This window comes from Pogona vitticeps, chromosome 3 (assembly GCF_051106095.1).
Source record: "Pogona vitticeps strain Pit_001003342236 chromosome 3, PviZW2.1, whole genome shotgun sequence".
NCBI classification, from domain to species: domain Eukaryota; kingdom Metazoa; phylum Chordata; class Lepidosauria; order Squamata; family Agamidae; genus Pogona; species Pogona vitticeps.
The window spans coordinates 48,808,651-48,942,619 of record NC_135785.1 but is presented as its reverse complement, the minus strand read 5'-3'; the positions used below and the strand labels follow the sequence as shown (position 1 = coordinate 48,942,619).

Sequence of the window (133,969 nt, the reverse complement as noted above, 5' to 3'; positions counted from 1 at the left end):
ATGACCAATTGGGAAATCTTCAAAGCTGCAAACTAGATTAAGGCCTCAGGGTGAATGAAGGTAGGTTGATGGCTGCTTTTGTTAAAGCAATATCCAGAAGTCCTAAAGATAAGACTTGAATACCTTTATTAAATCAACTCATCTCATGTTAGATCTTCCTCTTTGTCTACTGGGCCACCCCCACTTTTCCTAACAATATAGTCTATTCCGGTCACTACTGTATTTCCATTATGGTAAGATAGGCTTAGCTTACTTGTTTTTGCTCTAGTGAGAGTTCAGGCTTGATTTTATTGAGCACTTGCTTTTCTGGCTGTCTTTATTATCTGTACCAACACATTTAAAATGACTTGATTTTTCCCCTCTCATTCTTCACTGTCTTACTTTCACAGAGTATGGATGATTTTGCCCTTGAGTTCCAGTGATATTCTTTGCCAATTCCAACCTCTTCCTTTTTAAATTTCAAATAGCAAACGGACATCTTTTGAAAAACACACACATAATGTGTCCATAGAGTTTTTGGTCCAATAGTGTTTTTCTTCCTCAGCTTGTCTAACTCAGAGAAAGGGACCGGAAATTGGAACATAACTTTCCAGTCTATATTTGGTAGACCAGTCATGACAACATTAGGACATAGGATCCATGCTTATTTGGACTTGCCTGCTGATGAACTAAATGGGAAAGGCTGACTAAGTTTTAAGACAGTCATCTCATTTTTTAAAAATCTACACACCTGACTTTCAGCAGACTATTGTTTCATTTTACTGATTTTTGCTTGTTACAAAATTCACCATAACTGCTTTTGTTGAAGAAGTGAAAGGAAAAACTATTTAATACATTGTTTTGAAGTTTATAGTCTGTTTGCAGAAGGAAGGAATTAAAAACTGTGTAACCAGTTAATCAATTTAAGATATAGTTGATTAATATGTTGATTAAACCAACAAAAGTGTGCATCCTCCTTTTATTTCTCTTTTCCAGAATTGTTATTGAGTTCTGCTTAAGTTTAGCATATTTTGCAGTCCTGAGTCTCTGTCTATAGCAAGAAAGTGATACACAGAGAAACAGAAAGTGAAGGATTTTTTGGCATGGAAGTATGTTCTCACACAATAAACCTATAAGGATTGAATTCATTCATTCATTCATTCATTCATTCATTCATTCATTCATTCATTCATTCATTCATTCATTTATTTATTTATTTATTTATTTATTTATTTAATAAATATCCCGTCTATCTGGTTGGATCAGGACCACTCTAGGCGGCTAACAACATAAAAAGGTACAATAAATATATATATAAAACAATTTTTACATAACAAAACATAAACAGGAAGGGAGAGCTATAGGAAAGGGGAAAAGAGGCGTCAGGAATTATCTGATGGGAAGGCCTGCCGAAACATCCAAGTTTTTAATTGATTCTTAAAAATTGATCCATGATGGTTTAAAACTACTGTGCCAGTGAGGAGGAAATAAACCAATTGCCAGGTCACATTAATCGCTGTTAGCGTGTGTCATGTGAATAGAAAATTAAGAAAAGATCTAAACAGTGGCAACATCAGTATAAAATGGGGTTCTTTTGGGCAGGTGTAATCAAGCCCTTACTGGAAAAACGTCACCTGCACAGCAAGCTACTGTTACTGATATCTGCTTAAAGAACAACTTGCTGCAGCTCATTGATTAGGTCCCACAATGCATCTGGTTTGCACAATAGGGTAAATGACCAAGCGCATAATTGAGATATGCCCTGGCACCTCATCAATTAGCCACAATTAGCTGTGGCAACTTATGAAAACATTACATAAATAGCTCTAGGATTCTCAGATTTGGAGAAGTAGAGTATGGCACCAGTGCTAATTAAAAAAGAAGAGCTGGTAATTTCAGAATACCATTTGTCACCTATAGCTCCCAGCTGAAACCACTCAAATGTATTATCAGTGAGTTGCAGCCCATCCTGTACAATGATGCTACCCTTCCACATACAGTATGATGTCCCTGTAACACCTTACTTCCTCCTAGATCCCAACAGCTACTTGGCTATCACCAACAGGCCACATAATAAGGAAAACACAGGAAGAAGCCCCTGCAATAAATCTCAATGTTAGTTAGACATTTGGTTACCTGCTCCTCTCTGTATCTGTTCTTGCTTCAGGCAACAGAATTATAAGACCTACGGTAATAATATCAGCTCTTATTCACCTTCCAGTGTGATATTTGCTATCTTCTGACAGTAATGTACTTATGGATTCTAAACAAGGCAAACAGGTTAGTCTCTCTGCAAAGGAACCAGTATTTCCATCAATATTTTAAAAACTAATACATAACTAGTGAATACTTCTAGTAGTTACTTTTAATGTTTGAGTTCACTGTCTACAATTTCCCCCAGCATCTATCAACCATATGTAATAGACATTCTAGCTAACACTTCATGCATCTAAAGAAATGGTCTGTGGCCTATGAAATATATCATAATTACTGTATTTTATTAAGTCTGTAAAATACCAGAGGATTCTTTTTTTGTTGTTGCAATAGATTGACACAGCTCTCATAACATATTTATAACAGTGTAACCAAGAGGGGGGAGAGTAGAAGCCTATGAAAAGGGTAGAGAAGGCCATAGTTTAAGTCAGAATTCTCCAGGGCATCCTATAATCCACTAGTGATAAAGAAATAAGGCCTTCATGTCAAAAGATGGATTTGAGACAGCCCTGGCTCCTATTATCTCTCTTTTAACAAATTAATAATTAGAGCAGCCTCTTTTTTATTCCTAATACCGTACTCATTTTCATAACACATCTTGCCTAACTGCTCACATGCACACTTCCATACAGCACTTCCAAGATGCAAAAATTGTCAGGTTTGTGTAAACTGGTCTGTATGGACAGTCCTGCTCCATGATAACTGGGAGCTAATTTTGATGGCTACTCTATCTCATGGTTCATGACCATCCAAAGACTATTCAAGAAATATTAACATGTTTATTTAATAAATCTATTTAAGAAAATGTACAGGTAAAAAAGCTGTCACAGAAGAGATGTTCCTTCTTTCTCATGGGAGGGAATCCCTCTTAACAATACATATAGTGTTTGCTGTGATAATTGTGTAAGTCAACAAAAAGCACATAAATTATATTTTTTCTTCAGAAATTATATAATTATATGCACATTTTAGAAGTCAATTACATCTCAAATGATCAATAAGCTATTATTTATTTAACTGAGTCGGTCCTACCCATATTTCTGTTCTGTCTTCAACTCAGGGGCTGTATGTAGTGTATAGCACAAGACCCATTTTGGATGTTGCACAGTCAAGAGTACTGTAGTCATCTTGAACCTCAAGACATACTGTATTTTGAGTTTTTACAATAGGAAAGCTTATACAGCATTGCTGAACATGAATTGTTAGCTTCTCCCCTTCATTAGCTCATCAGTATTTGAAATTTTGAGTGCATAAGGTGTTAAAATATAGTGAAGGGGGCGCAGAAAAAGTTGCCCTGAAAATGAAAGTACATTTAAAACTGTGACTTGAAAATTGTTTACTGCAATTTTAAAAAAACGTTTTAAAGTGCACCAAAACAATCAGCCAGCTAAAGGCAAAAGTTCCAAATGGTTAGAAGAAAAGGCTTTTTAGAATGCAGGAGCAAATGAGGAAATAGACTTAACTCCAGAACATGGTCAAACAGCCACAAAAACTTGCAACAACCATCAGACTTAACAGCATTCAGGAATGGGGGGGCACCCAGAAATTAGTAAAAGCTAATTTGCCCTATATAGTAGATCTTAATGGAGAGGTAGCATAATTCTGGGGAAATAATAGAGTGCATCCTTCCAGCACAGTTTTGTAGGATTGCAAACTGACCTAGTCCCTCCACAGTGTCAGACTAAGTCCTTTCTAAGCATCAAGGAACAGCAGGGAAGTAAAGCACTTTTCTCTGCAGAGATATGCTAGGCTAAGTCCAAGAGTCTCTTGGACTTCCAAAAGGAGGAGGAGCGAGGGATATAAAACGCCAAGGCACAATTGACATCTAAGGAATACAATGGTTACTCCAGGTCAGTAGTAGGTGAAGGGAAGAATGTAGCTAAAACTACGGGCTGTCATAGATGAAAGTCAGACACCACCTTTGGGAGAAATGTGAGGTCAGGGTAAAGCACGACCTTATGGGTCCTCTTCCAAGGAGGAGCTTCCCGTATCAAGTCCGAGACCAACACCGATGTACAGCCTGAAATGGAGCTAACCTGAGATCGAGGGCTCAACTGCACTGAGTGCATAACTGCAGTGACCTCAGCCAAGGTATTCCCCCAGTCAGGAGAGTGACTGAATTGTGGGGAGGGTGCAGTACCAGGCAAAGGGAGAAGAACATCCTCATCCCCAGACAATAAATCAAGGCATACCGTCTCATGACGAGGCTCTTCCATAGGCGGAGAAGCCATAGCTGGTTTATCCGCAGAGTGTTTGGCCTTGTAACAGAGTGATGTTTTCTCCTTCCTTCTAGAAGTGTCTGACAGTCCTGAGGTCGATTTCAGTGTTGATACTGTACAGTGAGTCAAGGTGGGTTTGGACATCGATGCCGAATGCTTTGGTTTCACTGTCAGTTTAGTCTTATTTGGTGAGGCAGTCTTGAGTTTGGAGAGCGATTTTGAGAGCTATGTGAGGGCTCTGTGGTTTGGGCCTGATTAGGACCCAAGGTCGAGCGCTGAGGTGGTTGTAGGGATTATCGTCAGAGGAAAGATCGTAACTGCTGGAGACAAAGTTTAAGCGCTGGTTTAGTGAGATTTTTACAGGCCTGACATGAAGTTTGGTGTGCTTCACCTAAGCAGAAGAGGCACTGACAATGCCCATCAGAAAGAGTTTCATCTCCTCTGTCCTTATTTTCTCTCTCCCCCCTCTTTTTTTTTTAAACTCACAAAGTGGTAGAATAGAATGGAGGAAGGTCCTAAAGAAATCAAACTATGCTGCAGAGGCAGCAAAAAAGGAAGTGAGGCATTCTATGCCATGGGTGGGGCATATGTGATGGGAGGAAGGTCCTAACGGACACGTGTAAAAGCTATAGAAGATTCTGAGAGTCTCTGCACAGGTGCACTAAAACCCACTTGTGTGCATTCACAGAGACCATGAAGAAGAAGAAAACATTATTGTGGTAAACAATCAGTATACTTACTTGTGTTTTCTCTGAATGTGAAAAGTTGTATGAGAGCCAAATATTGCAAAAGGAATGCTGAGTTAATATGTAAACACAGCTATCAATGGTGAAACAGTAATAGAACTGTAAAATGAAACAAGATGTTACAAGCAGGCTTTGTTCTGATTGTATTAAAATTACATCAGCTCAGCTACAACTTCTGGCAGACACAGGAAGTAACTACTGCACCAATGTTCATTGCAGTAAAATACAAATTTTTGAGAAATCTTTTTCAGGATTTGAAGCAGAATAGGGTTGCCCTCTGCTGGCAGTTGTCAGTCTTGTGCTGGCAGAGCAAATCAACATTCTATAAAATAATTCTAAAAATAGGGCAGCCAAAACAAAAAAAAATATAACTTTAAAACTTTGGCAGCATTATAACGTTTAAACTTCATCAGCACTAAATTTGCCACAGTTGCAGTAGACAGTCTCCTCCAGCAGACATATTTGGTAGAAGTTTGGGTCATGGGTTTTAGAGTTTTATTTTGTTTTAAAGTAAAACTGATTTACCACTACCCACCATTCAGAAATAGGAAACCCTAAACATCCTTGGATTTAAAACAGATCACATAAATCTGAAAAGACCAATCCCGTTTATCTTGAAAGAGAATAGTTTTCCAAATGGTTTTATTTGGAAAGCAAGCTGTGGAAGCTGAAATAGTGATCCTCGAAAAAGATATTTCAAAAGAGAAAAACAGTCACTTTGTTATAAGACTGAGCATACATTGTACTTCACAAAACGAAACATTGTACACATTTGTAGCTGGAGTGAGGGAGATATTTAAACAGAAAAGTCACAGAAACAGACTGAAAATATAAGTTTACTTTAAAGAAAAGAATATTTTAAAGAATATTGTGTCCTTTTTTGACACAAACTGGCCATTGTCATATTCTGGCACTGGGATTCTTTTAATCCTTTTCTTCAGCATTATTCTAATGTTTGATATTAACAATTTGTGATCAATACCACAATTACTCCTGGTCTTGTTCTGGCAGAGAGAATACAGCTTCCCTGTCTCTTCCTTCTAATTATGTAGTCTATTTGATTTCTATATTGGCTATTTGGTGATGTCCACATGTACAGTTATTTGTTTGGTTGTTTGAAGCATGCATTTGTGATAAACAGATTGTTGCCTTCACGGAACTCTAAGAGACATTCTCCTGCTTTGCTCCTGATCCCTAGGCCAAATTGCCCATCATATGGTTCCTCTTTCTTTCCTACTTTTGCTTTCCAGTCACCTATGATCATGGGGTCACAAAGAGTCACAGGACTTAATGACTAAATAACAACAAATGATTGTTTTGGTGTGGGATCAATTTCCTCCTGGATGCTTGCATAAAAGCTTTTGATTTCATTTTCTTCAGCATCTGTAGTTGGAGCATAGACTTGAATGTTGCTAGGTTTTCCCAGAGGCCTGAAGGATATTATTCAATCAGACCCTTTCCTTCTTCCCCTGACTGCCTGTGCTACATTTTGCCTCAGTATTAAAGTCATCCCATTTCTTCTGAGTTTGTCATTTCTATAGTAGAACACTTTGTAGTTGTCTGACTGAAAATATCTCATACCGGTCCACTTTAGTTCACTGACACCAAGTACTACAATGTTTAAACATTCAGTTTCTTGCTTTATGATCTCCAGTTTACCTTGATTCATACTTCTCATGTTCCATGTTCCAATTGCGTGTGTTGTGCACTGTCTCTTTCACCTCTGTGTATTTTAGCCACTAGACATATTTTCATCTTTAATCTAGTGTCGTTAGTGACAGACAATATTCCCTCTAAGCTGCCCGTGCACTTGTCCAAAGCTCCATCTGGGTTGCACACGGGCAGCCAGTTTTTCTTACTTCCCATTTTGAATAAAGCCCCACCCACCCCTGAACATATGGAGCAAGGCTCCCATGCAGCAGGAAAGAAACTTAGAGGGAATGTTGGTGACAGCGCTATAATACTTGTCATTTGCTCCTCCCCAGTAGTTGATTGAGCGCTTTCTGACATAGGAGTCTCATCTTCTGGCACTATCTCTTTCTTCATTTTGGACTGTCTCATCATAGCATTTTCATGGTAACAAAAGTTCAATAGTAGTTTACCTTTGCCACCTTCTGCACCATACTAATAAAAGTTAGCTTATAGTTTCACTGAAAGATCTTCTGCTAATGTCATCTTCAACTACTGCTGCTCTCCACCCTCATCACCATTGGAATTCTCCGTTCTCTTTTGCTGACATGGCCCTGAAGGTCAATTAATCTTAGTCTTGTGCCTCAGTTGTGAACCATCCCATCTTGGGTGACTCTACTAGGAGTGCAGACTCGTAAGGGAGTCTAGCCTCCTAACACCATTGCTCTTGGCTTCTCTGACACATGCAGAGCCCTTCACCATGTTAAGATGTTAGCCCACTGAAATAAATGGAAGGTGAGTTATTCATGATTAATTTTTTTTTACTGTTTTAATAGTTTGGATTAGGGTATGGGATGCAGAAGGTAAAAGGGGGTGTAAGGGGGGAAAAGGGGGGAGGAGGAAAAAATATACTAACATCCAGTCTAATCATATTGCAGTATTAAAATTCAAACTTCGCTTTCTACTATTTTCAGCCTTCCAGATTTTAGTTCACGTTTTGATCTATGTTATTCAAGCACCATCTGGTGACTCTAACCATTTGTAAAATAAGTCCCATCTTTCACTTGCCTTTTGTATAGGACAGTCCTTCATCACTTCTGATAGAATGTCCATTTCTGCCGCTTCCCTTATTTTCTCAGTAAAGTTCCTCTTGTTTTGGTATCACCGTACTTTTCCAATTTTTGGCATAAAGAATTCTGGCTGCAGTGACTATATATTTAACAACACTTCTTTGTCTTATTTATGTTGTCTGGTATAATACTCAATAGAAACAGTTCTGGAGTTGATGGAACCTTACAAAGCAATATTTGTTGTAACACAGTACAGTATGCACTCCTATCCAATATTGTTTCGCTACTCTACAAGTCCACCACATATGATAATAGCTTCCCACGTGTGCTTCACATTTCCAACAGACATTTGATACATCTGTATAAATCTTCGACAATTTTTCCGGAGTCGTATGCCACCTATAAAATATCTTATATATGTTCTCCTTAAAATTAACTGATTTTGTAAGCTTTATATTATTTTGCCATATTATGATTAAATTAACTCCCATTTATTTCAATGGATCTTCTTTAAGTATGACAAAGTCTTATCCAACCTAATTATATCCAACCTAAATATACACACAGTTATTTTTCAGAACAGTAAGGTTATTCATGAAACTTTTCTTGCTTTTTATGATTATCTGGTAGGGAAATGTAGGAAACTACATGGAAATAAAGGAAGTAGTTTGGCATATTCTTCATAGTCTGCTTTTTCAACTGGATTGCCTTCAATGTCTTTAAAAGTACTGTACAGCAAACAGAAATTCAGCTGGTGATATTTTATTCAGACAGTGGTGGGAAGAACTTTGTTTCATGTATTCTCAAAGGCTTTCACAGCTGGTATCTGATGGTTGTTGTGGATTTTTTCAGGCTCTTTGGCCATGTTCTGAAGGTTCTTCCTAACATTTCATCAGTCTCTGTTACCAGCATCTTCAGAGGACAGGAGTCAGAACCAGAGCACAGGCAGAGCTCTGACTACTGTCCTCTGAAGATGCTGGCCACAGAACTGGCGAAACGTTAGGAAGAACAACCATCAGAACACGGCCAAAGAGCCTGAAAAAGTCACAACAACCATCAGAACTTTGTTTTCTTAATTTCTTAATATTGGACACAGGAACAGAGTTACAAAAGTAAAGGCAATGTTAAGGTTGTTTATAGTCAAGCAAACAGTATGAACATAAATAAAGAACAATCTAGGAAATTGAAGAATCTTGTTAGAATTCTTACTTCCTGAAGTCTGCATAGTGTTCCACCATGGGAAACACAGCAGAAACATGCCACTACCATGACTTCTAACCCTGTGAGCATCAATGTCTCCAGAAGCTCAACTATCTTTTGTTTCTGATTTAGCAAAAACAACTCATCTGCTTCTCTTTCTATTTCAGTGTCTAAATTCTTTAATTCTTTAATTTCTAGCTCTTTCTCAAGATGGTGTGCAATTTCTTTGTACTCCTGTTCCCTTTAAGTATCTACAATTAAATCATCTATATAAGCAACGATAAAGGTTTATTTCTGCTTCTGGTATACAAGCACTGCTCTGTAGCATGCCTCCACTCTGGGCGCTCCCACTCAGAAAGAGCAGGCGGTTGTGTGGTAGAGCGGCTATAGTGAGGAGTCTGTCTTGCTTGCAGGTCTCTTAACACATAGTTACACTTACATGAAACAACATTCATTATTTAGTTTTTGCTTAACATTCAAATGCAGCTCCATGGGTGTTATGAGTAATTTCTAAACTATGATCAATATTGCCTTTCCAAGTTTCCAGAAGATTCATGGTGCAGAAACTAAAAAGTTCGTGTGTTCAGCTTTTATTTTCGTACCTGGTACATATAGAAAGATTTGCTACAGGGAGATCCCTGTCGAATCTTAAAATCCATGAAAAGCTTAATAGATGCAAAGAATCATTCAAAGGGAGCAGCAACACTTTATTGTCAACTGTATCAAAGGGCATAGATACTTCTAAAAGGATCAGTAGGAGTGCAGATTTCCATTGATGATAACTTATCAGCATGCAATTCTGCAAAGTTGGTTTGATTAAGCACCTTACAGACATTCATTTCTATAGCAGCCACAAAGAAAAGGACTGGTGGTCATTATGCTTCCAGAAACACCTGAATCTGAAAGTCTACTAAAGCTGAAAAACAATTAACTAACTGACCATTTTTCCTTGAGTGCAGCCTTAGCTATCTTGCTTCCCTTTTTTTAATTCCAGCCTATCTGTTCCCTCTTGTTATACAGTTTCAGCTTCTGTGTGAGACCAAATGTTCTAGAATTCAGGGCTTTCACAGTCATTGATGCCTAAAATTACAAAAGTCTCAACTGACTGTGGAGAATAATCTAGAGAGCATGCCTGTCTCGTCAGATCTGAGCTGCAGCATGGTCTGTTTCAATGACGCGCAGTAAATGAACATTATTTTACTAGAAAAGGAAACACGGAACATACTGAAGGATAGTATTAATCATGCAATTCGGTGAGAAAAGGACATTTCTAAATATCTTGCATATCAATTAATATTCCATCATGTAGTTATCAGCAAGAGATTAGCATGATCAGCTATTCAAGTACAGATCAATTAACAAGTCCATTCTCATGACCAGAAACAAGCATAGAGGTATCAGCTTAATAAAATCATCATCAGAAAGATATAGAGACTATATTGATTTAGTATTGGATCCCAGTGTTTCAGCTCTGAACAACTGCTTTTTGATATTACAGTGACACAGTCAGATCAGTATTTAAACTGTGACAATACATTATCAAATCCAGAGCTCTACGACAATAATCCTTGGTTGTCTGACAAAGGACGTGACATGCTCTGGAATGCCCAATGCAATATCCCATCAAAGGAATTCTGGAGGGGAAAGAAAGACATTTCTATTTTTCTACCTGTGCTTGAATATAATAAGAAGACACAGGATGGAAATGGGGCAGACAATATAGGCAACAGGCAAAGACAGAGATGATCTTATTTTTTTAAAGGACTGAATTCGTTAACTCTGAGAAAATACAATCTAGACATAATTATTTTCTGCCATCCTCCCCAAAAACCCTCTTAATATCACTGTTTTCTATGAATGCCAAGTAATGACATTTAGAGGCCTCTAGATGGCACTCATTTTGCATCATTCTTTACAGCTAAAGAATGTTGTTCAATAAACAAGAGTTGACAGTGCTTCTGAAATGCTTTGCCATTCATAAAACATGAAAGGTTTTGGTTTTCACAGATTTAACAAACATTCAGCACATCATCAACGTCCCTCTCTTTCCTCCATTAGCAACTCTCCATGCAGAAATGAAAGAGGCTTGAACAGAAATAAACAGCAGTCCCATTAGAGTCAGTTCATTCTTTAGCACAATGGAATATTACTAATTGAGAATTATGGATGCTGTTTGTATCAATGTCCACAATCTTAAATGGAAGAAAAGTTCTGAACTGGACAAAATTCCAGGTGTCAAAACACAGACATTTGGGGAGAACTGGGAGGGAAGCAAAAATGTTCCCGATAAATTCCTAGGGATAGCATAGTCTACCACATCTGAAGGCAGCAGACTAGCTTGCAGAGTATAGGGCAATCATGTAGTACACCAACTCCTTGTCACCTATAAGCGTCTGTTGTCTGAGGTGATCTTATTCTGGCAGGCCAGGCCTCTGTGGGAGCTTCTGTTATGTTAATGGATGTGGTAAATACAGTATGTGGTCATGTTACGACTAGAGTGAAATGTGTTGAAAATTATCAGAAGCAACCCAGCTTCTCTATGAGGACTGTAATTTCCAGAACCCATAAAACTGTTAAGTAATGTATTACATCATAAAATCACAGGGATACTATAAGGCAAAACCAAAAAAAAAAAAAAAAAAAGTGGACTTGTCCATGAAAGCTCCATTAAAATATAGCAGTTTGTCTTTAAAGTGCCACCATATTTTTGACACCTTTATTTTTCTTTTGGCTTTATGTGATATGCAAGCACAGACTAACACAACTACCTCTTCAAAAACTACAACTAAGGGATATATTACCTCCCCTAGAAGAGAATCCAGTGCATCTTTGTTCAGAATAGGTTCAGTCCCAGTAGAGTCTTCCATGACCTAGGATGTAAAATAGAATCTTATAGAGCTATCCTATGTATTTTCTACTCAGAAATAAGTCCCATTGAATTTAATGAGACTTTTAAGCCCAGCTAAATATTTATTCAGGTTCAGCCTCAGGAACTGAATTATCAATGAATCATATTAGAGGTAGAAAACTGTGGCCTTCTAGATTTTTTCAACTGCGACTCCCCTCGCTTCTCAACACTGGCAATGCTGGCAAGGATTGCTGGACGCTGGGAGTTGCAAGTGGAAGACACTTGGAGGGCCACAGTTGCTTCTGATGTAAATGCTGGCAAATGCAGTCAGCTAGGAAAAGTTCATTTGGGTTGGGATGATGTAGCTTGCAGTTAAGGTGAAAACAACACTTTTCCAGAGAAATGGAGCTCTGTGAGGGCCCTCACTTGTTCATCCAACTACAGCTTTCATTTCTAGGTGCTGTGCTTTTCGGGAAAGGGTTCTGCAGGTTGGAAGTAGAAAGAAGCCAAATAGGTACTGACTGGCTAGCTGCCAGCGAAGTCATTAAGAACTCATCCTTCTTGCCAGCAGAATTTTTACAGAAAAATATAGTATAAATGAACTGGTACATGAGTGAATGTGAAATTGATGTTAATGTTGAAAGAGGTGAGCAAGGGTCATTGTGAAGGTATTGTTTGTACTGCAGTTCCCATCTGTCTTAGCCAATATAGCCAATGGTGATGAATATTAGGGGTTACACTCTAGCAATATCCAGTCCGCTGTATTTTGCCCACCCTTGATGTAGATACTAGACTAGTACAAGCATGATATGATCTTGCTGTTATATTCAACAGAGAAACAGCAATATCGTGTTCAGCTTGCACACACTAGAACTCGCTTTGCCATGTGATCAAAAGCAACTGTCGCCTTCGCTGCTGATACCAGTGCTACTGCCTGTCTCTTCAATATGGGCCATATTGAGGGAAGAATTTGCAATGGAGTCGAAAGAAAGGTGGTAAAAACTGTTGTTAATAACCATGCTTTTACAACAGGCTGGAACAAGTTGCGTTCTGTGGATTTCACTGTACAAAAAGTTGGTGGGGGAGATGCCATGTTTCACCACTCATAAAATTAGGAATTGCACATAAACCAGTGGTTCCCAGATTTGAGATCTTAGAAAGTTTTTGACTTTAACTCCCCAAACTGTAGCCAGTATGACCAGTATTTTGTATTGTTTGCATTTTTAGTGGGGACTTTTAGTGGGTGGGGAGTGTTGGGGGATTTTTTAGTGGGTGGGGAATGTTTGGGGAATTTTATGTGTGTGCATGTGTCTGGTCTCTGGGTGTCTGTGAATTTCATTGTATGGGTATACTGTGTATATACTTACAATGACAAATAAATAAATAAATAATAAAATAAAATATTTAGGGAAATGCAGAAATGTAGCCCAAGAATAGTTGGGGACCCAGATTTTGGTCATCACTGACATGGATCAGCTGTGGCTCTCCCAGAGTTGCTGGGTTGTCTTTCACTTTTACACACTGACCACAAACAACACTGGAAAAATTACAGAGATGCTGACCTTTACTGTTCGTAAGGCTGGAGCATTCAAGTTTGGTGTTCCTTCCAAGCTCACAGTTACAGGGTTGCCAGAGCAGGACTTGCACATCAAGATTCCACTGGAACACAGAATAATGAAGATGAAAAGTACTCCTTGAAGAGGTATGCATATGTTTCACAAGCTACATGGAAGAGGTTAAATCTGGTCAGGACCACCTGAGTCAGTGGGAGAGGGAGACTCTTTGTGAAGAGCATTCAATTTCTCTTTTTTTTCTGGCACATTTTCTGTAAAAAGGGATCTCCTGTCTGTCTCAAATATTCAATTATGTGAGCTCCACCTGCTGTCTAAAGTGGTACAGACTCTTGACACATATAGCCCCTCAGTTGTTTTATGTAAAAAATAGCCTTAAGACAGTGGAGAGGCAGTGGTGCAGTGGGGTCTTGACTTAAGAACAGCTCGAGTTAAGAACATTTTGACTTACAAACCACTCTCATAGGAAAATATTGACTTGACTTACATACTTAGATTTGAGTTACAAACTGAAAAAAACCCACGTGGGAGGCAGGGAAAGTGCAAAATTTGAACTTTCAGTTAACTGTTGGCCAGTGAAAAGGGTGCCTGTCTGCTTCCTCACTCCTCCCAGCGTTTAGAGAGTGGATTGGGAGACAGTCTTCAGACTGCCTGGACTGTATTTTCCCTGCCTTCCCTGAACCTTTAGTGACCTAAGGAAAAAAAAAAAGAAACAAAATATCCCCCTCTAGTGGTCGAAGGCAGAATAGCAGCTTCCCATTAGTTTCTATGGACGGAAAAGAGCAGATACGGATCAAATGGTTTTCAATGCATTCCTATGGGAAATGCAGATTTGACCTGAGAACTTTTTGACTTGAGAACGCCTTCCAATATGGATTAAGTTCTCAAGTCAAGACCCCACTGTATTTGTGCATCCATATGAATTAAAATTTACTTTCAGCTGCCCAGTTGAATCAAACATTTGTTTTAGCAGATATCAAATTCACCATGCTACTGAGACCAGCTTCCACTTCTGTGGAGCAGCACTGCAAGCAGAGAGTTAAACACCCACACCCACCCACCCCACACAGAGGAATATCAGTTCTATTGGTTGTTGGAAGACAGCTGGCCTGAGTGCACACTGTGGGCTTCAGGGCATGTGGCTTTGTTGCAAAATGCAAGAACAGCTCTGTAAAATGCTGGGTTTGTCACTTCTGAGATCAAACACTTGTCTTAAACTCCTTCCTGGAATTATGGAATAATAGATTATCTTCAGACAAAGTTTCAGTGGATTAGCTACACTGATTTAACACATTTGGGTCAAACCATAAGCAGGCCAGTCCCCTTGCTTATCTTCCTAGGTTGCAGCAAAATTCAAAAGGACAACATTTACACAAACTCCCATTCTAAGTGGCCCCTCTTTTTTATAGCGCCTATCTCACATTCGCCTTTAGTGCTATGACCTAAACTGGTGGCAGCTGATTCCCATTGTGTTTAGCAGATTGGGGAAAGGCAGGGACACACTTATATATCAGAGAAGTGAGTACACCCCCTCTCATTTCATAAATATTTTAGTATTTCTTTTCATGTGACCACACTGAAGAAATGACACTTGGCTACAATTTAAACACACAGCCATTAATGGCTAAACCACTGGCAACAAAAGTGAGTACACCCCAAGTGACAATGTCCAAATTGGGCACAAAGTGTCAATATTTTGTGTGGCCACCATTATTTTCCAGCACTGCCTTAACCCTGTTGGGCATATAGTTCACCAGGGCTTCACAGGTTGCCACTGGAATCCTCTTCCACTCCTCCATGACAACATCACAGAGCTGGCGGATGTTAGAGACCTTGTGCACCTCCACTTTCCGTTTCAGGATGCCCCACAGATGCTCAATAGGGTTTAGGTCTGGAGACATGCTTGACCAGTCCATCACCTTTACCCTCAGCTTCTTTAGCAAGGCAGTGGTCCTTTTGGAGGTGTGTTTGGGGTCATTATCATGTTGGAATACTGCCCTGCGGCCCAGTCTCTAAATGGAGGGGATCATGGTCTGCTTCAGTATGTCACAGTACATGTTGGCATTCATGGTTCCCTCAATTAACTGTAGCTCCTCAGTGCCGGCAGCACTCATGCAGTCCCAGACCAGGACACTCCCACCACCATGCTTGACTGTAGGCACAACACACTTGTCTTTGTACTCCTCACCTGGTTGTCACCACACACGCTTGACACCATCTGAAACAAATAAATTTATCTTGGTCTCACCGGACCACAGGACATGGTTCCAGAAATCCATGTCCTTAATCTGCTTGTCTGCAGCAAACCGTGTGCAGGCTTTCTTGTGCATCATCTTTAGAAGAGGCTTCCTTCTGGGACGACAGCCCGGGAGACCAATTTGATGCAGTGTGCGGCGTATGGTCTGAGTGCTGACAGGCTGACCTGACACCCCACCCCTTCAACCTCTGCAGCAATGCTGGCAGCACTCATACGTCTATTTCCCAAAGCCAACCTCTGGATATAACACTGAGCACAGGCACTCAACTTCTTTGGTCGATCATGGCGAGGCCTGTTCTGAGTGGAACCTGTCCTGTTAAACTGCTGTAAGGTATTGGCCACCATGCTGCAGCTCAGTTCTGGCAATCTTCTTATAGCCTAGGGAGGCCATCTTTATGTATAGCAACAATTCATTTTTTCAGATCCTCAGATAGTTCATTACCATTAAGTGCCATGTGGAACTTCAAGTGACCAGTCTGAGAGAGTGCGAGCAATAACACCTGCTCCCCCTTCACACCTGAGACTTGTGACACTAACAGGTCTCATGACATCAGGGAGGGGAAATGGCTATTGTGTCTAGTTTGGACATTGTCATTTAGGGGTGTATTCAGTTTTGTTGCCAGTGGTTTAGACATGAATGGCTGTGTGTTGCATTATTTTGAGGAGACAGTACATTTACACTGTTATACAAACTGTATACTCACTGCTTTACATTGTAGCCAAGTATCATTTCTTCAGGGTTGTCACACGAAAAGATATGTTAAAATATTTATCAAATATGAGTGGATGTACTCACTTCTGTGATACACTGTACATACACACAGCCAAGCATTCTTGTTCTACACACACACACACACACACACAGAGAGAGAGAGAGAGAGAGAGAGAGAGAGAGAGAGAGAGAGACATTCAGACCCTTTGGCTCTGGTAGGGAAGCAAGTATGAGTGGGATAGTAGGGGGCTGCTGAGCTGCTGCAACACTCTGTTGTCCCAATGGATCTGTCACCACTGATTAGTGATTAGCTTCTTCGATATAACTGACACCTGATTTGATCTGCATGGGCAGGAAAATGGCAGAGCCAGTGGAAAGCCCTGAAACATTTATTGCAGTAGATCATGTCTCCTCCTTTCTGGCATACACCACACTTGTCACCATCTGTCCGTTTCTGAAAAGAATAAAATCTGAAATCAGTTTCTCAGAAGACATGTCCTATTTTAACCCTCCAGAGTTGCCCTGCATTGCCTGTGTCTTCTTTTCTAAATTTATGTTTATCTGGTTCACTGTAATTTATTAACTACTGGCAGACAGGGTAATAGGGAACATATCATTTATCTGTCCTTACACTTATTCAGGAATTACATTTGTTTTCTGCTTTTTCTCCCCTAAGCTCAAGCTGGCAGACATAGCTAGTGTTCTTTTCCCCAGCATATCTTCAGGCTGTATGTAACTGGCCAGCTCAAGATCACATAAGGTAAAGGTAAAGGTTCTCCTTGACAATTTTTGTCCAGTCGTGTTCGACTCTAGGGGGCGGTGCTCATCCCCGTTTCCAAGCCATAGAGCCAGCGTTTTGTCCGAAGACAATCTTCCGTGGTCACATGGCCAGTGCGACTTAGACACAGAACGCTGTTACATTCCCACCTAGGTGGGCCCTATTTATCTACTTGCATTTGCATGCTTTCGAACCGCTAGGTTGGCGGGAGCTGGGACAAAGCGACGGGAGCTCACTCTGTCGCGTGGATTTGATCTTACGACTGCTGGTCTTCTGACCCTGAAGCACAGGCTTCTGCGGTTTAGCCCAAGATCACATAGTGGCATTCAAAGTTTAGAGACAATGGCAATGATGTGACTCTGATCTTCTAAGTTCCAGTCCAGCACTCTAGCCACTATATTACCCTGGCATCATCTGGCAGTATTTCCCCTCTTCCCCCTGTTCTACCCATCCCTTATTGTGATTCTGATCATCAGCACTGAAGGCTGCAAAGATCAAACATAAATGGCAATTGACCAATGAAAAACGGGAACCAACCATCAAAAGAGCTAAGAGCTACTTCACACAGACCTATTTTCTTGCATGGGTAAAATTTCCTTGTAGGAATCGATATACACTCTATATGTCCCTTCATTCATCCCCCAGATCACCATTTTGGCTATTGCAGACATACATTTTGTGTAACTGTCACAAGAGAGCTAAATGTTGTTGCTTATTTTACTCTCAGCAAACACTGAGAGAGTCAGGGCTTCTCCATGGATACCCAACAAAATAAATGCATGCATTTCATCACATGTGGCTATATATACAGGACATAAAATAAATGCATGCATTTTCATCACACATGACTATATATATACAGGACATACAGAAATTTCTTACATTTTTATGGCTGTCCCAGTCAAACTTGTGAGACAGAGACTCAAGGAGGGAACCTGAAATCTAAATAAAACTTGGACTAGAAGAAATGTTGTAGATTCTAATATGCTAGAATTGCTAGAAATCATAGGAAAACATGATCTGCAATTCTAAACATTGAACACTCTGTAGATTCCTGTTGTCCCAAACACAAAAGCTATGACTGAATGTCACCAACTTTGGTCATCAATCTTTGTTACGTCTGAGATCAGGGCTAGGGTGCCTATGGGCCTCCAAATGTTGTTGGATTACAAGATCTATCATGCCTGAGCCCTGGCCATTTGGTGAGGGCTGATGGGACTTGAAGTCTAACAGCATCAAGAGGGCCACTGTGCCTCTAACCCTGTTGCAGATTAAACTCAAGCAACATTTTCCTTCTGGTGATTCTTCATATTGTGCTATAAATTTATTACCTGCCACATGCAAGCCCCTGCAAGAGAGAGGAAAGGCAACACCTTGCTTTACCACCTCCCACAGATTGAAAACCCATTGACGCATGTGGAAAATCCTATGGGAAAGTGGGCTACTGACCTGCTGTTTCTCCATTCCCACGCTCTGTGTTGCTGCTGGTATTGCCACAGGCACTGGAGACAGGGAAGGCAGAGGCTGTCTGAAGGAAGTGCACACAGGTTCTTTGATGAGAACTCTCCTTCCATCTTCAGTCGTCCTCTGAATGTAAACAGCACCCTGATCAGGTATGAGAAAGAGAGATCAGTGCTATTCCAGTGACACTGAAAAAAACCACAAAATTCTGAAGACACCATATGTTTCAGCTACAGTATTTGACAGTCATGTCAAATAGCCATTTTAGGGCAAGGGGGGCACCTCTAGAGAGATGTCATTTTTGCAGTTGTTTAAGCTCTTTAAAGACCAAAGAGCTAGACTGCATCTCTGAGCAAAATTCTGTCCTTATGAAAGAAAGATGAAGACAAAGAGCAGATGGTATTTTACTGGCTGAAACGAAGCAGTACGTGCTGCCCTGTGTCCACATACAGCTCTGTTACTGACTGGCAACTGAATCCTATTTTAACTGTGGTGATGGGAACTGGCTCCACCACGTCTGAAGGCAGCAGACCAGGAGGCACAGAACAACTTTCATGACACATACAATTGTGTCCTCTAACACCCAGCGGTGGCCTTTGACCTTCAGCATCTGGTGCCTGAGGCTGTGCTGCCTCTGCTTAATGGATAAGCAGCAAACAGCCTTAGGCCAGGGGAATTCTCATCCATTCTTGACAGCCCAGAGTGACAACCCTTCCCCATTACAGTTAACACATAAAGCACAATCTTCCCTTAACCAAGGTGGACTTGTTTGATATTCAGACATTTTTAAACAATGGTCAAATCACACATTAAGTCAAATGCTTATTTCCCCCCCCCCCCCATTACAACATTATCTCTCCATGCAAGGAAATCTTTCGTTTCATAGCTGGGTGCCTGAGACATCAAGAATGCAAACCGCATTATCTCCCACTTGACCAATAACAAAATAAAAGGAAGCTAATTTGCCAAATGCAGACTGAAACAACAAATGATCAGTCTTTTCCTCCGAGGGTGCACTGCTTCCACTGCTGTAGAATCAGTATCTAGTCTAGACAGGCCTTAAATGTTTTGTTTCAAAATTGGAATTAAATTTCCGTTTGGTTTGAGGCAGCTTTTGAGGCAGCTCCATCAGTGCTGGAAATTTGGCCTCTTGGAGGTTGCCCATCCAAAACTATCCCTAATGACTCTGAAAAGAGTTCTGCCACAAGTAAACCTTGAAATAAATACATAAACAAACAGGGAACCCATTTGAAGTGCTTCCTACAGTACTTTTGCTTACATGAGAGAGGAAGAGAGATACATGAATAGACAGTGAATTACTAGGTTCTGGAATGTTAAAAAAATTATTCAGTTGTACCTGAGCTTGAGAAAGTGGCTCTGTGTTGCTCTGTTCTTCATTACGTTTGTCTTGTTTCGCCTTTCCTGGTGAACAGGAACCACACCTCCATGTTCCACTGCCCAGAAACCCAAATAGAATAACAAAACATAATAACATGCAGAGGCTAGGGAGGGAGAAAGACCATTGAGAAGTATAATTCTGAACTTCTGGAAGTGCAGAAGAAAAATTTAGCCACATGAATGAGTCACTGCACTAAGGCTTCCCCACTTGGCTTGATCAGTATCTCTTGCACACTACAAATCTGGTAAGAAAGTTATTGTTGCCCACACTCTGAAAGATTCACACATTGCAAAAGCATTATAGGATCATATCCTGTGAAAAGAGCTCCTGTCAGTAGAAGAGTGTGTGCTAAACTGAACTAAAAAAATATTCGTAATCAACAGGACAGATAAGAGATAAATTCTGAGATCAATAAAATTCTGCACTTCTACTACTGCTGAAATTAATGGCATTATGACTATAGCAGAGACCACATTACCAAATGTTGTTGAAAATACTATGGGTTTGGAGTGGGCTGATTTGTATTTATTTTCATTGATCAGATGATGCAATATGAAATACCTGGAGCCCTCTTCCTCAATCAGTAACTTTTCCTCTCCACCAGGGAACCTTTTGCTTTTCAAAATTTCAAATCCTTTCAGATTGATTCAAGCATGTGAACCAATGCAGAAAAGGAGGATAAGGTGTGTGTGCACACACTCAAAGCACCTTCCCACCTTCCCCTCCAGCTGGTGCCTCTTAACTCATTAAAGTAACAAGCACACACAGGGCAGCACCAGCACACACTTTTGCCTAACAAAACTTCTCTCTCAAGTCTCTTCTGATTTTTAATTTTAAGCCTTTCCTCCTGGGCAACACTTAGGTTTGTTGTTGTTGTTGGTGGTGGTGGCGGTGGCGATGACGATGACAATGACAATGATGATTATGATAATAATAATAATAATAGTTTAACAGCTTTACAATGCAAAACCTCAATGCAAAACTAAAAACAACACGCCACAAAATAACATAAGAAGTTACACCCCCCAAAAAACAGCAATAAACAAGTAACTACAAGCAACAAGTCATAGATTACTTTTTAAGCAATCGTTCCAAGCCTTGTGCAATGCACATGCTTTTGTTACATGTTATATTTTATGTATGTTTAATAGATGACAGTGGGAATTCCTGTAATCAGCTGAGGAAGTAACTGCAGTGAGTACGAAGTGGGGGGGGGGAACACCCTGAATTTCCCCACCTCCCAGTTAAATAGATAATTCCCGGTGGACCAACACTCATTCACAGAATTGTCATTACCTGGGAATTTCTGTCAGTGGTGGGACAAGGCAGGCAAGATGAAAAGCCCTGGGGCATCCATCACAGCAGATCAACTCTCCACCATCCCGGCAGACTGCGCATTCATCATCATTCTTCTGGCCCAGCAAACCGTGGAAGAATTCAAGCAAAAAGAACACACAGTTTTCAGCCAGTTTCTGTCCATATAGCTAAAGGGTACAACACCAAAAGTGCCTTCCACCCAGACCTGTGTTCTCTACCATTAGCTCCACTTACAAAAACACCTAAAATTCACTCTGCTCTACATACAGAGTAAACAAACAAAACAAACAAAGCCACCCATGACCACAGTCTAATAGATAAAATACAGGTAGACAATCTCATGGCTGAAATACAAATAGAAAAGGGGACAGGGATGGGTATGAGGAGGAAAGAGAGAAGCAAACCAATCAGCTGTTGTAGCTGAACAGTGTCAGGTACAGATAATACACACAACCTGGCAGCCTTTAGTCCTCTGGTCAATGGCACCGGTTTCTCTGCTTATCCAGGACGCCAAATGTGCTAAATGCCCAGCACCCTCTGGTCACTGTTAGCTGCATGTTGAGGGACATACCCCATTTCTATGAATACTGAGACTGGGTTAGTTCAAACCCCAGCAAGATTTAATAGGATAGTTATCCATGTATCTGCCCTCTTCACATAGTGCCACATCAAGAAGAAAGCAGCTAGTAATTCTGGTCATTCTTGCAACAGAATCTGACACCATATGATTGCTACCCTTTAATCACTTCCTATATGAAACAGAACATACATTATTTTCTACATTTTTATTTATTTGCTCATGAGACAGTTTTGATAGGCTGTTTATATGACATACACTGGCCATAAGGATTGAGTTTTTGTAAGCCTTGCTAATTTGCTGTATTTAGAAACAAGGGCTGAAACCAAAAACCTACTAAGCAAAGTATTCACCAGTAAAGTCTGAGGTATAAAATGGATCAGAGTTATGAATTGTTATAACTGCTTTGAAATATCCGGGAAATTCCATTTTTCTAGCAGTAGCATAAGACCTGTCAAGGGAAAAAAATGGTTTGCCTGATCCAGCCCTGCCCACTGATGAATCTGGCACCAATTTAAGTGGTTAAGGAAACCTGGGACTTCCCAAGTGAGGAGGAACTTTCAGCAACGGACAAACATATGCTTTGGCTTAAGTGACAAGAAAAGGAAAACTGCTGAGCTCAAGTACAAGGTTTCAGTAATAAGGTTAGCTCTCCTCTCAACATGCTGCACCATTGTGCCCACCCTCTTATGACATTTACAATGCATTTTCAGTATACTACAATAAGAGGACGAATGAGAAATAACAAAGCAAATGAATGAAGACCAAATAAACCATATGAAATGTAGAAAGTCAGAACTGGTCACATAATGGAAAATTAAAAGTCCAGATAATGACAGCTGATCACTCAAGCTAAAGAATTTAGAAAATAATTAATTGACTGAAGAACCTTGGAAGCTGGTTTGGATATAGCGCAATGTCATTGTTTAGAGCTGCCATATTTGAAGTCAGGACAGCCATGACACCATCCATCCTCTAGCAGAAGAGGAGCAATAAGAGGGAGAAAAAGAGGAGGAAGAAAAAGAAAATCATAACAGTGTATATATATATTTTTCCTATTAATATGTTCCTTCTCCTGTTTTTTTTAAAGGTCAGTGTAAGTCTATTTTGAAAATGCCCAGCTTTTAAGAATTAAATTATCAAACTCATGAAGATGGGCTTATTGGAATTGGACTGCAAAGAGCATGGTTCAAATCCCCACTCAGCCATGAAGCTCGCTGCATTTTAGGCCAGTTAACCTGATTTACTTCCTGGGCAAAGTTAATCCTATCTATGTAACTCAAACTCCTTCTAGGAAAGGTAGATCCCAAATATGATAGATAATATAAGAAAATATTATTGTTGAGCATAAAGGTGAAGAATGTATATTACTAAAACAAGAAACATCTCACCACAGAACATCCCCAAGACAGGGAACTGTACAAAAAGCAGACCAGAGAGAAAGTAAAGTAAAATACTTAAGAATTCTGATGGATAGGATATTATTCTTGCTACCTGCTGCAGAGCTAAATCCCCAGTGTGAAGAGATGTAGTGCATCTTCCTTCCTGCAAGTTTGCTTGTTGATGCCCATTCTGAAAATGATACAGGCCAAGATGTATAAATGAACATGCTAACTAAGACTTCAGTCAAAAACACTTTAAGGCAGGGGTGAGTAACTATGATTCCCTGCCCCCACAGATGTTTTTGGCTTACATCTATCAGCTTTAGCCTACACAGCCTGTGGTGATGGAATATGGAACTTATAGTCCTACAACTTCAGGAGAATCACAACTGCCCACCCACCAGACACTGTGGGAGACTAACTGTGGGATTGCTCAGTGGTTTAGGCATCTGACTAAGGAGCCAGAGGTTGAGAGTTTAATTCCCCACTGTGTCTCCTTGACAGGGACTTGATGATCTATAGGGTCCCTTCCCACTTTGCAGTTCTAAGATCTAAGATTAATTCTTAGGACTGTATAGGATTGCACTTCTATCTAAGAGCCACAATGCTCTGACATAGGAAAGAACTGTGCGGTTGCCACAAGCTTGCCAGTAGCTGGAACTTGGTGTGCTACAAATAAGCCAGCACAGCATACAACATTCTTTATTACAAAAGGAACCTAAAAGTGAGAATGGACTCTAAGGGTAACATACATATTCAGGAACCTGCGATTCTCTGACTTTTGTGCTTGTCTTCATTTCACAAGCTTTGTTTTTCTCTTCGGGCTCTTTCAGTTTGCTTGATGTATACAATTCGCCACCAACTTTGATATATTTCTTAATATCATCTGAAAAAAGCAAAATAACATTGGCTTTACATACAATCAGAACTGGGATTTAATATTGCTCTTGTTCTAATATAGCAGATTTGTTTTAGCTATATATTAAATGTTCCTTGTCAATATATCTTATAGAGATTTAATGCAATAGTGTGGGAAAGTAGAGGTACAGAATATAAAACATTATAGGTGTAGCTATCACTACGGTACAATGAATAGCATATTGGATATGAATGTGGTAGACCTGAGTTTGAATCTCTACACATCCATAAAGGTTGCTTGGTGGCACTGCCAAATTATTCTCTCTCAGAATAACTCAAGCCTCAGGATCTTTGGTAAAATAAGATTTTAAACACTGAGCAATTCTATAACCATACTAAATAACAAAGAATAGATTTTTGTAATATTTGAGTGAGATGTACATCGGGCAACCGGATGAGAATAGTTCTGGGCAGACGAGGGAATCAACACATAGAAAAAATTATGCCTACCATTTGAAACAAGGAAATGCTGAATTTCAACATTTTCTGATTTCTTCACAGTTTTTGGCTTTGGAAGGTATCCTGTTGGTTTGTAGGACAAAGTTACAACATTTAAAACATTATACATCTTTTTTTCAAAATGAATACAGCTTACATATTCTGTTTAGATAATTAAAATGGTCTGGACTGTTGTCAAAATTGGACGCACCATTTGCATACAAATGTTAATAAAAATTAAAATAAATGTTGGATGACACATGCATAGAAACACACATTCCTTTTCAAAAGAAGAAAATGCATTGGGCTGGCATTAAGACTGAATTCTCTCTCAGAGGCTTTTGTTTTGTCTGTGCTTTTGTGGGGTGGGGAATGTCTGTTATTCTTTACTGTTCTCATCTAAATTCTAACATCCACATGGGATACAGTAAAATCCAACAGTTTTACCAAGATGTGAATCTCCTTTTGATGAAGATTGAGATATATGTGGTGATTCTTTCTCCTCTGCTGCTTTCCTCTTTCCTTGAGGCTTGTATGGTGTCAACGTTTTACAACTGCTTGGGAATTTCTTTGCCCTGCGATGCCTGCTAAGGTCCATATCTGGAAAAAAGGAAAATACCAGAGACTAGGTGAGATGCTTGCCTGGATCTCAAGAATCATTGTCTAAGAAAACTGAAGACAATATTCATTTCCATAGGCGTGTAGTATTATGCAGCAACACACACAAGCTACCAGGGATGTCTTTTGTAAGCAGGTGTTATCAAACAACAACACAGTGTTTTCCCTCCAGCAGCCATTTTAAATATGAAGAAATGTGTTTTGTCTTCAAATAGGTTTAGCAAGTTGCTTGTGACTGGAAACTTTAAAGAAAGAAGGAAACACACATACACAAAGATATATAAAGGATTAATTCCCAGCGCCATAACTAGCCATTCCGAGACTTGGGTCAAGCAGCACACTCTCCCACTCCTTTTGCCATCAGCATGGGTGCAAGACCCCCCATGAAAAAGGAGGAGAATTTGGTACTCACCCCAAAACAAAGGAAAAAAATTGAAAGCAAACAGGGTCGGAGGTGTTGCTGTTTATTTTCCTAACACTCACCAGTTGATTCACCCCTAGATTTTGTGCCCCCTAAATGTTAGTGCCCTGGGATATACAGTAGCCTCAGTTGTCTTACCCTAGTTATAGTTCTGTTGATTCCAGATCAAGTTGTGTGAATTTAAGATCTACTTAAATCCCATTTAAAACCCATTGACTTCAAATAATTTAGTTTTGATCCAATACATGAGTTTTTACAGCTGAAGTACATACAGTACATTCCCTATAATTTGCCTTTAAGGGTTACCTCTGTTTCTTTAAGGCTATGAGGATCTTTGCTAATACCTTTAGGAAAGCTGTTTCGAATGCACTGGAGCTTGGAGTACCTCTCCATGTTATAATTCTTGAAGAGGACCCTCCAGAAGTCCTGGATGGCAGGTAAATCCTGGTTCAACAACCATGTCAACATAGCATGAAAAGCCTTGTGGCAGCCTTCCTTTTCTGTCAGACAGAGAGTGTCCTTCAAGAAGAAATAAAAGGGAGATAAACAAAGCAAATTTAACCGCAGAAGTGATTCAAATGATGCCATAATAAACTAAAAACATAGACTTCAGAGATATTTGCTTTCCTCAGGAGACGGAAACTGAAGCTACACTGGAAGTCTCAACATCCCAGCTCCATGTGGTGGAAACAGGTACGGTCTTGGATTTGTTTTATAGATGTAAAATCTGATGCTACAGTACACCACTCAAGATCAACCTATGATGAAATTACCAAATAAAAACTCAAGGGATTTTTTTAAAGCTAAAAAGTTGGACATGGGCTGTACACTGATTTTATATAAACTAAATGTGCAGTGTATATCTTATTGCATTAACAAATAGAGGTCGGAAGTTCACTATGCCTCCTGGGAGATGAGCCAGTCTCTTCCAGATGAACTTTGGCAAGCTGCACAGTCCCAGGATGCCTTCAGAAAAAGGGAATGGTAAACCACTTCTGAGTAATCACTACCTAGAAAACCTGGTAGAGGGTCACCATAAGGAATCAACTTAATGACACATAATTATTAATATTAATTTAAAAATTATATACACACCACTGAAAAATGTAGAAATATTTCAGAACTATCAACTATTGAATTAAATGGTTCAGAATTATTTTTCTTTCTCACCTTGAACATCTCTTCAGTGACAACATCATAATCTGCAAGTCCATGAAGTAATGGAAATACATCATCCACAGCCATAGAAATCTCTGTACGATAAAGCTTCAGCAATTTCCGCAGGTCCCCCTCTCCCAGTAATTTGTCAGAGCTAATCATCCTGGGACAAACTGCGATATTCAGCATTCAGGAGCCAAATAATTGAGTATCCATCTGTTGGGGTCATTTTTTGTCAGATGGCATTCGTCAACATTTACTAAAGACACCTTGCAAATAAATTAAGTTTTGGTCTCAGTTGAAGCAAACCTAATAAAGACAATGGGATTTACATCAGGGATGACTAACAAGCCCCATTAATTTAAATGGGCCTACTCTAGTTAGGAGTAACACTGGACGAATGCCTTAATATCTATATTACTCTTGATGTTTAGATACAGAGACTGCAATAGTAAAAGCCCCCCAGAAAAATAAGCAATATTCTGAGAGTTTAAAATCTACGCTGTCCACCCATCTATCCTTAAAATTTCAAATCTGCAAGTACAGCTTCAAAAAAGAAATCCATATATATATACTGTATATATAATTGTCATGCCTCTCTTCACTAAACACTAAGTGCTCAGTTTTCATTTATTTTGCCCACTCTGCCTTGACTAACAAATGAGGGAAGAAGCACAATTCCCCTTACCTGTCATGTCTCAGACACAATATTGTATCTGTTTTCTGCAGTTCCTTGTGCTCTTTATACTGCGCAATCTGTGGAATAAGATGGGGGCGAGGCGGGTGGCGTAACTAAGAATACTTAGTGAGTAAAATGAAGAGAATCTCAGCAAAGAATCTCTGATTAATCTGGGAAATTGATGCTATCTCCAATTAAACCTATTTGGCTAGCTTTATCTGAATGTTTTTGAAACAGCGTCCCTCCATGCTCTACAATATTGTCTTACATGATTGGAAAACTGAAGAGTGCATTTGGGAAGTACTGTACTTTTTCAGATGCCATGTTCCATACACTTAGTGCAACAGTGCTCTCAGTCAGCATTTGAGCTACGTATATGCTTTAGAAGACAGTACCATGTGAAGAAATGACCATACTCACCTACATACTTGTTCTAAGGAATAATGACATACTGTTGTTCACATAAGATTTGCGTAGCTTGTTGTAATTAACAGTAACTAGTTGACAAGATACAAGGGTGCATCTCAGTTGGGCATGTGAACAGGGACATGACTGAGATGTGCCCTGAAAACCTGTCAACTAGGTGCAATAAGCCACAACAAGTCACACACACCTTATGCGAACACCAGTATGATTCTAGCTAACACAAACCAGCAGGTTGATTGCAGCTCACAAGTATTTAGATAAAAATACCCAACTCTCCTGTTAGGCCTTCAGAGAAACTGGGAACAACTAGATATTAAGTGTTATATAACATAACAGATTAGGGTTACTCAACTCCTGTTTTTAATTTTTATTTTTAACAGAACCTAAGAACCACAATGGCTTCATGGGACCAAACACTTTTTAAAAATCATTCTGGAGTCATGGCACTATTAGAAACTTTGAAACTAAAGTTTCAAAGAATTTGAGACTTCTGTATGGAACCATAGAAAGATTTGCCAGTTCAAACCAAATCTGATCTAATACAGTACAGTATTCTGTTCACACAGTGACCAACCAGTTGCCTATGAAAGGCCCACACACAAAAATGTGAGTAAAACTCTATTTGGCCTTTTGGATATTACGAACATAGAAGGGTTGATCAAGGCCTAGCCTTCCTCTGAACCGAAACTTTGGTTCACAATACCCATGATGGCATAAAGAAGACATAAAGAAAATAATGGAATGGTGTCCTTGAACATAATCATTAAATACATGATAAAAAGTATATGCCACACTCCTTTCATTGGAATTAAGGAAGACTCTGTGTATGTGTGCATGTTTCTCAACTTTGACAAAATATTTTTGAATTTAAAAACAAAACTTTTCCTGGAAAATCTTTTCAAAAATCTGCTGAAACTAACAGAGGATGTATAAGTTAATTAGACTGGACAGGTTGCTAGACCAAGTTGGGGTTTAATATTTGCCTAATACTTCTGCTTTCACTGCCTTTTACAATATGTTGTAAGTGCTTCAGTTGCTATGTTTAATCATATTACTATTATTTTGAATACATTTATTTCCACTGTTTTATGAACATTCGGAACTTTTCATCACCATGTCTTATTTCAATATAGTCTGAGATTATTTTTGGTGTGATTCCAGTTTAATGCTCATTCGCCACAACCTCTTTGAAACAAAATAAAATAGTGGAAACAAAGGATATTTTTTCAGATGATTCCCAGGAAGCAGTCATGTTAGAATCCAGTAGATTCTGGGCAGAGTCACAGCACTATCTGCCATAGCGCATCTGACTTCTAACAGAATCTGGTGGATAATCAGCAAAATCTGTAAATATCTACATTTTCTTGTCATTTTAGAACATTTTTGAACTCTACTGTTTCTTATATTTATACGATACTTTTCTCTGAATAAGTTCAAAGCATTGTACATGGCTTGCTTTCCCATTTGTCCTCACATCAACCTAGTGAATTAAATCATATAGCGACTTACAAACGTCCTGACATACGACTATTTCAAGTTTAGAGCAGCTCTGGCCACAAAATTTTCTTCAACTTGCGGCCGGAGCTTCGAGTTGCAAACAAAAGAGGCAGGGGGAAAAGGCGGTGAATTCAAATTAGAGGGCTAACCGTTGGTTGGTGAAGAGCTTCTTTGTAGCTTTTTTGCCTCAACGGTTAGTGTGCGTGCATTTGCAGAGAGGCTTCGGACTGCCTGGTGCTGCTTTCTGCTTCTGGGTGAGTACATTTAGAGGGTTTTGCAGGGTGGGTTTGGGGGTTTATGTTTCTGTGCTATGATATAGCACTATGATATATCCCAGCCCCATCACCAGAACGTGATGGGGCTGGGAAAAACACACATCAAAAACCAAATATATGTCTGTGTGTGTGTGTGGGGGGGTGTTTTTCATTTCCCCCCAGCACCATGGCATTCTGATGGGGATGGCTGTTGGGTGTGTGTGTGTGTGTGTGTTTGATTCCCCCCCAGCCCCATTGTGTTCCAATGGAGCTGGCTGTGCGGTGTGTGTGTTTGATTTCCCCCCCTCCCCAGCCCCATGGCGTTCTGATGGGGCTTGGAGTGTTTTGTGTGTGTGTGTGTGTTTTCTTTTCTTTCCTTCCTTTTTCCTTTTCTTTCTTTTGTTGATTATTCTTTTTGTCTGGAACGGATTATGGTTGTAAGTCGAGGCACCACTGTACTAAGAAACCACGAGTGGCCCAAAGTCAGCCAATGATTTCCAGGGCTGGAGATTTGACTCAGTTCTCCCAAGACCTAGACCAACACCTTGACCGCTATACCATAAGTAGACAAGTACATTTCTCCCAATTTTGACAAATCCTGCTCCCCTGACTCAGGTTGTAGTCACAACAGCCATAAGAACCACATTTTATCATTATTAAATCAATGTAAAAGTTGCCAGGCACATGACACACATGTAAAATTGATTTATCTGGCTATGAAAGCAAGTCCTTTCAACCTGGCCCACAGCCGCTTTTTAAAGTAACTTGATCCCTAATTTGCTTTGATTTTATTTATTTGTTTGTTTGTTTATTTGTTTGTTTGACTTCCATACCACCCATCTGGCAAAAGGCCTCTCTGGGCAGTTAACATTGAAAATAACAATAATAACAAGAGTGAAAACAGCAATATGGTTAAAAATCAAAATAACAAAATTAACAGTGCATTTAAATACATTAAAAAACAATTATAAAATCGGCAGCAATTAAGACAAGTTAGTGACTAATAGGTTCAGTGGTCTCCTCAGATAGAATATTTCAGAAAGCCTGCCAAAATAGCTGAGTTTTTAATGATTTCTTAAAAGTTGCCGGAAAGACAGCCAGGTGGATTTCAGGTGCTAATTTGTTCAAAAGTTGAGGAACCACTGCCAAGAAGGCCCTGTTCCTTGTTCTTTCCCTTCGGGCCTTGGGGTTAGCATTCTCAACCATCCTATCTGAGATGCAAGAGCAGGATGGGCAGTCCTGGTTGGAAGTATGCATTCTGTCATGTACTGAGTATCAAACAATTTAGGGCTTTATAACAGCATCTTGAAGCTCATAGAGAAATGGACCAGTAACCAGTGTAAGGCAGCCAGAATTGGAGAGGTATGTTATTTGTTAACTCTCTTCACTAGCTTGGCCACCATGTTCTGGACCTGTTGAAGTTTCTGTTATCAGTCTCATGGGCAATCCCACATAAAGGTCATTACGTAAAGACCACTGCAATAGTCTACTCTTGAGACTACCAGTGCAGGGACCAACGAGGTGAGGGGCCTGGTATCAAGGCAGGGGATGCAGCTGAGAAATCCACCTAAGGTGGAAATAGGCAGACTGGACCACAGATGCCATCTAGGTGTCCATTGAAAGTGCTGAGTTCAGAAGGATACTAAATCTGCGAACCTCATCCTTAGCAGGAAGAGTACCCCCCCAAGACAGGAAAGCTCCCAATCTAGTGACAGAAACAGGACCCACCCAATTCATTTTGTGCATGTTCCTGTCAAATTAATATCTGCCTCAAAAGGTGGTGAGGAGTCTGAAGCCACAATCCTGGCCATAAAGGGGGAGCTAGATCCTGCAAGGACAGTTGGGGGAGTGGAGAGGATTGAAAGCCATTCCTCATATGAAGATGGGAAATCTCTCCTGCAGCAATCCTGCAGCAATTATGGCTTAATGCCATAAAATGTTCAAGATTTTATCTATCTTGTCTAAAAGTGAAGAGCATTTAATTGAGAATCTAAAGATACAGGGAGCCCCTGCCTCTCTCAGCAAAACTGCACTTGGTATCTTCTAAGGCAGGGGTCCCCAACTCCCGGCCTGCGATCTAGCACCGGTCAGTGGCCTAGGCAGGACCAGGCTGCAGACACAGATCTCCTGCCCCCTGCAAGCGCCCCCCCGTGAGCGAGCCACACAACCACACCATGCCCTCGCGTGAGTATGCCACGCTCCCACGTGCATGGACCCCCGCCCCCCAACCAGTCTTTGGTTGGGAAAGGTTTGGGGACCAATGTTCTAAGCCATCAGTCAGGAAGCTGTGAGGTAGGTGCCCTTAAATGGCCTGATTTCCCCCTGTTGGCACACTTAAATTATATCTGTTGCCTCGTGCTGGCTGCCTTACTGTATTTTTTAATCCCCCCCCCCCCAGGGGGATGTGGATAGCCTGACAGGACAGTGAAATCTAGGAGCCAGCACTCCCTCCTCCTTCCCAAAGTGAAGAAAACTCATGTTATTGTAAATTTCTCTGATCAGTTTCACTTTGGGAAGGAGGAGGGAGTGCACTTCCCCTTTTTCCTTCTGCTGGCTCCTAAATTTCACAATCGTTTCAGACTATCAACATTTCCCTTGGAATTTTTTTTAAAAATTAAGGCAGCCAGTGCAAGGGAAGGTGGTTGGGCACAGGGAAACGCCTAACCCCTATAGTCTCCCAACAAATATGAACACGAGTAGCAGTTTATATACCATGTGACTTTGCATCAATGTAAATAGAGTTGGAAATTAATTGGATCAAATTGCCAGTGTGACCGCAGCCTCATACAGCAAATGTTTATTGTTTTCTTTCCACAATCTCTCAATTCCTCTTTTTGTTTCCCCACCAACTCTCTCAGACTCTTGTCATCCCCTTTCCCACTACACTATAATAGACTGTGTATCCCTTTGCCTTGCCTCTCAGATCTTTCTAGGTCTCTACAAACCCCTACTCACAGCCTTCCATTTATTCCTAATTGTTTTCCATATTTTTATCTTATCTCTACTTTTCTGTAACAGCTGTACAAGGGGCTTCTGCCATCCATACAGTGAATGCCACTTTGAATTCTATAGTTTTACAATATCAAGACATAATTTAAATCATCTGGTCCTCAGCAGATCTGAAACTTAGGTAAATACAACCTCAGATGAATAACACCACATGGCATATTACACCATGTCATGATTTATTTTACAAAAGTGAAGCCAAAATGGAGAATCCATGTGTGAAAAGCTAAGTAAACCTTAGGATTCAATAGTTGTAGAAACATGTTTAGCAGCAATAACTTGAAGTAATCATTTTCCGTATGACTTTATCAGTTTCTCACATAGTTGTGGAAGAATTTTGACCCACTCTTTTTTGCAACATTGCTTCAGTTCATTGAGTTTTGTGAGCATTTGTTATGCACAGCTCTCTGAATGTCCCATCACAGTATTTCAGTTGGGTGGGGGCCGGTCTTTGACTAGGCCATTGCAACACCTTGATTCTTTTTTGTTTCAACGATTCTGTTGTAGATTTGTCAGTATGCCTGGGATCATTCTCCTGCTGTGTGACCCAATTTCAGCCCAGCTTTAGCTGTCAGGCAGATGCCCTCACGTTTGACTCTAGAATACTTTGGTATACAGAGGGGTTCATAGTCAACTCAATTACTGCAAGGTTGCCAGGTCCTATGGCTGCAAAACAAGTCCAAATCATCACTGTGCTTGACAGGTAGTATGAAGTGTTTGTGCTGATATGCTGTGTTTGGTTTTCGCCAAACGTGGTGCTGTGCATTATGGCCAAACATTTCCACTTTGGTCTCATCTGTCCAAAGGACATTGTTCCAGAAGTCTTATGGTTTGTCCAAATGGAAACTTGCAAACCTATGCCATGCTGCCATGTTCTTTTTAGAGAGAAGAGGCTTTCTCTTGGCAACTCTTCCAAACAAAACATATTTGTTCAGTCTTTTATCTAATTGTACTACCATGAATAGAGATGGGATGAGTCGCCATTTTGGCGATTTGTCCTGCTTCGTGATCCATCAAAGTTGACGAAGCACAAAGCTCCTCCCCATGAAACGAAAAAGCATGAATTGATTCGTTGGTTCGGCGGCTTTTTTTTTCAACAGCCAGAATCTTTTTTAAAAAGCTGACCCCCATCCCCACAGCCTGCCCCCTTCCCCTGTTGCCTCCTTACTTTGGGTGCCGCCACTACCACTACCATCACCATCCATGGCAGCCTGCACCATGGCAGCCTCCGCACTCTCCATCCACTGCCGCTCACTGCAATGCCCTCTGCCGCTATGGCCTGCCTTAAGGGAATCCAGGCTGCCCTTTGCAAAGTTGGTGGCTGCAGCTTCCCCGCCCTAAAAGAAGCTGTAGTAACCATCTTTGCAAAGGGCAGCCAGTATCCCTTATGGCAGGCCGTGGCTACAGAGGACACTGCAGCAGGTGGTGATGGATGGCAGCAGCAATGAGTGATGGCAGCACTGGGTGGTGGTGGATGGTGGCAGTGGCAATGGGAAGGAGGGGAAGGGGCGGGGTATAGGCTGTGGGGGTGAGTGGCTGCTGATTGGCGGGCCCATAGGCATAATGGGAAAGCCATAGGAGCCTTCCCTCTCTTTGTATGGGGGAACAAATAAAAATGGACGTATTCATCCTTCCATATTCATCGGAGTCTCTGGAACTCACGAATACGAAGGGATGAATATTTAATGAATTGGCAATTTTTAACAAATATCATGATTAATTTTTTTATTCATCCCCATGTCTAATCATGAACTTTAACACTTAACATGCTAACTGAGGTGTGTAGAGTCTGAGATGTAACTCTTGGGTAATTTTTTTTTCCAATTTTTCTGAGCATTGCATGGTCTGACCTTGGGGTGATTTTTTTGGACATATAATCCTGGAAAGACTGGCAACTGTCTTGAATGTCTTCCACTTGTTAATACTCTTCCTCACTGTAGAATGATGGACTTTACATTGATTGGAAATGGCCTTATAATCCTTCCCAGATTGATGGGCAACCACAATTGCTTATCTGTGATAATTGCTGATATGTTTCTTCCTTGGCATTGTGTTCATTCCTGAATGCTCTAGACCAGCAAACTGCTAAAACGTCAGCTTTTATAAAGGTGGTCACACTTGCTAATGATCAATTACTTAAGGGCATTTGGTTAGCAGCAGGTGGCTGCTACTTAGCCTCTTAATTCCTATGGAAGGAGTAAAGGTGTTTTTCACACATGGCTTCCCCATTTTGGCTTTATTTTTATAAAATAAATCATGATATTGTATAATATGTTATGTGTTGTTGTTCAACTGAGGTTGTATTTAACTAATTTGACCTGCTAAAGACCAGATCAGTTCCTGAAAAATATCTACTTCTGCTTCATTGACTATGCAAAAGCCTTTGACTGTGTGGACCACAGCAAACTATGGCAAGACCTTAAAGAAATGGGAGTGCCTGACCACCTTATCTATCTCCTGAGAAACCTATATGTGGGACCGGAAGCAACAGTTAGAACTGGATATGGAACAACTGAGTGGTTCAAAATTGGGAAAAGAGTACAACAAGGCTGTATATTGTCCCCCTGCTTATTCAACTTATATGCAGAATACATCATGCGGAAGGCTGGACTGGATGAATCCAAGCCAGAATCAAGATTGCCGGAAGAAATATCAACAACCTCAGATATGCAAATGATACCACTCTGATGGCAGAAAATGAGGAGGAATTAAGGAACCTTGTAATGAGGGTGAAAGAGGAGAGTGCAAAGCTATGGTTTTTCCTGTAGTGATGTATGGAAGTGAGAGCTGGACCATAAAGAAAGCTGACCGCTGAAGAATCAATGCTTTTGAATTGTAGTGCTGGAGGAGGCTCTTGAGAGTCCCCTGGACTGCAAGGAGAACAATCCTATCCATTCCAAAGGAAATCAGCCCTGAGTGTTCACTGGAAGGTCAGATCCTGAAGCTGAGGCTCCAATACTTAGGCCATCTCATGAGAAGAGAAGACTCCCTGGAAAAGACCCTGATGTTGGAAAAATGTGAAGGGAAGAGGAGAGGACGAGATGGTTGGACAGTGTCATCGAAGCTACCAGAATGGATTTGACACAACTCCGGGAGGCAGTGGAAGATAGGAGGGCCTGGTGTGCTCTGGTCCATGGGGTCACGAAGAGTCGGACACAACTAAATGACTAAACAACAACGAGTATTCTGCCTTAAGATTTCATTCTAATAACTATACAGCACAACATCCAATACTGCTCATGGAGACAAATCTATATTAGAACACAAACATCAATTTCGCCTGTCAGTACTACTTTCAAGTATTTTACATGTTACAAGAAAACAGGAGAATAAGCACAATTACCTAGTGGCTAGATCTGCTTTTCCCCAGCTTTGGATCATATGCCAGATGCACTCCTACCTAGATGGCAGATCCTTGATGTTGGTTCATGCACCGGCAGTCTCAAAGATCGATTACTGTAATGTTCTCTATGTGAGGCTGCCCTTGAAGCTGATACAGAAACTTCAGGTCAGAATGCAGCAGTGAAATTGATATCTACAATGAATAAATTCAATAATCTCTCTCCAGTTCTGGCTTGCCTGCATTGATTACCTGTTCCTTTCAGTGCCAGGTTCAAAATTTTGGTCCTAATATATAAAGCCCTTAATAGTTTGCAGATTGTTACCTGTTGGAGCATCTCTCCCAAAGAACTGCTGCTTGTTCCACCCAGTCCTTGTTATGAAAGAGGCAAAGGTTTGTAATAGAAACTGAGATTTCTCAGTGGTGGCCCCGTCACTCTGGAACCGTCACAAACTGGAGATCCAGCAGACCCCCGTCCCTTTAGAATTTCAAAACATTAGTAACAATGGAACTATTTAAAGAAGCCTTGAAGGACATCCCTCTCCTCAGGTAGCAATCTGATCCACGGTTTCGTTTTTTGTTTGAGAATTTTTTTAATCTTTTAGTTATTTGTTTGAGTCTTGTCATTTAGTTTTTTAATCTGTTTTGGTGGGTAGGGGTTGGCTGTAAGGGGATGGTTTCTGTTTCTATAGCCACCCAGAGCACTGGATTTTCATTAAATGAGGTGGTATAAAAATGTCATAAATAAAATTTTATTTCTCCACCTGCTTATAGCATGAATGCTCTGTAGTGGAAGTCAATATACTCTTCTGGTCCTTTCTGCCATCAGAAGAAACCAGATCTTAGCATTAGACTTTTCTATTGTTCTTTATTTTCCAGATACAGCACCTGAGATAATAAAATGAACCATGCCAACGTAACGTCACTGTTTCAGTAATGTATACATGCTAAAAATTTCAGCTCCCTGTCAAAATGCGTCAGAGGCAACACATATGGAAGGTGTTCATCTCCCTCTCCTGCCGTGCACAAAGGGTCCAGGACTCATTGCAGTACAGGGGTGTGCTCAGGACACAGGCTCTATAGACCTGGATCTTGGTATATGTTGTCAGCTTCTATTGAGCCATACTTTTTGTGAGTATAGAGAACATGGTAGCTGCTTTGCCAATGCATTCATCCAGCTCGAATCTAGAGTGAGTGTGTCAGAGATCAAGGCAAGGTACACAAAGTCATGAACAACCTCCAATTCCTGTGTGGAGATGGTAATAGAGGGAGGTGAGTCCACGCCCTGGACCATGACTTGTGTTTTCTTCAGGCTGATTGTTAGTCCAAAGTCTTGGCAGGCCTTGCTAAAACAAGTCATGAGTTGTTGGAGGTCTTCAGCAGAGTGGGCAATGGCTGCATCCTCGGCAAAGAGGAAGTCCCACATGCGTTTCAGTTGGACTTTGGTCCTCGCTCTCAATCTAGAGAGATTGTAGAGCTTTCCATCTGATCTAGTCTGGAGATAGACACCTTCTGTTGCAGTTCTAAAGGCATGCTTCACCATGACAGCAAAAAAGATCCCAAAAAGGGTTGGTGCGAAGACACAGCCGTTTCACTCCGCTTCAGATGTCAAAGGGATCTGATGTTGAGCCATCAAAAACTACAATCCCTTTCATTCCCTCATGGAAGGACCTGATGATGTTCAGGAGTCGAGATCGACATCCAGTCTTAGGAAGTATTATAAAAAGGCCATCCCTGCTAACCAAATCAAAGGCCTTTGTGAGAGCTATGAAGGCCACAAAGAGGGCTGTTGTTGTTCCCTGCATTTCTCCTGCAACTGTCTGAGGGAGAATACCATGTCAGTGGTAGATCTATTAGCTCGAAATCCACACTGTGATTCTGGATAGACTCTGTCTGCAAGGACCTGGAGCCTCTTCAGCACAGCATGTTATATAACAGCAGTTATATTATGTATAACTAATAATATAATCACATGAAGGAGAAAATTGAGAATCTAGTTTTTTGCAACACACCTACTCTTGCAAAAATAGTATGAGGTGCTGATAAGTATTGAGCCTTTCCCAGAAAAAAAAAACTGAGCTAGGAGGCTATAAATTGCAGGGTATATTGGCCAATTTGTCTAGATTCAATGGTGAAAAAATCAACTACCTATGATTTTAACTTATCTTTCATGTTCAGGTCCAAAGTGAACATGGCAGCACCTCCAGAAAAGTTCAGTGTGGAAGAGCATAGGACCAGAATCAATTTCCTGTTTCTCCAAGTGAAAGGTGCAAAGCAGATCCATGGTGAAATGTCACAAACTATGGGTGACAGCGGCCCTTCACATGCAACAGTTAAACATTGAGTTGTCAATTTTAAAACTGGCCATTTCGGTGTTGAAAGGGAAAAACCCACTGGAGGGCCTGTTTCTGTCTCTGTGCCTGCAAATGTGAAAGCCATCCATGACATGATCATGGAGGACTGCTAAATATCAGCCAGACGTATTGCTATATATCTGAGAATATCATGTGAGAGAGTTGGTGCCATTATCCACAATGACTTGGAAATGAGAAAGCTGCCAGCAAAATGGATCCCCAAACTTTTGACAACCAAACAAAAGAGGAAACATGTGGAATCACTGGTGGCTGTTTTGGAACATTTTGCAAGAAATGAGTCAGATTTCCTGGGCAAGCTGGTAACTGGTGATGAGACAAGAATCTATGTTATGATCCTTAGACAAAGGAACAGTCTAAGGAATGGAGGCACAGTGGTTCCCTCAGGCCAAAGAAGTTCTAAGTGCAAAGGTCGGTGCAGAAGCAAATGGCAACAGTTTTTTTGGGATAAGAAGGGATTTCTGCTGGTGGACTACCTCCAACAGGGTTCAACCATCAATGCAAAATATTACTGTGCTTTATTGATGAAGTTGAGGCAAAAGATCAAGGAAAAACGAGGAAAGCTCTCCGAAGGTGTCATCCTGTTGCATGACGCCTCGTCACACACTGTAGGTGAAACAATGGCAAAACCGATGTCCTTAGGCTTTCAAGTGATGCCCCATCTACCCTATTCTCCTGGCCTGGCTCCTTCTAACTATTATCTGTTCCCCAAACTCAAAAAACACCTAAAGGGACGACGATTTGGGAGTGTTCTGGAGGCAACTAATGCTGCAAATGAGTGGTTACACCAGAAGTCAGAAGAATTTTATTTGCAGGTACTTAAGAAGCTGTAGGACAGATGTCGCAAGTGCACTGACTTCCCGGGGGAACATGTAGAATAGTGTGGTAGTTACAGGTTCCTAGGTCATTTTTTTTTCTGGGAAAGACTCAATACTTATCAGCACCCCCTCGTATTTTTGTGCCACAAAATGTAGTCAGTGTAACTTTTTGAATATAGTTCAGAGACATTCACTGCAGCTAGACCTCATTGTGAGACTTCTCTTTATTCACAAGTACACCAAATCTGCAGCCACTCTAAGTTGGGTAAGCACATGCTGTATTATGCATGTACAGGGCCAATTTTAGGCATATGATTAGGTGCTTCTGATAGAGAAGCTGTACACAACTTCAAACCTAACAATATCAAATATAGACATCAGATGTACCCATGGAAATGTATTACACAGATATATTTCAAAGAAAATACTAACTGCACTCAGGACAATTTTATAGTTCTATTTCATTTGTTTCCAGATAAAACAGGGTACATTTATTACTACATCAATTAGTATTCTCTAGAGTAAAGGTAAAGGTTCCCCTTGACAATTTTTGTCCAGTCGTGTTCGACTCTAGGGGGCGGTGCTCATCCCTGTTTCCAAGCCATAGAGCCAGCGTTTGTCCTAAGACAATCTTCCGTGGTCACATGGCCAGTGCGAATTAGACACGGAACGCTGTTACCTTCCCACCGAGGTGGTCCCTATTGATCTACTTGCATTTGCATGCTTTCAAACCGCTAGGTTGGCAGGAGCTGGGACAAGCGACGGGCGCTCACTCCGTCACGTGGATTCGATCTTACGACTGCTTGGTCTTCTGACCCTGCAGCACAGGCTTCTGCGGTTTAGCCCGCAGCGCCACCACGTCCCTTATTCTCTAGAGTAAGAGTAGCTCAAGAAGCAGATTTCAAGAGCATTTCCCCTTGGAGTGCTTGGTGATTGCTTTTCATAATATTAGATGAGACATAATGATCAGGAAGCAATGGATACATTTAAACCATATGAAAGAATAAGAGCTAGAAACAGATGTGTAGCCTGGAAAAGTCTGAATGATAAACCCCACACATGGCAAAAGATTGGGAAACATTAAGTAATCAACCTCCAGTTTCAGGTGAGCTTGCAGACAGCTATCAACTTTATAAAATGATTAATGTAGTCACTGAGGCAATTGACTGTTGATCTCGTTATCTTTCAGTTTAATCTTTTGTGGATCAAAGTCCAGACAATGAAGAAATGCCATGAAATGCCATAAAATCTTGAGATTTTAAAAACTTTTTTTCTTTTCACTTTGCCAGTATATCGAGATCAATGAAAAGTGGTATCACTTTTGAAACTCTTAAATCTTTCTGTGGGCTTTATGAATGTTTATCATGAAATGTTACTGCAAGAGCTACCAGGCATTCAGGAAACTGCTTTTGTGTGATCCTATATATTCTTGGCTGGAAGAAACTCATCCCAAAAGGTGATGAGGCAGGACTTTCCAGGATTCTGTGGAAACAGTGGCATCAACAGACACACAACATTCCCCTCCACCTTTTGTTTTCATCCATCCTCCATACAGATTACTCAAGATCATAACTGAACATTAAAAAAAACCCAGTAATAACTATGATAATTAAGAGATATTATAAAATGGAAATAAATAAATGCAGCAACTGATCAGAGGACAACCTGCGTAACCCTGACCATTAAAGATTACAGTATCAACTAAAATATATTGCTTGCGTTCACATATTCAGCTAAGAACTACAAGGTCATAAGCAATGTATCTGTAAATCCAGTCACAAAAGTTTCATTACTGCCAGTATGGCAAAATTGTACAGCCTATGGGGCAGAGTATCTAGAAAAATGCTTTTCACCAAATGTGACAGAAGACATAGACATATGTGTATTCTTAAATACTGGGACCTATTCACCCCCATTTCTGAAATAGGAATGCAGCAATTACAGAAACTGATATCTGTATACATGCCATATTACCCAGATACGGTATCATGTAACATGGTCATACACGTGCAAGCAGCACATGCACAATATGGATGGACTTGAGATTGTGGGGGGAAACCCACAGAAAATAGAAACATAGGTGCTTAGCTTAACTTACTATATGAAACAACTTTTAGAATTCAAAATTTGCTTCCAAAGAAGTTAAAAGAAGTATTGCACTATTACTAAATCTTTCCACTATTGCAGGCACACAGTGTACTCATTGGGAATCCACACAAGAGCCATTTTAAAAAGACCTTTAAAATAATGCCTTACAGAATGTGACCTCATGTCGTGTTCATGCTATGTCTAGCACAGTTCGCAACATTCAACTCTTAAATATTCACAATTACAAATTCCACTTTTTCAATTATTTGCCATCAATGATTTTTAATTGCTAAGAATGCAGGAAATATACAGAGTTGTCGCCACCACATTCGAACCTAAAGCCATTGTTTAAATTCCCTGACCCTTTCTTCCCACACAAACCAGTGTTATTTATCAAAGCAGGTTCTCAGTACTGTCGAGATCCCTTAGCAATTATGTATCTGCCAGAACAATCCAAGCAATTCAGTTTCCTTCTTCTGCAGGGCCTTTTCAAGACTCAATGAATTAGGCAAATTTTATACACTTGTCTCCTATGAGCAGACAAGTATTACTGAGGGTACACCATGCTGCAAAGAAATTACAGCATTTTTTAAGTTACTGGTCCAAGGACTGTTTACCCATAAGGGAGTGCTTTACTGGTTGTAATGGTTAAAGAGTCTGCAACTGTGAGGCTGGGGGGGGGGGACATGCAGTGTGAGACAAAGCCCCAGAATCACATTCTCCTATAAGCAGCATCTCATTAGCTTAACTTTTCCTAACTGTACAGGGGCTTCCGGTTTTGGAGATAGGGAAGTTGGAATGAATAAAAGGTTATGTACTGAAACTACCATATTGCTGAAGGCTGCATTTTATCCTCACATTTCTGGCTCCTATCTTCACATCTACAAATCAGAAGAGGTTTTCAGGAGCACCCAGCCTAACATAAAGGTTGTATGTGATGAAAAATGCACCGGCTTCCTAAGCAGTTTATTAATGAATAAATTATTTTTATGTAATCTATTAATGTGCATTTTTTACTTTAACTTCCAAATGCTGGTTCATTCACCTTCCTTTACTATACTACAGCCTTTCAGTTCCTACAATCTCACCTTGTGAAGGTAATGATATAGACCTTTAAAAACTCACTTCTTAACTTTTTCCAGTAATGTAAAAGCCAGTTACTACCAATGCTACTGCTTTGATGTTGCTGCTGTAAGTTAATGGAGAACTTAAATATCTACATCAACTTCCAATTAATCCGGGTAATTAAGACCTCCCCAAACTCTGTAAACATCAACAGAAAGAACCTGTTCTACAGATTTTGATGTTGAGTTAGCAGTTTTCATATTTGTCAAAAGTCTCATAGAACCCTGGCCTGACTTTTCTGATGCTCATACGTATATGTTGACATTCAGGGGCAACTGCATCACTATAGCTAGTTGAAGTTGCTGTCCCAGTAATCCAGCCAGAAGATAAGCGCTTTCTTTTTGCCTTATGTGAAAAACCTCCAATTCCCTTGCTGCGTTCAAGACAAGAATCATCTTTCTTTCTTTCACTGACATCATCAATGGCCTGCTCAGCTCGGTTGGAACTCATGCCTTTATGTTTACGTGCCTCTCTCTCTTCTTCAGCAATCTTCCTGAAATGCTCTAGTGACTCTACCTTTCTTCGTCTTTCTATTGTTTCCATTTGTTTCTTGTCCATGAAATCCTCAAAGTACATTTTCCGTTCACTTCTCTGATCTTCAAGAAATTTCCACTCAATGTCTGTCATCTTCACACCACCGTACTGTTCCAACTTCTCTCTTGTTACAGTGTCTGTACAAAATATATCAAAAAGCTGCTCTGAGCTCCTGTTGAAGTCATCTGCTTTCTGTGTAAACAGCTCATTTTTCCTTCGCTTTCTGGACTGATACAATTTTGAGAATTCCTCATACACCTTAAGAATATGCTTCTTTATGCTTTGTGTTGCTATAGTATACAAATTGCAAAACAACCAGTGTTCCTGCAGAAGTTCAGCAAGCAACTGGGCAGCATCTTCTTTGGATCGCTGGGCTTGCCCAGCCCTTTTGGGATGCAACAGATATAACATATTTTGAATGACATCCTTTTTTGTAGGCAAAATTCCTTGTGCAAATTCTGATGATTCCACATAATCAACAGTTCCCAGAGTCTTTTTTGCTTTTGCTTTAGGATCCAAAGCTGCCATTCTTCTTTCTCAATGTTACTTCACATCAAAAGCTGAAATTAAAAAAAAATTAGCTGAAACAGAATAATGTAATGACCAGAAGCAAAACAAAACTACAGCCTACTTATGTATTTAAAATACTTTTAACTTGCCTTTCTCCTTTGGCTATTCAATTATTTTAGAAGCGAAAGGTAATGAAGCTCAGCATTTGGATTTGTAAGCAAAACAGAACTGAGCAATAAGTGCATCAAGAAAATATTTTGTTCTTGTAAATATGCATTTTCAAATTTTACTATGATTTCTATGAAAGCACAGATAAATATTTCTTGCACTCCTAATGCCATTCATGAACCATTGCGGTAAAATTACAAAATACTATAAAATATAAAAATATAAAATAAAACAACTTCTCAAACACAGACAATATTCTAACAATCCTCTAACTATTTCTCCATAGTACTAATAACTTACAGACTACCCTGTCAGACAATGCTGTCTGTTCTTTCTAACCAGAATTTTGTGGTGGCCTGTTTTCTGATATGTTCACTGAAGAAGGAAAAAAAACACCAGAAAACTATAGGAAGGTTTTGCATCAATTCCTTTTTGGAGCTGTCCACTACTAGGCATTTCTCAGAAGCACTGGATACACTACTGTTATTCTATAGGCCATCGAATTTGACTTCTCCCGTTTCCTTATACCCAACAGAAATCACCTGATGGCTATAAGCTTCAGTTAATTATATTTAATACCATTTCATTTCCCAGTGTACTCTCGCATATGCAACACAATCCCATACACGTATTCTCAGAACTCACACACTTAAGTTCAACAGAATTTATTTTTACGGAAATCTATAGAAAAGGACACTAAAATAGTTTATTAAAAAGGAGGGAGATAACCAATTACCGAGTAGAAAACCGCAAGATAAACATAAGGTGTAGCAGTCAACTTAAATACAACAATGTTTCCAATTCATTCTGTCGGACGGGCCAGAAAAACCAGGTAAGTCCTATACGCTTCACTGTCTATTCCCATGATGGGGATCAGGCGCTGGGTTCGAAAGCGGAGAAAAAACTCCTCCTCGTATCTGTTACTCGTCATTATTCTCCGCTTTTGAAAAAAGGAAAAAACACCAGAAAACTACCGATGAACGCGAAAGCCGACACAAGGCTCCATGAGAAGGCGGGGGGTGGGCCCGTGTCCTCACCCTCTCAGCCCAGAAAAAGCACTTTCCCCACCCTACAGCCCAGGCCGCCTGAGGCGCTGGCGCCACCTCCCCTATTAGGCCAACCACAAGGGATTAGCGCGACCCCCCCATCCCATTTCCCATTCCTCCCCAAGACCTGCCTTGGATCACTAGCAGCAGCAGCAGCAGCAGAAACAGGCAAGCCGGCAGTTAAAACCTCTGGGCCCACAGCTCCTCGGCCGCCATTTTGGCTAGCGAAGCGGAGAGAACACTGCGCAGCAGGAAAAGGGACGGCAACGTCACCGCCGCCATCTTGAAGAAGGGCACGGCTAACATCCCTTCCCGAGGAAGCTTTTCTGATTTCAGCGTCCCTATGGTCTGATTTGTCACTGAGGAGCTGCTTTGAAAAAAACAAACATTGAGACCTTGTCTTCTGATTTTACAGCGAACACAAAAACTGGGCTTGAACGCTCAACCGCGACAACGAGCCACCGACTACTGAGAAGAGTCAGTGAGGAAACGAACCCAGAGGTAAACAGAAGACATTGGCTTCTTGGCGGGCGGGTCGGATCCTCAAAACCCGGAAAAGTGACATCCTGGTCCTTTCGAATAAACCGATTGGCTAGGGAGCACAAATCGTTGTTAGCTGACAGCCAATAGTCGGTCGGCCGAGTAGAAAGTTGATTGGTCCCCGATCTGGCCACGCGCTTGAGGCACCGTTAGTCTACTCGCCTCTCTCGGGCGGAAGATTTGAAGCCACGCCAGTACTATAGCCCGCGGTGAGCCAATGAGCTTTGTAGGGAGGTGGTTTAGGGGAGCCAATGGGGACAGGGGTAAGAATAAAGATGAATTCCCGGTGTTTTTTCCCCTTCTGGCGGGCTACAGTCTTCCGCCGCGGGAATGGCCTTTGACTTGTACGAACCTGATTTGACAGTGGCTGGAATAGTAAGCACTAGTAAAAGCCAATACAGTACAGTAGACAAGAGCGCAGATTGGCTCTTGTGGAATTATTAAACCCCAACAGCCTGTAGCTGCTCCTTGAAGTTTGTCTCAAATTCTCTGGAAGACACGGTGCGTTCTCCTCTTAGAAACGGATGGTAGTATTACCCGGAGGTTTGCTTGCAGGTGGGACGCGTGCCCTCTCTTTTTTCTTCTTTATTTCTAATATATACCATTCAGAGGCACACTCCCTGACCTTGAAAGCGAGGTTGCAATTATCTGTCGGGCTAACAAGTGCTGAAGTTCGTCATCCGTGGGGCGGTGGGGGTGCAAATTAGAGCCATCATTACTGCCGTGAACAAACGAATGTTTGGTAGTTACTCGTGAAGGATCGTTCCAGAAGGAATGGTGGTTGTTGTTTAGTCATTAAGTCGTGTCCGACTCTTTGTCTTCCACTGTCTTCCGGAGTTTGATCGCATACATGTTGGTAGCTTCGATGACACTGTCCAACTATCTACAGTAGTCCTCTCCTCTTCCCTTCACATTTTCCCAACATCAGGGTCTTTTCCAGGGAGTCTTCTCATGAGATGGCCAAAGTATTGGAGCCTCAGCTTCAGAATCTGTCCCTCCAGTGAGCACTCGGGGTTGATTTCCTTCAGAATAGGTCGGTTTGTTCTCCTTGCAGTCCAGAAGACTCTCAAGAGTCTCCTCCAGCACCACAATCCAAAAGCATCAATTCTTTGGCGGTCAGCCTTCTTTACGGTCCAGCTCTCACTTCCATATATCACTACTGGAAAAACCATAGCTTTCACTATGCGGACCTTTGTCGATAAGGTAATGTCTGCTTTTTAAGGTGCTGTCTAGGTTTGTAATTGCTTTCCTCCCAAGAAGCAGGCGTATTTTAATTTTGTGGCTGTTGTCTCCATCTGCAGTGATCATGGAGCCCAAGAAAGTAAAATCTGTCACTGCCTCCGTATCTTCCCCTTCTATTTGCCAGGAGGTGATGGGACCAGTGGTCATGATCTTAGTTTTGTTGATGTTGAGCTTCAGACAATTTTTTGTGCTCTCCTCTTTCACCCCCATTATGAGATTCTTTAATTGCTCCTCACTTTCTGCCATCAGAGTGCTATCTTCTGCATATCTGAGGTTGTTGATATTTATTCCTGCAATCTTAATTCCGTTTTGGGATTCATCCAATCCTGCCTTTCGCATGATGTATTCTGCATATGTTAAATAAGCGTGGAGACAATATACAGCCTTGTTGTACTCCTTTCCCAATTTTGAACTAATCAGTTGTTCCATATCCAGTTCTAACTGTTGCTTTCTGTCCTACATATAGATTACTCAGGAGATAGATAAGGTGGTCAGGCACTCCCATTTCTTTAAGGACTTGCTGAAGCCTACCTTGGAGGATTTTCAGTATAACCTTGCTAGCGTATGAAATGAGTGCGGTTGTACGGTAGTTGGAGTATTCTTTAGCAATGCCCTTCTTTGGGACTGGGATGTAGACTGATCTTTTCCAATTAACTGGCCACTGCTGAGTTTTCCAGACTTGCTGGCATATTAAGTGTAGCACTTTAACAGCGTCATCGTTTTAAGATTTTAAATAGTACAGCTGGAATGCCATCACCTCCACCGGCCTTGTTGTTAGTCATCCTTTCTAAGGCCCACTTTACTTCATGTCTGGCTCAAGGTCTGGCTCAAGGTCAGGAACCTTCATGTCTGGCTCAAGGTCAGGAACCACCAATCCCCTATAATGAGAAGAACATCTTTCTTTGGTGTCAGTTCTAGAAGGTGGTGTAAATCTTTTTAGAATTTGTCAGTTTCAGCCTCTTCAGCATCGGTGGTTGGTGCATAAACTTGGATTACTGTCATGTTGAAAGGTCTGCCTTGGATTCTTATTGAAATCATTCTATCATTTTTGAGATTATATCCCAGTAGAGCTTTTTCCACTTTTTTGTTGACTATGGGGGCTACTCCATTTCTTCTATGGGACTCTTGCCCACAATAGTAGATATGCTAATCGTCTGAATTGAATTCACCTATTCTCGTCGATTTTAGTTCACTGACGCCCAGGATGTCAATGTTTATTCTTGCCATGTCCCTTTTGACCACATCCAACTGACCAAGGTTCATAGATCTTACATTCCAGGTTCCTATGCAGTATTTTTCTTTGCAGGATCAGAATTTCCTTTCACTTCCTGGCAGGTCTGCAGCTGAGCGTCCTTTCGGCTTTGGCCCAACCACTTCATTAGCACTGGAGCTACTTGTACTTGTCCTCCACTCTTCCTCAGTAGCATGTTGGATGCCTTCCAACCTGAGGGGCTCTTCTTCCAGCATCATATCTTTTAGCCCTTTGTTTCTGTTCATGGAGTTTCCTTGCCAGTTCCTGCTCCAGGTGGATTGTGTTTAGTCAGAAGTCTCCACTATGACCTGCCCGTCTTGGGTATCGTTGCATGGCACAGCCCATAGCTTCTCTGAATTACTCAAGCCCCTTTGCCACAACAAGGCAGCTATCCATGAAGGAGGGAAAGAAGGAGAGAGAAGTATAACTTTTTAGAGGCTGTCAGTTTATAAACTAGTTATAGCAGAATTATCTAAGTGTTAGAGTCCTGTCAAAAGTGTGAATTAAAATTCTTCTGCAAAAAAATGGAAGATGAAAAAGGGCAAGAGTCCCTGTGTACAAACTACTGTGAAGTAGCAATCTAGCAAGAGAAGCTTATGGGTGTCTCAGGCTCAGTGTTTGGTCCGTGATAGTCCCATGTAATATGGTGCATAGTCTTTGATGTACAATCTATATTTTGGGGGCCCTTTTCTTACAAAGGAAATGCAGACACAGAGGCCACTCAGGAAAACTACTGCCATTCAATGAAAATTACAGAAGCTGGCTTGGGAAAAAAGTGTCACAAATACTGGATGGATTGGGTGAACAAAAGTGAACAAAGGTTGAAGAGGTTGTTTTGTACAGTCTTATAAGATATATGAGGATTAAAATCTTTTGAATGAGGTACAAGAGCTTCCATACAGGGAACACAAATGTTAACATTAATCTTGGTTCCAGCTCTTTTTGTTAATGCAGTGAAATATCTATCCCCTGCACAGCCAATAGATTAAACTATAGAACTCACAGCCAGAGTGGCTTGGTGGCATCATGTAACTACCCTGGCTTACCCTAGACTAACGCATGTTGTTTGATTGCTCCCACTTCACACTGTAATTGGCTTATTGCATCATCTGGCAGCCAACAGCTTCTTTTCTCTAGTGTGTTCTCTCCCAGCAGTCCAGAGAAAGAAGCCTGGAACACACAATAGGTTATTCAGTGGAAGCAGGATTGAGTTCCAAGTCTAGGAGAAAGGCAGCATATAAATACAATAAATGCATACATTCTTCAGTACTGTTCAAACATCATATATAAGAGTGATGGGGATAAGCCCCATTGCCTCTATCCCCACCTGGAAGTCAGCAGCATCTGACTGTTTAATCATAAAGGTCTGCAAAGGAGCCTGGAAGTAGAGTCAACAGTAGATGCTTTGTATCAAGTGCATAGAAGTCTTGCTGACTTCTGGGTGGAATGCAGAAGATAGGATACACATAAGTACTTTGTCCCCGCCACCCATTTAGCCCTATGTGGCTTCAGGCGTGAAGCTTGAATAGGGGGTTTCTTCAGTTTGTTGGGAAGAAAAGGAAAAGTTCCTTCCTCCATATTGATTGCACAGTAAACAAGCCAAGCAACAAAGCTGTGTGATTTATTTAGTGGGTCTGATAGAGCAGCATGCTGTTTTTAGCTACCAATTCACAACAAACTAGAATGCCTGGTGAGTTATGTTGTCTGAATTCGCTTAGTACACAAGGCTGGCCAGCAACTTTAGCAGCTTCAAAAAGACATTGGAAACATCCATGGAGAATAAAGAAGTTATGGTGGTTATATTACTCCCAGGATCAGAGACAAAATGACTTTGAATACCAGCTTCTGTGGAACAACAGCAGATGAAGGTTGTTTCTCTTCTAGGCTTCCCACAGATGTCTGGTTGGCCCCTGTGGGGAAACAGAATACTGGACTGGATAAGTCTTTGATTCAACAGGGAGGTTCTTAATAACCTCAGGGAAAAGTATGTATGGCGGGATGGGATAGTTTGCTGGAGATAGTGCCTTGAGGCCCCTTCCACTGCGGTACCATCTATGGCAAGTGCAACATAGTCTTGTCTAGCTTGGTGTCTGCTCCCCACTTCCTCCCACACTTTGAGCAACTTTAAACATATTGTATTATTTCATTGTGCACACAGGTTTACTCAGTTTTTTTTTTAAAATGAAGTAGTTGTGGAATGGAAAAGATCCAAATGAAGAAGGTACTGCTGAACAAAGAAGAAGAGACTGATGAGAAAATTGGCAATGATGGGAAAGAGAACATCTCCTCAGCCAGGTTTGTAGCTTGTCTGGACTTCTCTAATGGACTGCTTTTGAATGCTGCATGCACTTGGCTTTTGCTGTTTTATCTGTGATTTGTTTTGGGAATAAATCCCATTGAATTCACTGGAACTTGTTTCCAGATAAAAAACACATAGAATTGGTTTGCAAAATTCCTGTTGCAAGTTGAAGGAACTCTAGGAACAACAAGTTTACTAATTCCAGAAATCTGATAGAATATTATGGCTTGGAGCAAAAAAGTTTTGCAGGTTAGCAAATGTATCCCGGCACAAACCTACATGGATTGGAGCCCATTTTGTCTGTTTCATGTGGCTCATCAGAACTTTTATCATGTTTTGTGGTTTGGGGGAAATTGTGATATTTTCATTGCAGATTTCCAATGCCATCTCTTTGGAAACACTGTCACAATGATGATTTCAGAAGTTTTATCAGAGCATCATTTTCTTTAAAAAAAGGGATGTAATATCTGGCTGAAGAGTGATGGTGTTAGTGCATTTTCTGTCTTCCACAGCAACAACTTCCTTTTTGTTTCTTGCAGAAAGATTTACTTGGATTACAATGCAACAACTCCTCTGGCACCAGAAGTGATTCAGACAGTTACAGCAGCCATGAGTGAAGCATGGGGCAATCCTAGCAGTTCTTACACAGCAGGTCAGAGCAACGATGTGTTGAAGTATTCTGGTAGAGCAACATTTTGGGGTACAAATGTATCTTCCCTTAATATGTCTAACCATTGAGCTATCCAACAGTTCTCTTATAGTTCAGATGTGGGCAACATGTATATCTTATATATATTCTACCACCACTATTGAATCATCTTTAACAGCAATTGCAATAATTGATTAATTTTTTTAAAATGATGTGTGGATCATTATCTCTATATCTTACTTACAAGTGCCATCTGATGAGACACTGATTGAAAGAAAATGCTGAATAGGAAGACACATTGCTTTGTCCAGCAGTGCATCTCTCCTGTGTTAAACATTGTATCCTACTCTGAAAGGCTCATTCCAGTTTTAATAAGCTACACACAGCTTTTGAAACTCTTCCCATCCTGACGTCTTAATTTTAAAAGCATTTCTTGTTCTTTGATATGATAGGTCGAAGGGCAAAGGAGATAATAAATGACGCTCGTGAAAGTCTGGCTAGAATGGTAGGAGGATACCCCCAGGATATCATCTTCACATCTGGAGGGACAGAGGTAAGAGAGAGGGCACCAGGAGGCCTGGGAGAACAGATTATGACATGCTACTGGCTTTATATCAGTGTTGTGCATATCATAGTGCTGGCATCTCATTATTGATGGCAGGGGAGTTTCAGCAAATGCCAGTGAGATCAAACAGGAGATTGTTCCAGTTCTTCAGAATGGCCCAGTCTTTTATTTAAAACTTGTGAAGAAGCACCTTATGCAATTTCATGATCTTAAGTTGGTTTTATGGTACAAATCAGTACTCTGTGTCTCATGGCTCTGAGAGTGAACCATGAATCTCCTGATGAGTAAATTACTAGGGAAATACATTGCAGTAAAAAATTCAGAGGTGTCTGCTAAGGACTGGTAGATGGATTATGTACTGTCAAACTGATCCTGACCTGTGGCAGCTCTTGCCAGATTTTCCAAGTGGTAAAGTATTCAGATTTGGATTCAAATGCACTTAAGCGTTTGGTAAATGACAGTGGGACTTGTATTCCCTCCTCTCTTTTTCCACACAGGCCAATAATTTAGCGATCCACACTGCAGTGAAATATTTTAAGGAAAGTAACAAACAAAGGCGTGTTGGCCCAGAAGTTCAAAAGAAGATTTTAGGGACATCTCCCCATTTAATTACCTCTTCCATTGAGCATGATTCAGTCCGTCTTCCTGTGGAGCACCTGGTGAAAGAGCATGAAGCTGGTGAGCACTGCCCGCTGAAAGAGAGATGCTTACTTCCATTCTCACTGGACAACCTGCCTTTTTCAGCAATTGTAATCTCTATGTAATAGATTCTAGTCCTCTTACTTGATATACCAGCTTACTATCTATTGGCTTCTTGTTCCAAAAGCCAGTGGGCTAAAGTTGGCCCAGCCATACTTTCACTAAGATGCCCAAGATCAAAAGCTTGAATTACTTTCTTTGTGCCTTTTTCCCCCAGAGCTTGACAAAGTTACTTATTAAAAATTCTGCCTCCTGGAGTTCCCCACCCAGCATATTCATTGGGAGTTACAGTTCAATTATGCAGCTTTGCCACTCTCTGCCATTTTCTTCCTTTATTCACTCAAAGGCAATCTATTTTAGACGCAGCAAAGGCATTCCTCCTATGGGCTTATCCCTACCCTGGAGGAAAGGCAGGGGTTTACATGCATGCAATCACAGGTTGGATTTCTGGTATCTCCAGTTGTGCAAAATTGTGACAGAGTTGAAGGGAAGACATAGAGGCTTAGGGTCAGGTTTTGCCAAATTAAATAATTAAACAGTGCCCAGATTACTTCCCTCTCATCTCACTCACATTACAGCTGGTGTTCCAAGATAACAGCTGTTGAGCAGGTGCTTTTGTTTTTAAACATGCTTCTTTAAAGCCATTTCCCTCTTTCTGCTTCCTTCCAGGATCCCTCCTGATAGTTGTATTTTATAGAACTAAGAAACATCTGCCTGTTACCTAACTGTAGGGCTGGTGTTTCTCTGACACCCCCCACTGCCAAGTCTGATGCCCAAAATATAATAACTGCTGATGAGCATTGGAATAACAATGCCTTCATCCTCTTTCTTTCTTTCTCTCCTTCCTTCACCCATGCTTGCATCCTGATTTATAGAAGCTACTTTTGTCCCTGTGTCCAAAGCCACTGGACAAGTAGAAGTAGATGATGTCCTTGCTGCAATCCGTCCAACAACATGCCTGGTTTCCGTAATGCTGGCCAATAACGAGACTGGGATTATTATGGTGAGTTGTGCCATTAAAGGGATAGTGAGGAGTAGCAGGTGCTCTCTCCCGTCCAGATATTTCCTATCCGGTAAGCTTTCAGGCACAGTTATAGTCATATTTACTTATGTAGTCCTCTAATTGTGATCTTTCCCACACTCCCAAACTAGTTTTTCCAGACTCAACTTGATAAAGCTGCTTACTGTTAAAGATACACCAAAGGCTTTTCTTACGGCTTGCCCTTTTGATTCCCCCCCCCCCTTTTCATTTTGTTGTTTTTGCTCTCCTCTCTCTTCACATATTCTGCAGCAGTTGCTCTCTTTTGATCAGATGTTAGTGGTTTATGCTTTTAATTCTTAAAAATTACAAAGTGGTTGTGAAACTTAACACTAGAATGAAGTTAAATTTCTGATTATCTGCAGTTAGTGCAGGCAAAAATTGTAAGATGTATGACTGGAGGAGAGGGAATGGTTGTGGCACTGCCGCTACTGCTACTATTGCTGCTGCTGCTACTGCTACTACTACTATTACTACTACTACTACTACTACCACCACCAATAATAATAATAATAATAATAATAATAATAATAATAATAATAATAATAATAATAATAATAATAATAATAATAATAATAATAATAATAATAATAATAATAATAATAATAATAATAATAATAATAATTCACTTATATTTTACTTTTCCACTAGAAGAACCCAGCATGCTGTGTAAAGCATGATTGTAGAACTGTATTAGCAAAGGCTACAAGTATAACAACTTCTCTATGTAAGTTATTTCTCAAAGGCATCACATCAATAAGACAACACTCTTTCCTATTAGCCGATCTCAGAACTCAGTCAGCAGATTCAAGTTGTCAATCAGAAGAGAGTAGCATCTGGCCTGCCACGGATCTTGGTGCACACAGACGCAGCTCAGATGATCGGGAAAGGCCGAGTGGATGTGCAAGATCTGGGAGTGGATTACCTCACCATTGTGGGACACAAGGTAAGGATGTCCTCTGTTTGGTCTTAAGTGTTCTACAAGAAACTTCCTTGCATCTAGGTCATTTACCCTAAGGGTGATTGAAATGCTAACTGAATAAAAGAGTCAAATAAAAAAAAAAACTAAAGAAAAAAAAAGGAAAAAGTGTGGTCCTAGTGCAGATCTGAAAGGACGGGTAATAAAATGTATTATACCAGTGAAATCTCAAAAATAGGTGAACTTCATGACCTGTTGAGTCCTTCAGGCCTGTTTATGTGATTTTATTGGTGCAAAAATATTACTCACTTTTGGTTTTGATTAGGCAAGCACTTTCTAATTTCAAGTTTGTCGAATCTATCAGAGATTTAACTTAAACCAAGCAAATTTTATAGTGGATTATTTCAGAATTCTAGATATTTATAGGTTTAAACTTCCTGAAATAATAAATTTCATTCTATATTTAAAAATACACCTCTCTTCAGTAAACGCAGGTGGCATCAGTAGTCCGCACCGCCTTTTTCCACCTTTGGCAGATTGCCCAGCTGCGACCTTACCTAGACACGGGGGCGCTCACTACCTTAGTACATGCGCTCGTAATCTCTAGATTAGACTACTATAACGCGCTCTATGTGGGGCTCCCTTTGAAGCTGATGCGGAAACTTCAGGTGGTGCAGAATGCGTCGGCCAGACTCCTGACTGGAGTGAGAAAATACCAACATATCTCTCCTACTCTGGCCATGCTGCACTAGCTGCCCATCCGTTTCCGCATTGACTTCAAAATGTTAATGCTTACATATAAGGCCCACGTATTGACATCAACAAGACTCGCGATCAAAGAAAAGTGAAGGAATTTGCCCAAGCACTCGAGGAAACCCTTCCAGGTCCAGCTAATGTAAATGCACCTGAACGATGGGAACACTTCAAGAACACTGTCTACAACACTGCCTTGTCCACCTTCGGCAAGAAGACCAGAAAGATGGCTGACTGGTTCGAAGCCCATTCGGAGGAGTTAATGCCAGCCATTGAGGATAAGAGAAGAGCTCTAGCAGCATACAAAGCCTGTCCTAGCGAGTACAACCTGCAAGCTCTTCGAGCCGCTCGTAGCCAAGTCCAACAGGCTGCCAGGAGATGCTCCAATGACTACTGGCTTCAGCTTTCCTCTCAGATACAGATAGCAGCGGACACAGGTAACATCAAAGGAATGTATGATGGTATCAAGCAGGCCTTAGGTCCATTACAGAAGAAATCTGCTCCCTTGAAGTCTACTACAGGTCTGATCATCCAGGACCGAGCACAGCAGATGGAACGCTGGGTGCAGCACTACTCCGAGCTATATTCCAGAAAGAATGTAGTAACCGAAGAAGCATTAAATAACATTGAGTGCCTGCCTGTCTTGGAAGAGCTGGACAGCGAACCAACCCTAGCAGAAATAAATGCGGCCTTGGATTCCCTCACCTCTGGCAAGGCACCTGGAAGGGACAACATCCCTGTTGAAGTGCTGAAATGCGGTAAGGAGATCATCATCACCGAACTGTATGAAATCTTTTGTCTCTGCTGGAGGGAAGGTGGAGTACCACAGGACATGAAGGATGCAAACATTGTCACATTGTACAAGAACAAAGGTGACAGGGGTGACTGCAATAACTACCGTGGTATCTCTCTTCTTAGCGTTGTAGGGAAGCTGCTTGCCCGTGTTGTGCTGAAGAGGCTCCAGGTGCTTGCAGACAGAGTCTATCCGGAATCACAGTGCGGATTTCGAGCAAATAGATCCACCACTGACATGGTATTCTCCCTCCGACAGTTGCAGGAGAAATGCAGGGAACAACAACAGCCACTCTTAGTGGCCTTCATAGACCTTACAAAAGCATTTGACTTGGTCAGCAGGGATGGCCTTTTCAAAATACTTCCCAAGATTGGATGTCCACCTCGTCTCCTTAACATCATCAGGTCCTTCCACGATGGAATGAAAGGCACTGTAGTTTTTGACGGCTCAACATCAGATCCCTTTGACATCCGAAGCGGAGTGAAACAGGGCTGTGTCCTCGCACCAACACTTTTTGGGATCTTTTTTGCTGTCATGCTGAAGCATGCCTTTGGAACTGCAACAGAAGGTGTCTATCTCCGGACTAGATCAGATGGAAAGCTCTTTAATCTCTCTAGATTGAGAGCAAAGACCAAAGTCCAGCTGAAATGCATGAGGGACTTCCTCTTTGCAGACGATGCAGCCATTGTTGCCCACTCTGCTGAAGACCTCCAACAACTCATGAACCGTTTCAGCAAGGCCTGCCAAGACTTTGGACTAACAATCAGCCTGAAGAAAACACAAGTCATGGTCCAGGGTGTGGACTCACCTCCCTCTATTACCATCTCCACACAAGAATTGGAGGTTGTTCATGACTTTGTGTACCTTGGCTCAACCATCTCTGACACCCTCTCTCTAGATGTCGAGCTGGATAAACGCATTGGGAAAGCAGCCACCATGTTCTCTAGACTCACAAAGAGAGTATGGCTCAATAAGAAACTGACAACACATACCAAGATCCAGGTGTATAGAGCCTGTGTCCTGAGCACACTCCTGTACTGCAGCGAGTCCTGGACCCTTTGTGCCCGGCAGGAGAGGAAGCTGAACACCTTCCATATGCGTTGCCTACGACGGATTTTTGGCATCACCTGGCAGGACAGAGTTCCAAATAGAGTAGTCCTAGAACAAGCTGGAATTTTCAGCATGCATACATTACTGAAACAGCGACGTCTACGCTGGCTTGGGCACGTTGTGAGAATGGCTGATGGTCGGATTCCAAAGGATCTCCTATATGGAGAATTAGTGCAGGGAAATCGCCCCAGAGGGAGACCACAGCTGCGATACAAGGATATCTGCAAGCGGGATCTGAAGGCCTTAGGAATAGACCTCAACAGATGGGAAACTCTGACATCTGATCGTTCAGCCTGGAGGCAGGCAGTGCATCACGGCCTCTCCCAATTTGAAGAGACCCTTGTCCAGCAGGCTGAGGCAAAGAGGAAGTCACAAAGGAAGCAAAACCAGGGAGCTGGACAGGGGACAGATTGGATTTGTCTCCAGTGTGGAAGGGATTGTCACTCTCGAATTGGCCTCCTCAGCCACACTAGACGCTGTTCCAAGTCCTCCATACAGAGCACGATACCATAGTCTTTCGAGACTGAAGGATGCCTACTAAGGCCCTAAATGGTTTAGGACCCCGATACTTGGCGGAACTCCTGCTCCCACCTAGATCTACTCGGATCACCCGCACGAGCCAGGAGGTGAGGCTGAGAAGCCTAACGCCGAGGGAGGCCCGGAAGGAAAGGACATGAAAACGGGCCTTCTCGGTGGTGGCTCCTCGCCTCTGGAATAACCTTCCTCCGGTGATTTGTGCGGCCCCTATGCTGGGCACTTTTAAGAGTCAACTAAAAACATGGTTGTATGTTCAGGCCTTCCCTCCTGTCAATATTTAATCCTTTCTTTATTTTTTCTTTCATTTATTATTTGTTTTATTATTGTATATGTTATGGACTGTTTGTAAAATCCTTATGTTTTATAGTATACACCTTATTGGAAGCCGCCCAGAGTGGTCGACTAGACCAGATGGGCGGGATATAAATCAAATAAATAAATTAAATAAATAAATAAATAAAAACTTGCATGATTAAATGTTTTTATTGAAACAAATGTCTGTCTTTTAAAACTCACTTAAAATTTTTTCTTTGCATGACATAAAAGGGTCCCTTTGGGTTAGTGCTCTTCAGAAATATCTTGTGCTTCTTCCTAGATCAGGCAGATGATTTCTGACACCTTCCTCCTCCAACAATATGTTGCAAAATCCCACAAATCTCTGTACCTGCTTATAATCAAATACCTTTCTTAAAATGCATTCTGATTCTTCTTCAACAACAACAAATCTGTTGCTTTAACAGGTTGTTTTAAGGGCTTTCATTGGTCAATCAAGCTCAAAAATGGCAGCACTTAAGGTCCATGTCCTTAACCAATTAGGTTGTGATGTGCAGTGCTGTAGTTACTTCCACCTCCTGCCTTGGAGATGGATGGCTCTGGTGTTCTTTTGTTAACTAAGTGGACTTACGTAAGAAGGAAAATAAGGCAGTCACTAAGGCATTGAGTGTGTGCGTATGTGTGTACAAAACACTTCCCTTTTCATTTGAGAGATTCTGTTGTTTTTTTTACTCTCACAGACAAAGAATATGTGTGAATACTCTTAAATAAGCAGTAAGGCCATCTCACACTGATCTCTTCTGAACATGGGAATTTAGTGCATTTAGAGCAGTGGTTCTTAACCTTTTTGAAAGAAACGCCTCCTTGAGCCATTGAGGAAGTTATCATCGCCCCCCCCCCCCCGCGGTGATGATATCTTTTATTTATTTATTTATTTATTTATTTATTTATTTATTTATTTATTTATTTATTTATTTATTTATTTATTTATTTATTTATTTATTTATTTATTTATTTAAGACACTTAAATCCAATGACCCCTGAAAACAAAATTAAATTCCAAGAAAATGAAATGCCCCCCAAAAAGTAACATTTAATGATTTAGTTGCAAGTGAATTTTAAGACACAAGATGAAATATAAAAAGGGCATAAAAACAAATGCAGGAACTAAAAATTTCAAGACAAAAAGTCTGAAACTAAATTAAAATTGTAGGAAAATATATATTCATGCACACTGTAAAAAGGCTGCAGCCATCTTCACAGGTTTGGCTTGCTCCAGCGCCCCCCTACCGCCCCCTTCTGCTCCAGCGCCCCCACGCCGCCCCTTTTCGTTCTACCGCCCCCCTGAAAAATGAAATCGCCCCCTGGGGGGCATTATCGCCCATGTTAAGAACCACTGATTTAGAGCAGCAGTTCTTAAATACTGTATTGTTGAATGAATGCTTTTGTCCTGGTATATTTGACTGTTTTGGCAGCTGTATTTTCTTGCAGACCAAGGGTGGAGGCTGCTTGAAAAGCTTTCCTGTGATAATTGATATATCAGCTCGGAACAGTACCTTAGCTTGCACCTCAGTGACATACAATATGTACAAAGATAGCCATATAAATATAGCCATGTGTCTCTGTTGTCTAGCAGTGCTTGGACTTTGCCATACCAAGTATGATTGCACTGCCATACAGAAAGAGTTGAGTTTTAAAGTTGGCTTTTATTTACATCCTGAAGTGTCCATAAATGTACTCTGTATACAATTTAAAACTTGCTTTTTTGGATTTAATAGGACTGCAAAGATTCCTCCACTAGATGGCGGTCTGGGAATAGTTGTCAGTAAAATAGCCACCTTTCCACAAGACAGGATGAGCATTCTCTTTGTTTTTATGTCTTAGACATATACTACTGAAAGATTTGTGTATGCACAGAGACAACATGATAAGAGAAGGAAATATGCATTTGTTTTAATGTGTTCTCAGATCCTGTTAGAGAGCATGATATAGCCTTAAAAACTATCCTTTGCTCTACCTGGGAGCCATTTGATGTTCCAGATATTGGTGTATTCTTCTCTTTGCTCACAACGAGGCAAGATCTTTTGAAATGAGGGAAGTTTCAGTTTGTATCCTTTTTCATGAAAACATTCAGTTGCAGTTTTCCCCTGTTCTTTCATAGCAGTCACAGAAGAATTTATAAGTTAAACTCCTGGCATAAGGAGTTTAATGACTGTGACATTTGGGAGCATGCTTTTCATGTCATTTTGAATACACAAAGTCTGCAGTGTCTCTCATGTTCTTTGATTCTGATGTGGATACTGCGTTTTGTGGTTCCAATATATACCTGGCCACAACTGCAAGGTATCCAGTATACAGTGATGAGGGGGTCCCTGTTGTCCTTTGCTGATGGTAACATTTGTTGTATTTTTGTGGTGGACCTGAATACTGTTTGTAGGTTGTGTTTTTCAAAAGTTTGCCCATGCGGTCCGTGAGCCCTTTGATGTATGGCAGAAATACTTTATTTGTGGGTGGCTGTCTTTCCTCTTCAGTTTGGTGTTGTTGTTTTTTTGGATTGATGGCTCTTGTGATTTCATTCTTGGAGTAGCCATTTCCCTGTAGGGCCCAATTCAGATGGTTGAGTTTGGTGCTGAGAAAATTGAGCTTCACAGTTCCTATTTGCATGGCCTACCAGTGTTTTGACTATGCCTCTTTTTTGCTGTGGGTGGTGGTTGGAGTTTTTGTGTAGGTGGGTTTTCTGTAGATCTTGTGGCCCAATAGGAGGTCAGTTTTGCGTATGACCATGACATCTAAGAAACGGAGTTGCCCCTCTGTTTCTTTTTCTATGGTGAATTGTATACAGTGGTGCCCCGCATAGCGAGGTTAATCCGTTCCGGATTAACCTTCGCTATGGGGAAACATCGTTAAGTGGGACGGGGAAACCCATTGGAACGCATTAAACTTCGTTTAACGCGTTCCAAATGGGCCCAAAACTCACCGGTCTCTGATGTTTCCCCATGTTGCTGCGGCCATTTTGGGTGTCCCGGTGGCCATTTTGGGTGTCCCGGCGGCCATTTTTAGTGTCCCGGTGGCCATTTTTAGTGTTCCAGCGGCCATTTTGGGTGTCCCGGCGGCCATTTTTAGTGTTCCGGCGGCCATTGTGGTTGTCCGGTGGCCATTTTGGAACCGTCAAACAGCTGTTCCCCCGTCGCAATGCGAGGATGCCCTCGCATTAGCGATGGGGAAATCTGCATTGGTATGCGGATTCTTCGTTAAACGGTGCACTCGTTATGCGAGGCACCACTGTATTTGAGTGGATGGAGTTGAGATGGTTTAGAAATTCTTCCAGTTTCTCTTCACCATGGTTCCAAATTGCAAAGGTGTCATCCACGTATTGTAATAGTTGTTTCTTTACTCCAACCGACAGTTTGCTTGCTTGCTTGATTATTTATGTATTTGTTTGTTTAATATTTAAACTTCAGTACTGCCCCATAGTACAACACAGTCTCTGGGTAGTTTACAGTAAAGTATACAAAGAAAGAAAGAATAAATAAATACAAAGCAGTATACAAATACATATTGTGAAAGAAAAAAACAGTCAGTCAATAAAAATAACTGGACTAGCTAACCTATCTTTAGATAAATAAACAATTTAGAATGACATTAGACATCACAAGTAAGATCACCACTTTAAACAGTTATGTTTGTTATTGTTGTTTGTAGTTTAGTCGTTAAGTCGTGTTCGACTCTTCGTGACCGCATGGACAAGAGCACACCAGGCTCTCCTATCTTCCACTGCCTCCTGGTGTTTGGTCAAATTCATGGTGGTAGCTTTGATGACAATGTCCAGTTATCTCATCCTCTGTCGTCCCCTTCTCCTTTTGCCTTCACAGTTCTGTTTATACTAACGTCTTAAAAATTCTTAGGGAAGGTACCTGATGAAATTGTTGGGAATTTGTTCCCAAGGTGTAGAACCACAACCGAAAAAGCCCAGTTTCTGATGTTCAGTCTTTTGGCCTCCCTTGGTGTTATTGTTTTTAATATCCTGGAATACAAAAAATGGGTAGAATGAGTAGTTGGTTTGTAGGACAGACATTCTAACAGATATTGAGGCTCTAAACTGTTTACAGGTTGATAGGTGATGATCAGCACCTTGAACTGAGCACGGAAACCAATGGGTAGCCAATGGAGACATGCCAAGACTGTCAAAAAATGGTCATATCTGTTGGTACCTGAGATCAGTGTGGCTGCCACATTTTGGACCAGGTTTCTGTACTGACCTCCTACATAGAGAGCATTACAGTACTCTATTTTGGAGGTTACCAAAGCATGAACCGCTGTTTTTAGACATTTCTGCTCCAGGTAGGGGTGCAGCTGGGCAATGAACCAAGGTTGATGAAAAGCACTTTTGGCCACAGGAGATATCTGTGCCTCCATAGAGAGCTCAGTTCAAGAGTACACCCACATTATAAACCCAGTCCTTCAGAGGGAGTGTAACCTTATTAAGGCCAGGGAAATGTCTCTCTAATCAGTCAGACGATCCTCCCAACAGTAGGATCTCTATTTTCAGTTTGTTTATCTTGTTCATTATCACTGCCAGACAGTGCTCAAGAACCAGCACTACATCACCTGCAGATGAAGAAAAGGAGAGAGCTTTATGTCATCTGTGTATTGATGACAATGAACTCCAAATCTCTGAATGATTTCTCCCAGTGGCTTCGTAAATATGTTGTCAAAGATATCATTTTTAATTTCTATGTAGTCAGTGACTCTCAGTTTCCTATTAGATGTGTCTCCTTGTCTGCATTACTAAGTTAATATTGGAAGGGAGATCTTCAAGGAAACACACTCTATGTGGGCTGTGTCATCCAGAACACATACTAGCATCTTTGACCAATGGTTAAGCCACCATGGCTTAAATATTTTCAGTGGTGGAGTCTGCCACTTCCCGAGACAGTCTATTCTGCTGTCAAACAGCAATTACCATCAGGAAGTTTTAAGTAAAATCTTCCCTGAATTTTTTGCCCACTGCTTGAAAATAGCATAGTGATTGATTGCTCTGGCATTGTGTTTTATCTTTGCAGTTTTATGCCCCACGCATTGGAGCGCTGTACGTGCGAGGGCCTGGTGTCACCACTCCTCTCCATCCCATGCTGTTTGGAGGGGGGCAGGAACGGAATTTCCGCCCTGGGTAAGATGGCTGAGAGCCAGTTAACTTGTTTGGAGGCCATTTAGGGATACAGCCATGTGGGCCACACACACATAAAGTTAGTCATACTGCATTTCCTTTCTCTTGTAGAGCAAACATTTGTGAGAGACAATACTGGAAAAAGAAAAGTGATATCATTTTTGGGATACTTTCTTGTGATTGTGAGACTTGTACCTCAAAGACCCATAGAGAAGTTACTGAAAGGCTAGGCTTTGAAAACCTTTCCTCTTTCTCTTTTGTCACTGGTTATTTTATACAAAATAGGAAAATTTAACTGCTGGGGAGAAAAATATAGAGTGTACATCAAGTCACATTCATTACACAATACCACGAATACAATATGCAGATGGCCAAATTCTTTGGAGTTAATGGTGGAGGGAAAGTAAATTGTTTTTCACTTTCAGAAAGTGTCTCCTGTTTTCCAGGTAGATGCAAAACTTTCTGTTCAGATTTTTTTTATTAATAAGAACAGTTGATCCCATCATGTACTATGTCATCTTCAGTGCCTGCATGGTGTTAGCTGTCAAGTGACTCATAGTTGCTTCATTTGTGCAATTTTCATTGGGCTGTGAGAATAAACACATCCTGTTCTCTTCTCTTCTAGGACTGAGAATACACCAATGATTGCTGGCCTTGGAAAGGTAAGCTCAGAAAAAATAACAGAGATGTAAGATGAGTGTGGGTGACATGTGATTGAGTAGCTTTCAAGGTTTGTTGTATTCTTTAAATACCATTCCATAAAGGAAAAAACACATCTACCTATACTAGAAAAGTTCAAATTCGGACTCAACCAAATAAATCAAACAGACAAAAGCAAAATCAGTACTTGTTTGATGCCTGACTCTTATGCCAGGTTAGAGCATGCCTTGTGCTATGTTATTTCCACATCCAGTTCTAAATTGAATTACTTTCAGGCCCCATTGTGTGCTTATTGATGGGAATAATAATCCTAGCAGATGGGCTACTAGAGATGTGGGAGATTTTCCAGCATTCTGAGGATGCAGTTATTGAGAACTGCTTGAAAAAATTGAGGTTGTGATTCACTATGTATTCTTTTGAAATTTAAAGTCTTGCTCAATGTAGCCCACTACCCTGATGCTGTACTATTTAGGCTTTTAGCGGTTGTGGTGAATAATTAGACCTTAGGTAAAGGTTCCCCTTGACATTTAGTCCAGTCGTGTCCAACTCTAGGGTACGGTACTCATCCCCGTCTCTAAGCTGTAGAGCCAGCATTTGTCCGAAGACAGTTTCCGTGGTCACGTGGCCAACACGACTAGACACAGAATGCCGTTACCTTCCCACCGAGGTGGTACCTATTTATCTACTTGCATTTTTACATGCTTTTGAACTGCTAGGTTGGCAGGAGCTGGGACAAGCGACGGGAGCTCACTCCATTTCGTGGATTCGATCTTACGACTGCTGGTCTGTGACCTTGCAGAACAGAGGCTTCTGTGGCTTAACCAGCAGTGCCACCACGTCCCTAATTAGTGTGAGCTAAAAATGATGCCTGTGCAGTCATGGTTTCTGTCTTCCTTCGATAGTGTCAGAAAGAGCAATCAAAAGAAGCTCTAAATCTGGAGCTAGCAGAAGAGCTTCTCTGGTGGTCTGGTATAGAAAACCTATTAAGAGGGAAACCCCTCAAGCAAACACAGCCGTCAATCCTTGTAATGACTGATGCCAGCTTGTCAGGATGGAGTGGACACTGCAGAGGCAGACAAAGCCATGCTTTGGGGTTCTGAGACAAGAAGAACCTACATATAAGCATGCTAGACATCTTAGCAGTGCTAAAAGCTTTCAAGGCCTTTGAGCCAGTCCTTCAGGGCAAGGTGGTGCAGATAGCCAAGGTCAACTCCATGACAGTGTTTTACATAAACAGTTTAGGAGGTGGTTGTTGTGGGTTTTTTTGGGCTCTTTGGCCGTGTTCTGAAGGTCACAGTACACAAACCCTAGAAGCCCACAGAATGCAAAAATAAATAAATTTTACATTTTAAAATTAGTCTAATTTTCACATTTGATTTTAATTTAATAGTACAGTTTACTTTTCACATTTTAAATCCACACTGCAAGACCCATCAGAGCACAGAAACATAACTCCCCCACCTAGCCCTACCCCCCAAGCTACAAAAAACCCTGTACAGTACAGTAAATACTGTATAGTGTATGTACTCACCCAGATCAGGCAGTCTCTCTGTTTAAAAAAGTCAAAAATCTAAAAAAAATAATTTAAAACCAAAAAAAATACAGTCCGTACAGTACAGTACCAGGCAGTCTGAAGACTCTCTCCCTATCCACTCTCGAACTGCTGGGCCGAGCAAGGTAGCAGACAAGCAGTCTCTTCACTGGCCAACGGTCAACTGAAAGTTCAAATTTCGCTCTTTCCCCGCCTCCCTGTGTTTTTTTCCCCGTTTGTATGTTTAAGCTCCATTCACAAGTAGAAGCAAAATTTTGCGATCGGAGTTGTTCATAAGTTGGATTGTTCGTTAAGTAGAGGTTCCACTGTATTAAATTAGAACATTGGTATAACGAAGTATGGGACATTGCGTTAAATGACAAATTTACTACTGAACTTAAGATGAAAAGAAGGGAAATAAATATAAATATTTTTATGCTATTTGAGGTAGATTTATTGAATTTGTATTAGTGAAAGGAAAGGGGAAAGCCTCTAAGCAACAATCAATACAATTTTGGAAAGGAGGTTTGTAATAAAAGAATTGCTCCAAAAGGTTCCGTGGGTATGGGGTGCACTCTGTTTTAAATTGTATTAGTAAGTATTTTGTATTGTTGTATTTGTTTTGGAAATTAATTTCTTTTAATTTAAAAAAATCCCCAAAGGAAGCCTTTAATCAGTGGCAGTTTCTGACTGATGATTTTATCACTATTGTGCATATGGAATTATGCAACAGAATTTCAGCCCTTGCGTCTTGCCTTTGTACCCATTAATTTATATGCCCTTTGAATAGCACTTATATTTACTTTGTAGCAACTTAACATTTAATATCATATTTTTTACTATTCCTAAAATTTGTTGATAATTTAATATACTGTATTCCTAAGCTACAGTTAGTATATTTTTATGATAGGCAAAGAATGGCCTGGTTATAATGAAGCAGTTGTGCCATCTAGTTTTCTTTTCATCTTCTTTTTTCAGGGTTTTTGTTATTAGTTTTAATATTTCTATTTTATGAGATTTAATAACACTTCCAGAGTAGTGCTGCGACACTAATGAGAGTGGGACAATCAATCAATCAATCAGTTGTCTCTCGATCTTACTTCAAGAGTAGATTGTTTATCCACCTGATTCAACGTTGACTGACATAAGGTGTTTAAAATTTTGTGCACTATGTAGAGAGTTCCCTTATCTTTGAGAAGCACATGTGTGTCTAAACTTTCTAAATTGTACTTGTATATGTTATGGTTTTAAAGTTTATTATTTTTATTTAACATATACCATATTTTTCTGTAATAATATCTAATTATTTTTTCCTAAAATAGAGGAAAATTTGAGGGTCATTTTATACATGGAAGGAGGCAGTTGCGCGCGCGCTCAGGCACCTCTTGCTGCCATGGCTGCCCAAATGCCTCTTCCAGAGCTCACAGCTTGTCCCCTTCGCTGGCTGAGGTGGCGGCGGCAGCAGGAGGCGGAGACGGAGGTGAAGGAGCATTCACACACGCTCAGGCGCCTCTTGCTACTGCCTCCCCCACCTGCCCAGTCACCACCTCCAGTTGGACTGAAGAGGTCAGCTCACATCGCTACCTTGTCCCCTCTGGTGGTGGAGGCAAACAAGCACACACACATGCTTGGGCACCTCTTCCGGCTGCCGCGGTGGCAATCGTCTCCTTAGGGCAGGGGAGAAGGCGGCCGTGAGCTGGAGGTGAGCCCCAGCAGTTGCACTGGAGGAGGTGATTGAGTGGGCGGAGGAGGCAGCAGCAGCCGGAGACGGAGGTGGAGGAGCAGTTGCCCATTAACTGCTCCTCTGCCTCCATCAAGGGTCAAATTAAGGAGTCGTTTTATACATTGGGGGGCGTATACACGGGAAAATACAGTACTTGCTTAGACTATGGGGCACATAATCTAATTCTTGGAGGCAGCCACCCAACACAAGAAATTCTGATTCAATATCCTGTTCTAAAAAGGATTAAATACTGAATCACCTGTGCTATACTTTTAACATAATTTTAACTTTTTATTAATTAATTGTTGCATAATAAAAATATATTGATTATATATCCATCAGAACTAATTTTTCCACCACCTACAAATGAGGAAAATATGGGACACAGTCCCTCACGAAGCATCCTTGGAAGAGAAGAAGTAGCTTTAAAGTCAGGCATAAAAGACGACTAATGATCTTCCATTCTCGTTTGATTAATAACATTTGTTACTCATTTCAGCACTGTGTTTAAGCTCCTGCTACATTTTCAACTATATGGAATGGGATACTCTAGGGAGGAAATATTATTTTCCTCATGGTTCAGGTCGAGACTTACCTTGTATCTACTATGAAACATGGTTTTCTCTGGGTGATGCAGAGGAGGAAACACTGTTAAGTCTATTTTTGCTGTCTTCTGCAGGCTGCAGAGCTGGTTAACCAGCACTGTGAGGATTATGAAGCTCACATGAGAAAGGTTCGGGATTACCTAGAAGAGAGGCTTCAAGTGAGTTCACTTCTTTGATTGCTTTCTATAGAGGGGTCTGCAATCTTTCTGTGAAGGAGCAGAGTATTATTTCGGGGTGCTGCTGCTGCACTGTGGTGATTCTCATTCACCCACCCAGTCTCAGGATGAGGGGGTTCTCCCTCGGGATAAGACATGGGCACTTCATATTAATTTCCCTGGAGAAATGAAGCCTTCAGTGTGGAGGTGGGACAGGGAGCCTCTCCCCTCAGCTGATAAGTGGTCGACTGTGGAGGAAGGACTAGCAAACCCCCTGCTAAGATTGGCGAGATGATGATGATGACAGAACTGAATGCTACTGAATGCTACTGAATGCTAGAGTGGTCGAAATCACCAGATAGGTGGGGTGTGTATATATATATATATATATATATATATATATATATATATATATATATATATATATATATATATATATATATATAAATAAATAAATAAATATCTGGAGCCCAGTAAGTAGCCCAGTCAATTCTGAGGAGTAGGATTGGGCCACGGTGGTACCTGTGGTGCCATGGCTTGTATTCATTTCTCCAAGGAAATGAATATGAAGTGCCCATATCTACTCAAGGCTACGTTGCTGAGAAGTCCCAGGCACACCATATTCCATTTTGCTGCCCCCAATAATTCTATTTTATTTTATGGGGGACCTTCAAGAATTACTTACAACTCAGTAGAATGACCAAGTGGATAGGACTGGCCAATAGAGCTGCCGCCCCCTTCTGTTACCTTGCAGGTTTTATAGAGTTTATTGAAAGAACACATAAAAAGAAAAAAAAGAACTAAACAGATCGTTGCCAAAAAAACCCACAGTTCCAGAATTACAGTGTAGTTACAGATTCTAATATAGGAAAGGAAACCCTGAAGATTATATTTTACCCTGTCTTAGAAGAATAAGTTTCCAGCTTGCCTGAACAATCCAGAATCATGTTAGTGACACTGACAAGTCGTGTGAGTCAGGGTGCAGCAGCAAACGCCTACGTTGACTTCTTAGCTTGTGGCATGAAATTTATGTCTTTAGAGTTAAAGCTGGCATCCATGTGTAATAGGATATTAGTCCCTGCATGTGTTTCATTTATGTTTCTATATAAGATTTTGAAATGTTTTTTTCATGTTGTAAAATCGGTAAGCCCATAATACAGGAGGAAGTAGCAAGAATGACCTGATATTTCTTGAAAATGTGGCTTTCACCTTCTAGGCTGTGTTTGAAAAACAAGGAGTCCGTTTTAACTGCCGATTGAAAGGCTCTAAACGACTTTGCAACACATGCAATTTCTCCATATTGGGCTCAGGACTGCAAGGTAGTTTTTATATTTCTAAACTTGTATTGTTCCTACAAGGCAGAATGGAGAACCTGTGGCCTTCCAAGTATTGTTGAAGGTGACTTTCCACAGATGAGGTGTTGTAGGAGCAGTGTCATCAACTGAATGATGATGTTATTCATTCCCCACATTCACCCCCGGACCAATACAAAATAGTATATTAATTCTACTTATAGACCTCAAAGCTACACTTCTCTTTAAATGGGCCTTCCTTCTGTCCTGAAATGTGCCATTCTGTTATTTAAAGAACCGACAAATGTGTTTTTGTTTATGGTTGCATAAACAAACTGGAAAATATTTAAATGTTTTAAGAAACATGAATTCAATGTTCTTAAAGGAAGTATTCTGATCATGAAAATTGTGGAAATGATCTGCAGTTTTTATACACAAGGTCTTACTTTCACCATTCGAAACATGTTTCCTGGATCATATTTGTCTCTGATAGTTTTATACAAGACACTCATTGCCACTTAATTCCCCAGTGGGACCACTTAGACTTTCAGTGAGCTATAGCCCATTCAGAGCAATAGGGGTTTCTTCTTACAGGCTTTAGGTGGCAAATCTATACTTGACAGCCCCCTGTTTTAACAGGTTTCCTCAAGAATGTTATATATAACTAAAAATTCATTACTTTTTTCCACTTAAATTTTGCTTTAGAACAGCTAACTTTCTTGACAGCAGGATTAATTTCTGTTACACACCAAAGATGGTTTGTATGTCAGTGACAAGCAGCCTAATACTTGCGTACCACAGATCTCTAGCATTAGTTGTTTATTCCACCTGTTTCCAAGGTGTTTATGTAACCAACACTTAGAAAGGTCATTATCATGTTAATAATGCAATTGTCATCTTCCGTAACCAGTATCACTCTGATCATTCCTCCACAGCCATGGGTGTTGTTTATATAAACCTCTGGTTTAAATATAGCCTGAAGAAGTGGATTGTTATACATGAATTAACACTTGGGAAAAAAATAATTAACATGAAAGGTGTCTGTGTTTTTTTTTTTTTAATTTGACATATTTACTATCAGGGTTGTTTGAAAATCAACAGATTTTGCACTTGCTTTTGGTAGCTCACTGTGAGTGAGGAGCTACTGTGAGCAAAATGGGATGGTTTTTTTCTATTTTTTTCATTGGCAATCTTATTTTTATTTTAATAGTTATCACAGGGGAGATAATAATAGCAAGTTCTGTGGATTTCTTCTATACTTAGATCTTGATGAAGTTCATAAAACTGAGAGGAAGCCTGTGTCTTGTCTTCTCTGCAGGTCGGCTGGTGCTGTCTCGCTGTAGGACTTTGCTTGCCAGTGTTGGTGCTGCATGCCATTCTGAGAATGGTGACCAGTAAGGAGCTACATGGGGCAACTGAGCATTCTGTAGTGGGAGGGAGATAGTTCTAGCTGAGGTAGAAAAGTGAAAGTACAGTGGTGCCTCGCTTAGCGAGGTTAATCCGTTCCGGATTAACCCTCGCTCAGCGAATCCATCGTTAAGTGAAACAAAAAAGTCCATAGGAATGTATTAAAACTGATTTAATACGTTCCTATGGACTTAAAACTCACCGTTCTGCGAGTTTTCTCCATTGCGGTGGCCATTTTGGATGCCTTGTTAGTGAGGCAAAACAGGGGTCGGCATTTTGTTTTAGCGGTGGCCATTTTGGAACCGCCGATCAGCTGTTCGCTATGCTTTGATCGCGTCCGCGCGATCATCGCATAGCGAAAAAAGCCCATAGGGGCCATCGCTGAGCGAACGCGAAGCGTTCGCTATGCGAGGCACCACTGTATATAGCAGTCTTTGAAAAAATTGTTACTGATGACATGTAAATAAAAATAAAAAACATAAGAACTATTCCTAGTTCTTATGCACCTCCAAGCTTGAAGCAAAAGATTTGCGCAGGTCTCAAGGATTCCGCAGTCTCACCCTCTTCCACATTCACAAGCCTTCTGCTCTAGGAATAAACTGCCGGGATCACAGTCATACCATGGATCAGGTCTTATGTGGAGGCAGGAACCTCTCTTTAATATTAAGAAACCACAACAGAAGGCAGCAGGACAAGGTACTCTCCTATTATGTGCCTTCACAAAGCTGGCTTTTATAAGGCCCGAAGAGAGTTCCACATTCCATCCTTTTATCCTAGTTATGCAAGTTTCCATCATATGAACTGATTACTCCTTTCCCTCCGTGTACCAGCCAAAAGAAAAAGAAAGCAAAAATGTGCTGCTTATACAGTATACCACTTTATAGCGCTTAAAGCATTCTCTGGGAGGTTTCCAATTTTAATTATGTAAGCTACACACTACCCCACCAATGAGCTAGGAATTCAGGTTACTGATCTCAGGATGGAAGCCTGACTCAGCTTTGAGCCCGCTTCCTGAGCCTGTCAGGATCAAATTAAGTTGTGAGAAGAGTCTTGTCTGCAGTACTACAATGTGACCACTCTTTATTTCCAAGATCCACTGACCTTTTAAGACTAGGATGTGAAAGAGAAATAATAGTGCAGCTGCTCTTATTTCTTAGATGAAAAAGGCAGCATATGATCAAATAGCTAGTAGCAGGGGTTATTGATAGATAGCTCCTGCCACAGACAGTTGCCAGCTGCTCAAGAACTTCACCCACTGTAGCCTGCTTTAACACAATAAATTACCAGATGTCTTTGCATCTGAGTGAAGGTCACTTCCCTTTCAGTTCTGTGCAAGCTGGTGTTTTACATATGCTCACTCATGTCCTTCTTTTTCTTCATCCTCTGAAAGCCTGCTGTTTTGGAACTCAACAGCAATGTGAACTAGGTAATCAGTGAAGTACCTTGACTAACGATGTCAGCAAATGGTTTTGCTCTGAATGGAGAGAGCGCCAGAGTGTGAAAGATCAGGAGACTGAGCTACAGCTTGCTCTCTTGCTGTTGCTTGTTGCATATTTCAGATGCCAGAGAGAGCAGGGAAAACCTAAGCACCTTACATTTTGTATCTTGCTTTTGACCATTTTTCCAAAATGCTTAGAGGTCCTGTAGTACATTCAGTGCTCACAGAATCATTTTTAAAATGCTCGTATGACTTTATTCGTATAGCGAGTTGGTGCCCAAGTTAGTCAGGTATGCAGCTCTGGAGCCATATTTGTAGATGGGACATGACTAGAGTCGAGATTTCTTCTTGCATATCTTCATGCTCCAGAAAAACAAATATGTGGAAAATGGTTTTCAATATTGCAGGATTACATTTTGGAAGTGAGTGCCAAATGGTGGTTGCATTTGTATTCCACTCTTCCGAGGACCTTAGGGTCCAGCCCATGGTTTATGCACCTTGTTTTATCCTCACAACAATCCTGTGGGCTGAATTGAGAGATAGTGACTGGCCTAAGATCACTGAGAGAGTTTTATGGCTGAGCAGTCCCTCAGTCTTAACCTGACACAATATCCATTGTACCATTACTTGCTTCCCCACTCCTCCTTATCCTCACAGCAGTCCTGTGAAATAGATAGGAATAGGACGATCAGTGTGTTTACATGTGTTCATGCACAAGTCTGTTGCATCCCAGTTTTGCATCAGTCTGTAATTTTTTAATTGAAAATACGTGAAAATCAAATTCACATGTGAACACAAATATCTTTTTCCCACAGGATATGCATTGTAATGCATTTACTCCTAGTGTACATAATTTTAAATGCCTTTACTCATCAGTAACACATCTTATACTCCTTTTAGTATATTTTGTTCAGCTGTTTCACAAAATTGTGAGAAAATGTGAAACTTAAAAAGGTATCTATGTGCATTTGGTCCTGGAAGTACACTGGATTGGTTCAGTTAAAAATCCATAAAAGTGGATAATCTCTTCAGGCATCCCTAGCAGATAGAAATGGAAAAGCATGTAATGGAAGAGTGTTGCATCAGCTCCTCATCTCCTAAGCAGAACTGGTTACACACTTTTTAAAGAGGGATGTCAGTGAGAGTATGATACTAGGGAGTTCTCCAAAGCTTGACAGTTTATGCATCTGGGCATTAACTGAGCGAAGGGGCCTTTCTGGCAATAGTAGTACAGAGACTTTAAAGTATTTAGCTTAATATTTTATGAATTGTTAGTCACCTTGCCATACATCTTTCACATTTGTGAAGAATATGGGTCTAGGTTTTCTCACTTGGTGAGTTAAAGAAGTTTAGAAATGGTCATAGCTAGGACTGGGGTTTTTCATCTTTTACTTTTCTCAAACATATTGTAGTAAACATACCTTAAAGGCTTTAAGTTTTGCTCTATTTGTTCTCCAGGCCATCTGCAATCCTGCTGAGCTGTGGAATTCCTTACGATGTGGCACAGAATGCCTTGCGCCTCAGCATAGGCCGTGATACCAGCAAGGAAGATGTGGACCTGATTGTAGAAGACCTGAAGCTGGCTGTGGCCCAGCTGCAGTAGGCCAGATTCTCGCCAGAGCCCATGAGGGCATTTTTTTTTACTGATTTCCCTTTGATTTAGTGCCACTTACATTTGACAGAATAATTCCTAGTTATTATCAGTTCTTGGCCATTGAATTGCTGCTGTACCATCACTAATTTTTCCATGGCCACCAAATGCACTAGCCATCTTGACCCATAGTGACAGCTGTTCTTGCTTCCAGAAATCAGTGTCCACTGAGTGCAGTCACTGTATTTAGGAAGCTGCACCTCTGACTTTTAGGAAATAATGGGAAATGCTTCCAGACATATGTTCAAGTCTTGAGACCTTTAGATGGATTTGGAACAGTGGGCAAGCATTTGCTGTGGTACCTGGAAATGGCTTGAATCCTTTGATATTCCCCCTTTCCAATTCCCATTTGCAAGGAACAAAAAGCAATTGAATTCATCTGACCCCCCCTCCATGTGAGCCCATAAGGAACATGCAGATTACCTCCTGCAGCAGTAGCAGACAACTGCATAGTTGCTCTGATACTGCACTGTATTTAATAGAGCTACACAGTGGAACAAGAATTAGCAATGGACTATCAGAATTAAAGAGCAAATTTGGCAGCTTTTGCTTTGTTTAGGAACCAATATTAAAGTTGTAGAGAACCTGCGACTTTTACACTAAGCTTACATTAAAGCTCTAGTTTGCTTTAATGTATGTAAAGTTCTAGTAAAGTGATCATGAAAGATCTGAACCAGGACTTGTTGCTGTCAGTTTCTTTCCAAGAGAAGCCATAGACAGGGCTGTGGTTACCGCATGAAAGGATGGGGGACCTTTGCTGCAGCAGAGTTGCTGTGAAAGGCAGTTGCCCTAGAGCAGCCTGCTCTCTCTTTTCAGGGAGAGGCAGCTAGCACTGATCCAGTGTTACTACTAATCTTGGCTGTGAGGAGGAGGAAGCAATCCATGTAGATTTTGTGTTGGGGTAAAGATGAGCTTTTCTGACTGAAAATAATGTAGAAATAATGTGCTGCACCTTTCCATCAGAATAGCAGTATACACAACAAGTTGAGATGTGGAATATTTAAGCAAACCTATTTCTTCTACACACTTCTCTTTCTTTTGTAGTGGTTTAGGTGTCTGGCTACAGAACCAGAGGTTGGGAGTTCAATTCCTCAGGGAGCCTCCTTGACAGGGGTTAGGCTCAATGATCCATAGGGTCCCTTCCAGCTCTTTAGTTCTAAGATTATTATAGGGAGAAAACATGAAGAAACCTAGCCTTTTGTTACAAGGGAGGAGACTAGAGAGGGCAAAGAGAAGCAAAGCTTAAAGTCTCTCTCCCATTTTGTTTGATCCTTCCAACCTTATATTAGATTCCTGAGGTTTCTGTATCCCTTAAAGAAGCAGGAAAGTTATCAGTACAGTCGTGCCCCGCATAGCGACGATAATCCGTTCCGGAAAAATCGTCACTATCCGGATTTGTTGCTATGTGAAAAGAAAAAGCCCATAGGAACGCATTAAACCCTGTTTAATGCGTTCCTATGGGCTTAAAACTCACAGTTATGCGAAAATCCTCCATACGGCCACCATTTTTGCTGCCCGGTATGTGATGAATGGGCACGAAAACACTGCGGGCAGCCATTTTTTCCCGGTGGCCATTTTGGAACAGCCGATCAGCTGTTTTTAAAACATTGCTATGCAAAAATCGGTAAGCGAAACAGCAAAAAACAAAAAATCTGTCGCTATGTGGATTCATTGTTAACCAAGGCGCTTGTTAAGCGAGGCACCACTGTAAATTGTTTCGAAGGTAGTGTCTGGGTGCTCATCCACATCAGCGCAGACATCCAGGTTCAGGGAAAAGCAGAAATATATGCCATTGTCTCATTGCAGAGGACGTCCCCTCTGCTAGAGCATCAGCGTTACCTTTGTTTTGTTCTTCAGAATCTCTTGTGTTTTATGCCACAGGAATAACAACTCTGTGCAATCAAGAGAGATTGCAATCTTTGCCATTCCATTAACAGACCATCCTCAAATGGAAGAGTACTAAGGTGTTGGTTGTATTTTGCTTCCCATCAGATGAGTTCAGGCTTTTCTGAAAGGTAAAGAACTTTGCCAGGCTCCTGTCTCCCTGTAGCTGGTGCTAAAATGCTTCAGAGAATTAATCTGGGAATTAATGTGGGAACCAAATTGTAACAGTCCAGCTTCTCCTGGCACCTGGACTGATTCTGCATATCTGATTGCTTTTTGTTTGTATCTGTGGAAAGAAGATCTAGAAGACACTTGTGGATCAACTCTCATAGGAAAATTACAAATTATTGCTGCTCTGGAGAATGTGTTGCTAGCACCCATTAATGGGAAATGACTGAAGAAGATTACCAGGAATAAGAGAAATGTGTTGAAAATCTTCTTTGTTGCCATCTTATGAGTTTTCCACGGTGGAAATAATTCGAAGTGGACAAATGTGGTCTTGAAATGTGTGCCTACCATGTCACCTTGTTTTACAACCAGTCGAGTTGATCTCGATAAGGTTAACAAAGAATCACAACTAGTTTCCTCTTCTGCTATTTTGTGAGGAGTAGTCCATTGGAAGCCAGTTCTTGACCTTTTAGACAGTCCATATTGTATATTTTAGCTTTTAAAATCAGAAAACAATGGTTAAACTGCTAAATTAAAAATAAATGTTTACCTATGTCAATGTTACTTTGGAAAGAAGCCTCTAACTGCAACATAGTATTAATTAGGTATTCACAGAAATGTAGGTTTTTAGCATAGAAAAGCAGCAGCTGTTCAGTGAGTATGTGTGTATGTTTACCAGTCTCAATGCTAATCTGAGGATTCTCTCCTTATGCACTCCTTTTGATTCCCACTCATAACATCTCTCCTCTCTGGGGCCTGGCTTTGCTTGTTGCCTCTGCTGTGGGTTCCTTGAACAGAGGCAGCTAAACTGCTGATATGACAGATTTTGTGACTCATTCAAGGAATGGAGAGAAAGCTAGTGTTTCAGATACCTTGTGCCCTTCAACTGTTTCCCTTGAAATACGTCTGATTATTAATGTATTATTATTAGATGTATGAAGTACATCTAATTATTAACAATAACCAGTGGTAGTATGAAGAATTGTGACTCACAATCCCACTGCATCTCTTAACTAGATTGGAAGAATGGGCAGTTTCCTCTACAATTTCTGTCAAATGGCTCACTCACTGGTATTGACTGGGGTTGCAGTCCCAGGATGGCAGTTTTAATAAAGGTGTAGCTTGGAAAATCTTCTGTTTTGGACTATAATCCCCCAAACCCCACTATGAGTATGAGGATTATTGGAGCTGTAGTGAGTAACTTTTCCAAACTCTGGATGAAGACTCTTTGGCTTCCTGCCACTTTTGCGCAACTTGTGAGCACTGCATTGACCAATCTACCCTGTTTCCCTGAAAATAAGACCTAACCTGAAAATAAGCCCTAGTAGGATTTTTCAGGGTGTTCGTAATATAACCCCAACCCCCAAAATAAGCCCTAGTTAAGTGAAACACCGCCCTCCAACATTGTGCAATGCCGAAGAAGAAGACAGTGTTTGAATAAATGTAAATTGTTGTACATGAAAAAAATAAAACATCCCCTGAAAATATGCCCTAATGCATTTTTGGAGCAAAAATTAATATAAGACCCTGTCTCATTTTCGGGGAAACAGGGTAATTGAATTTCCATGCTAGTGGTTTGAATTGTTTTCCAATCTTGCATGTTGATGATGAGGCTTTGCTGGTGGTATTGGGGGAGGTCACAATTCTGGTATTCTAAGAGACTGCCTTTTCTGTTCACATGTCAGTTGATTCACCAACCCTCATAACTCCTTTTTTAGCAGTCTCTGCACTGTAACACCCTAACCTCCATTTTGTTTCTAGTACTGCAGAGAAAGAGAGGTATAAAGACTGATTGGACCAGCTTCCAAAGTGAATTCATATGGGCCCACCAAATTTTTGTTGCGTTATAGTACAGATTTTATGTCGAAAGCCTAGTCAGCTATGACTACCTTAAAATATTTTCTGCCTGGCTAATGTCTGGAAAACAGACCAGCTTACAAGTATTTAAATGTTGGCTGTTCAAACATAAATTTGAAATCTTCCAGCATTAACTAGATTTCAACATTCTGTGAGTTGTCTATGGGAGAGAAACATTATGAATATTACGGAGATCAGTTTAACTAAACTTTATGCAATTTCACCTGGTCTTCCAAATGCAGAACTTGAAACCACAAGGTGTGACACTTATCTTTGCATGTTGTTTGTTTGATAACAGGAGAAGCCAGAGACAGCCATGCTCATTAAGAGCAGTTTACTTGCTCCATATAATACTATCTGAATTGCTGGTGCAATCTAAGGCAGATCTAACTTTAGGAGTGGTGTCGCTTGCGAATCTAAGTAGAGCTGCTAGCCTGCTACTTCAGATGAGAGTTCCATGCATTGTATACATTCATATGTAGCCAAGGGCTCTGTGAGTGGGACATGCAATTTGGAATGCAGGAGTAACAAGTAATCAAACAAAATGCATTATGAGTGGGTTTGAAACCATTATTAGTTCACATGAAAATGAGCTAATCTGCAGCAGAGCTGGAGAGTAATTCTTTTAAAGTAATACATTTCTTTTGCTTGTTCCTCTAAACAGTAACCCATTAGCACTTGTTAGTATGTGGCAAAAGAAATTTGTATTTATACTGCTTGTAACAGTACTTAGTACTTTTCTTATGTTTCCTGTTCCTGGTGGGTTGAATTGCGAATTCATGCGAATGGTTTGAAATTTAACAAATTGCACGAGAAAGTTTCTTTAAAATCTGTTCAAATGTCCTTTGAAAGTACCTAGAAAATGCTATGGTTTTTATTCACTAATAAAGTTCAATCCTATTTGTTACAGAACTTTTGGAATGTGATTTCATTACACCTTTATTACCCCAAAAACTGCCTAGCCACAGGTGGTTATTAGGTATTTGTGATTCATTATCTCCGAATACTGATTTGTGGTGCAACCACAGGCAATGCAAATAAAGTCTAAATGAAAAGAAAGTCTGTTCCCTCAAACAACAAAACAAATTTGGAGGTGATATTCCCATAGGACTCTTGCTCTTAACAGGACAACTTGGGAAATTTGTCTGCAGTGCAAAAGGAATAGCAAAAATAATCTGTAATTATTTGCTAATGTGATTTACATTGATTTTGTTACGAAGTATTTTAAGGGATGGTCTAGATGTTTCAGAGCTTGGGAACATGATGAAAATAGCTGATTGCACATAATTATTTTTCATTCCTTGTAAGGAAAGTGTGGTATTGACATTTTGGCTCTATAACAAGCCTCTTTATAAAAACATGTGAGCATTTCCCCTCTTTAGTGACAGTGCAGCAGACTGGAATACTAACTTTTAAGAAGTAACCATGTTAGTCCGTACAACCATACCAGAGAAAAACAAAAATGAGGCAATGGCAACTAAAAAGGCAAAATAAAAACCAAAAATGTTGTGGCACCTTAAAGATTGTTACGTTTCAGTGTGAGCTTTTATAGATACATCCACTTTTGTATCCATGACAGCTAACATTGAAATATAACAATTAGTCTTTAAGATACCACAACTTCTTTGTGTGTTTTTTTGTTTTTTTTGTTTTTCTTTCTTTTGGTAGGCTTTGTGTTTCATTTTTCTGTTTTTGTGTGATATGGAATGCTAATATCTTCGATTCTGGTGAATTGTTGAATTCCCTTGTAAGAATGGCTGGTTGTCAACATTAAAATTTTCAAATATCTAAAGTTCTGTTTACAAAAAAGTATATAATTGTTGCTAAGGTTTTTATTTTATTTAAAAATGACCCATGATAAGACCCAATTTCTTCAGCTAGATTTAATGGGTACAGCTATTCCCAGCATCCACAATGTTCTGCCTGCCTGCCTGCTAGGGAGCTGTGAAATACAAGAAGCCTGTTTAGACAAAAAAAAGTGAAGGTTCTAATTCAATATCATTAACAAGGTGGAATACACAGGTGTTCAAACTGAGACTTAAAAGCAGAGTATTCAGCATCCTTTCTTTGGACTACTAGTTTTGCTTTATCCTGTAACTGTTTGCTTTTTTAAAAAATTCAGATTATTTCTGTCCTGCATGAACAGATCTATGAATTATGGTAAGGTATTACCCCAGAACAAATCAAATTATTTTTCAGCCCTATTCTTATGGGTAAAGATCTGCAAAATAAAATCTTTTCAGTATTCCCAAAGACGTGGCATTAGCAGTATTTATTTATTATATGAGAATCTTCATGATTTGAAGCAAAAGACAGCCACACTAGAAGTATATACAACATTGTATGTAACAGAAAAGATGCACCATTGTGTCTTTTCTATTTACATCTACAATTGTTATGAGTGCATGCATTATAAAGATGTTATACTAGGAAACCTGCTCATTATTTCAAAAAATATTAAGGTTTGCTTTTCATTTAATCTCATCACTTTTAACAATCTATGATTGAGTTGTACATGAAGAAGGAGAGCTAATAAAATGCCTAATTCTGTCTGTAGCTTTCAGGTGTTCTTTCCTGCCAGCCATATGCCCCAGTTTCAAGCTCCCCTGCAGAACATATGCTTCCTCCCTTACCTGACCAGGTAACCAGAGACACACAGCATCTGCCTAGTACATAAACAACAGACTCGGAGAAAGTAGGACCTTCCTGTAAAGACAACAGCAAGCCTCCTGGAGATGGGAGATCATAGGGCTATTTTAGCTGCCAAGAAAGGAGACTTGACTACCTTGGAAAAGCTACACATAGATGGTACTCTGGGCCGAAGCATCACAGACTCTTTAGGAGCAGGCCTGGTCCATCATGCATCTCGAGCAGGGAGGCTGGAATGCCTCAAGTTTCTGGTACTGCAAGCAAAGCTTCCCGGGAATCAGAGAGCAAACAATGGTGCAACACCAGCACATGACGCAGCAGCCATGGGTAACTTGGCAGAACTGCAGTGGTTGATCAAAGATGGAGGGTACAACAGGCAGGTAAGGCGGCTGCTTACCAGGAGTGAAGTGGAAGTTGCATGTAGCTAGTTAAAATGTATGTGCAATGTTTTTGTTTGCAGACTTGCTTCTGTATGTACAAAGAATGCCAGCAATCCCTGCTTCCAAGCAGCCCTTCAGCTTTGTCTGTCAGTAGCATTCAATATCATTCACTCAAGGGGTACTGTTATCTAGTTCCTCACCATGGGGCTTGTGCACTTAGAAGTATATGGCATGCTGCTCTCTCCTAAAACATACACTGCATCACCCACAGGCTCTCTGTCACTGCACACTGGAGTGTCCAGGGAAGAGGGCAGAGTCTACTGTAGCAGCTGTCTCCACGTGTCAGAGAGCAAAAAGAAGGCTGGCATGCTTTGGACACCACTTGAGTGGCAATAAACATGTCACCTGTCTCTAGTACCCCAGCTTCTGAGAATCCAGTTCCTATCTTTGTAGCCCTTGCTGTTGCTTCTCTGTTAGGCTGGAGTACAGCTAACCAAATCCTTTTGTTACCTGAGGCTCAGCAGCTGACAGGGATTCACCCCACCCTTCACCAGACACAGAGAGCAAGGGCTAAGTGAGCTATATCAACAGCTGATGCAGAAAACCCAATAATCTCTCACCCCTGCCCCAGGAGAAATAATAAAGCAAATAGCTGACCATTTTTTGCCCTTTTGTGGCATCAAAAGCCTGCTGCTTGAGGGGGATACTTCACTTTGCCTAACACTTAGTGTCACCCCTTAACTAGAGTGTCATAGGATTTGGGAAACTGGCTTTAAAGACATACAGAGTAGAGGTGAGCTTCATCTGTGACTATATATGCTGGCAACAGAGATAAGAAGAAGCTAGATAAACAATAACACGGAAAGCATAACAAAACTGGTGTTTGTCTTCCTACTTCTAGATGTCACCATGTTGGAATGCTTCATGACTTATTCATTCCCATGATGAAAGTATGGAGTGGGTTCCTGCAGAAAAATACTTGCTTCCCTCCAGCACCAATTCAGCTGAAAGCTCTTAAGTCAAAGCCAAACCCATATGCTGACACTGAAACTCGAAATCTGTTAGTGTACAAGAGACATGATTCAAGCAGACATTTGTGCCTGAGTAATCATACTGGCAACCAAAGACCAGAATCCTGTTCTTTATTTATTGTGAGTGGAAAGGAAATCACAAAAGCTACCACTGTCAATTAACAAGGTGTGAATCATATGTTGTTTGTGTGCCCATTCACATAATATGCACTTTACTAATTGATTACAGAGGCTTCTGAAATTGTCATTTCATACACAGGAAGCCACAGGGTTTCTGAACAAAGAAAGTGCTTAGCTCCCAGTGACCAGTTACAAAAACAAACTTATTTGCAAACTACAGGAGGCATACAACATGCTCTCACAATCATATATTCTGAATATCTAAGGAATTCTACCTTTTAATTATGGGCTAGTTGTGTCATACAGTTTGACCTACAAGTCACTGGTCTGCAGCTATATCTCTGTTATCTCCTCTGTGCATGCACTATGTCAGAGGTAAATCAATGAAATTGTCAGATTACAAAAAGCCCATGTTTCTTAGAATATAATGAGTTTTTGGAACCCTTTTCCAGCACCTTAATTATGAAAATAAACAGCATAAGTATATAAGCATCAACACATCCTGAGGTAGTGTGAAGGTCAGGAGAAAGAGAGTACGCCGTCTCCTCCGATGAAAGTGGATGCCCGAGAAGAGAGAGAAAGTGTGGAGGCCGTTACTAAGAAGGGGTTAAAGCAGAGTTTTGTTTGGTTGAGGAGGGAAAAGGAGAAGGGGAGGAGCAATGGGTGGAAGTTCAAGAGGAAGTCATAAAGGAGACTGGGGGTGCGTGGGATTTTCAGGTGAAGACAGGCATCAAGAGAGATGAGAAGGAAAGAGCAAAGGCGCGCAAAGTAAAGAGTTTGCTGGATGATTTTCCTAACCTGAAAGATGGAGGGCTTCTTCCAGATCCTAAGGTCAGACCAGAAGGGGTGGTGATACAAGAAACCACAGAATGGACAGTCATGGTCTACCTGCGAGGTCAGGGTCCCTGGAGGAAGGTGGTCCGACCGCATGCGACCTTCAATCGGCCACCGCTGGAGGGAGATTGGGCACGCCACCCATGCTGTGGAACTATATGCGCGGTGAGAAGTGCCCCCCTCAGGAAGCCCACCGACAGGGAGTGATTTGGTCCTGCTCCCCACTATTGAAGAATGAGTACGTGGTGAACTCCTTTGGACAGTTAGAAAGAAAGTTGGACAGTTGGGACAGTTCAGAGCCCGTTGAGGTTGTCATTGACACTCCTATGTTCAAAGTTAATAAAGAAAGTTATGTTTCTAACTTACAGTACCAGACTCCTAATTTCCCTATGCGACTCGGCGGCCCGTTCACAACAAGAGAACCTTTTGACAGGTAGCCATGAGCAGTTGCTGTTTGAGGCTGGCCAACAAAATGTCTTACACTGAAGTATTTCCCTCTCTGATGCTTGTCTTTAAAAAGCTGGATTAAAACCTGGAACTGAATCTATTTCATTTTACCGTTCCCGAGAATTTACCATCGAGAGAAATTACAGTATTGTTCTCCTCCATAGGGACTCTTTGTGTCACTTCTTCCCTAGTGTGGCACCGTCTGCATGTGTTGAACTATAATTCCATCATCTCAGTCAGCAATCCCCACACATCTGAAGGTCATCATAAGATAGAAAAAGGATACATTATATTAGGCCAATGGCTCCTAGCTTTGTGTCACCTTACGTTCTCAGACTGCAGCTCTCATAATCTTTGCTGACATGGCCTATGATGAGGTATTATGTGATTTATGGACCAACAATATGTAGAAGCCCAAGGATGGAGACCATAGATCTGGATCATTTCACACAGACATGTCAGTCCTCAGCACACTGAGAACACTTGTACTTTGATTCATGTTGGTAACATGAATTGTGGTGGATCATCCCATCCCGCAGCGAGTTACTACATGCTGTTGCTAGTGATATCACTGACATCCTCACTAAATATGTGGAGATGAACTGATGAAGGGGGAATGATGATATCATGGGGCACGCTAATTAATATGTTATACGTACTGCACAGAACACTTGGCCAGGTAGGTGTTCAAAGTTCTCATTTGTGCAATTGCTGAACACATAAAAGGCTAGTGGGCAGGCTATTGAAAGCCATGTCCTCACATGGATCATGTGATTCTGTCAGTCTGTTTGATAATTGCTTGAAAGTCTTCTCCATATGAACAAAAACTTTGACCAGCCAGGATTCTTGTTTAAAGAGAGGAAGCCTATGTTCTTATATTAATATGCATACTGGGCCATTTCACACTTCCACCATATGTGATGTCGATAAAGAGTATGGCCAATGGGTGAATTGGGGTGGGATTACGCAGATACAATCCCACTACATTCTCATACATTTTATATATTTGAACTTGCTGGAGGGAAGCTGTTTTGAGTGGTCTCTCTGTTGACCCTACAAATGGGGTCTGTGAATTTAGTTAAAATGGAGAAGTATTGACACCTGTCCTAAACTATTTGTCATTTTCTTCACAGGAGCAGGATGCTTCAGGGGCTTCTCCACTCCATTTAGCTGCTCGCTTTGGTCATCCAGAAGCTGTTGAGTGGCTGGTCCAGGCAGGCTTTGACACTGCAATGGAAACACGGGAAGGAGCAGTGGCAGGTCATTATGCAGCAGCAAAGGGACATCTCACATGCCTGAAAGTGCTGCTTGCTGCGGATCTCAGGTAGGCAAACACATAGCATACTACTTTTCAGGTACATGACACTTGCCCTATGTCATTCCCCCAATTGTACTGCTCGTGCAGTTTTGGAGAACCATACATGCATCAAAGTCAGGTAGGTATGGACACCAGGTATGTTGGACAACAAATCCCAGAAACCCATGGGAGATACAGTCTAAATGGGATCAGGCCTACAATTAAGCAGAATGAGGCAGTCCTAAAACAATTCTCCTAAACTAATCTACAGTCCTCAGGTATGGCAGAGGATACTGTCTTGTTGAATAAAAACTCAACTGCCAGTTCAGTTGGATTCTATAGAGAGAGTAAGAGTGCGGTACTGTTTGTTCTCCTTCATGGACATTTTGCATGTATACCTCTGGGAGTCTTGTACTTACACAGACCTATTCCCAGAATGTTCTAGAGCTGAGTAGCTTTTGTCAGGAACCTCATACATCTGACATGCATGCTTAAGTGCACCTCAGTTCCATTTTGTTTGAGACCTTGATTCAAATTTCTACTGTAGAATTTCTGCTGTAGAATTTACTGAATCTATGGGCCTCTTTCTCAGCTTAACCTACCTTATAGGTTTGTTGTGAGACAGATAAAACGAAGGCAGACCATGCCTGATGTTTTGGAATTCTTTGGGCCAAAATGACAGTATGAATGTATAACAAACAAACTCCTTATGCAGTTGCATATATTCATTAGGAGAAAATAGCAGTGAAAATAACCACATGAATGATGCTTTAGTCCTTTGAAACCACATAGCTAAGAAGGTAAAACAGCAGACTATCCTTCAGTGTTTTGTTTCCATGGCCCAGCATTTCCAGATGCCACTTGCACTTGTTTATTGAGAGGACAGAAGGCAAGCATTTGTGATCTCTGCTGAAGGGGATTATGTTTCCAGCAACATCCTCCATAGCATCTGCCCCAGTGTTCTTACTCTCTGCATTTGGCTGCTTCTTCCCATCAGCTTTCAATAAGCCTAGAAATAAACCCTACATCATATGATTGATGGTGCCTTCTATATGTACCTACTCAGAAGGAACTGCTAAAGATTTCAATGGGACTTAGCCCTAGGTAAATGTGTGTAGGGCAGCAATGTGAATCTGTGAACACGCAGGGCAACATATATATAAAATGTCCATGAATCAACACCCCACCTTTTTTCCTTTCTTTTCTGTATACAGTAGTAGTAAGAGCAGGTGTATGTGGAGGGGGAGGCACTGGAGAATCAAAATTAGTGAGAACCAATTTATGACAGAGATGTTTATCACTTTACATATTATCCAGAAGAAAGGAAGTTAAGAGAGAAAACAGACATGATTCCTCCCTGCTGGCAATTACAGTAACTACTGAATGTGGAGTTTATTTATTTATTTTTATTTATTTATTTTATTTATATCCCGCCTATCTAGCCAACTCAGGACCACTCTAGGAGTTTCACATTAAATGAGCAGTGAAAAGTCTTGATTCTACTGACAATAAAACCCACTGTTTTACCGGGTTCTGCTGAAGAAAAAAAAAGATTTAAATTTTAGCATACACACACACTAAACTTGATCTTAGCCAAAAGGCCAAGAAGCGATACACACAAAGTAGGTGCATTTGTACTGCGCTAGGGGAGCAAGTTTTTCTGCTCCTCTGACAAGGTCCGTTTATTATGGGGTGGATGCAGAATTGATTCACTGGAGTTGATTCCATGTATGTGAACACTCCATCTTCTTTTTTTTTAAAAAAATTCTGCTATGTGGTACAGTGCTATACCAGATAGCAGCAATTTTTAAAAAATATATAAAAGCACTGTGCTTGCGGAAAAAGCCAGCACCTGCCCAATCGCTTGCCCCCTGCCTCCCGATCCTCCCTTCACCCACCCGGTTTCCCTTCTTCCCTCACTCACCCACTCACCCGCTTGCTCTTCCACCTTGATCAGTCACCTGCCCCCATGACTTTCCATCCTCACTCCTTGCCCCTTATTTCCCTTTCCATCCCCTTCCCTCTCGTCTTCCTGTTCTCCCTGCTGCCCTGCATCCTCGTGAGCAGACCCACCTGACTGAAGACAGCAGAGCTGGGCTGGCAAGATTAGCAGCAGGAGCAAGAGCAGGGGGCCTGAGGTGGTGCAGTAGCAGTGGCAGAAGGGAGACCAAGGTAGCGGTGGTGGTGGTGAGGATGCACACACTGGCACAAATGTTTTCCGCCTCTGCCAGTTTATCCTGGCAGTGGGAACAGGCCCCGAGTATGAGGATGCATAATTTTACATTGGGTTTTGCCTTAAGTTAGACCTGACTGCTGAAATATTCTATTGATATTCTATTAATCTTTCTTGATATGAGCCCTCCTGTGCCTGAAAGGGCTGTGTAAGCCCTGCAGAAGTTGTTGCACTCTTACTATCCTCACCCTTGGTTGGGCTGACTGCAGTTGACATGAATGTGCTGGACAGCAACGCATTGGCCCCACCTTTCCATGACTTCCATGACTCTATCTTCAGAGGGACTCCACTGGGTCCCTTTGCTGTCACAAAGACTGTGCTTGGTAAGTGCGGTGACAGCCTTTTCAGGTATAACGCTCCAGTTATGGAACCCTTGGGCCTAAGGAGAAAGTCACCTGGCACCTTGACTGATGGCACTTCACCACCAAGCAAAGATACTAGAATTTCCTCAGATGTTTTATTTATGTGTCATGCTTCTCCTTCACTTATTGCTTTGCTTCATCGTATTTTTCTTTATTTTATTCCACATGTTTATTGCCTTCTATACTTCACTTCATTGTAGGCTGCTCTGAGAATTATTTTGAATGGCAGAGTATAAACATCCCAAGCAAGTAAATAAATGTTAAGAAAACTGCTGAGTCCCACTAGCACTTCTAAAATCTGGGTTGTAATTCCTCTTCTTCAACAGCTGTGTGAACAAGCAGACTCGGAGTGGAGCTACCCCACTGTACCTTGCCTGCCAGGAGGGACACCTTCACATCGTCCAGTTCCTGGTAAAGGACTGTGGGGCTGATGTCCATCTGAGAGCACATGATGGTATGACAGTGCTACATGCAGCTGCCTGTGGCGGTCATTATGCTGTTGTCATCTGGCTGGTAAACCTTCATTTTTACAATTTAAGTAGCAAGCATGGTTTCTTGATAACTGCATGGGTGTGCTCTGCTAGATATTCTGTCACAGAGACTTCTGGCAAAATGGTAATGATCATTGTGCTCTAGCCAAGGAGATATTAACATTGCATCCAGTGGCCTTACACTTCTCAGTCATAGCACCAGAGAGTTTCTTCCGAGGCTGATCAGATTTTTTGTACCAGTTTTGCCTGAAAACAATGTTTCTTTCCATTTTCTCTGACCTTTTTTGGGGGTTAAAAACTATATGCAAGACCTGCATATAGTTATCAGTCTTACTTGTGGTGTGAGAGTGTCACCAGACTTCAATATAATATTTATGGTTAAGCATTAAAATAGTTTTTGTCATTGTGGCAAAGTGATGAATGCTACACAGGTTTCTCCAGAGTCATCCAGATCCATGTCTGGTTGCCTCAGACTGAGAAAGAATTTTGGTCAACCATCCCTTTAATGTTGTCTTTTGAACAAGTCAAAGTCAAAATAGATAACATCTGACAAATTATTTTCTTTTTCTTTTTTCTTTTTTTCTGAAGAAAACCGTGATGCACTTTAGTGGGCTTTGGAAAAAACCAGAAAAATATTTGGAGGCATAGAGAAGGTTAGGGCTGTTCCCTGTAACCCCAGTAAGAACAAGGAGACTTTTTGTTACTTTTTCAATTTAGGGAGCCTGTGGTCTCCAGGGGTGCTGGTGACCTACATTGGGGCCCTTGAGAGATATATGCATTCTACAGACACCTTTTGATGACCCTTAAATTATAGTAACTTGGTTGCTAGGGAAACAAAGGGGTAGGAGAAAAACTGAGTGTTCAAAGTTACAAGCATGCTAAAACTTAATGGCTGGATAAAGTCAATAGGAAACAAAAGGAGGACATTAAAGACTGATGGAGTATAATTCTAGCTCAGTATTATAAAAGCCTTGCATTCCACCCAGACTGTTTTAGTATCCCACCTGTGTACAAACACCATGGCGAACCCCTGCTGTAGTTTGTTGTGTGTGGAAAACAAATTACTGAAATTCTGGGTATTTCTACTTCATATCTCTGCCTCCTCACCCCAAATCTCATGACAATTAAGTGTCTGAACCCAAAGTAGCATCAATGAAACAATATCTGCCAGAGAAAGGCAATATTAATTCTGTGTGACCAGATCTCTTCCCATTTTTTCTTTTGTGTAGGGAACATTCACTGATATCAGGCTTACAGCACAAGATGCAGAAGGAGCCACTGCCCTCCATTTTGCTGCCAGAGAGGGGCATGCTGCCGTTGCTGACAGACTTCTCCTTATGGGAGCTGAGGTTGTGCTGGACCACTGGGGAGGAACCCCCCTCCATGATGCAGCAGAAAATGGACACTTGGAGGTATTTAGTCTTATATGGTGGAAGACAGTTTGGGTGGGGAAAAAGAGTCTCACCAGAACGTCATATTTGGCCAGTAGCAACCCTACCACTGACTCCTCCCTGGCCCCAGCTTCCTTGCCAAGAAACTACACTAGGAATATTTACCAGGTATATAGTAGGCCAAATGTACTTATTTAAATAATTTTCTCCTGCATCCTGTGCAAATAGCAGGACCTGGGGCATTTCTGCTGAGACAATGTAGGGAAGTGTTATAGTAGAGGGCCCAAAGTGAATGTATAATGACTTCCAGTGGGAAAAGCTTTGTTTCTGAGATATCAGCATGCCTTCCTTAAGGTTAATGGGAAGACGAGTATCATGGTTAGCTGGCTTTGTTGAAAATCTAGCCTTGTCATGTATCCTGCATCTAGTGCTGATAAATCACACAGTACTTCCATCTATCGCCACAGGCTTAAAAATTCAACCTGTACTGAGGGTAGAATACTCTGTGATGAAATTACCTGAATAGTCAAAGTCTTCTTGCCTGGACATAGGAAATTCAGGAATTTAAGAATGAAGTTTTCCTCTGTTCCCAACCCTGCTTTGTCCTCTCAAGATATTGTGGACTTTAGTTCCTGTCATCTTCAACCACCATGACACCAGAATTGATATGAGTGCAACATCATTCATTCATTCATTCATTCATTCATTCATTCATTCATTCATTCATTCAGTCAGTCAGTCAGTCAGTCAGTCAGTCAGTCAGTCAGTCAGTCAGTCAGTCAGTCAGTCAGTCAGTCGTTCCATACAATATGAAAAGATTTTAGGGTGAGTTACAATCAATAGTGCCTCTTTAAACAGTATCTGGGGATATGCAGTGTGGTGTGGATACAGTGACAGAGTAGGACTCAGGATGCCTGGGTTCAAATCTCTGCTGAGCCCTGAAAGTCACTGAGGTGGGGGAGAGGAACTGGTAAAACACTCCTTGAATATCCCACTTACCTTGAGAGCACTTTGAGGGTCACTGTAAGCCAGTTCCGACTTACAGCAGTTTAAGGAAAGCTGCTGTATCGCTGATGCAACTGAATGATAGAATATTGCACGGAGAAACAATATTGATTTGCAGAGTCATCCTCTCATGCTAGTTCAAATTCATTTTGTCTACCTCCTTATAAAATGTGAGTGCAGATAAGCTTTAGGTTCATTTTAACTTCCAAATCATCATGTATTTGGCAAAAACTAGATTGCAACCACCACATTCAAGTAGAGGAGGCTCAATCCTTCCTTCCAAGTCATTTTTCCTTCAACTGCCCACCAACACGACTTAGGTATAAAAAAAAGAAGAGAGAAAGAAAAAGATCTCTCTTTGCAGCAGTTGATATTTTATTTTTCTTTTATAACCTTCATGCATGTAGGAATGAATTTAAGAGGGAAAATGGCTGTGAAAGGAAAGTTTAAGTTTCTTTTACTTATCTTTGGTAGTCCCAGCCTGGTCCAGGCCCAGATTTTTCAGAGTTAAAAAAGAAATTTAGGTTAACCTTTCTGCTATATTTAACATAGCATGTTGTTTAGCTACATAAACTACATAGCTGTAGTATGATGTGATTTTGAGGAAAATTCAAATGGAAACTCACAACAATTAGCCTGATGTTAATTGTTCATAGAATTCTTCTTTTCTTAGTGATCATCATATACCTTAGCAGGATGCAAGCAAGTTTAATAAACTAGATACACAAAAAGCTGCTTTGGATAATTATCATTTTGGTCAGTTATGTGATCTATCCATCCCTAAACTGTTGCCACATATTACAGCTATTTATGCAGCTATAGGAAGTGCTCTGGCAAAAAGCTAACAAGAAAGTCCCAGAAACATTTCTTGGATTAAATATGTGTAAGTAAGTTGTGTGAATCTGGGTGACAGTGGGTGTTTGTGTATTTATTTGCAGTGCTGTCAAACACTAATCTCCCACCAAGTTGATCCAGGCATCCATGATGTAGATGGTTACACTGCACGGGACCTTGCCGAATACAATGGACACAGGCAGTGTGCCTGTTACCTGCAGGAAGCAGAGAAACAGGTAACCGAAGGGTTATCTTTTGATATACGTATATAAGCCTTATTTTCCTTATCAGTCCCTGGAAATATGTGTTCAAGCATTGCAGGCCCAGACTCTTAAGGAAGCATGCTACCACAAAAGGAAAGATGACCATGTTATGAGAATGGTTCTATGCTAATTTTCCAAAATGCTGTACTTCATGTTAAAAATGGAAATAAATGCTTGTAGGAGTGTTATGGAAGGAAAGTATGCATGTAACTCTTCACTACAACAATTAACTAGTAAGAGCATCAAGAAAATTAAGTATCAGTTGAAAGCACCTTTTAAAACTAAAAATAAAGAAAAAGAACTGTATGTTATTAATAGAGCATACACTTTTGTAAGTGATATTCTGTGACATGTTGGAATCGGAATTGCTAGTACCAATTAAAAGCACTACATATATTGTAGAATTTAATCTTAAACCTCATCATCATCTTAGAACTGCAAGTGCTGGAATGGACTCTATGGATCATCACGTCCAGCCTCTGCCAAGAAAGCACAGTGGGGTATTGAACTCTTAACCTCTGGTTCCACAGCCAGATACGTAAACCACTGAGTTATCCAGCAATTCTTCTTCAACATCATCACTTTCAAGTGAACTTTATAGATCATGCACGCAGTAGATAGGCTACATGGGTAGAAATGCACAAGAACTTCCTTCAGCATATTATTTATTAATTTGCTTATGCAAAAGCTTATACGCCACCTTTCTAGTGTTCACACACTGCTCATGATGCAGTTAAAAGTGATAAAACACACTAAAGTCATCATTTATCTGTGATAAACACAGATAGGTAATATAAATATAGAATGACATAATACTCGAGAAAAAATGCTTGTTTAAAAAGCCGTGCTGCCCTAGGTGGTAAGGTACAGTCCAAAAGGTGCCAGCTTCGCTTTGTGGAGCAAGGAATGCCATATCTTGAATATGGATTGATAGAAGGAGTTTCACCATTGGGAAGTGCTTGCCATTTGGAGAGGGGGGTGATGATAGTCATGGAGTTTGGCATTGCAGGTTAGTTAACTTACTTTACAGGAACAGCAAGATTCTCTTGTGTATCAAGATGCATATTAAAAACAAATGGAGGTGTTGAGTTAGGGTGGCTCTTCAGCCAAAAGATGTTTGCAGAAGATATCAGTATTCCTGATAAGGAAAAGCAAAGGATTGCAGAATACATGTCAGGTGTGGGGAACAGAAGGAACAGCCCCAAAAACAAGTCATTGAGGAATGAGCATATTTAGGTGACTTACAGAATATTAAGTTTCATGGGTGGAGAGTGAAATGAGACATCCTGAAAAAACAAAAGTCTGGAACACTCCAGCTGCAACATCTTCTTCCAGGTCCCTGACGTCTGCTAGATATATTATCTATTAGATGGCTTATATGCTGGGACCATCCTCTCTGTTTGCACCTCTGTCCATTTGATCCTTCTCTCCATGAACCCATCACCTTGCCTCACTTATTTCCATGTAATGAAGCAGAGTTTGGAGAAAAAGAGAGGTGTCACTGAGAAGCAGCTGAACAGCAACAGCCAAAAGATCAGCAGAGGAGGCCCTCGTTTCGGTCCCATTGCCAGCAAAAGCACAGCTGATGGGGACAGGGAAGAGGGCCTTCTCGGTGGCAGCTCCCTGGCTATGGAACGTTCTCCCTTGGGAAATCAGGAGGGCCCCTTCCCTTTTATCCCTCAAAAAAAAAAAAATCTCTTCAGGCAGGCTTTTAACAATTACAACTGAATCCCTGAACCACATTTTAGCAGATAATTTTAAATCTTTTCCATGTTTCTATGGTTTGATCTTTTAATTCTATTCTAAGTATATATTAATTTGTCTTTTAATATTTCTTATTATCTTTTAATTGTGTGAATTTTAGTGCTGTGAGCCGCCATGGGTCATTTTGTTGGGAGAAATGTGGCATACATATAAAACTAATAATAATAATAATAAATGCTGGAGTGAGAAGCCACAGCCCTGTTGCAGCCCTGTAGGAATTCTATCTGTGGCCCCACTGCCCTTCCAGCTATTTTTGGTTTGCTGTTAAGCAGAGTGGAAACTTTTCACCTCTGGCTGTCTTTGGCACAGGGTAACAAGTGGGCAAGCATGTTGCAGAACGCCTACTGGCTGCTTCTGCTACTCTTAAGACATGGATACTAGAAAGCAATTAGAAGGTGACCTAACATAAGAAGATAAGAAGGATAGGGAGGAGGAACGCACGGCTACTCAGTCTTGGAGGAGAGTCTTCAGCTGAGCACCTAGTTTTTTATGTCTCCACAGTAGAGGTTGTTTCTCAGTAAGAGGGAAACATAGCAGGGCATCATGTTGGCAGCATGGTGAACTTGAGAAGCTCGCTTTGAAATCCTAATCAAGCTCTTAAGTTTCACTAAACAAAGCCAAGTAAATCTTTGCCACAGCCTGAGATTTGGAACGGGGCCTTCTGAAACCAGAGCTCTCTGTCATCACTCAGTTTCCCAGTAAAATATTTATAGGGAAAAATATATCTCCAGCACACTCCATGGCAATAACTAATTAAAATACTGGTGCCCAGTTATGGGGCCTCAATACAAGGACCACTGACTCTGACTCTCCAGATCTTATGGGCGAGCACTGTCAGGTGAAGCGATCCCAAAGTGACATTGTTCCATCTCTGAAAGAAAGACAAACAGCTTTGTTCGTACTGTAATTAAGTCCATTTTATAAAACTGAACCTTTGAGATACCAAGCAAAGTTGGCATGAGGTTTCTTTTTAAAAAAATGTTTTTATTACTTTTCAAACAAAATAAAACATGGAATATACAAAATACTACTAATAAATCAACTTAAAAGTAAGGTTTCTTAGAGCAGGGGGGGCGGACAATATAGCAACTAGAAGCAGGGTATCCTTAGCAGCTTGCTTTTGTCTGGTAATTGGTAATGGGAAGATGGGAATAGTATTTGTTTGGAAATTAATTGTTCAAACCGGGAGGTTTCCAAAAAGAAGTATTTTGTTGTTGTTTAGTCGTTAAGTCGTGTCCAGCTCTTCATGACCCCATGGACCAGAGCACGCCAGGCCCTCCTGTCTTCAAAAGAAGTATTAGAGGGATAATATTTTATGATCTTCTAACTGCGAAGCTGCTATTTTGTCTGCTTATGCCCTTAATATTCCAGCCAAAATTTTGTAATAGTGCATAAGTCTGACTTATGCCATGCAGCCCCAGAAATCAAATGTTGAATTTGGAAACCAGACACATTTGCTTGTTCTCCATTAATTTTGGTATGGCATTATGCATGATTGATTTGGCAAATTTCTACATGAGTTCAGTAAGCCAAGGCAGACAAATTTCCTTGGAGAGGGCCAGGTGTCATATTTCTTCTATACTCCATTAAGCAGCATTGACTTCATCCTACCTGATGTGACATAAGTGGGACACTATGCAGATTTGTCTTTCTAGACAATGATTCCCAGAATTACTGAGGCAGGATAGAGTTTTAGTCCCCAACCACAAATCTCGTCCTTCTATTATAAATCATAGCATATGCATTATATTGGGACTCTTGACGGGAAGGGGCAAACATGTCTCTGTTGGCACTGTAAATATTTTCCCATTGCCTTTACTAGAAACACTGTGATGAACAGAACCCTAAAAAGAGAGAAGAATGGTATTCTATGGGTGGTTCCAAGCCAGGCGTTTTCAGTTATGCAATCACCATCTCTCATTCACAAAATATTATGGCGGTTTCAGGGGACACAATTATCCATTTATAACCCTGGCATTTTATTCTCTTTTCTTAACCACACACCAGATAAATGAATACATTTGTTAATGCATAGAAAATGTAAGAATCAATTAAAAACATGGCTGTTTCGGCAGGCCTTCCCATCAGATAATCCCTGATGCCCCCTGACGCCCTTTTCTCCCTCTCTTATTGTTCCTCCCACTTTGTGTAATGGTTTTCTATTTAATAACTGTTTTATATATCAATTTTATTGTATTATTAATGTTGTTAGCCGCCTAGAGTGATCCTGATCCGACCAGATAGGCGGGATATAGATAGATAGATAGATAGATAGATAGATAGATAGATAGATAGATAGATAGATAGATAGATAGATAGATAGATAGATAGATAGATAGATAGATAGATAGATAGATAGATAGATAGATAGATAGATAGATAGATAGATTAGATAGATTAGATAGATAGATAAAGTCATCTGGCTGGAAATGTTGGGCACAGAAACTCCCCAGGTGTGAAACAGAACTTGTCCCCAATCTGTTCTTTGTTTGTCCATTGTTCCATTCATTTTTCAGAATGAATCACACCTTTATTATGCATTTTGTGTCAACAATATGATGCATAGATACTGCTCAGTCACAAAACAAACTGTGGTACCTAGCTCATGTGGGCATATGGTCATGCATGGTTGGAGAAGCCGTCTCTGCTCCTTGGTAGGCATTCGCAGGCATCTTGTTCTCCGCCTTTTCTGTAATTAGTTCTTCTGCACACAGTTACCTGCACTGAGACAGACTTTGTTCACTAACCTCCTCAGATAGAATTACATGTTCTTCTCAGCTCCTTTGACATATGTGGTTTTATCTTGTTTCCTCTTTGCGTGCAGAGTCTTTGTTGTATCATTGATCATTTACTACTCATATTTGTGGGATGTGTTCACAGCCAAGAATGGGAAGCTTTTTTCCATCAGGATTGAAGCATGTCAGTTTCTGTGCAGTGTTTCTCACAAAGCAATCCTCTTTTTTTTGGGGGGGGGGATTATTTTTTAATTTAGAAATTTAAAAAAAGTGGAGCTGGAACTCAGTCAGAGGTCAACTTTTCAATTCCAGTCTACAATAGGAAACCTTATATTTAATGCATCTTTAACTGGTGTTTGACCAGCCATACTTACCCAATCTCCATATAAAGAGATATCACAGTCTCCTTTGGCATTTTGATGTTTCATGGAGGAGTTGACCTTTTGGTTAGGTACTGTCATCAACATGTTTCCCTCAATTAGCTAGATATTGTCATCAACACACTTCCCTCAACTGTCCTGAATTTTTCATGAAACTTAAGTGTTGAGAATAACTTCCAGATAAGTACCTATTTTAGATTTAAAAATAAAAGAATATTTATAGCATCTTAAAGCAGGGGTAGGCAAATGAATGCCTTCTTAGACATTCTAGGCTATATCTTCTAGGATACTGTTGGGCGAGTGTAATTCCAGATCATTGACCATGCTGTTTGGAGATGGCATGCGTGTGTGTGTGTTCTATGCTGTCAAGGTGAACCGACTTATAGCAACCCTAATAGGGCTTTCAAGGTGAGATATTTAAGGTATGGTTTTATGAGTTCCACTCCTCCAGTCAGTTTCCATGGCTCAGCAGGGATTTAAACCCTGTTCTCCAGAATCTGAGTCCACTACACCACAATGGGAATATTCTAGTCCGAAACATATACATAGTATCATACTGTCTACACACTCTTAAAAGCTAGTGGATATATTATGGCATAACCTTTAAGATTATCATGCTTTCAGTCCTAAATCCAGGTTAACATTGTCGATAAGGACTCAGCCATTCAGAACTATCCGTTTCTGACATCTGTTCTGCTATCAGACTCAGGGCTATTCTGGCTCTAAGGAAGGCGTGGAAATCTATGACCAGGACCCGAGCCTTCTCAGTGGTGACCACCATTTTGTGGGATGCCCTGCTGGGCACCAAGCCACCTTTCCTCCTAGCATTCCAGAAGCTAGTAAAAACGGCTTTTGAGAGAAGCCTTCCGAGATATCCTCCCTTCGTGATAGTGTTTATACCTGTACCATAATTTTAATCTTGTTTTAGGCTGCTGTCACCACTGGGGGTTTCTTTCTGAGATTGTTTTTCAGATTATCTGTTGATGGGTGGGTTGGCTGGAAGTTTTATATTTATGTTGTAAATCACACAGAGTAGTAGCATGCTATTAGATGGGTGATATAAAAATGAAAGAAGGAAGGGAAATGTTGCGATGGAAGTATGATTTATTTTTGCTGTTTTAACACAGAACTAATGGAACATTATTTGTTGGCTTTCCCTGCACCCCACTAGAGTAAAAAAAATAAACAGGGTTATATGTTCAGGAATTGAAATGGAGCCTTCTCCTAGAATAAGTGTTGAAAACCTACTTCCTTTGGAAATTGCTAGCAGGTTGAGCCTGCAGTTATATCCCTTCTCTGGTAATTGTTCTGAGTTCACTCATCTCATGATTCATTATTTTATTCTAACCCCTTAGCTAAATTACACTTTTGTAACCTATCCTTGCTAATCCATTATATCCATATATAATGTATGGAGGCTGCTCTGATGAAAGAAGTGATTCATGTAAGGGCAATGCTACACATGACACAGACATTCGTTTTCATGATCAAATGTCACTACATGTTTTGTTTACTTTAAGGTTACTGCAGGAGCTTCATTTCTGATCAGAGCAAAGACAGTGTTGTCTAAGCTTCTCAATCCTTTTCTTCTGAAATAATCTCTCTGAAGCTCTGAATGTGAACCCACATTCTTCCACTACACAATTTCCAGCTTCATGGTCATGAAAGAAGATTAGATGGTCTGCCTTTACTACTTCAAATACACCAGCCTCTGTAGTACCACACTGGTTTAGAGTTATATGTGCATTGTTTGTTAAACTTTTGCACAGAAATCTGGGTGGATTCATTAGTTCATTTGCAGTCAGTGGAGAGGTTCCAACCAACTCAAACACCACCTGGATCCTGTATTTTGTTTGACTCTGCTAATTTTTAGCACTGATCATTGAGATGGAGCCAAGAATCAAGTGATGCTAAAAAGTATTATTTTTGCTTCATCTCTACTAAACTTGTGACCCTTGTATCCCTGTCCAAAAGCAATATATTCAAGGAAACAAGTGGAAAAGGAGGAAAGATGAGGGCAGTTTGAGGTGCTCAGGCGAATCTCAAACAACCAAAGGTTCCAACCCCCTTTTACTCTCCTGCCACCTGATGCGCAGACTTCAAATATTAATGGAATGCTAATTGTGACTCCCTGACCTCCAGTCTTTCTTCTGTTGGCATTTACCACATAATACGGTTTTCTGGCTGCCTCTAGACAGGTTGCATTCTCCAGTTTTTCCTCTTTTTAAGATGAATACCTTTTAGTAATAGTCACTGGTCAGTTATAAAATGTTGATCTTTCTAAGGACCAGATCATAGCATAGCAGTATTTGTACATCTTCTCTCTTCTATTCTAAATGGATTCCCCCAGGGACCGGAGGTGTGTTACTGGTATGTATCTCCTTGAATAATTCCAGAATATTATGTTCTCACTTCTGTTCAGTGGAGTCTGTGAGGCCTCCTACTGGTGGTAACTGAAGTTTGTGCAGGCTTGGCTCTTAGATTTGTGCTATTATACCTAGCTTGCTGATTTCAAGAAATGGAAATGTTTGAGTGTTCTAAACACCAGCTATGCTGAGGAATTGAATTTTGTTTCAGACCTCCTCTGAAGTATGGGCTCACTAATGGGATCTCTAGGCATCAAACAAGCTTGGGCTGAAGATTATGTGTAATTTGATTGACTAATGAGTGGCTTAAGAACAAAAGGCATGTTTATTTATACTTTGAGGTTCTGCTTTGGTTAGTACCACAAATAGGGAAATAGCAGTTAATTTTTTTAGGTTACGTTCTACCTCATTGGTCTATTATTGAAGGCAGATTCTTGATGTTTAACTTAGTTGTCAGCTATACAGTTAATTGTGAGTCATATCACTGTCAACCTTTATAGAGCAAGCAGCATGTTTAGTTCCTGCCACAGACTCAAGAGATGATGTGGATGTAAAACAATCATGTGCACAATATATGATTACGCAGGTCACTTTTGAACAGCAACTGTAGATAGTGCTCTAAAACATAATGCCACAAATAACTCTTGCTCTGTGGAGATATGGAACAAATCTTCCACACATGAAAGGCTAGGTAGCAAACAGACAGTACAGGAAGAGAAACATAATACAAACCCAGTGTCAAGATACTAACTAGCTTTTAAAGAACTAAGCTGACATGTTAACTAAAACAGGAATACAGTAGCTATATTACTCTCTATTGACTATCCTAAACTATGTAATGTTAAATGTTTTGGTCTAAATCCAACTGCTAGTTCCAACCATTAAATTAACTAGTGATTGTTAAGTCAATCATTAATGTTAATTCTGTGCTATCAAGTTGATTCCAACACATGGAGACCCTCTCAGAGTTTTCTAAGAATAAAATACTGGAAGTAGTTTGCCAGTCCCTCCTTCTGGGGGGGAGGGGGTGTTACTCTGGAACTGTGCCAGCTTGCCCACCTTGATACAAGTGACAGGACGTATACCTCTAACAGCCATACACACTATGAATGATCTTGCATGACCCTTCTCCTCAATACACCCTAGCCCATTTTGCAGCTAAGTGCTCTGACCCACTGAGCTATCAACACACATGTAAACGCCATTGATTAAATAGGTCTACTATAGTCAGGTCTAGTAATTAGATTCAGGCCGTTGTGTCACTCTATGTTATTAAGCCCCTTCAACTTTGTTTGTAGGTTCAGTTTCTTCCTCCTCCTCCCTCCACCATGTCTTCAAGTATTATTTCTAATTAAGATATTCCAGAATACCAACAAATTTTGTATTCAGAGCTTTGCTGTTATATTGGTTAAACATGGGGTTCATGAAACTGGATATATGGAGAAAAGATGGAAGAATGTCTGGGTATAAGTGTGCAACATTCACACATTGGCTCTGTACTAAGGCCACCTGTTTTGTGTTTTCTTTTGCCCAAGAAGTTGACAGGCAAGTTCATGCCCTTCATTCCAGCAGCTATTATTATTATTACTGGCACTCTCTAAAATTCAGTATCCAGGGTCAAAACCCCAATTGCCCTGCCTTAGTTATGGCTTTTTCAGAATGGCTTCCAAGAAGGCTGTTCCTAATTATTGTACAATATTATATGTGGTCAACAGTGATTGCACAAACATAAAAGCAGGTGCTCTGACCATCTGTCTATATCTAAATATGTAGCTGTTTTCACACTATGTTTAACACCTGAGGTCCTGCTCTGGAGGTGTTCTTAATGAAAATTAGCATTTTTCGTGGTGACCCTGAGGTTGTAGATCTGTCACCTGAAAATTTTTCATCCTTGCACCCTTCACTTTTAGAACAATAAAAAAATCTCATTTTTGTCATTTCCTTAATCTTAACCTCTTGCTGTGTAGTGCTAAATTACATTGTGTCTATAACTAACTGTGTTAAATATATAATTTAATGTATTGCATTTGATTTTGCTTCATTTCTTAAAATGTGCATGTTTTTAACCTGGAAGCTGCCTTAATGGCTCTTATGTAACTTGGAATGCAGAATAGAAATTTTCTAAAATTGATAAATGGATAAAATAAACTAGTATTTGAGTAACTAACACAATGTGGGTGTTATGTTTCTGCCCAACAGAATAACAATTACATATTTATACTGTGTCCTTTTGGGGGGGGGGGGATATCACCACGAACCATAGCTTTTATGTGCCTCTTCAAAGTGCCTCCTCAGAACTGTTTTAAAAAAAACAACTTATACCTCATCCATCTAGTGGCAAGCCACTACTCTAGGTGGCTAGAAAAAGTAACAAAAGTGTATGGACAAAAATTAAAATAATATACAGTGAAAAGCAAGAACCTACCCTAACCCCCCCCCGGTCTAAAACACATTGCAAAATCACAAGATGGCAAGGCTAAAAAACAGCTGAATCAAACAACAATTACCCTACAGTCATCAAAAAATAACTGCCAAAACTAAAATTAAGAAGAAGTAGGGGTTTTTGAAGGCCTGGATAAAGAGCTAGGCTTTGATTTGCTTTCTGAAGCTCAGGAGGGTGAGGGCCAATCACACCTCCACCAGGAGGGAGTTCCAAAACGGAGTGGCCAGAACCAAAAAGGCCTGGTTGACAACTTCCAAAAACCTCTCTTGGAGTGGCCGCCTGCAATATCAAAGTTTGGGAGATGTGGATGGGATGGGAAAGCGACCTGTGCAGAGGTGCTCTGACAGATAACAAGGTCCTAAACTGTGAAGGGCTTTTAAAGTTAACATTAGCAACATTAGTATATAAATTCATATTTTATTGCTCTCAGCCATAAAAACAGAAGGTGACTTTTCGCTTTGTGTATGCCTAGCTACCACTGTCTGTGTTCCAATAGGCCAGCCAACAATGTGGCTCTAAGAGTCAAGAAGCTCAGCTAGACAGGATCAAAGAAGGAACTTCAGAAAAGACAGATGAAGACCAGAGGCCAGCTGTTAAACAAGACTGTCTGCAAATAATAAGTGATGACATCACAAGCATGGACGATGGTCAAGTAAAGGTTATACTTTTTCATTCACATTATTATGTGGAACTTTGTGCTGTTGAAATTCTCTATCCTGTTATGGTGTCTTGGCTTAAGACTGTAGCCTTGCCCCACCTGTGAAGCAAAAAAGTATCACATTAATTTTACAGCTTTTGAATGATGTGCAATGTCTGTGGTACAGTGGGAGATAAAGATTGGTTGCCTTATGTTTCAGACTAGGTTCTGACTGCTTTAAAGACAGCCATGTTGTTGTTCATACAAGAAATCTAGTTTGACGCTAGAGGAAAAAGACAAGAAAATATTTTTTAAAACAAGCAAAGGCAAAATGGTAATTTTATTTTTCAGGGTGAAATCTCTGAACTGCCTGTTTGTATTTTTAGACACAGCACCCAGTGAGACCTCTTCGGTCAGATATAAATCCTACCTCAAGCATGCAGAAAGAAGTTAACAGCAATCTTCAGAAAGCAGCCTGTGAGTAAAGTCTTCCACATAGCTTTTCTACTAAATTGAAATGTCATAGAAATACACGAGGATTATCACTAAAAGACAACTTATACTTTCAGATGTTCAGTGAGCATGTAAGCAGAACATGGCTGAGAATTTAGATTTATTTATTTATTGAATTTGTACCCTGCCCATTTAGTCAACTGACTACTCTGGGCGACTAACAACATATAAAATAAACCATTTAAAATATAGAACAAGTAATACATCAATAGACAAGGACTCAAGATGAGAAAACAAAATAAATCAAGAGGTGGCTGGATGGAAGGCTTGCCTAAATAGCCAGGTTTTCAGTTGGCCTTTAAAAATGCCCAGCGAAGGGGCCATACGAATCTCAGAAGGGAGGCTATTCCAAAGGCGAGGAGCCACTGCCAAGAAGGCCCAGTTTCTTCTTTTTTCCTTCCAGGCCTCCCTCGGCATTAGGCTCCTCAGCCTCACCTCCTGGCTAGATCGAGTGATAGGAGTAGATTTGGGTGGGAGGAGGCGTTCCATAGATCAAATACACTACTATATTGTCCCTATTAGACTCCAAGTTTTCATCTAAAGTTCAGAACAGGACTGCACCAGGGGACGGGCAAAGAAACAGAGAGTGTGTCACAAGCTCATTGTTCCTTGAATATCTGAGAAAGAACCTGTTCAGATTGGACATTTTGGGTTTAGGATGGATCAGGCTACAAAGAGTCTGCTGAATACATTTGATATGTTCCTCCCATCCCAACAGCAAATGGCCCCGTGTAGCTTGATCAACTGCCAATAAAGTGATTCCCTTGGTCATCTGCAGAGGATCAGGGGCAGTGAATTTTTTTAAACGTCACTCCTCTTTGTTAGTGCCATTCCATTTTCTGTGTTTCCCCCTCCCTCCTTCCCTTCCCTCATTCTGCAGTCATTGGTTTTGGAAGCTGAGGCTATCTCCCAGCTAAACAATAAGCATACCAAAAAGAATACCTGCCCTACTCCTGGATTAGAAAGGTGTGGGACAGCTTTGAAAAGGGAAAGATGGATCATTCTAAGTAGAAACACTTGCAAATTAGGTCTTTTTTTTTCCTATTCCATCAACGATCCATATACCATATCTGTATGCCAGTATGGACAGGCATAAACTCTAATTTGGAAAGAATTAGCGAGAAGGCAGTAAAATTAAGTGAGCAAGAGAGCCGTATGTTTTTAGTCTTTTTCAGCTTTGCATATTTCATAAGCCTCTTTCTCCTGTCTTTGGCAATATTTCGTAACACACAAATATTCACTTTAAATTGTTTGCATTTCTTCTCCAAACTATACATTTTTGTGTATTTTCCTTCAAATTTGCTTTTTTGTATGCACACATATAAATATGGATTTTGAGACTGTATTGTAAACTTTGAAGAATAACCCAGTCCCAAGGAAAACAAGATTCCAATCTATATATTAGTCTGAAAAATGTAGGGTTAGGTTAAACCTGACTTGCTTAAAAATGTGAACTAAATAAAATTCTCCAGTACCTCTAATATAGTGGGATGTGCATACTAAAGGACAGGCACTTTCATAACCGTCAGGACAGTAACTTGTGGGAGAGAAAAAGAAAAGCAGAAGGTACCATATACAGTAAATAAAAATCCTCTATTAAGAGAGCAACAAGACCAAAATTGGTTGTGTTTAAAAATGTTCCTGAAAATTGTCTTCATATGAGAAACTTTGGTCTTAATAAAGTAGAATTTCAATGCCCTTGAGGAGTAATAACTTCCTCTTCACTATGTAAACCCACATGGTATACCCCCTTACGCTGTGGAGCAATAACACCAGTTCTGCCTGCTCTCTCTCTCTCTCTCTCTCTCTCTCTCTCTCTCTCTCTCTCTCTCTCTCTCTCTCTCTCTCTGTGTGTGTGTGTGTGTGTGTGTGTGTGTGTGTGTGTGTGTGTGTCTCGCAGTTAATGAACCCAGTTGTGTTGCATAGTATCTGTTTGGTTTGTTCCATAGAATAAAAAGCAGCTTTTAAAGCAAGGCAATTTTATTTGGTCAAATAGCATGAAGGAAGCTGTTATGCATGTATAGAGATACCTGCTTTGCTCTTCAAACAGCAGCAACCTGATGCTAGGAGATCTTATTAATGAATCTTCCGTGTTATGTCTCGCCTGGCCTTTTATTAGAAAGAGTGTGTTTCTGTACTCATGTTTGTGATGTTCCTGTTTGTTACAGCAACAAACAGCGTGGATACTTGAATTAGCTTGTAATGAAGAAAACATTCAACATGTCCTCAACTATGTAGAACAGAAGTGCTTGAGAATATTAATGATGGACTTAATGGATAGCACATACAGGATATTACAATGTTTTGTCTTTCAGCTTCAAAGACTTGCAACATCATGAAATCCGTTGAATCCAATAAATCACTGACAACTGAGCTGAAGATCAATAAATCTCTGCAGCAAGTGAGGATCAGCATAATTTTCAAATTTATTATGTTGAACAGTGATCTCCAATGGCTGTCTCATCTTCTTTATATAATCCTCCTTTATCCTGTGCTAGGATAGTCTGCCACCCACACCTATAGTGTGTTACATTTTGTGTATTGTTGCTTTGTGAGGTCTAGGCTTTTACCCAAAACCTAAGAACACCCTTTTCCAAAAGGGATTAAATTAACCAACAAAAGGGGATGTTCCATTTTTCTAGTTCGGATCCCACTTTGATTCATCTGGATTTTGAACAAACATGTCTTAATTTTTTAAGGATCAGTCATGATTATATTCTGGAGCATCTATTCTTGTTCACACTGCTGAAGAAGTCATTTACAAATCCAGCTGTCCTTTATGCAGGGTGAGAAGACAGAGCCTCCAAATGTCACAGTACCAAACAAACTCCCATCAGTGCTTGATGAGCTGAGAACATCAGACATTGATTCCCTGGTGCCTACGCATGATGAGCGAGGCTGTTCTATTCCAGAGTGGAAGCGGCAGGTGATGGTACGGAAATTAGAGGCTCAGCTGGTATGCGAAGAAGAGATGGGCATGAAGGTACTTTAAAAGACAGAAGGGAAGGGGTCACAACAGTCTTTCTTAGCTAAAATTCTTGACTTCTTTAAATTTCCTTTTATTAAAGTTCTAGTGTTTTCACTTGTAGTACTTCACACTGGATGAAATCCAATAGTAAGTCACAACTAGAGTCAGCCCATTACATCAGTGGAGATTTGGTGAGTCACCACTTATGTAAGTTCTGTCGAATCAATTCCACTTACTACTGGATTTCAGCCCTATTTCATTTGATAGAGAAGCCTTTATTTGATTAGTTTTCATCCCGAAATCAAACCAGATCACTGAATTTCTCTACAAAGAACAGGCTAGAAAACTTGGTATGCAGCATTCATTAGTGATAAATGTGTCCTGCTGAATATCAGTCTTAGGATATGTGAATCTGAAAGTAATTGCTACTCTTTATGTTTGTATGTTACTCATTTGAGTTATCTGTTTATGTCCAGCAATAATTCTGGGCAATGGTATTTATGCCTCACCCTCAGTTATTGCTGAACTCCTGGCCAACAAGATATATGGCGAAAATAGTATTTCATTAATATCTGGAAAGCCTATGGTTCCCCAACCTCAGACTTAATGTTTCCTTTTCATAGATTTCCCCAAACTGCTCCCTTCCATATACAGTATGTTGGTCTATAATGCCCAGTATTTATTTTATTTATTTATTTATTTATTTTATTTCTATCCCGCCTATCTGGACATATTAGCCCACTCTAGGCGGCTTACAATAAAAGAAACAATATAATTTTAAAACATTGCACCTAGACTAAGATAGAAATCAAAGAAAGATATAAGAAAGGAAAAATCGTCAGGAGTTTTCTGTTGGGAAAGCCTGCCTATACATCAATGTTTTTAGTTGTTTCTTAAAAATGTCCAGCGAGGGAGCCGCGCGAATCTCAGGAGGTAAGTTGTTCCAGAGACGAGGAGCCACCGCCGAGAAGGCCCGATTTCTGGTCTTCTCCTTCCGGGCCTCTCTCGGCGTTAGGCTCCTCAGCCTCACCTCCTGGCTCGCACGAGTGACACGGGTAGATCTTGGTGGGAGAAGGCGTTCCACCAAGTATCGAGGTCCTAAACCGTTTAGGGCTTTATAGGTAAGCATCAACACTTTGAAGTCGATGCGGAATCGGATGGGCAGCCAATGCAGTGCGGCCAGAGTGGGCGAGATATGTTGGAATCTTCTCACTCCACTAAGTATGGCCTTGTCTTTTGATCAACAGACCCTAGAAAGTCTACATCCAAATTAAAAGAACACAAGAATAAAATAATAATAGAACAACCTCGAACTAGTAATAAGAGGTAAAAAATCACAAACTGCTCCATAATTACTATGTTCCACTAGAGGCCTGTGAAAGTCTTTCAGTACCAGTGAAATATTCATGCGTGTCAATTGGTAATTTGGTGGGGGAGGAACGGGGTAATAAACTCCTTGTGTGAACTATGCCAACCAAATGCTTGTCAAATCTGGACTAAAACCTAATTCACATACATACTGAAGTACATGGTTTCCACTTGAAAATGGAGCACATGGTTTCTGCTTGAAAGACAGCCTGCAATTCGGCTCCACATTGCAACGTGTGATGTCAAGTGACTCCTTAGTTTCTTATTTGTTTTCAGCTATTTCAGCCATACTGATTTCAAACACCACTCTTTTCCAAAAGACTAATTTCTTTCCTTGTATTGATACAACTGCACTGTGAATGTCCTGACATCACACACCGCAATATGGAGCTGCATTGCATGCTATCTTTCAATTAGAAGCCGTGTGAGTCACTATATGCCTGTGAATTAGGTTGTAGTCCAGATTAGACGAGCATTAAGTTAGCAAAGTTCAGACAGTTTCAGTTCTAGAATTAGATGCATTTACTCAGTCTCACAGGCAGGAAAAGCTCTTACAGTAATTGCCCATAGTGTCCAGCCGTGGCATTGAAGGTATACAGTCCTATGATTTTCATTTTAGAAGGAATTCCACCTCTTGTCTCCACTGGACTCAGTGACAAATGATAGTACTTTGAACTGATCTTGTGACTCTGTTTATCAATCTTTTCTATTTACTTCTATTTAAAGTAAACTGGAGAAAGAGTCACGTCTTTGAATTTAAGTAATGATGTGATTCTGTGTCATTTCTGGGGTTTCTCCCCCCTCTTCTTTTATCTAGGACAAGGGAAGCTGTGGCCTAAAGATGGATAACTGGCAGTACTCCCAAGCTCACAATGCCATGCTGGGTCCCTATGGGGAATTACTCACCGAAGATGACCTGCTTTACTTAGAGAAGCAGATTGAGAAGCTGCAGGTGAAGAAGAAATGCCAAGAGTATGAAAGTGAGCTGGGACGTCTGACAGAGGAGCTGCAGACCGTTCTCCCTGCTCCCATTGTCAATATCACAGTCAACTGTCAGTTTTTGGAACAGGGCTCCGAAGAGGACAGCCAGGAACTCCCTGCCTGGTGCAATCACATGTCTGGCGTGGTTAAAAGCATGTCCTTGTTGCTCTCTAACATCAATGGCATAAAGGAAGAGGGAGATAAAGAGAAGGTCCCATATAAGCCGAGCAAGAGCAGGAGCAGTTTTTCAGGAGGAATGGCCAAGAAGGAAATCTTGGAATGTGGTGTCTCTGTAAGGGACTTGAGGGGTCATTTTGAGAAACAAGATCTTGCAGGACAATGCAAACCTTTTCTGCTCCCAGAGCTGAAGACTGAGCCCTTGCAACATGGGGCAGACCGTGAAGCAATTTCTTCATTGTTAGCAGACACCTGTAAGGGCAAGAGGAGCTCCTATGAGGAACATGAGACTGGAGACATGGAGAATCCTACTGACTCTGGCATCAGCTGTGAGGAAGGCTCCTCTGAATCTACTGGTTCTCATATTTCAACCGGGGAGGTCAGCACCCTCCGAAAACAGCGTATTGTGCTGCTTTTTCTTAGTCACTGGAAGAAATCTGCTTACACTCCTTCTTTGAAACTCATGGCCAAGAAGACTCTTGATGCCCAGCAGCCTGGAAAAGTGGGATTGGCACAGGTGATGGCAGAGGTCAAGAAGCAGCAGGCTCCTATGGAGAAGCCTTTGGTGGAAATGAGCAGGCTTGGCCATTTAGTTAAGCAGAGATATGCTATCAAGAATCTGATCAGCCGCTGGAAGAACATAATCTCTCTTGTACCATCTCGTCAGATCAGGCGTCTCAATCACAGTCACACAATCTATTCTCCCGAACAGTTCTTGCCTTATATTAATGGTGAGCCTGTTGATTACAATAATTTAACTCTTGACCTGTTCATGTTAGGTTATTTCCACATCCTGGAGCTAGACCTCTGTCCTGAAGAGCGCAAGGCAAGACATCTTCTTTGCTTTGAAGTTTTTGACCACTTGGGCAGCCATCAGTGGGAGACAGTGCGTGCTTTCCACCAAGCAGTGACTGATGAAATTGCTGCAGGCAAAAGAAGCTGGGAAGATAGCTTTGAAGATATTAAGATGCAATTCTTTGGTAACAACAAGGGCCCAGCTAAGATTATGGAACTTAAAAGATCACCAGTGGAAAAGACTCTGAAACCATTATCCAAAACAAGAGTCCCAAATATTGAACAGCAGGATCATGGTCCAGGAAAATACTTTGAACTAGGCACCTTTGACAATGATGAGATCTGCAGTTACATTGAGAGAAGTTTTGCTTTCTGGAAGGAAAAAGAAGCAGAGATCTTTAGCTTTGCAGGGGCAGGCTCTTTACATTAGTACCCTTGTTTGAGAATATGGATAAGACCTCAAATATACACCACAGAGAGGCCTATTGGCACTAAGCTATATTACTTAATGGATGCTGCATGGAATAACAAGACAAAAACATGTTTGCAGGACCCATGAGCTAAGGGGCAAATGGAAAGGTCCCAGTGGACTTTTAAAACTATTGTATGATGCATGGCTTGCAAAAGCATACAGCTAATGCAAATAATTAAATATAGATAAATACAAAATACAGGTCCTAGTAGCTACTTGTCTGCTGCAAAGCACCTTCTGGAGATGAGGAGTACTTAACCCGTCTTCTGCCTGTTCCTTTCTGCTCAACAAACACCCATTCTCTAACCAAGATATTTTACTTGGAAACGTGGGTCTAGAACTGTGTGGTGGTGATAATGAAGGGAAGGTAGACTGGCAGATTTAGAGTTAAGCAACCATAGAGTTAAGTCCATACCTACTGTGTCTCCTTGCTTCACTCAAGAGAAGGAATTATCAGGCCTTTATTACTCATGGCTGCAGTGCAGTGACTGACAGGGCACTTACCACAATAGGTATTTATTTATTTATTTTATTGATTTATACCCCACCTATCTGGACCACCGGACCACTCTAGGCAGCTTTCTATGATAGATTTTTCTGACATTTGTTCTTTATTATTATGTTCTTCTGACATGACTTGAAGATGTGTATATCCATCTGTTTGTTTCTCAGATGTGTTATTGGAATGTGTTCCTCTTAAGTATGTATCTAGAAATTAAAATAGCTGTGAGCCTGATAATTCTCAAATCACAACAAATCCCATTTTTAGGCACTTTTAACATATATTTTACAACAGCTGCAGCAGCTTTGATTCAGAGACTGTGCCATCGTAAATTCACATAGAGGATCTTTGTCTGAAATGGTCTCCATGTGAAAATCGAAAACTTACACCAGAGAGCTCTGAAAGTGATGACATCAAGATTTAATTAATTTAAAGCCTAATGGCACTGTGAATAATCATTTTATTTATCCTTACACATTTTCAAGAATGGATAACAGCTGGTTTATAGAATTTGTTGTTTTCAGTATTATAAATATACTGTACCAACAAGGGAATCCCACCTAAGAATGCTATCAAGCATGTTTCATTAACTGTTTCTCTTCTGGAATGTATTCTGGAGTGTGGGAAGGTTAATAGGAGATGCTGGTTTCGGAACGCTTGGAGTTGTAGTCTGAAATAGAAACTTTTCCAAGTTCTGGGGCCCTCTGATCATTGTAGTGAGTTGGGTGGCAGGAAGCAAAAGAAGACATGGCTCCTGCACTGTGAATAGCTCTGTGGAAGAGAGAAATTCAGCAGGGGCTGGTTGCATAGGCATTAAAAGTGCGAGACAAGACATATTTTGTCTCTGGCAAAGCATGTCTTATTGAACCATAAAGGTGTCCATCTCAGGCTGTGCCACTTTGTAGGCTTCCTGGACTGCCTATCTGACTAGACATATGAATATAAATATTCTAGTTTCTATTTCAAAGTCATTCCTTTTCCATTGTATTGTAAATTAGTTTTATCTGAACTGCAGGTTTAGGTAAAACATTTATTTCAATGGAGGCAAGAAGTATTACCATAAAATAGATGTCAAAAGAAACCATTGTACGTTTTCCTTTCTTTTCAACGAACAACAAAATACAGCATTTTGACCCTAAAACCTTTTGCTTAGAACCACAAAACAAACAAACAAAAAAAACTGTATCATAGAGTTAGTTCAGAAGGGAACATTATGCACTTCCCTTGGTCTCTTACAGAAGATCTCCCTCAATCTTTATTAGTGTTTTGTCAACATAATGAACAGTCAGAATCTTGGATTTATATTTCCAACATTTCCTTATAACCGACTCCAGTTTTGTTGCTCAGGTCCAGTTGCTCCCATAAGTGTTAACATAACTCAATCTGTGAGCTTACTACTGGAAGAAAGAAAGAAAGAAAAACATGAATGAACAGGTGTCTTTTGCTTTTCTATGACAATTTCTGCTAAAACTGTCAACAAGAAAATCACAATTTCTGCTAAAACCAGCAACAAGAAAATAACAGTGGTTAATATCATGTTGCTTAGCATAACAAATTGCATTAAAGCAGGCCCATTTAATCAACAGGTATTTAGTGAGTGAACACTTAAGTAAGTTCCACTGATTCAAATAGGCCTATTCTAACTGTAACTTCCCATAATAAAACAAGCTGGAGTTGAAGCAGGTTGATTTGAATCCACAGAATGTATGGAGGGCTTGTTGTTTAGTCATTAAGTCCTGTCCAACTCTTCGTGACCACATGAACCAGAGCACACTAGGCCCTCTTGTCTTCCACTGCCTCCCATAGTTGGGTCAAATTAATGTTGGTAGCTTCGATGACACTGTCCAACCATCTCGTCCTCTGTCGTCTCCTTCTCTTGCCTTCACACTTTCCCAACATCAGGGGCTTTTCCAAGGAGTCTTCTCTTCTCATGAGATGGCCAAAGTACTGGAGCCTCAGCTTCAGGATCTGTCCTTTCAGTGAGCACTCAGGGTTAATGGAGAGCTTACCAAATCCCTATTGTGTAAAACAATAGGATTTCAGCCAATAAATGGTGTTGTGAACTTGATTTTTAAACAAAGCAACAACTTTTTTTACACTATAAGCTTGAAAAGGCACTGAAATTACAATCCTCAACACAACAAAACAAGGAGAAATCCCCTCCCCATTTCATCCATTCAGACCAGATCACAGTTCTGTCTACTTCAAGTGCACAGTTCACTTTCATATCTGCATATGTGAATGACTTCATGTGCTCCTTACTATGGTAACCAATCATAGCAGCATATATTTCATGAAACATAATTCTTGTAGTCATCACTAAGGCATCACTCTTGTTGCTAAAACATACCAGGAAGAGGTGCATTCTGTGGGCTGGGTAGGCTGAGTCACCACTGTGCAGCTTGCATATGGCTTTCGACCTCTGTGAGTCCAGTGTCATATCCAGTAACTTACCTTTCAGATGGAGGGGGAAGTGATATCTTCCAAACCTCTCTGTGACTGCTGCCCTGGTCTATTTGTGGACATTCCAGAGAAAGAGTGAGGTGCCGCATAAGAGTCCTAGCACCAAACTCTGCTGTAAGTAGCTAATTGGACTATATTTAGCAAACAACATTGGAAATGACAGACAGATTTGAAGGAAAGAAGAGTACTCGAATCATCACTTTTTGCTTGAGTCATCATGACTGAATAACTGGGATGAGGCAGCTTGCTGTCCCTGCATCTTATATAGTTCTCAAATGGTCCTGTTCTGAATTGGTTTCTGGCAGTCTGTGAATCAGAAGTTAATCTTGCATCTGTCCTGGATGCCACTTTTTAGATCATCAGTTCACTGTGTTCCCCAAATACATATGTATACCTTGTTTTGCACCATTCAAAAACCTAAGACTGCTAAGAAAGTATTATTCTTCCCTAGTCAACACGATTGCTATCTGGATCAGAATATGGTATGAAGCTGTAACAAGCACTAATAGATTTGCGTGTGCACGCAGCTCTATATTGGCTTGTTTTCACTATAACACCAAACCATGGTTTGTTCACCTTAATTCCCATTTGTCTGAATGTCTGAGATTGCCTCATACTCTGTTCTACATGTATTTGTTGGGTCTGACCTCCAGGATCCAGGTGAATACCCTCTCCCAGTTAGATCTAAGAAACTGTGCAGAGCACAGGTAAAGAACAAAGGTTGTTGATGGAACTTGGCCATGCTAATTGTTTGCACCCTCAGATCTCAGCACCTGTAAGTCAACCCATAAAATTAGACAGGTCAGTGCTCTCTATTGATGTAATTGCATTAATTACAAAGCTGGAGGGCTAAATGATGTAATACATACAGTATTTAGAAGCAAAGTCCACTAAAGTAATGAAATATTTATATCACAATAGATATATTTTTTCCTCGTCTCTTTTCTTAGATTAGCCATGCTGCATTTTGTGATTAGTTACTATAAGGTAAACATAAACTTACATTCTGTAAGTCTGCTTCTAAAAAATGCAACTCGGATGGAAAATGCACCAAGCACATGCAACACAAAATAGCATCTAGTCTGATCCAAAATTGTTGAATTGTCTTGCAAACTTGTAACAGTGTGCTATCAATGATTCCACTTGAATTGCCACTAATTAACAACTTACTGCTCACATTCCTGGTTCATGCATTAAGTTGCATGACTAGTGTGTGTGATCAGGGATGCAAGTGTAAACTTGTTAATTAGTGGTAATTCACCACCATGATCTACACAGTTACACCAACATAAATCCTAACAGTATTCTGGCCAATATCTCAGAGGACATCATGTAAAATTAAAATAGCGGCCAGCTTCTTACTACTGCTTGTCACAAAGAACTGTCAGAGGAGAGATGCACCAGAGTCCTGAAGCAAGCTTTGGTCTCCCTACACAAGTGTCTCTTTGGTTTGAAAACATGTCTGGAACACAAAGGCCTGAGTTCTATTGCAGATTTACACTTGACTAAGGAAAATCACTTAAGGCTTAGTGGCAAATTGATGCTTATTAATGAGGTGCTGACTGTGTTCCTAAGCACATACACAGGAACACAACCAGCAGGTTGCAAATTTACTTACACAATTCCCTGTGTGCAAATATAAATCTCTAACAGTATTCTGGCCCATGAGTGATTTTAACCTGAGCAACTCCCAGCCTCTTGGCATCCCATCACAGCCAAATTGAAACAGTCTGATCTGCTTCTACTAGCCATATATCTTTCTAGGCTTTCTTCCAATTTGCTTATTGTGTGTTGCTTTAAGGGCAGGTGGCCTGGTAAGAATAACTGTCTAAGCACTTCCCAGCCTTCCCCCACTCTGGCTGTGAGCTCGATTCTAAATATAAACATATCTATAGAGAAACACATTGGTTGCTACCGGCAGCCACAACTCCCTAATGAAACTCTACTCTGAGTGACTGTCATCTTCCAGAGAAAAGCCAATCAGTCCTCCAGTCATTTACTCAGATCAACTTGCCAACTGGATGTAAAAGAAGTTAAGGTAAGGGCTGTTAGTTGGGATTTTTGGTAGGGCAAGGGGTGGAAATCGAGACTGAATAGCTAAAATGGATTTGGGGAGGGGAACTGTTCTCTCAGAACCCATATGGAAACCATTATTATGAAGTACAAGAAGGATCTTTGACATGCTTCTCTAGGATCTCACAGGGAGTCATATCAAGAAGCTCATCAGTGTAACACCACGAGGAAGAGGCTATTTAGGGGAAATGTCCTGGCCTTAAGGACAGTTTGATTTAATGATTAAATGCAGCCATTAGCATTCTTATTGGAACTGTTGTTACTAGTTGTTACCATGACTACTTAACATGTCATGGCACAGATTTCCAACCTAGGACTAACTTTTCAAAACTAAGCTGGGGATTTAGTAGAAAAATCCTTCCTCCCTTCTATTTTAATGTTGTATTTTTGATAGGAACATAAGAAGGACCATTGAAGAAATGTCAACAACACTTCAACTGTGTGTTAATGACGCCTCAGAATTCTCCACCATATTCTGTGTAAACCTTATCCAATGAGATTACGTGGTGTACAATATGCAGCACAAAAAATGGTGTAGTGAATATTCAGAGATGCTAACTGGACTAGAGATGGTGGGAGTTGTAAACTAATACATAGAGAGAGTTGGGGAAGGTAATCATAAATAAAAATAGATGTAAGGTTCTAAAAGTGTGGAGTTTTTTCAAAAAGTCCCATTGATTTAAAAAGATTTGCCACCTCTAGAAGGATACCTATGTAAAGCAAAATTATGATTCTATTCTTCTTTGCTTTCTGACTAGGATTCTGTAAAAGTTTGTTTTCCATTAGAGACACCCAACACCCTTTCTCACAAGAGTGGAGCTTTCTGGAGAACACCACCATGGTGAGGAACATTGATGATTTTGATTTTTGCCTTCCATCTCATCCTCAGTCCATTCTGGAAGGCCTTCGGACCTTACGTTCTAATCCAAAATTCTCAGATGTCACACTGATTGTTGGGGGGCATGAATTTCTCTGCCATCGCAGCATCCTCGCTCTTTGTAGTCACTACTTCGATGCTATGTTTGCAGGTGACTTCATAGAAAGTTTTTCAGCTCGTGTAGAGATCAAAGATGTGGATCCTCTCATTATGGAATCCTTGATTGACTTTGCGTACACAGGGAAGGTAACCATCAACCAGGGGAATGTAGAGGCATTAATTCGAACATCCAACCAGCTCCACTTTCCTATTATTCGTAAGGTCTGCAGTCGGTACTTGAGGCAGCAGATGGATGCAACCAACTGTTTGGGCATTTGTGAGTTTGGGGAGATACATGGCTGTCCAGAAGTGTCATCCAAGGCTTGGTCATTTCTGCAGGAGAATTTTGAGCTTGTGTCTCAACAGGAAGAGTTTTTGCAGCTGTCCAAAGAGAGGTTAATTACCTACCTGTCCAACAATCTACTCCAGGTACAAGAAGAGCAGAGTCTAGTTGAGGCTGTGCTGAGGTGGGTGAAGTATGACAAATCTACTAGAGCCATTCATCTTCCAGAGCTCCTTGACCTAGTGCATCTGGTTTCACTGCCAGATCAGTATCTGCAGAACCTCTTGTCATCAGAACAACTGATTCAGGAATCAGAAGCTTGCAAGACCATCATCACCAGACATCGGAGCACGGTCAGTTCTTGAAGCCAGCACAGTGTGGTTATCTGACTCTAGTTTCAGTCACTAAGGCTAGAAAAGAATGCAACGCAACAAATACAGTAAATAGAGTTCATGGAGCTCAAGTGGTTCCCACCAGCGTGCAGTAGTTAGTGTGTGTAGACTTTTGTAGCCCACTATGTTGCAGGTGAACAAGTTATTGGCTACTGATCTGACATTCTGATTGAAATGTGCTTGTTGTTAGGAATTGGTTGGCCCAAATGTCTGCAAGGCAAGCTTTCCTGTATTTATTAATTAGCTATGGACTATCACATTTGATAGGAGGCAAAACTGTAGTGAACGTGTCTGCTCACCAGCTTTCTACCTTCTCCTCTCTCCATTCTCCCACCCATCTTTAAGGCCTTTGCCAGAAAATAAAATTACACACACACACACACACACACACACACACACACACACACACACACACACACACACACACACACACACACACACACACACACACACACACACACACACACACACACACACACACACACACCAAAGGTTTGCCAAAAAATAAAATTAAACACACACACACACACACACACACACACACACCAACCAAAGGTTTGCCAAAAAATAAAATTAAACACACACACACACACACACACACACACACACCAAAGGTTTTTCAACCAACATGATCTCAATCCTGTATTCCCTGAATGGTGCTGACAAGGAGATAGAGAATCCTTCTCATCTGTTTCTGATAAAGGCAGGGAAAGAGGCAATGGTCCAACTGCCTTTTTCTTTCCCAAATCCACCTACTGTAGGCCAGAAGCATATTGACTACCTAATCCTGGATCTGCTCTTAAGAAAGACACTGACACTGTTGTCTCTTAGGTCTCTTCCAAGGTCAGTGAGGCCATCCAGTATGAGGTTTGGCAGGTAAAATTTGCCTTCACTGCCCCATTGGCCCTATGAGCAGTTCTTAATCTTTTTCTATAAGCACCCAATTAGGCTGTTTTCTGATGGCTTATGCCAATTGGGACTGGTAGTGCAGGAGGCCAATGGAAGCTAAAGTCAAGGGTTAGATTGAGCCAATTAATTCTTGTTCCATCCTCTTCCCAGTCCCTTGCAATGGTACTACAGCACAATTCCTTAACATTTAAAGTCTAAGTGAACTGAAGTATGGTCTCATATATTTTGTACAGTAGGCATTCATACTACCACACTTAATTCTTTGCTAGGGAAAAATGGGGTCCCTATCACCCTTTCTAGCTACAGATACCTCTATCCTCCAAGCCACATTTGGCAGGGGAGAAAAAGGAGGCTTAGGTTCAGGGTAGTGTTTGCCAGATACATGTTTTCAGGTTACACAGATTCATGATCCATACCAAATACTCTGGTCCGCTCCTTTCAAACCAGGCCTGGAAAAGTTGACATTTTGGCCTATGAAGCAAGACTAGACTTTTGGCCTGCCACTATTCTTCTTAGGAACCAGCACAGAGATCTTTCTGGGTGCCCTGCTGACTAATTTCCACTAAGCAAGAGCAACCTTACTCATCTCTCCCTGCCTCCCCTCACTTCTCAAGCACAGAAAGAGTGAAACATCTGCGGAGTGCTTCTCACTCTTACAGAAAAAAGGTAAAATATTGCATATAGGGACAATTTTGCAATCCTCTCGTCAGCACTGCCAGTGGCTTTTAGATTCTGGAAACTGCCAAAACGTCAGGTTTCCAGGTTTGGTATACACCCTTCTCCCTTGCAAATTAAAAACAAGGGCTTATGAGACAGATATAAAGTATTCCTTCTATCCCCACATTCCACTTTTGTTTTTAGAAATTAAAATCTCCCAAATTCCTTACTTACTTACTATCCACAAATAAAAATGCAGTTTCCCTCATACACTCGCTATCCCCCCTCTAAAGTTATTTCTCTGCCCGCATAAAACAAAAACAAAATGAAGAGTTGCTCCTTGGGGCATCTTCTTCCTTATCTATATACATAAAATCCACAAGTAAAACAAAACAAATGCATTGTTTGTTCCTCCCCTTTATAATAGAATGGAGCTGCTCAAGCACTTACAAAACTGAAAGTTAAAAAGAGCAATTTAGCAATTATCCCATCAACAGCCTAGCACCTTGGCTTGGAGTAGGGCAGCCTAAGAATCCCTGGCCAGTCAGTTTTTGGTAAGAGCCCATTAACTAGGGGTCGTCAACCTTTCCTTCTTGCTTCTTGTTCCTTCCTTCCCCTCCTTTTTGGATTGAGAAACTTTCACTTTCTTGTGTGTCTGGATACCCCAAGACGTACTGTGGATATTTGAGACAGGATCAAGGGAGATTTGGCTAAATCCATCTCTGGGCTTTGTCACACTGGCAATAAGAACTGCTGGGTTTGCTTAAATACTTTTTTTTTAAAAAAATCAGCTATACTAAGCAAATGGAAGCGTGGATTATAATTGCCGAGGAATCATGTTTTTTAAATCAGAAGTAAGGTATTTTACTGAGCCAGCAGAGGGTTGCTTATTTTAACACAGACGTAAAATCAATTGATTTTTCATTGATTTGGCATATGCTAATGCCTCTCTCAGTATAAACTATCTCTTTCCTCACAGTGCATGCTACCCACAATCACTGACTGCTACGGCTCTAGGCTTGTTTTAATATTTTATTTTTCCCCCAAGGGGGATGAAGTGAAGCTGACCAGAAAAGTTTACAGCAGTGGGTCCCAACTATTTTGACACCAGGGACCGGTTTAGTTGAAGACAATTCTCCCAAGGACTTGGGGTGTGTGGTGGGCGTCCGTACGTGTGGGGGAGGTGCAGGTGTGCGGGTGTCTGTGTGGGTGGGCTGGTCGGGTGTGTGCATGTGCGTGTGCATGCGGGAGGTGGGTGGGCACCCATGCATGTGTACAGGGTCCAGGCAGGGCGTGTATGTCTATGCGTGTGTGTGCAGGGGATGTGTGCATGCATGCGGGAGGCATGTTAGGGCATGCATATGGGGGTGGGCAGTGCATCCTTGCATACATGCAGGATGTGTGTGGGTTTCCAGGCGTGTGCACGCATGTGCGCGTTCCTTCGGCCCTTGAAAATCTGTCTCGGTGGCCTGATCCTTCAAGGCCACAGACCCGGAGCGGTTCATGGTTGGGGACCCCTGGTTTTCAGTATCAGGAGCTTTTTCACTTTGCAAACGAGGGGGGTAGTAAAAAACTTTTTCTCTCTGCTGGCATCTAAATTTCCACTGTCATGTCAGACTATCGCTATCCCCCTAGGAAAAAATAAAATAAAAACAAGCCTAAAAGCAAGAAGCGGTGAGTGGCTGTGGGAGGCAGCCAGTGGGAAGGTGGGTGGGCAAGTGCAGGACAAAGCCTCAAGTGCAACGATTCTAAATGGATTACAACATGCAAACATGCTGGCAAATGACATGATTTAAAATCTCATGTGTAGGTTCCCGAAGTAGTTTTAAGCCCCTACTTTATATCAGAGTAATAAGTTCCAAAGTGAGCATGCAGAATGGTACAAAAACCATATAAATATAAATCAATTTAAAACACATCAGAGCTCAAAACAACACAGATTAGCAGTATAAACGAGTCCTGTGTTGAGTTTCGGATGAGCAATTAAAACTATAGTTTTCAGGGTCTTTTGATCCCTTTTTAAAAAATTGTCTTCAATAACATTTGGAAAGAATGTTTTGTATCCACTTAAAAATGTTTTTAGTTTGCTTTTAATACTTTTAATCTATTGCTAGGCAGAAAGGATTTTAAGTGGACCCTCAATTTACAGACGGCTCGACTTACAGACTTTTTGAGTTACAGACTTCTCTGGCCGCAAAATTTAGATTCGACTTGCAGCTGGAGAATCGACTTACAGACCAGAAAAAAACCAAAATGGAACAAAAATAGAATAAAAACTGCCAGTTATGGGATTAATCAGTTTTCAATGCATTGTAAGTCAATGGAGATTCGACCTACAGACTTTTCGACTTGCAGCCACCATTCTAATACGGATTAATTCCGTAAGTAGAGGGTCCACTGTAAAAAGAAACAATTATATGCTAATGATTAATAGTTGTAATTATTAACCATCTACTGTAGTGGGAAGCCACTGCTTGTACTCCCTCAGGATACCTCATCAATATTAGGACAGCCTGAATTTGCTGCCTTCATCAAATTTGTATACAGTAATGATGGAATACTGTAGTTATAAGTTTTGGACAACTGCATTCTTTTACATAAGGAGAATATGCAACAAATAAAGGGTTGGGGAAAAGCAGTAAAGGAAGACAGTAAATGATAGACTTCCATTGTTGTGACATCGTTTTCCTTTTCCTCCTCCTCCTTTCTGGAAGGTGGAGAACAGACCATTTGTCCAGCAGAGGCTGAAAGCTCTTCCACAGAAGCTGGAGGAGGTGCTGGTGGTGGTGGGAGGCAGGGCTTTGGAAGAGAATGAAGAAGAAGCACAACCACCTTCAATTTCCAGGAACTTTGCATTTTATAACCCCAAAACCAGTAAGTGTTTGGCTCCCAAACAATCCCAGAATATTTCTTTCAAATTCAGAATTTTTTTTTTTACTTGGAAACTAATCAGGAGGACCATGATACTGGGCATGGCAATGTAATGATAATTGCACTGTTGTGGAATTTAAACATGGTAGAAATACACTCTTTGCTAGTGACTGAGATCAATTGTACACACTGGCCTTTTCTAGATGGGTTCTTATCACACTCATGGTATCATTCTGTCATGTCTTGAAAAGAAGTCTGTTTCTAGACCTTGTGCTGCTGAGAAAATACAGTATGAGAATTGAGGGGCTGTGTGTGTGTGTTTGTCAAACTCTGCATTACAGACAATTTCTCATTAGAACTGAAATCATGTTAGTGTTCAAGAGAACGAAAGCCTGTTATCAGATAATAGAAATAGCCTGTAAGAGGGAAATCCTTCTCCAGTGTGAACCTCTGATTGTTACGGCACTGGCTTCTCTCACTTCTGGCATTATACAGATTAGCTTGCTTTATCTGGCAATTGGATTTAAGGATTTAAGCACAGGATTTCTTTGAAACTTGATTTCACAAATGTAGAAAGACTGCCTCAGTCATCGCTCTGCAACATTAACTATGCTTTCAGCTCTAACATGACTCTTTCTGGCCCTGGACATCTTTTTCTGTCCTCAACCCTGTCACAAAACAAAACAAGGTAATCTGCCAATAAAGGGGTGAGGGGTAAGAAAAGCCCCTGCTGTGCAAACAATCACAAACAATGAGTCATTAAGGAATCCCCTGTTCCAGTGACATTATCTGTAACAGATTGGTGAGCCTTCAACTGCTCAGAAATGCAGGAAGGACCCCACAAGGTTCCATGGTTACAGTTTAACTAGTGTTTCCCTGGTTTACTATTCACAGCTCTTTGGTTTCCATTCCTTTATGAAATTCTTCTGCGATTAACAATATTATCTCTCTTGCCCTAAATTGTGTTGGCCGGGAGTTTTTGTTGATTTGTTATTTGTAAGAGCTTTCCTCATTTTGTCCCTTTATTCAGTAAGTGAAAGAGAGCAAGAGAGATCTGTGTTCTTAACATTTAGACCTGTGATATCATCCATACCCATTTCGTGTAACAAACACAGCAGAAGCAAGCAAGCCTTGGACTTCAACCTAGAATTATGCCACTCCTGGCATAAGAGATATGCAGATGATCTAATGCTCTGCATTTCTTTGGTGTTTGTCACTGCTGAGCAGCTGCATTCATCCCAGGCTGATGTTCACATCAGAAGCTGTCAGAGTGGCCTGCAAAAACCCTGTATCAAAGGCGGGGGAAACTAGTTTAGAGAAAGGGACAGAAACTTGAGAAAATATCTTTTGCATCATTAGCATAATCTGGGCAAGATGATGTCATCTGGGTGCATTTTGACAACACTGTGAACACAGAAACAGTTAATCATAGATAACTGTTTTCAAACATATGTAGATATAAACATGGTGATTCTAATGAATCTGAAGAGGAATAAGGTTCAGCACTGGAAACACTGAGTAAACCTCTGACCTGGAGTGGATCCTCTGCCCCACTGGCACTGGAGCCACCAGCCTCTATTTCTTACACATGCCCTTCTGTCTCCTCATCAGTGGTGAGAGAAGAGCACTCACCAGGGATATTAGTAAGTCTTTGGGTCTGAATCTCAAGTCCAGGTCCAAGTCTTTGGTACCAAGTCCCTATTAAAAATAAACCCCTTTTTCTCCAGGAAAGAAAGGAGGGGTGAGTGGGTTCCAAGTCACAAGTCAAGCCTGAATCATTGGGGGGGAAAACCTGAGTCAAGTTGCCAGTGCACAGTCAAGTCCAGCTTGACTGTAAATCCTACAACTCAAGTCCCCATCCCTGGCACTCACAGATAAGGATGGAATTTTTTTTTTTAAATTACAGTTTTGGCCAAATACGTAATCTATATTAATCCTTGCTCCTGATCTCAAAATAACAGCATTATGCAGAAGCAAAAGTACTCGTGTCACATTGTACAAGGCAGGAGTCCAAAAAAACATTAGAGCACCATATTAGCTAGAATAGTCTGAGGTCAACCTACATTGCTCTGTGCTGGGTAATACCCTCACTATGGGTGTGGTTGCGCAACAAAAGTTTCCTAGGTTTGCATTGGGTTTAGCAGACTTGAAATCTATTTTTAAAAAATCTTTTTACATGATATACAACTGAGCACACATTTTTGTACAGGCAGTGGATTTTTTTGGGGGGGGTGGAAAGCGAGTTTTTAAAAACACCTTCTAGGGCATGTTCATTTTAACTCGATGATGTGATTTATTTTGAATTGTTTTTGCATGTTTGCTTGTCTGTGTTGGAGTAAATTGTGTCTGTGGGGTTTGTCAAGAATGGGATTGGATGCCAGGATTACAGGTTTCCGGGCTGTAGAGTAGCCTTGCAATCCAATCTGTTATATTTTTTTTTCTATCTGTAATTTAGTGCTCTCCCAGTTTGAAAAACAAAACAAATATTAACAATCACACCACAGCAGAACACAGCTTTTGTCTCTACCACGCATGTCACTTCAATCAAGGAATGATTTGGCAATGGCAGTAGTGGCAAGGGGATGTGAGAGGCAGCCAGCATGAAGACGGGTGGGCTCAGGACAAAAAACTGTAAAGAAATTTGAGGCTGATGTGCCAGCAACCACAGTGTCTCTGTGTAGCTATGACAGTGTGGTGTTTTATTTTAGTCTTTTGGTTCTGTCTTCTGAGACTGTAAACTAACTATCAAATCTGTAGCTTATCTTGCTTGCCAATCTGCTTTGAAGAATAATGCCACAATATCTAGTGAAATGTATTGGATGAGGGAGGGCTTTTTACATCTTCCTCAGTTCCCCAGTTTTTATAAGATCTACACCTGAAGAAGAGCTCTAGAAGGCTGAGCAGCTCACTTTGTTTCTAACACTTTAGTGGCCTAGTAAAAGAATTGTGAGGGATGTGCATTTTGGATTTTTTTGGATTACAGTTCTCAAAATTCTTCTTTCTGGGAGTCCCACTGGCAGGACCTAGACCTTTGTGCTCACCTTTGTGCCAGCTCACATGCCTTGGACAGGCCTAACTTCCTGTCTGAAAAGGAAGCTTTCCAGCAACCATTGGGAGAGCATCTTTGTCAGACAAGAAGTTAGCCCTATCCAAAGGATGAAGCGTGCCAGCAGGACCTTCTTCCCTAATGAGCACAATTTAGATGTCTGTAAAGTCTGGGTAAAGCTCTTGAGAATCCCCTGGACTGCAAAGAGAACAAACCTATCAATTCTAAAGGAAATCAACCCTGAGTGCTCACTGGAAGGACAGATCCTGAAGCTGAGGCTCCAGTACTTTGGCCATCTCATGAGAAGAAAAGAGTCCTTGGAAAAAACCTTGATGTTAGGAAGGTGTGATGGCAAGAGGAGAAGGGGACGACCGAGGATGAGATGGCTGGACAGTGTCTGCGAAGCAACCAACATGAACCTGACACAACTCCGGGAGGCAGTAGAAGACAGGAGGGCCTGGCGTGCTCTGGTCCATGGGGTCACGAAGAGTCGGACACGACTAAACGACTAAACACACAAAGTCTGGGTCCTGCAAGTGGGACTCCTAGAGAGCAGAATTATGGAATTTGTAGTCCAGAAAATCCAAAATACGCAACCCCGGGAATTATTCAGTTCAGATGTTTGTTTTTAACACTTAGATCAAATGGCTACTTTTCTTATTTTTTTTTTCTTACACAATCTGTTTTCCCATTTCAGAAAAATGGATTGCTTTGCCTGATTTTCCAGATTATAATAAATGGGGCTTTTCTGTGATTGCTCTGAATAATGATGTTTATGTCACAGGTAAGGCTTACACTTTTCTGGAGGAATGTTATTACCAAACCTAATAACCAATTTGTGTGAATGTTTTTACTGGGTTCCTGTTCCTATAGTTTATTATGAGCTTAAAAAAAAAAAATCTAAAACAGAGAAAGTGAAGTTTAGCACTCAGATCTCATTGCTGATTAAACTTGAGCTTAACCATTATCCCCCATTTTAGCTCACATGTTTCGCACACTGATTCTACTAATTGTAGGATGCTTGAGAGAAGCAAAAAAATGAATGAGGATGAATGAGCATTGATTCTGAGGTGCTTTAAACTGATGGTGGTGGTTGTTCCGTGCCGTCATGTTGCCTCAACCTCTGGTGTCCCCATGAATGAGCAATATCCAAAATAGTCTGTCCTCAACAGACCTGCTCAGCTCTTGTAAACTCACTTCCTTTAGAGAGTCAATCTGTCTCATATTTGGTCTTCCTTTTTTCCTGCTGCCTTCAATCTTTCCCAATATTATTGTTTTTTTCCAGGGGATCTTGCTTTCTCATAATGTGCCCAAAATATGACAGCCTGTTTCATAATTTTTTTCCTGCAGAGATAGTTCAGGCTTGATTTGCTCTAGGATTCACTTGTTCATCTTTCTAGGAGTACAGAGTATCTGCAAAGTGGTTCACATATAAAAAGAGCCATCGTTTGGAGACAGAGCATGTGCTTGTCATGCGAGGCGTCCCTCATTTGGTTCCTAGCCTCTCTTGGCAGGGATAGAAAAGACCCTTGCCTGAAATTCTGGAGAGACTATGTCAGCCAGCTCAGCCAATACTGAGCTAGGCAAACTGCTCAGTTTTGATCTGATTTAAGACAGCCTTCTTCCTGTTTCTGACTTCAGGTGGCTCCAGAGGGTCACAGAATGACACATGGTCCACGACCCAGTCCTGGTGCTTCTCTCTCAAGAAGGGTGCCTGGAAGTCCATGGCTCCAATGCTAAAGGCCCGAACAAACCATGTCAGCGCTGTCCTTAATGGAGAGATCTATGCCATCGGTGGTAAGGAACAAGATGCTGAGAAACTTTGTTTTCCTATATGGGAGTCCTTGGGAGGAGGGCATAAGAGAAACCTGACAGAGTAGTTTCCCATCCCAAAATGTCCAAGCTGAATTTCCAGGTGTTCCTTCACAGTCTGGAAGTGGCCAGAGGAAATGTATGCTGAGGGTTGGCAGAGGGAAAGGCGAAGCGTTCTGCTGGGCTTGTGCAAAGGGAAGGCTGACATCTAGTAAAGCCTTTTCTGCTGGTAGCTGGCTGTGCATGAGGTGGGAAAGAGTGGAAGGTAGGGGAGAGCCTAATTTCTAACTCTGTGGTTTTACATCTGAGGAAGTGACAGCAATAGTAGAAGACTTGATGTTTGTTCACGGGGAAGTTTGTAGTCAAATGCTTGGGGCACAGAACTTCTTATCTCTTAATAAAGATGAGTCCTGTTCAGTTTGGACCCTTTGTTGTCAGGGCATTGTAAACCCCCTGTGCTATATAGCTCAGAGATGGTAAATGTTACTTTTTGGGCTACAACTTCCAGTATCTCATGGCCAGCATGGCTACTGCTGGGGTTGGAGGACTTGTAGTCCAGAAAAATAACCAAGTGTTGCTGCTGTCTGAAGAACTGATTTTAGGCTGAAGTAAACACAGACCTCAAACACACCTGGTCACAGGAAAATGCCTCTTAGACACTCATTGATCAGGTCACATGTCTGTAGGCCTCAGCTCCATTCAGTCATTCTTTTATATTCCTCACATGGTCTCCAGGCACCACAGTGGACGTTGTGGAGGTGGAGTGCTACGACCCATACAATGACAACTGGTGCTTTGTCAGCCCTGCCCTGAAGTATGTCAGCAACTTTGCCGCTGCTGGGTGTCTTGGGAAGCTGTACCTTATTGGCTCTTGTGCTGTCAAATACAACGCCCTGACTCTGCAGTGTTACAACCCTGCTGTTGGTAAGAAGGAACAGAGTAGGACTGAAATGAGAGAGACATTTGCAGTTTAACCAGCCGAAGGGCTCACTGAGCACCCTTAGGCCTTTCTGTTTGGAAGTCTTTCTGTTTGGCACCAGGCTCTTTAATCTCTTTTTGTGCTTCTCGTGTTCTTGCCATCACCACTATTGAAACTGAAGTCCACTACCACCTTGCCTTATTGAAATATTCTACAACTTGCAAAATGTGTATTTGGTATTCCTCTTTTCTTCCTGCCTTCAACCTTTCTCCACATGGGTTTGGGTTTTTTTTAATAATGACATTATTTGTCACATTTGTGAAGCATGCTTCTTTATTTAGTTTGGAGCTGAGAAAAGTAACTTTTTGAATAATTTCAGAATACTGCTGGTTGTGGTTTTTTTAGGAGATGTAAAGTTATCTTTCTCATAACTGACCCAGTTGATTCATGATATTACATTATGTCATTCACACTTCGATTCTTTTATGATTATTTTATCAGAAAAGTATAAACAACTTTCAGCTGGTTTCAGTTTGAGCCTTATAACTCATTGAAGTGTGACTCTGGTTTAGTCTGAGAGGGACCTTGGATAACATTCATGGGACATGTGCATGTCATATGATAAACAACTGCAGCACTTTCCATTTGCATCTTCTGTAATGCTGGCTGTCGCTCAGCATGCCATGTTTGCTGCCATCAGGGCATCTCATCATGTTGTATTCCAACTGTTGATCATCTCTCAAAATTCCCTGATGGGTACTTATTCTCCTCTTTCTTTTTAAAGCTTCACATATGTAGGTGCATATGAATTTTGAAAGTAAAACTGGCTGGAGTAAATGGTTTAAGTTTTCCCCATGCATGTATGATGACTTTGATCAAGACTAGGATGTATGTGCCCATCTGAAAATGAAAAAAAGAATGTGATCTTAATCAGAATGCTATGTATTTAGCATTTCATTGTCCTTTAAATTGCAAGTTTTTACTTGCTTCCTTTTACCTTGCTGTTTACTTGAGAGGTGCCCATACTCTTTCTTTGGTTGCCAATATGTTATGTGTAAATTATGGACGTATACATTGATTTTAACCCACGATAATAGTGATGGTAATTGTATTAAACAAATGGGCAAGTTCCTTTGTTAATTCTCTTATGCTCTTCAGGTGACTGTGGTCTCCCCTCAAATGAGTGCCTCTTGTCTCTCTTTCAATTATTTTTAAAAATTCTACCTCTCTAGTTTAGTGCTATGTCAGATAAGCACTGAAGTACTGCAGGTTGCTATATTAATTCAATGCTATGTCACCTGCCAAAAAGTTTTTTTTTAATTGACCACCTCATCGTCAACACACCTATCTCTGTCTCTTTGGACCAGGAAAGGTGATCACACATGCCAGAAAGTGAAAATAAGCAAGGCAAGTGAAATAGCTAAAAAGAAAAACCACCCACTACTAGTTTTTGACAGCAGAACAAAAAGCAATGAATGCCCATTTAAAAAGCCCAGGTTTACCTGCAGTTAGCTGTACAGCTTGTCATTGACAGAAAATAAGCCAACACGTCCAGCACAAACTGTAAACTGCAGTGTAGTCACATCCTCACTATTGTTTCAATTTACATTCATCTTCCTTTTAACCCTCCGCTTAGATTAGTCTGTCCTTCTGGTAAGATTTTTAATACATAACGATGTTTTTCTCCCAAGGATGATGGAGTTTCCATGAAAATATGTTTGTTGTTTGTTTGTTTTGTAGATGTCTGGAGTGTAATTGCATCTCCTTTCATCCCTAAGTACCTCTCTGCTCCCCGATGTGCTTCATTACATGGAGTAATCTACCTTGTTGGAGACAACACAAAGAAAGTTTACATGTATGATCCAGATGTTAACATATGGCAGAAGGTGGGTATATGGGGAGTTCTACTTAAAAAATAAATAAAATGGGATAGAATTAGCCTCAGATTATGGAGACCTGGGTTCAAACCTCCATCTGGCTATGAAGGTTACTGAGTGATATGGAACCAATTGCCATACTCGGCTGTTTTAAAGAAGAAACCTGCTTATTCTGTCTTGCTTTTTCTTAGGTAGAGCTATCTGACATAAAATTAACAATTGAAAGCAAAGACATTTTTTTTAAAAAAACATACTGGCTGAACTAAGAGTTCAAAGACATCAAAACCCCCTACCCCGGATCACCCATCACAGCTCTTGTGTGTGTGGTGATTGCTATTCCAAAACCAAAAGCCCACTTCTACTTGCTCAGTTAAGTCTTGGGGACCTCCCTACCCAAATGTTGAAATTCTCAAGTAGCTTGTGCTAGGGTCTGTTGCATGAGTGGTTGATACCCTGGGTTCCTGACAGTGGTGAGAACAATGAAATAAATGGAAGTTGAAGATAAAGTGATGGTAAACTGGACATGGAAATCACATATGGTGCTCTGTTTCCTTGGGCAGCTACAGAATATATAAATAGCAAATAAACATATTACATTCACTTTTTTAAAAAGTAACATGAAACTGATGCCATACATGAATGTTTGTAGATTTGAATTGCCACATCTTTCTGTGATATATTTAACTGAAACATAAGCAACTTTGCAAGGAACAAACAACACCTCATAGCCTTCTTCTAATTATATCTGCACAGAAATAGCACACATGATCTTATGGGTTCATTGAGGAAAAGCTATAGATGTTATGTTTCCGTTCCCTTTGTCAACATGTATGTATTCACTTCCCATTAGATGTAATATGTGAAAAATGCCCTAAAAGAATTGTTTCCAGTTCTGTTGATGATCTTTGATATAGAGATGTCCAACCATGGTCTTTGATGCACAGCCGGCTGTGCATGTTTAACAGTGGCAAGAAGCCCATTCCTTGAGCTCAGGATATCCCAGACAGAAACACAACGTGGGTCCTATTTCCCTAGCTTCTTGGCTTCAGTGAAGATGTGTGTAATGTTGTTGGAGGACCGGTTTACGTAGCGTCACTCTGAAATCCTGCTGCAGCTGTTCGCATGGCGTCAGTGCTCAGCTGACCATGAAGTGCCCACTCCTGTCCTGAGGACAGGTGCAGAGAAGATCCTGCCAGCCTCTCCCTTTCTGTAGATGTATGATTAATGGTTAGTCCTGTAGGTTTCCAGCCATCCATTGGTTATGCTTCTGCCAGATATGCTTCTCTTTTAATTCTCTCATTGTCACTTCTTAACACCAAACAGTTTCTCTACAAGCAAGTATTTCGTTGTAGAGAAATTACAATCATGTGCAGTCTGTCCAGTTTTGCTATTTTCACTAAATTCTCTAGGACAGGAAAAGAGGAGTTAAAGCAAGGGCATATAACTCACCCCAGGTTACCGATGTGCAAGGGGAGACAAAGGGGACTGCTTTTTACCAGTCAATAAGCTACACCCACAGTAGCCAATCTCTTTAGACATGTCTGAAGTATGGACCTTTTCCATTTAGTGTGGGTAAATGAATATCCAGCCTGCCTCTATCCAATTTTGCCCTTTATCTATTGAACTGGGATGGAACAGATGTTTGTCCAGGCATTGTGCCTAAAGAGGACATTTTCTTCACTTAAGGTTTCACATTTACGTAATCTACTTTTTTTTTACAATTGATCACTGCATTTTATTATAGTTACTCCCTGTTTTATTTTATTATATTAGTATGCTTGCATGAATAGTTTTTTTCCACAATTTTGTATAGTGCCTGAAAATCACTTTTTGATAAGGAGAAACTAAAGAATATTTTAAATAAATGAATATGTAAATTAGGATTGTATGTGAACCAAATTCTGTTTTTTACTTTTTTAAAAAAGTACCCTGACAAGGGACCATATGTTTTAATGTGAGACCATGGGAATGGGGTGGGGTGGGTACTGCTGAATGCCTGGCAACTCTTTGTCTAACTGGCCCACCTCTGTGCTTCCAACCTGAGTTTACAGCCTCCATTTTAAAATTTGTTTCAAATAAAGAAGTGTGCCTTCTACATCTGGCTGTGATTTCTGAAACTTTTTTGTTTCTTTCACACCACACTCAGATCTGTGATGGTCAGGCAGATGGACCCATGCAGGGTCAAAATCTAACTTATGATTGTTTCAGTGGCATAGTAAACAATTGTTTTAGTGGCATATTAAACACCCATTTCTACCTTTGGATTGTGCACAAGAACCCAGGGGTGTTGGCAAGTCTTTGGACCCGAGTCCCAAGTCCATATCTTGGTGCCCGAGTCCCAAGTTCAAGTTTGAATCTTTAGATCCAAGCCTCGGGTCCTTTTGCCACACCCTCCAAGGCTTGGGACTTGGGATTTGGACCCCCCGCAGAGTCCATGACCAGCTCCTGGAAGGGAAATCAAGTCTGCTATCTCTGAAGATGGCGGTAGTGGGTGGTAGCAGCAAGTAGGGGAGGTCCATATGAACTCGACAACACAACTTGGACAAAGGTCTGAGTCACAAGTCACCCCCCAAAACCCCTGAGATGAGATTAAGCCAAGTCACCAGTGAGACATAAGTTGGACTTGACAGTGAGTCTTGACTCGTGAGTCCCCATCCCTGCAAGGACCACACCAGTTTTTACATTTCTTTTTAACACTGAGGAACAAGGTGCTAAGAACATTGACTAGCAGCATATCTTTCAACCACTAGAAGTCACTACCAGTTCTTTTTTCTTTTCTTTTTTTTTTGTCCAACCAGCATAAGACCACGCCTCCCCTCCCAACCAGGTACAAGGTGAATGTTAATGTAACTTCTTATCTGTGGCTATTGCTGCAAAATGTCTGACACCTACTCTGAAACTGCAATACATCCTCCAAATGAGAATGATGTCTGTTCTATGTTTGCAGGTGCAGCAGCTTCATACTTTGCATGAAAACGGAGGAATGGTACCTCTTGGAGGGAAACTTTTTGTCACAGGTGGCTATTGGAAGGGTATGGATGGCGACTATCAGGTGGAGATGGAACTATATGACTGTGCCAAAGACATCTGGACAAGGGAAGGGGCCATGCCATGCTTATGGCTCTACCACAGCTCTGCTTCTATCTTTATGGATACTTCAAAATGGAGGGAACCTTTCATGGGAAATGGTTTGTGACCAGAGAGGATGGAATAAAGCTTCACTGCTCATCTGTTTTTGCCATACCTATGGATCAAGAAGAGACTTGTTTTTATTGTCACAGTTTTACACTCTTTTTTACCTTCACTTTCTTGTTCTGTCCTTTTAATAATTTATTGTTTTCCACCACACTAGCTAGCCCATACCCCACAGGTAATAGCTTGGGTCACAACAATAAGTTAAATGCACCAGGTCTGAGTATGAATGGACAGATTATAAAGCTGTCAAGAGGAGAGGATTGAAATGAAGACCTTACAACTGACATATCCTCAGGAAAAAAATGCAGTGTGAACACTACATTGCTCAACATAAGGCACTGGAACATACAGTGCCAATGAGACTGAGGATTCATATTCCCTCCAGCTTCTCAATTGTAAGAATAATATGTGAACCAGGAATGGATAGAATGTGCTGTGGAGGCCACTGCAGTTTTGAAAATTGCTCACTGCAAGATTATGTTACCAAACAAATGCTATGAATACAAAATCCTCATGTTGCTCAAGAAATGTGAGAAAAAGAGCTTCACCGCTAGACTCAATTATTTGAAGTCCATTGACCTCATTGAGTATGCTAGCAATTGGCTAGTGTCTGGAAAGGAGTGATGTTGCCCCAGATCAGAACTAGAAGTTTGCTCATTTGAGGTTTTATTGGACTGGGTCTAGGATTATTTCTAAATGTAATGAAGTACATTCCTGCTCAGCTCAGTCATTTTGCATATTATTTTTGCTAATTGTAGTTCTGAAACAGGGTCTGATACATGAATATCAACTTCTTCCTATTGGTCACTAGAATTAGTATCTCTGATCCAGTAGTCTGGGAATAACTTCATCTTAGTATAATAAAGTATGTAGTCCTTTTTAAATGTTACTGCCGCTGGTGCTGGCTCAGATAACTGCACTGCTCAGAGCCTGTCCAGATGGACAGAAGACAGGGAAAAAAACATGCTCCTCATGGAACCGATGCTGTCATTGTCTAGTCAGCAGGAAAAACCCACAAAAAGAACAGCACTGACCCAGATACTTTTACTTCCATCTGAACAAGGCCTTGGGGTCTTCTTAGGTTTTTATAGGTTTTAAATGGTGGAAAATCATAAATCCTTTCACCATCAGGCTTGGTGTGTTTTATACTGGGGTACGGATCATGTAGGCCTTCAGCTGTGAGTGCACCTATAAGATCCAGCCAGCTTGTTAGGGAACATGAGACTTGTAAGTCCCTGCCCCATCCATGATAAAAGTCACTGAATTTGGGTAGGGGATAAATATCTTCAAAACTAATAGTTAAATTACTGTTATTCTTGGAAGAAGTTGTGTTCCTGGAAAGAATACAACTTATTGTTGAAACTAAACATTAGAATGGATCAACTACAGGAAATTGTGAGTTTACATTTTAAATACTCATGCTGTAGCCATTTGGAAAAAAAGGAAATATCATCTTAATCATAAATGTATCAGAAAGTTACCTGCATTCCTGTCTGACGAAATGTGGTTCAAATGTGATTTGTCTGTGGCAAAGGTGAGGAATTTTTGATTGTCCAACAGTCCCTTGCCATTAGCCACACAGGATGGGGCTGATGGCAGCTGAAGCCCAAAAGATAAAGATGGTAAAACATTTTCCACCTGTTGTCTAAGAGGATCAGAACCTGAACAAATTGCTGTAGCAAGTCAGAGCAGCCAGAGAAACAGGCTTAGAGACAAGCATTTGACTTTTTGAGATGAAACATATTTACAAGAACATAGCAGGGATCAAAGCTGAACTGATCATATTGCTTTATTTATTAGTTGCATTTGTATTCCATCTTTCCTGCAGTGAGATCAGCATGACATACTTGGCTGTCCTGTCTCTATCCTCACAACTGCCCTGTGAGGCAGGCTGAGAGCCAGTGACTGTCTCAACATCACCGAGTGAATTTCATGGCCAGTTGCAGATTTGAACCAGGTCTCCTTTGACCACTATACGATGGTCCTTAGGAGAAATCTACTGTAGATAAGCAAATTCTTCACAATTAATTAGTTGTGACTAAGTCTTATGGATGCAACTAACTCTACCAGATAATGCCTTGTTAGCCTTTCATTGTAAAGGGTATCTTATGAGTAGATTAATGCATGAGTAGATTAACTGCAATTCATCTGTAGCATATCAGTGGGTCATATGTGTAAATGTACTGTAGTTAGAAACACAGTCAAATCTCGCTTTTATTGTCTGTGATATGAATCAGCATACATGTCTCTAAGAACTGATGTTGCTTTAGTCAACAGACAGTAATTCATTTAATACACAAATATGAATGTATTTCATTAATTATGTCTTCTACTAATAATTACTATCCCTTGTACTAAGGCTGATGAGGACAGTGATCAGGTCTAGTAGCCTACCAGTGTATTATTAATCTTGATTAAAATAATAAAAACAGGAAAGTTTAATAACTGACCTTTTGAAAGCATTTTTCTGTCATGGTGTTATTAAGGACACGAGTAGAAACAGTAGAAGAATTGTAAAAAGAGGCTATCAGAATTCAGAATGAGTATGATAAACTCAGTTGACAACAATCAGATAAAGTGCAGTAAATATCTCTGTTAAACATCCCTGTTCATTTTGATTTAGGAAAATTTTTCCAGATTGGAAGAGCTGAAAATCTGCACTAACAATGCCTTGCATACATTTTTATACTGAGTTGTGAACTGCAACAAGCATGTCACTGTGCCTTATAATTTCCCCCCAAGAAAATAAATAAATAAAAATTAATCCTACATCAATGTGACTGGTTTTTCTGTTTACATACCAACATCTAGTTTCATTTTTTTCAAATGTTATACCATTTTCAAATGTTATTCCATTTATGTATGTTATCTATTCAACACACCTTTGTGATTCATTCATCACCTAACCTATCATGTAGCCCTAAGGGCTGCTGTTTTCACTTTATTGTCCTAGAGTGCCTTCTAGAGCTAGTACCCTGAATTTGCAGACACCTTCCTCTCCTACCTGGATACTTCAACACTGGCAAAGGCAATGGGTGGCACTGTGTGGCTCTTTTGAGCATGGAGGTGGTTTGGGCTGTCACATTCCCACAACACATTGCCCAAAGTGTGTGAGTTGGGGGATCTAACTCTGATGCTCATGTACTGAACTTCCCTTCCATTGCAACAAATGGAAGGAGAACAGTACAACTAAGGAAAATAAACCCAGCAAGGACATGTATATTAAAACACCAACACACAGTTCGTTCCTTTGTGCATAAGCCTGGCAAGATGTTGGTTAAGACAATACTCCTGTATGTGGATGTCCTACTTCACCTCTACAGCAGTACAATTGCTCTGCTCAATGAGTTACACACCGTTCAGAATGAGACTTGGTAGAAAATTCAGTGTAGGATACAGCGGCAGAAGAGCTACCCTGTTTCCCCAAAAATAAGACCTAACCTGAAAATAAGCCCTAGTATGATTTTTCAGGATGCTCGTAATTTAAACCCTACTCCAAAAAATAAGCCCCAGTTAAGTGAAAGCCCGCCCTCCACCATTGTGCAGCAACCAGAAGATGACATGACTGTATTTGAATAAACATAGATTTTTGTACATGAAAAAAATAAAACATCCCCTGAAAATAAGCCCTAATGCGTTTTTTGGAGCAAAAATTAATATAAGACCCTGTCCTACTTTCAGGGAAAGATGGAATTTACATTATTTCAAGTATTAACTGTATATTTACTGAAAAGAATAGTGAACAGCTATTGAAGCCCTCGGCCGAACTCTGTTTCTCTTCCTGCTTGATGTCAGAGGGTTTCCGACAAGCCCTTTTGCCTTGCTTCAGTCCTCTCCGTCCCTTTATATGGAAGCTCAAACTATTGGGGTGGGGGTGGGGAATATTATAAAGTGAGGTACACCTTGTCTACAATAAAAATAGTACATGAAAGGTGGCCAGCCATAAAGCCTATGGTGTAATCTAGTTCAATGTTTTCCTCTGTGTTTTGATGCTCAATGGCAGTTGAGCAACAACAGTCCACCAGAACATACTAACAGTCAAAAACATTTATTGTGGGGTTTTGTTTTGTTTTGC

At 40.7% G+C, this 133,969-nt stretch overlaps 5 protein-coding genes and 1 pseudogene across 10 annotated transcripts; 3 read left to right on the top strand and 3 right to left on the bottom strand.

Annotated features, from left to right (window-relative positions):
- Nucleotides 1-9,743: 9,743 nt before the first annotated feature.
- AIRE (autoimmune regulator) lies at nucleotides 9,744-27,466 on the bottom strand. The gene is made up of 13 exons (XM_020787374.3): nucleotides 26,925-27,466; nucleotides 26,099-26,273; nucleotides 25,163-25,315; nucleotides 24,728-24,799; nucleotides 24,112-24,245; nucleotides 23,472-23,549; nucleotides 21,380-21,495; nucleotides 20,042-20,138; nucleotides 18,673-18,828; nucleotides 16,778-16,899; nucleotides 13,468-13,564; nucleotides 11,859-11,927; nucleotides 9,744-10,691 (listed from the first exon to the last, which is right to left on the bottom strand). Exons 1-13 carry the CDS (start codon nucleotides 27,099-27,101, stop codon nucleotides 10,611-10,613), a joined length of 1,527 nt encoding a protein of 508 aa, XP_020643033.3. The 5' UTR covers nucleotides 27,102-27,466; the 3' UTR covers nucleotides 9,744-10,610.
- Nucleotides 27,467-41,646: 14,180 nt separating this feature from the next.
- On the bottom strand, nucleotides 41,647-45,049 carry LOC110075823 (uncharacterized). Of its 2 annotated transcripts, none has more exons than XM_072995790.2 (2): nucleotides 44,907-45,049; nucleotides 41,647-43,611 (listed from the first exon to the last, which is right to left on the bottom strand). In XM_072995790.2, exon 2 carries the CDS (start codon nucleotides 43,577-43,579, stop codon nucleotides 42,704-42,706), a length of 876 nt encoding a protein of 291 aa, XP_072851891.1. In that variant the 5' UTR covers nucleotides 43,580-43,611; nucleotides 44,907-45,049; the 3' UTR covers nucleotides 41,647-42,703. The 2 variants fall into 2 exon arrangements, with proteins under 2 accessions (XP_072851891.1, XP_072851892.1); XM_072995791.2 differs by lacking the exon at nucleotides 44,907-45,049 and adding an exon at nucleotides 44,466-44,786.
- SCLY (selenocysteine lyase) lies at nucleotides 45,050-74,142 on the top strand. Of its 4 annotated transcripts, none has more exons than XM_072995788.2 (13): nucleotides 45,050-45,276; nucleotides 49,968-50,104; nucleotides 50,648-50,760; nucleotides 51,210-51,310; nucleotides 51,820-52,000; nucleotides 52,897-53,024; nucleotides 53,842-54,006; nucleotides 62,509-62,615; nucleotides 63,238-63,274; nucleotides 67,206-67,289; nucleotides 68,503-68,605; nucleotides 69,897-69,972; nucleotides 72,882-74,142. In XM_072995788.2, exons 2-13 carry the CDS (start codon nucleotides 50,007-50,009, stop codon nucleotides 73,024-73,026), a joined length of 1,338 nt encoding a protein of 445 aa, XP_072851889.2. In that variant the 5' UTR covers nucleotides 45,050-45,276; nucleotides 49,968-50,006; the 3' UTR covers nucleotides 73,027-74,142. The 4 variants fall into 4 exon arrangements, with proteins under 4 accessions (XP_072851889.2, XP_020643065.3, XP_072851887.2 ...); XM_020787406.3 differs by having other exon boundaries at nucleotides 45,154-45,276; nucleotides 50,000-50,104; XM_072995786.2 differs by lacking the exon at nucleotides 45,050-45,276 and adding an exon at nucleotides 45,700-45,870.
- Nucleotides 74,143-79,540: 5,398 nt separating this feature from the next.
- Nucleotides 79,541-108,976, top strand: ESPNL (espin like). 2 transcript variants are annotated; one of them, XM_072995785.2, is made up of 11 exons: nucleotides 79,594-80,012; nucleotides 80,914-81,209; nucleotides 83,578-83,768; nucleotides 86,663-86,849; nucleotides 88,057-88,239; nucleotides 90,162-90,293; nucleotides 100,505-100,666; nucleotides 101,032-101,122; nucleotides 103,474-103,559; nucleotides 103,944-104,141; nucleotides 106,312-108,976. In XM_072995785.2, exons 3-11 carry the CDS (start codon nucleotides 83,677-83,679, stop codon nucleotides 107,875-107,877), a joined length of 2,697 nt encoding a protein of 898 aa, XP_072851886.2. In that variant the 5' UTR covers nucleotides 79,594-80,012; nucleotides 80,914-81,209; nucleotides 83,578-83,676; the 3' UTR covers nucleotides 107,878-108,976. The 2 variants fall into 2 exon arrangements, with proteins under 2 accessions (XP_072851884.2, XP_072851886.2); XM_072995783.2 differs by lacking the exon at nucleotides 80,914-81,209 and having other exon boundaries at nucleotides 79,541-80,012.
- LOC140706237 (U2 spliceosomal RNA) lies at nucleotides 85,213-85,354 on the bottom strand (annotated as a pseudogene).
- A 3,793-nt stretch (nucleotides 108,977-112,769) lies between the features above and the next one.
- KLHL30 (kelch like family member 30) lies at nucleotides 112,770-132,663 on the top strand. The gene is made up of 8 exons (XM_020787497.3): nucleotides 112,770-112,922; nucleotides 113,716-114,569; nucleotides 118,889-119,048; nucleotides 122,789-122,875; nucleotides 123,733-123,888; nucleotides 124,639-124,827; nucleotides 126,563-126,708; nucleotides 129,647-132,663. The coding sequence occupies exons 2-8, from the start codon at nucleotides 113,796-113,798 to the stop codon at nucleotides 129,893-129,895; spliced, it is 1,761 nt and encodes a 586-aa protein (XP_020643156.3). The 5' UTR covers nucleotides 112,770-112,922; nucleotides 113,716-113,795; the 3' UTR covers nucleotides 129,896-132,663.
- The last annotated feature ends 1,306 nt before the right edge of the window (nucleotides 132,664-133,969 follow it).

Excerpts from the sequence above, each read along its gene's own strand:
- SCLY (XM_072995788.2), top strand. The coding sequence starts at position 50,007 with ATGGAAAAGATCCAAATGAAGAAGGTACTGCTGAACAAAGAAGAAGAG. Across the intron at positions 50,105-50,647 it reads GAGAACATCTCCTCAGCCAG|AAAGATTTACTTGGATTACA; the intron begins GTTTGTAGCTTG and ends TGTTTCTTGCAG. Across the intron at positions 53,025-53,841 it reads ACGAGACTGGGATTATTATG|CCGATCTCAGAACTCAGTCA; the intron begins GTGAGTTGTGCC and ends CTTTCCTATTAG.
- LOC110075823 (XM_072995790.2), bottom strand. The coding sequence starts at position 43,579 with ATGGCAGCTTTGGATCCTAAAGCAAAAGCAAAAAAGACTCTGGGAACT.
- KLHL30 (XM_020787497.3), top strand. The coding sequence starts at position 113,796 with ATGGTGAGGAACATTGATGATTTTGATTTTTGCCTTCCATCTCATCCT. Across the intron at positions 123,889-124,638 it reads AGAGATCTATGCCATCGGTG|GCACCACAGTGGACGTTGTG; the intron begins GTAAGGAACAAG and ends CATGGTCTCCAG. Across the intron at positions 124,828-126,562 it reads GTGTTACAACCCTGCTGTTG|ATGTCTGGAGTGTAATTGCA; the intron begins GTAAGAAGGAAC and ends TTTGTTTTGTAG.
- AIRE (XM_020787374.3), bottom strand. The coding sequence starts at position 27,101 with ATGCTGAATATCGCAGTTTGTCCCAGGATGATTAGCTCTGACAAATTA. Across the intron at positions 23,550-24,111 it reads AATCGCAGGTTCCTGAATAT|AATGGGCATCAACAAGCAAA; the intron begins GTATGTTACCCT and ends TATCATTTTCAG. Across the intron at positions 16,900-18,672 it reads TGGGAATGGAGAAACAGCAG|AAACGGACAGATGGTGACAA; the intron begins GTCAGTAGCCCA and ends TATTCTTTTCAG.
- ESPNL (XM_072995783.2), top strand. The coding sequence starts at position 79,719 with ATGGGAGATCATAGGGCTATTTTAGCTGCCAAGAAAGGAGACTTGACT. Across the intron at positions 88,240-90,161 it reads CAGAAAATGGACACTTGGAG|TGCTGTCAAACACTAATCTC; the intron begins GTATTTAGTCTT and ends ATTTATTTGCAG. Across the intron at positions 101,123-103,473 it reads CAATCTTCAGAAAGCAGCCT|CTTCAAAGACTTGCAACATC; the intron begins GTGAGTAAAGTC and ends TTTGTCTTTCAG.